Source organism: Eleutherodactylus coqui, chromosome 4 (assembly GCF_035609145.1).
Source record: "Eleutherodactylus coqui strain aEleCoq1 chromosome 4, aEleCoq1.hap1, whole genome shotgun sequence".
Lineage (NCBI taxonomy): Eukaryota > Metazoa > Chordata > Amphibia > Anura > Eleutherodactylidae > Eleutherodactylus > Eleutherodactylus coqui.
Window position 1 is genome coordinate 250,671,139 of NC_089840.1, and position 139,819 is coordinate 250,810,957.

General features: G+C 42.4%; 1 protein-coding gene across 1 annotated transcript; it reads right to left on the reverse strand.

Moving 5' to 3' along the window:
* Positions 1-7,525: 7,525 nt before the first annotated feature.
* Positions 7,526-102,527, reverse strand: LOC136626212 (alpha-2-macroglobulin-like protein 1). The gene is made up of 36 exons (XM_066601065.1): positions 102,398-102,527; positions 99,348-99,531; positions 98,969-99,128; positions 94,811-94,863; positions 93,017-93,037; positions 90,721-90,877; positions 88,829-88,913; positions 87,388-87,538; positions 84,577-84,685; positions 77,893-77,999; positions 75,384-75,548; positions 72,405-72,617; positions 70,053-70,125; positions 66,147-66,292; positions 64,870-65,025; positions 54,742-54,906; positions 52,657-52,783; positions 50,528-50,612; positions 46,867-47,092; positions 44,438-44,555; positions 42,972-43,093; positions 39,907-39,958; positions 36,937-37,020; positions 36,525-36,701; positions 35,554-35,629; positions 26,171-26,327; positions 24,325-24,399; positions 21,725-21,887; positions 21,389-21,570; positions 20,099-20,314; positions 18,291-18,415; positions 13,199-13,289; positions 11,092-11,160; positions 9,280-9,382; positions 9,097-9,138; positions 7,526-7,642 (listed from the first exon to the last, which is right to left on the reverse strand). Exons 1-36 carry the CDS (start codon positions 102,463-102,465, stop codon positions 7,623-7,625), a joined length of 4,323 nt encoding a protein of 1,440 aa, XP_066457162.1. The 5' UTR covers positions 102,466-102,527; the 3' UTR covers positions 7,526-7,622.
* Positions 102,528-139,819: the final 37,292 nt, after the last annotated feature.

A 139,819-nucleotide genomic window follows, 5' to 3' on the forward strand; every position in this document is an offset into this window, starting at 1 on the left:
TGGAATCCAATGCATCAGATCATAGCGTATATAGGCCGACCGTGAAAACAGCAGGCCGATATACGCTTGAGTGAAAGAACCCTTATGCTGTTTGGGACAGGGTTCAGAAAAACCTCATAAGGACGATAATAGGATATAAATGAACTGCTGATAGAAACAGATCTGAGGTTCCCAGCTTCCTGGTTGGGGAGTCGATCTGTGTCTTTACCAAGAATATTAAAGGGGCTACTTGGCAATACCACATGACTCCTTGTCGGTACTCAGCTGGAAGGGTTCTTATTAAACTGGTCAATATAAAATTAAAGATATTACCAACCCTTTATCCTTCCAGTTAGAAGTTTCACTTTCTTTTAAGATATCTGATGTTTTTCACAAGTCTTTCTTTAAGAAATATGTTGGTCCTGTTCACGAGGAGCCCCCTCCTCCTCCGGTTTTAGTGGATGCTAATTTACGGTTTGAAATTCTTTGGATTGTGGATTCCTGTCATGTTAGATATTTTCTACAGTACCTGGTATATTGCCAAGGTTATGGCCCAGTGGAAAGAACACGAGTCCTGGCTATTAATGTTAATGCTGCGCATCTTGTAAAAAGATTACATGAAACAAATCCATCAAAACCAAGTCCTTTGGGTCCAGAGACTTCTCTTTAGGTGGAGTGTACTGTCACGGCACAGCTGGCAAACAGTTGTGGGTCTGAGGTGGTGTTTAGGTGGTCCACATAAAGTGGCATGTCTGACTGGTCTGCAAGGGGCTAACATCTCCTTACAGTTTAGTGGGTAATTGGCTGGCTGGCATAATTGACTGCTCAACCAGTCAGTCAGCAACTGTCTGGTTATTTAAATCAGCTCCTCTGAAGAGAAGATGCTGGTTATACTCTCTGTTCTGCCTAGTATTCCTGCAGTGGTCGGTTTTCCCTCTGCCAGTGTCCCTGGTTATCTTTGTCTGTTGGTTTTTACTCTGTGCAGCTTTTGTCATCTTTTCCTGGCCCTATTCCCTCTTTACGACATAGGGTATTCTCAGGGTTTTCCCAAGTTCCTGACGCAGGGTCATCATTGTCAGGATGAGTGCTCTGCTTTGTAGGCAGGTCTACCCTTATTTTAATAGATATGAGGCTGTTCCCCATTTCCCCCTTTTGTGTTAACTTTTGCCTCTCTTTTGTTATCCGTGTTATTATTGTGTTTATAACTACAATGCCCTGGTCAGCCGTAACAACATGTTTGTGGAAGCTACATGCGAAACGCGTGTTGGGACACATCAGGTATTTGGTCTATATAAGTTTTACGTGTCCCTCCTGTTTCTGATTTGTTTATATGTATTACAATTTCTTAAGGCTGAAAACATCAGGGCAACTGTTCCAGAGCTGAATCTCAAGAGAATTTGGGTCATGCAGCAAGACACACCCAAAGCACAAAAGTTGTTCTACAAATGAATGGCTAAAGAAGAATAAAGTTAAAGTTTTGGAATGGCTAAGTCAAAGCCCTGACCTTAATCTTGTAGAAATGTTTAGATGTAGTTTTTGCTGCACAAGAGGGTCACACAATATGATTAACTGTATTCAGCGTCCTTTCTTTTAGGGCTTGCATTGCCATACCCCATTTGGTCTTTGTCTATGACCTGTGAGCGATATCCTTTTAAATATTGTTTGCTGCGGTGTGGGTAAATACATACATAACAGGCCTGTTACACAGATTCAGTCCCTATGAGCGTACACACATTTTACTTAGATGGAGGTCAACCTCACTTACTGTTACTCGCTTGCACCGATGAACTCTGTAGATGATCTCTGGGAATTTTATCCAGTATCACACTGTGTTTGACTTAGGACTAAGGAATGGGCTCAAAGGTCCTTCACCACTATCCCCAATGCTTATGAGCCTAATCTGGGCTCATGACATCATAGAGGCTGTATTAACTCTTTGTGGGTAGCCCCTTACTGGTTCACAAACTTTCAAGCACCACTGTAAATAGATAATCTATACAGGGCTCAGGTAATCATATAGGTGCGTAATATAGACTTTCAAAGAATAAATTCAGATATGATTTAAGCAAATATATCAAGCATGAGTTTCCACGTCATATCAACTGTATGTGTAGGGAAACCCCATGTACCATGATTTTACATGTCTCTCCAATGGGAGAGATGGAGCCTTGAAGCCAAACAATCCATAGCATTAGCAGTGATTGCCAGTAGTTCATCCATAAGTATCCCACTGGGGCACATTTATTACTGGTGGTATACCAGTATTCTGGCTTAAGTTGCGCCTTCTTTTGGTGTAAATCAATTTAGTTAAATTACTATTGATTTGCGCCCAAAAGAACAGATGTTACGCCTCATACTCCACTTTTCAAAAGTGTTTAGGCGGGGGGAGGAGGTTTTTAAAAAGTGGCAAAATTTGTCACAATAGTGGTCCAATAGTTGGGTGTACAAAGTGACTTCACACCTCTAAGCATATTTAAACCCTTGGCATGGCCTAGTTTGGTACTTACAGATGCAATGATTTTTTTGGATTTTCGTCTCCACTTTTTAAAAGCCATATCCTTTTTATTTTTCCATGGACAGAGCTATGTAAGGGCTTGATTTTTTGCATGATGAGCTATAATTTTTATTGGCGCTATTTTGGGTTACATATGTTGACCCGTTAATGCTGAACTGTTAAGGAAAAGGGATATGCAAATCGGATGTGTGAGCATTAGGTATATAGGAGACTATCACACAGGCACGTCCCAGCACAGAAGCCATCAGAATTTCACTAGGTGTAAAGCTTACATACTTCCACCGGGTATAGTGGTGGGATGTCACCGGAGCAATCACTCAGTATAGGACATTGCAGCATTTTTGGACCTTCCAAAGTCCACTGTTGGTAATGTTATTCGGAAAAGGAAAACATCCGGTGTGTGCGGTGCAGCCACATTCAGGGAGACCTCGTAAACTGACAGAATGTGGATAATGAAACAAGCTGTGAAAACAACATGTACACCGTCTACTGTACATCAACTGTATTGAAAAATGTCAATTAAATTAAATTTCATCATCCTCTATGTGGGTCCCAATATTTTTGTCGACATAGTGTATAATGTATTGTATAACCTTTATACATTTTTTTGGAGTGCAGGTTGTAAAGACACATCAATTCTGCCATTTGTTTTATGACGCCTGTTATGTCGTATAATTGACATAACAACTTTTTTCAATGGGGGGGCTACGATTATGACGATACATAGCTATAATTTTTTAAAATGTTTTACCACTTCTTAACTTTTTTTTTGGAAACAGTTTTTTTTTTTGCTTCACTACATTCGAAGACCCCAAAATTTTCTTTTGCTACCACATTGGACTTTTTTCAGCACTTTTATTACATTTTGTGGTAGGGAAAAAAACAAAAAAGCATTTTGATTCCTTTTTTTTTTGTTTGTTTTTTTATAATGTTTGCTGTACAAGATAAAAAGTGTGTTTAATGTATTGTACGAATCGTTATGAATGTGATAATACCAAATGTGAGTTTTTAAAATGTCATTTTTTTAAGGCAAAAAAATGCAAAATTGCAAAAAAAAATATTGAAAACTATTTTTTTACGTGGATTTTTTTTCACCCTTTTTAAGGTCTTGTGGGTAACTTGAACCTGTGATCTTATGATCACTCAGATAATACACTGCAGTACTTCATATCAGACTAGGAGGGCATTGACTGGCCTCTGGTTGCCTTGGCAACTCATCGGGGCATCCGCTATCTCATGGCAGAAGGCTGATTACATCACTACGGGAGTTCCCTCTCTCTGTTAACTCTGTACATGCCGCGATCAACATTGATCATTACATATAAGGGGTAAACAGTAGGGATCCCTGCTGTTGCAGCGGCATCAGGCTGTCAGTCACATCTGGCTCGCGCTGTGGATGCCACTGTCTCAGCTTCTGAGCTTGTGCCATCTGCATGTCATAAATGCATGGCATTTCATAGGAACCCCTTCACTTCCATGACTTCCATGTACCTTATAGGGCAGGAAGGGGTTAAAGATGCAACAAATTTATCAACATCCTGCGACATTTGATAATCTGTTGCCCTGATGATAAATACCCCGCTGTATGCCAGAGAACAGGTACACTAGCTACTGGATGAACCTGAGGATGGAGTTTCCTTAGGAACAGGTCTTAAGCTGCAGAGCTGAATAGGGAAATGCTGATTCAGAACAATTTTCTATTAAAAGTGCCCAGAATTCGTTATTTAAATATTACTAAAAACCGCTATTTGAGATTAAAAAATATTAAAAGTTACTTCTTAAAGGTGGGCATTGATTTCACCTTCAGCCTTCCCATGGAATATTATATAACTTACAATTAAAACGCAAGGACACTAAGTATATTGTTAATGTGGTGACTGGGAAGTAGGACACTTGTAATGATGCCAATGTGGAGGATAATGTACATCTAATGCTCCAGAGCTATATTGTCTATTGTATACACTTGCTACAACAGAACTTCTTATATTTTATGGTTGAAACTCTTTCCGCATTCTATTGTCTCCGTTTCCCTTACGTACGAAGGCCAACAAAGGCTTCTATGCTTCTTGACACTGATATTGTTTCAAGTCACGTGTTGCTATAATCCATGTGTGAAATACATTGTATAGCAGAAACGCCTTGTCTGCCAGTAGCCTCAGGAATCTTTCTTTATTAATTCAATACTCTGTCACATCTGATGATGGATTCCTGCAATTAGTCTTAGCTAATTAGGATTGATACTAATATTGATACCAATAATGAGTGGCAAAGTATACTGCATTGTGAAGAAACTTGCAAAACAAACACAATATGTAGCAGAATGACCATCATGAAATAACTCCTCTACATCTTACTGTGTATTACCAACTAGTATATAAAAAGTATATACAAGTGTAGTGGCCGAGTACAGCTATTCCTGCCCCCCTCCATAATGTTATACATTAGAGATGAGCGAACATACTCGTTAAGGGCGATTTCGAAATCGAGCATCGCTATTTTCGAGTACCTGACTACTCGGGTGAAAAGATTCGGGGGGCGGCGTGGTGGAGTGGGGGGTAGCAGTGGGGAACACGGGGGAGCTCTCTCTCTCCCCCCAACTCCCCTCTGCAGCCCCTCCGCTCACCCCCAGCGCCCCCCGAATCTTTTCACCCGAGTAGTCAGGTACTCAAAAATAGCGATGCTCGATTGCAAAATCGCCCTTAACGAGTACGTTCGCTCATCTCTATTATACATGTCATGTCTTTTGTAGGTGCACTGTGCAGATTGTCAAGTCATTCTGTTATATGTATTGCACAGCTGCAGCAAGTGAGAGGTTAAGTTAATATACAAAAAGAGGTCAAGAAGGGAGCCTCGTAACTACAGGCTGGTAAGTCTCCCTTTGATTATTAAAAAAATATTCGAGGGGTTTCTGAGAGACGCCATCATGGAATACCTCAAGGAAAACAACGGTATAACTCCTTATCAGCACGGGTTTATGAGTCAATCATGTCAGACCAATCTGATCAGCTTCTACGATGAAGTAAGCTCTAGGCTGGACCTGGGAGAGTCTATTGACCTTATATATCTGGATTTCTCTAAAGCATTTGACACCGTGCCACATAATAGGCTAATATACAAAATGAGACATCTCGGATTGGGTGAAAACGTGTATCTGGGTAAAGAATTGGCTCAATGATAGAAAGCAGAGGGTGGTAATAAATGGCTCGTACTCTGATTGGGCCACCATCGCTAGCGGGGTGCCACAGGGTTCAGTATTAGGCCCCATTCTGTTCAATATATTTATCAACAACCTGATAGAGGGGCTGCACAGCAAAATATCAATATTTGTAGATGACACAAAATTATACAATATAATCAATGCAACGGAGGACAATGTACGGCAACAAACGGACCTGGATAAGCTGGGGGCTTGGGCAGAAAATGGCAAATAAAGTTCAATGTTGATCAATGTAAGGCTAGTTATATATGCATACATACACACACACATATGCACACCATTATACATATATAAATACATGCACAGGTGCGCACACTTTTATATATACACACATATATGCACGCACAGGCGCACACTTTTATACTATATATATATATACACACACAGACACTTTTGCATTTTTATACACAATGCAAACACATATGTTTATATAACAGACAGAACAATTTGTTTACTTACCTGCATCCAATGTGGTCCCACTGGCAAGTATACTGGTTGCTCCCAGTCCTCTTTGGGGCTCTCCTGCATACTTGGGCCCCTGATGTCTCCCCAGATTTGCTGCCATGAACCGAGGGAGGGCTGGTGAGAGGCGTTCAGCGCTGACTGTGTCTCATCCTGCAGCTGCTCCTCCTCAGTCCCGCTGTCCTTGCATAGGAGATGATGTCTTCTGCAGGCTTCTTCCCTCCTCTGCGCGCCACTGTCAGAGTGCTATCGGCACTCATCTATTTGTGTCTGCTCTAATAGCCAAAACAAGCCGATAGACGATCTTATACTGACAGCAGCACCAAGGGTGAGGGAACTTGGTGCACAGCCGGGGGCCACATAAAATGAGGTGGCGGGCCGGATTCTGCCTGCGGGCCTTGTGTTTGACATGTGTGCTCTAAAGCTAGACCCTGACTTTTTCAAAAGATGAAGGGCCGTCAAAACTGTGACTTTTGCATCACAGAATTCCGGTACTGTGGGGTTGTATAATAATCCCCATTGCGCTAGAAAACTGTCTTGCATGCTTTATTCCAGATTTACTATGGGGGGTATCTATCATCAGAGGATTTTTTGATGCCAGTTGTCTGGCATGTTTTTTTTTTCCTTCTCCAGTGCAATACAACAGATTTATCAAATTGGTCACATGATGTGTATAGATTTGTCACATTTTTAATATGCTTAGAGATAGGGAGTCACTTTTTGTACCAACCAACTACTAAAGTGAGGATGCGACAAATTTTATATATGTGTCTAAATCTTGACCAAAGAAGTCACAACTAGAAATGAGCGAATACCCAAATGCTCGGGTCCTCGTTATTCAAGTCGCTCTATTCGAGTAACGAACCCCATTGACCTTAATGGGAGACTCGAGCATTTTTGTATGGGACCCGCCGGTTGCCAAGCTTTTTTTTTTCTCTCAAGCTCTGAAAAGTACGTTCGCTCAACTCTAGTCACAACCTTTTCCAGACACTTTTCAAAAGTAGAGCAAGAGCTGTAACATCCGTTCTTTTGGCAGAAATCAATAATAAATCTCGCTAAATTGATTTGTGCCCCCCCAAAAAATTCAACTTCCAGCAGAATTCTTGGACACCTTTATTACTGGTGCTGTTCCAGAATTCTGGTGTAAGTTGCACCTTTTTTTGGTAGTGATCAATTTAGACAAATTTGATCTGCTCCGTAATATGGAGAAACCTGTCAATTAGTGGTGGGAGGATGGGGGGAATGTTCACATCATTAATTATCATTGGGCAGATACTTTGAAATAAGCAGTGGTACAACACATGCAATGACTGTAGACATCTTGTTACAAGAAAAGACATTTCTCAATAAAGGGCGATTTTGTTATTTATTGTAATGCAATTTAACACTTTGTTAGATAGGATCTTAGGATCTTCATATGACCAGCTCTTGCCTTGAGATGCAGCATTTTCAATGCTCTTTTTCACTTTCTAAGAAGAATAAAAAATCTTAGGTCAGAAAACATATAAAAAAGTAATAAGCAATAAATTATGTACATGACTGCACCTCCATATTGCTGTCTAAGGACCGCAAATTACTGTCATACAGCCCACAAATCTTTGATGGTAGTACCACCATTACACACTGCCTGATTTACTTCATCCCAAATGTGCCCAGTGGATTTCTGGTTGGCTGGATAAGAGGCCATCCCGCTACTCTATCCTGATGAGGGGCAAGATCAAAAGAACTGGTTTGGCTTATATCCCTAGTCATGTTGCAAGGCTTGTGAAAAGGGTATAAGGTACCTTCCAACAAGTGGCCCAGTGGAAGATTATTCCATCATTCTTTTGTATAGCTTTTTCCCAGGAAGCATTGTATTGCCTATAAGACCCACTACACTCTTGTGGTGCTCTCCACAAGGAGAAACATTAGACTCATATGCCGTATTAGAATAAAATGGTGTCATGTGAATTAAAGCAAAGAGCCCTGAAGAGCAACCCCAACTTTAGTTCCATTCATTACACAGTTGGTCTTCCAGCTGAATGGACAGCAGCGTGTAATACTCCACTACAGGGAAAATACATGGTCAGTAGTAGCTTCACTTGGCAATAACCGTTGACTGCTGGGGATTTCAGAAACTGAGCTTGCAGAAATCAGCTGATTCCTGGGCTGACTTAAACTGAGAAACAGTTTTGTAGAAGCAAGACAACCCCTTTAATGGAGCAGTGACTTCATGTGAGCAATTAACCTTTCATGAAAGCCGACCTTCAGATTAAACCTTGTCTTGGGCCTAGACTGAATTATAAGATGATGAAAAAAGAAAAGGATCTTTCAAACTTTAAAGGAGCACCAAGTGGATTTAGAGACACTGGAGTCAAAGCAGCAATCTGTCTGTTCATTCTCTTCTAATCTTATACTTGCATAACCAAAATCCATTCTTTTGAACACATCTACTGCACAATGACCTCCAATTGGCAGAAAAACATACCGGTAATATACACTGGATTTTAAAAGGGTAGTTCATCTGAGATATGCAAGGAAAGCCTGATACATATATAGGTCCCACCTCTGGGACCTGCATCCACCTCTAGTTCTGGCCCCTGCTGGGCTGAATGTGGTCGTATGGAGATAATCGGGATATGGGAACAGCTCAGCAAGTTGCGCTATGCTGTTTTTATAACACTCATAGAAGTGAATGGGAGTTACGGAAACAGGCCACTCAGCTGTTTCTGTAACTTCTGGCAATTCTATATTTAGCCAAAGGGGCTGGAAGGTGTGGGGCCAAAACTAGAGATAGGTATGGGTCCCAGAGGTGGGCCTTGCATGTATCAGACCTTCAGGGCTTATCCTGTGGATATGCCATAAAAGTCTCAGATGGTAATACCCCTTTAAGTCTATATTAAGAGAAAAGAATTGGCTATAGACATATGGCAATAGTAAGTACCTGTACTGCAGGGGGAATTGTATGCAGTCACTGCATGCTCATCTAGAATGGGAAGAAACAGAATACAAGTTCATGATAAAGTGCTAAGGAGATACAAGTTAACCAAATGTTCAGTTTAAATGGGTCTCTTAGACTTAATATAGAAGATATACATGAATATTTTTAATTTGGGTTGCTACACACCTGGAACATGGCTGTCATAAATCTTCACTTTTGCTGCTTGCAGATTTTTTACATAGAATTCTTGCTTCATGGAGAATCTTAAACTTTCAGCCTCATGGGTGAGCTGTGGACAAGCAATAGAACAAAAAAAAAAACTTCAAAAATGTACATGTACGGATGTCCTCTAACTACAAGGGTAGCAGGCCTAACCGCTAACACAGTGCCCAACCCCTATAATGACAGTATTATAGAAATTACAATATGAAACTTGTAGTAGATGGTTTGATAGCTTTGATTTCCTATTTGAATAACCATTTGGCCCTGTGAGGTACGTGATTTGTCTTCATATCAATTTGATGTCTTTATAAGGCAACATGCGCAGTAAGCAGGTCAATGAAAGTGCATTATTTCTTGCCATGAAATAGCCGAGCGAGTCAGGTGAGGAGTTTGGTGTGCATTAAAGAAGCAATTACTTTTTTGTTTTATTCATTGTTTAGGTAGCCCCCCCTCCAGTCTTAACTTGTTATCCCTTTCTATCTGAAAAATTCCCTTTCGGACAAATGTTCTGCACTTGTAGGTTGCTTTGCTTTCACCCTACTGTCCAGTTCATCCGAAACAAGCTCAAGGGGGTATAAGTCTGAAGACTGTGCAGGCGATTCCAATCTTTGAAGCCTACCAGCTTCTTTTTATCTTCTTAAGTAGTTCTGATATAACCTAGGTACATGTTTTGGATCTTCGTCTTGCTGTAATATGAGCCCCTGACCAACTAGGTGTACACTAGAGGGTATTGTATGGCTTATCAAAATGCTGTGGTAGTCCTTTTTGTCCAATGTGCCAATCAACCTGTGAAAATTGCCAACTGTGGATCCTGCAAAAGAGCCCCAGACCATCATGCTCCCTCCTTCATATTTGGCAGTTTAGTCACACACTCAGAAACCATCCTTTCACCTACTCAACAGCATGTACCTTGTTTTAGTGAGAAAGAGAGAAAAAGAGAAAAAAAAGAGAGAGAGAAAGAAAGAGAGAGAGAACCATCATCCAGACTCACCAAGCTTCACCAGCGAGTAGCATTACTCATTTTGACTTACTATACAGCCTCCCCAAAGGTACTGTGCTTATAATTTGTAAAGGGAACAGTGATTGCGTATTTCAGTTAACAGATTTAGTCGTTTGGTTCACCAAAGCTCCTGCAAGGCTACGTTACTTTACTTTACTCCCAGAGTTGGGGTCCCCCAGCATTGCTATTACTACCCCATATAATGTGTGGATAAACCTGTGTAAATTGTGTGTATTACTGTAAATGGTGAATAATGTGTTAATGTCTGGTGTTCTTACTACCTAGCACTGCATGACTTTGTAGACTATACCCTAACCTGCTTTCACACCTGTCAGTCACCCCTAGCTGGATTGGGGATTGGCTAGTTAGCTTTCCCTTAGCTCGGAATTGGTAGACAGGAAAATGTATAAAAGGTAGAGAGTGGGCATGGTTAGCTAGTTTAGTCCAGGCCTGGAGAGAGTCTAGTCCAAAGGAACCTGAGATAGAGACCGAGAGGAAGAAAGCAACCATCTACTCTAGCCAGTGCGGTGGGAAGAAGAACATCAAATGTGAGTACTAACAAACCAAGATTATTGAAAGAAAGGGAGAGAACAGAGAAGGTAAAATAAATCACGTTTATGCAAGAGTGTTAGCAGGAGAGAGAAACAGAAGCAAGTCAGCAGTTAACCCTTTTCAGTCACAGGCCACTAACTGAATCCATAGTGAATGATAGAGACGTGATGAAAAAATCCTAAGGCCACATAAAACATAAGAGAAATACATATAATACATCTTACCTTCTCCAGGTAAATTGTAACTTTATCTGGTGTGATCTCTGTTCTTTCCACAATAGGATTGTCTTTTAACTACAAGAAAAGAAATACACAGTTTATATGCCTTTGTATTAAACTTAAGGGGGAGGCTGTCACAACCTAATAGCACCATAACCTAAGTTCTGGTGTTCACAGGGCAGGTTCTCAAGGAGTCCAGGATATACTTTCTATACCTACCTGCCTCCCTATTCTCTCTCTGTTGCACATAAAAGTCATTATGTAGACAGTGCAGTGGACTCATCTCTGCCGGCTGTGCGAAAACACTGGGAGCGCACACGAAGAATCTGCAAAGATGCCTACACTGTCTGCACGATGACTTCCTTGGGCAACAGAGTGGGAACAAGGAGCTGGAAGGGTATAAATTGTACATACCCGGACTCCCAGGGATCTGACCTATGAGCACATTATTTAGTTTATGGTGCTGATAAGTAGTGACTGGTTCCTTTTTAGGTACACTAAAAAAAATAGGCAATTATATCCTAATATGAGGTGTAAAAATATAACAAAAGAAAAATTTCAAAAAGAAAAAACTTACTATAGTACAACTCAGGGGTGTAACTATAGGGGATGCAAGGGATGCGGTTGCACCCGGGTTCAGGACCCTTAGGGGGATCATTAGACCTCTCTTCTCCATATAGGGAGTCGAGTACTATGAATAAACCACTATAGTTGGGTGCCCTGTTACAGGTTTTGCATTGGGGCCCAGAAGCTTCAAGTTATGTCTCTGCTACAAAAATATGAAACTCTGACAGGTAAATTGGTCTGTTGTACAGTAAGTGAATCATCTAATTTTTTCAATTGTTACTATCGGATCTCCCCCATACTTTAGAAACAGTCTTGTGTTTGCCAAAGTAACACAATTAGAGTATGTCCAACATGGGATGGATTTTCCACCACGGATTTTCGCCGGCGCTTCTGAGAGTGGCTTCACACTGGCGAGGGAATCGCACAATTTTCCAGCGCTGTGAGAAATCACAAAATTATGAAGCCAGTGGCTTCCAATGGCTCCATGCACATTTGCGATGTTTTAACGCTTGCAATGCAGTGTTAAAACAAAATTGCGGCATGTCCATTTTTTTTTGCGATCTCGCCCATTGTTTCCAATTGGGCCGGTGGCAGCAGCGCCAGCCAAATTAAAATCAATGAGTGAGGATCGCGATCCTCTGCCACTGCTGTGAGAGCAGTGGCAGGGGAGACTCTGCGACAAGGATTTTCGGGGTGAGTGGGGGGCTTGAAATATAAGCCCCCTTTGAAAATATTCAATAAAGGTAGAAAGAAAAAAAAAAAAGAATATATCACCTTACTAGCGCTGTCATCTCCAGCGAGTCTTGTTGCAGATCCCCGCACTCTTCTTCTGCTGTTCTTCTGGCCGGGCATTGAAAATCCCCGCCTCCTGAAGTGCTGCCTCTGATTGGCTGAGCACTGTGACCAATCAGAGGCAGCGCTCAGCATTGAATGACAGCCCCTTGACTGGTTGATTAAACCTTGATCTTAAAAGGTGAATACCTTTAACTATCAGTAGGTTTACTTTGCCGGCTGCACATGGGTGGGTCAGATTCCGCACCTGGAATTCCGCAGCGGAATTTGACCCAGACGCATTCCTGCCTTTCTTCTATCTTCTCTGTACTGCGAATGGCGAGCCGTTGGATATGCACAGTACAGATTTTATTTTTTTAAGCCTCTGATTCTCCCACATCATGAAGCGGAATCTGCGACCTTTCCGTAATGTCATTGCGGAAGGGCTGCAGATTGGACAGCTTTCATTGACTTCAATAGAAGTCATCCGTGCGGAATTCGTGCAAAAATAGAACATGCTCTGCAATTGATTTCCACTTGTGTGCAGGAACAAGTGATTTTCAATAGCATGTTATGGGCGGTATTTGCTGCGGAATCCGGAGACGGACGCCTGCTCCAGATTCTGCAATGCAAATCTGCCCGTGTGCAGCTGGCCTAAAGTATAGAAGCGGATTAGCAGCGAGTCTTTATAGAGAAAGGCCTTCATAGAGCCATATTGTCATTGTGCCCAACACTACAGCATTAGAAGGTTTGGAGTAGGATGCTTGTGCCTTACCTTTTCAATGCTTGTTTTACTAGGAAGAAATCCTGATAGAATTTGCACCTCTATTATTACTCTGTTGGTTGTGGTCCTTTCACCCGAATAACTGTAATAAAATAAACCAAGCACAATAAAAGATTATTAATTAGAGAATGGTTTTACACACGTGACTGTATGATAGTACGCAGCCCCTGTTCACTGCCGTCAGGCCATGTTGCGCTCCTGCTGACTGCAGAGGGAGTGTGGGACTTCCAGGACCCCTGCCACTGTGTCCTCCCTGCTCCCGAACACAATCGAAAGGGCATCTGTAGGGGGGTGCAGCGCCTTTAGCGGCGCCACTGCCAAAGGCGCTTCAGGACAATGTGGCCTCTGTCATGCCGACCCCGCTCTGCTCTTCTACACAGAGCGGGGTGCTGTGTTCAGAGCCACTGCCGGGGAAGGACCTTTGAGGTGGGCACAGAGCGGAGTGTTGCCTTCTGAACCGCCACTGGGGAAGGGACTTAGAGCTGTGCACTGAGCTGTGTACTGCCTTGTAAAGGCAGCCAGGGAAATGACTTTCACTTGCAGCTGCTGCGTTGCGTTACTGGGCTGCCAGGACCTCCACACAAGGCATCTGCGCAGCCAATCAGGTACAGGTGGAGTCACCCCCCTGCCAATCCTGACTCGGGCAGGACTTTCTGGTGGGATACACTAATACCGCTGCTCACTGCCATAGAATTGCTTTGTTTTTTTCTTAGGTCACAGTATACCAGGAACAGAGAAACCTCAGATCCTGGCAGTTTAAACCCTTACAATCAATAGCAACTGCAGCATGTAAGCAAATTACAGGAGAGAGGGCTCTGTCACCTATCAGCACACTGCTGTGTGATCGCAGGGTACCAATGGGTTCCCATTGCAGCCCTAAATCTGACAAAGGCCTCCATGCCTGCCATGTAAAGGCCCATTTAGACACAACGATTATCGCTCAAAAGATGTCTTTTAAAGGGGTTGTCTCGCGGCAGCAAGTGGGGTTATACACTTCTGTATGGCCATATTAATGCACTTTGTAATATACATCGTGCATTAAATATGAGCCATACAGAAGTTATTCACTTACCTGCTCTGTTGCTAGCGTCCTCGTTGCCATGGTTCTGTCTAACTTCGGTGTCTTCTTGCTTTTTTAGACGCGCTTGCGCAGATGCATCTTCTCCCTTCGGCTGGTCTTGGAAGCATCGGCGTTTTGGCTCCGCCCCCTTGTACGCGTCATCGCGTAGCTCCGCCCCCGTCACATGCCGATTCCAGCCAATCAGGAGGCTGGAACCGGCACACGTCATGGGGCGGAGCTACGCGATGATGCGTCAAAGGGGGCGGAGCCAAAACGCCGATGCTTCCAAGACCAGCCGAAGGGAGAAGATACATCTGCGCAAGCGCGTCTAAAAAAGCAAGAAGACACCGAAGTTAGACGGAACCATGGCAACGAGGACGCTAGCAACAGAGCAGGTAAGTGAATAACTTCTGTATGGCTCATATTTAATGCACGATGTATATTACAAAGTGCATTAATATGGCCATACAGAAGTGTATAACCCCACTTGCTGCCGCGAGACAACCCCTTTAAGCGACTATTGAGTAATAATTGTTGTGTCATTTACAGCGCAAGATGATTGCTCTAACGCTGTGATACAACCGAGCACTCCCAGCGGAGGATGCAGAAGACAAGCGGGGTTTCCCTGCTTGTCTTCTGCATCCAGCTGTTCCCCGCTGGGAGTGCCTGGCTGTCATGCAGCCGAGCGCTCGAAGCAGAGGATGCAGAAGAGGGTGTCCCCGCTTGTCTTCTGCATTCAGCTGTCTTCTGTACAGAGCACCCGGCTGTTATACAGCCGAGCGCTCCGCGCGGGGTATGGAGAACAGAGCTGGATCGCTCTGTTCTTCACACCCAGCCTGTCATCAGAGAGCAGGATATAACTGAAACAATAGCATGCTGAAAGACGATGAGTGACGGTAGAACGAAAACTGAAAAAAATCAGATTCTTTGAAGGCTGTAGATTTCTCAATGCACAGAATGCTCTAGCTGTATGGAATGTGCAGCGGACTTTCAGCATTCATTTCATTCACTTTGATGCAATGAGTAGATTCTACAACTATATACACACCACAATCCAGAGCAAAGTAAAGTGCAGATTTCACTTTCGATTGCATTGTGGAATTGGAGTGTCGTAATTGTAAATTTTCCGTTGTGTGTGAATACGCGCTAATTCATTATTTAGAATTGTATATTGGTTGCAACCATTAGTAAGTAGGTGAAATGTTTAATGTTAAAGAGTAACTGCACTTTTTTACAGATTTTTGACATGTCAGTGAGACATACCAAAAGATTTGATCAGTGGGATTCACGCTGCTGAGACACCTGAGGATTACTCAAAAGCAGTGGCTGCCGTGCGTCAGTCTTCTGCTGCCGAGGGGAGCAGCGAAGATGGCTGAAGACGCACAGTGCTTGGGTGAGAGTGCAGTTACTCTTTAACCTCTGAACAGTCACATTAAATTTGGAAAAAATCTCACTTTTTTGTAGATTTTGAATTTATGTCTCATGTAAATCTATTTGCCACGGAATTTAATCGTCTTAATTGCATTTTAACCAACAACTAATTTTAGGCTTAAGAACTAGTTAATCATGCACCCTTTTGTGTTCCAACAGTCATCACTTTTTTATTTTTTCACCAATGTAGTTGTATGACCCTTCCTATTTTGCGGGATGTGTACTAGTTTTTATAAGAACTTATTTTGGGTACACATAATGTTTTGAATATTTTGTGTTATTTTTTTGCTGGGGAGCAATGGGAAAAAAAGCAATTTAACCATTTTTTGTGGGATGTATTTTTATGGCGTTCATCATGTGGTATGAATGCTGTTAACTTTATTCTACAGGTCATTATGATTATGATAACACCAAATTTATAGAGATTTATTATGTTCTACTACTTTTGCACAATATAAACACTTTTTTTCTACAAAAGACTTTTGTGGCGCTATATTCCAAGACCGTAGCATTCTTATCTTATTGACAGAGCTGTATAAGGGCTCGTTCAGACGAGCGTGTTTATGTGCGTACATAGGTGCGCACAAAACCATGCGTTTATTTAGAACTATTGGTTTCCTATGATGTGACAGCAGTGGCAGATGATCGCGATGTTCTCCCATTGCTTTCAATGGGGCCGCCATTGCTGCCGGGTGCCCCATTGAAAGCAATGGGATGCAGGCAACCCCTTGCAGTGATTTTTGGGGAAGGGCTTTAAATATAAGCCCTTCCCTGAAAATCATCCCTAGCTTGTGTAAAAAATTAAAAAATATATATACTCACCTCTCTGCCGCTGTTAGGGCTAAGGCGCATCTAGCCTTATATTTAACCTTTTCCAATCCACTGTCTGACGTCTTCCTATATTCTTATTGAAGGTTGTGCAGCTCTGATGTCAGAAGACATCCGGCAGGGTATTCTTACTGTATATTGCCGGCCGCTCTATTGTTGGGGGCCTCTCCAGCATGTCATATACTACAGTACTGGCTCTAGCCAGCAGACAGTGCCATTGTATAATGGCAGAAAGAGAAAGCCCGCTAGGAAACTCTGAATCCAAAATTGGATTGCAAAGGGTTAAAGCCCTTCCCCCGAAAATCACTGCAGAGGTTGCCGGCAGCCCATTGCTTTCATTGAAAGCAATGGGCACAGACTTTCATTCACGCGTGTTTTGGCACGTCCATGGATGCGCAATTTTGTGCGTGTGTATGTGCGTGCGAATACACGCTCGTCTGAATGAGGCCTAAGGCTTGTTTTTTCAGGATGACTTATAGATTTCTACTAGTAGCATTTTGAGGTATATACACCACTTTTTGATTATTTTTTTTATTCCTGCTTTGGCGAAGAGAGATGAACAGAGAATGGTTATTTTGGCATTTTCTTTTTCCTTTTTTTCCTAAAGAATTTACTGTGCTGGTTAAATAATGTACCTTTTTATAGTACTGGTTGTTATGGGTGTGTCTATACCAATAATGCATAGTTCTTTTTTACGTTTTTCATTATTTAAAGCCTGGTGTAAAAAAAAATAAATAAATTGAAAGGTTCTGTAAAAACATTTAGATGCTGCGGTGAGCAATGAGTATAGCATCTGCAAGCTTAAACAGTGTAGAGGAGTGATGAGACAAGCAAGTCTTCATCTTTCCCTTTTTTTCTGTAACAATAAGAGAGCAAATTTGCTCTCTGGTGAGGGAGTGATAACTTGAAGAAAAGTCCATGTCACACCTCCCCTGGGACAGGGGGAGAGACAAGACAATCACAAATGCGGACTTCTCTTCCCCCTAGCCCTCCTTTTCTCCTCTACATACTAAAAAGTGACATTTGCAAATTCAGGATTCCTGATTTCATTTTAAACAGCTGTATCTATCATTTTGTAAGTGTGTTAGGACTTGAACCCAGGAGCTCCTGTACTCTAGGTGATGGACCATCCTACTGAGCTATTCAGAGCCCTCGATAGCTTCTTTGCTGAACATTCCTTCCTCCTGTTACTCTAGTTCCTGCTTTCCTCTTTGGCTCCTCCCTATCTTTCTGATTAGATGCCCTATATAAGCCTGGCCTGGTGTCTCCCTCATTGCGTGATTATTGCGCTCCCAGGCTGTAATCAAGCTCCTCTTCTTTCTGCTGCTTCTTCAACAAATAGCTGCTCTGTGTACTGACTTCTGGCTTCCACTGACTACGCTACCTGCCTGCTCCTCTCGTACTGCGAACCAATACTCCCCATGTACCGACCTCTGGCTTTCCCTGACCACGCTTCCGGCCCGCACTGATTGGAGTAGAGAGTCTCCGAACCTATACTAGATCATTAGAAAGTGCTACCAAAATACTTGTTTTTTTGAAATGACACCAAAAGCACATCTGTAGCACTGATAGAACCTGAGCTATAGCCATTTGAACTAGAATGAGCTCTGTTTGCCAAAAATTCTAATGTCCTCTTCCTGCAGAATGAACAGAGCTCTTCCTAAACTGTAGGGCGAATTAAAGCATTTTAGATTTCAAGAGTTTCTCCCTCCATGACAACCCTGCCTCTAAAAAAGTCAGCTTTTTTAATGAGCTATTTCTTACCTGGCCTCCACTAGTATGTCCAACCCTGCCTTCGCTTCATCGGTGCAGACTGATGGCTCTGTAGTGGCATTGAGGGTGAAGTAGGCATCCGATTTTGTGAGAGGGGTATGATATTTCAAATGCGTCTGCAAATAGAGGGACATTATAATAGTATAAATACAATTTTCGCTTTCGAGTATGGCACAATTGTAAAAAAACATGAAAAATAAAAATGTATCATTGCCTTTAAATATGTAGAGGGAAACTATACTGCATTGGGAAACTAGTGAAAATCATATAGAAAGACGAATAGTTTATTTGTCAACTATTCCTATAATGTATGAACTCCAACAGCAAGTGATTGCAAAGTAATATTGTCAGCTGCTGGATCTTAAGGACCCTGGTAGGCACAGCTATTTGGGCCATGGTATATAGGGACCCTCACGCAGAGACTATTCAGTGGTAGTATTGTATAATAGTGAAAGGGGCACAGTTTTTATTAGTACGCATCAAAGGACCACTCCAATTATAGCACATTTTTCCATGCATCTGATTGCCCACCACACTCAGGAAGTGTCCATTGTGTATTTCAGCCAATTCTATGCAGTGCAGCCCCCCTGCCTGCTACTTATCAGCCGCTATCTTGAGAACAAGATTTTTTTACTTTCACTTTCAGTTAATCCCATGATGCATCAAATCAGCATTTGTTAAGGCTATACCATTTATGCCTGCAGGGGGGACAGTTTAATTATCATTACCTTCTATATTCACCTAAATAAACTACAGTACATAAGTATATAATCAGGAGGATGAGCTGTGATAGTCTCTGTTATAACTGTGTGACATGAGTTGTGTGATCATTGTCAGTAACTGTTACAGGAGTGCCTGTGTTCTCTTTCAAACCGTTTCATGTAATGGCATCACACAGATTGATAAACTGACTAGAAAAGAAATCCATAACCCCCAAGCAGATCTGAGCTGGTTAGAATTGAGATCACATGACCATCTGAGGAAAAAGATGACAGGAGTTTCATACAGAAAGAAATAAGGTAACACTTGCTCACTTAGGCTGTATTTACATGGCCAATACTCTTGATACGCATGAGTTTTGTGCGTTGCGCGATGCACAAAAATAGAATCCATTGTCTGCAATGGGTCTATTCACATGGGAGGTTTTTTTTTTATCTTAGCGTTTTTAGATGCTTTTGGACACTTTTCCCGACTTGTCTGAAAAAGGGTGTGCCCAAAATTGTGCTACATTTCCAACAATTGTTCCAAAATGTTGGCGCAACTTTTGGATGAAAATTAAACCAACTAATAGGTGGTTTACATTTAGACTAGACAGTCCTAAAGGTCAACAGGTTTATCATTCAGCAGAGCTACTATAATAATCCTGCCACAGACCGTCTAGTCTCAGTTTGCACTGTCTAACTTTAAACATCATTAAATAAGCCCCATTGTCTCATTGCCATTTTCTGATGGTAGATTGTTTTTTAAATGTTATTATTTATACAGGATTATAAAGGCAGCCACCCTGTCTGAGCTGCTGTTAACAGCTGCTCAGGTATTTGCTGCCACGTGGACTCAGGGACCTGTAGACCTGAAATGACTCATTGGCTTCTTTGGGAGAGTGTTGTGGGTCTGCTTTGTGGCCTGTGCAGACGTCATTATGCAGGGAGGGAGAGGAGGTGAGCTGTGACCATCACTTATTGTAAGCTGTGGATCCCGTGTTATCTATAATTAGGTGTTATATTTCATTGTAATCTTTCCTGTTCCTGAAAATTGTCATGTTAAATTTCATTGACACTAAACCAATGCCCTTCCCTTACCTGTATATATGCACAGCCTGTCCCTGTAGCGGTCAGTGTATACTCTCCAGGTATATCTGGTAATATCTCTCTTTGCGTAACGAGACTGTTTTCTTTGTCTATATGGATGTGCTTATTAAATCCAGATAGTGACCTTACTGTCAATGTTACATCTTGATTGTCAGTGTAGGTTGCTTTTACATACTTTGTCAATGCTTGAAGTGCCACTGACGTATCCTGTAAGACAGGGAACATCTTTAGAAATTGCCATCAATAGTTTAACGCAAGACAAAATAATGAGCTACTAAATATTGTAAAATACTGTTAGAACAATAAATATGTATCGATTTTGTATCCATCTTCCATCTTGTATGCTTTAGGGCTCTTTGACATGGAGCGTATATCGGCCATGTTTTCATGGCTGGACGATATACACTACCCATCTGATGCATTGGTTTCCAATGCATCAGTTTAGATGAGCGTATTCCTGAAGCGTAAAAACGTCTGGCCGGCAAAGATAGCACATACAGTGCACATTCTGACTGGACGTTTTACGCCGGCCAGTAAAGATTGTTCTAGAACTATATTCAGCCGGAATACAGCAGCCGCTGCCATAGACTCCTATGGGAGCCTATGACAGCAGCTGGAGAAGGGAGGTGGGAGAGTGACTGCTAAACTACCACTACCTTTCCATTCTTTCCCCCTCTCCACCCCTTGCTGCCTGTTTGCAATGGGAGGGGGCGGGACAGAGCAAGAGCCCCTTCCTCTTGCCAGCAGCTCCCATAGGCTGGAGTGGAGAGGGTGAGGTACTAGATCTTCAAAGCTCCTGTCCCCTTCCCTTGTCATAAGCCGTCAGGGACCGAGAGGGGGCTGGAGTTTAGCAGAGCTATACTCCCACACCACACCACCCAACCGATGGTATTCCAGGGCTGCAGCATATATGCGCCACAGCCTCGGCCATCTGAACAGGCATTCAGACTTGGTCACGGCTGCCTCTTGTCTCGCAATTTTTGGCCGTGCTGTAGCCATGATACAGCCAGCTATTGTTTTGTACATTTTGTTTTGAGAAGCCTATTACATATGACAGAAGGTTTTTCTGTTCTTACTTTTACCCTATATAATGGAATGTACCACTAATAAAGGGAGAGAGTTTCTAATCACCTCTGGTGTGTGTGATTTGTAAGCATCCTCATTGCTCAAGCAATTAACAATTTGGATACCTAAAAACATACCAATTAGCAATATTACGATAACAATACTATATGATAAAGGTTAAATATTCAGATTGTCTTTATATAGTGTTAGGTAAACCTGAGGGGATGGGAAGCCTCCCTGCGATCTCTGCCATTTGATAATCCAGTTGACTATGGGAGTAGCTTCTTCGAAGTCTTTTTGTGAAGTTGTTTGATCCGAGAGTAGTGCAAGGAGATAATATGAGGTAATCTCGACATTTCCATTACTGTTTTCATATGCTGCCCAATACTTGTTCCCATCTATGAAAAATAATACATTTTTTTTTACCTTGGTAGATACAAACATTAGAACTAGAATTGTGAGATTATAAAACAAAGAGCACTGAAGTCCCAGCAATAGTATGTACAACATATACTATAATTATCCGATGAAACTTGTGTACAATTCCATTACCTTCCCTTATAGCAGCCTTATCAAGGGTTGCCAGCATATGTTTCCTTTGATCTTCATCATTTGATAAAGTAAATACATAGGCAAGGAGAGCCTGAGTGTAAGTAGTTCTCACATCATCAACTGCGTTCTTTAGACACTTCAATGCATTCTCAATAACCGAACCCTATAAACATGACAAATGAGGGCAGAGAGTACCAGATTTGGAAAGTAAGTGTCACATATAATTGGTTTTAGATCAGAATAAGATTACACAACAAAAACAACCCAAACAACCTGAAGGCCGTAAAAAGGACGGCTATGTACCTCCCCGCTCGTCTCTAAAGATTCAGGGGCCGCCGCGGGTGACAGGTGAGTTGCGGCGGGGAGCAGGGGGGAGCGGAGGGGAGAGAGATATCTCCCCTCCGTTCCTCCCCACTCTCCCCCGCTGCTCCCCGCCCCCCGCCGCCCCCTGAATCTTTAGAGGCGAGTGAGGAGATACTCGGCTAAGGCACTACTCGCTCGAGTAAAGTGCCTTAGCGAGTATACTCGCTCATCTCTAGTTATAATACTTAAATGGGCAACTCTGGAATAAAATGTGTCCCTCCTTACCTTACCTCTTGGCTCAGGTTGTCCCAAGATTTGTGGCTCAAAAGAATGATTTTTGAATAAAACATAATTTTGAGATACTATGCCAGGAGATGTGTATCCTATAGGAGTCTATGCATGGCTGCCCAGTGATTGTGATGTGAATTGCAGTCTGTTGAGATTCCTTCTACCATGCTGCAATAATGTATTGAATCCGTAACAAAATTGATAGATTGCTAAGTGTGGGCAAATCTGTATGGCAACTATGTATTGCTCTGTGGTCTTCATGATCACTTTTAAAATGTATTGAAAATTTATTTGTGAAGGAGGCCAAAAGCTGTTACTCTTCTGGTTACAATATTATAAATTATTAGTTTATTAGTGGTCATCAAGTAGTTCGGTGATCATATATAGGCACAAGGCTGCAGGTCATGAAACGCCAAGGTGACTCCTCATATTCTTTCTAGCTTACAGTAGGTATACATTAGTCCTTATAATGCACCCCAGCTGCTGCACTAAAACCAATGCACACAGTATTCAGTCAGCACCAGTCGGCCATGAGCAACACCCCTCTATTTCACCCCATGCCAAATCCCTCACACCTTCCAAAGTAGGCCACATGGATCAGTCTAAATAACTGTTTGATCATTTATGGAGGTCAACCGGGCAGTCGAAACAACTAGATACAGAATACCAAGATATTGAATGCACTAATGTCCAACTATTTTTTTTCCTGTGAAGAGGAAGATGGGGGTGGGTCAGTGCATGTGGTCATCCCTCCACAACTTTGGGCAAAAAAAGCCCCATAGATAGATATCACACTATAAATATAGACCAAGAATGGATCCAACGCATTTCAACTGTACCAAGTCTCATCAGGGGTCTATGTTCAGAAAAAAAGAGGGTTGGGTATTTGGTGTACATAAAACACTTTATTTATGATCTTTATGTAGATATGTATTTGTTTCTGAATGTTTCTCCCTCCTTGAACCCTGCTACAAGGACAAAATGACAGATCCCATTCCGGCAGTGGAGAGGGACCTTAAAATGCGGCACTATCGGGACAAACTGTTAAGCAGCTTCAGCACAGCATTTCCGTATGGCCACGAGGATGGATCCACAATGGATCTCAGCTCTGCAGCTCAAGGCAGACAAGCAGGAAACTGCCACAGCAACACCACCACTGGTGGCAAGGAAGTCTAACAGAAGTGTGTCAACGTTTTTTCAGTCTGTCAAAGCCTGCAGCAAAAGCACAGGTTAGGTTGATAGTCACAGGCAACACTTTACCAACACCCGCATGGGTAAGACATGGCATTGGCCCCTTTGACTTCTAGGTGTCTAAGATGGATAAGTGGCCAAAGAGATAAGCAGCATTCATGCAACACTGCTCTTTCGTGCTTTATCAGGTACTAACAGCAGAAGGGGAAGTTTACATAAATATTATTTTCAGACATGTCAATTGAATTTTTCCATTCAAGTGTCTTATAGGTGCCTATATACTGTATTTGTAAACTAAGGTGTGGATAGATCAAATCCACTGGGATTCCTCTCTTCCGGATATTAGAAATTATGCCGTCTTATGGACCTTATCAAGTAGCCAAAAGACTGAAATGATTGCCAGATATGCAAGTTGGCAGTTTCTTTATTTGAATATGAATAGGATTCATTTTTTACCTTCCTAGTTAATCCTGTAATCCTTTCATGGAAAAAAAACTGAATAAAAATAGTCAATATATGTAAGGTTAAAGGGGTTTCCCATGATAAGAAAAATATTGCTTTTTTTGCTATTTAATTCCATAAACAGCACCGCACCTATCCACAGGTTGGGTGTGGTATTACATCTCATTCACTGCAATGGAGTTCACTTGTAATGCCAGTCACAACCAACGGTCAGGTGTGTTTGCAAGAAAGTAACAATATTTCTCTAATCCTGGCCAAGCTTTTTAATATAGTATGTAGGTAAGGGTGCATCACATTGGGTTCAGGGCCCAGTAACAAATCTCAGTATATACAATTCCATATAGAACCTGACTCACATCATACATATGGCCGTGTTCCATCATAGCTATGGCTATATATGCTGTAAGTGTGACGTTGTTATCGGCGTCGCTCTGTTAAGAAAAAAACATCATGTATTACAAACTATTGACCTCATACAGGTTGCAGTATGGGTTGTCTGATTTCAGCAAATTTTGAATGACTTTTGAATGAGTGTCTGCCTACTGTGAACACTCCCTGTTCCTTTCCGCCTCCATGGCGGCAGCGCTTTGATACATTGATTATAGTGGAGTCTGTTCATACACAAGTGAGTGTGAGCCCTAAAAGTTTCTTTTTATCGCGTGATGCGATTTTAACATTACAAAGTCCCGTTGACTTATGCGATAAAAAATCGTGCGAGTTTGTTGCGTGATTTTATCGCGGGCGGCAGCGATGCGAGATTATCCTCCAGAAAAAGCACCGCTGACGCTCACAAATTGCAGCGAATAAAGATGCGATTTTGCCGAGATTTTCTCGCAGCAAAATCGCCTGTGTGGAGCCAGCCTAAGAGCGATAATTATGAAACCAATGGTTCTCAATGGTTTCATACTCATCTGTGATATCACTCAGTGTTTTCAATGGGGCCGGCGGCAGTAGCGTCGGTACCATTGAAAACATAAGGAATACATTGCGGACTTCTGCCACAGCTATGACAGCTATAGCAGAGGATTCCTTCATCCCCACAGGGACCGCAGGGATGAAGGAATCCTCTGCCAGAAGTGGCAGAAGTCCGCAATGCTATCCCATTGCTTTCAATGGGGTCAGCACTGCTGCAACCTCATTGAAACTGGTGGATTGCAGGCAACTCCTGCAGCAATTATTTTTTTTGGAGGGGCTTGAAATATAAGCCCTTCCCTGAAAATCAGCCCTAGCTGTAGAAAAAGGTAAAAAAAAATTATACTTAGCTAGAAGAACTGTCCGGCTCTTCTCTCCGGAACGGCAGTCTTCTTCTGTGTTCTGGAGGCAGGGAATGGAAAAATCCCCACCCCCAGAAACCGCTGGTCCCATTGGCGCTCAGTCAATCGCAGGCAGCTCTCAGCCATAGAATGACAGCTGAGCGCTGCCTGTGATTGGTCACAGCGCTCAGCCAATGAGACCAGCATTGCCACACCCACTTTTAGAAAAGTGGTGAAAATCAGCGTAAAAGAGCAATAAATTACAAATTATAGTGTGTCATAAGCTTTTGTACATCAGAAATCTGGCCTACAAAACATAATAAATAGGTCCTAATGCATTTAGGAAAAAATACACTATTTTTCCTGGCAATTTTTGCATCTTATCCTCGGCCAGATGTTAGCTGTACATAAATAGGGAGTCATAAAATGTACCACAAGTAGCACATTTTTCGTGACATATTTCCTCACTTTCGGCTGCATTTTTTTTCACAACGCAGCATAATATGGTATGGTGTTTTTTTCAATCCTTTTCCCATAGACTTCACTATAGAAAAACATAAATGCACGTGTAGTAAAAGAAAAACACTACTCAAGAAAGGAAAGTTCTAAATAAGCCACCAAACACTATGAGTGAAGGCGTCCTTTCCAAATATTATAGATAAGTGGTCCAAAATGGCAAGCTTTATAGATAACAGTATGAGGGTTTCCACTCAAGTCTCTTTCAAACATTCATCAGTGGGTGGAAGTACCTGTTCTCATTGAAGAGACCCAGTGGGTCTATGGAGGCTTTTTTTCAGGCAATGCTCCATGGGAAAAAAATATGAAAAATTATCTCACATCAACCAGAGAAAAGTAGGCGTAAAACCATGCAGCTAATTTGCAGATGTGCCTCATGAACTCACAGAATGAATAAATGTTTGTAAATGTTACATAAGGCAATCATAGATACCATTAAGTAGTTATTAAAGACTTTTCCAACTTCTGTAAAGCACCCACTGGGCTGCTGCAAGCTACTCAACCATTTTACAGCATCTTCAATATGCTTATTGTGGATGTAGATGATGTCTTTAGCGTGACTGAAGGACCTCAGTGTGAAGGCGGTGAGCCTGAAATAGGAGACAATTTTATCTAGCAACTCATTGTAGGGATGGTGCGGGAAACAGTACCACTTTTGTCTATGACTATGACTTGAATGAGGATGACTTGTATCACCAGACAGCCCATGAACAAGAGCGGTGCTGTTTGTACAATTATAAACATACCTTTAATGATAAAACATAGATATAAAATATAAATTATGGCACAAGAAGAGATAATGTAACTAGTTAAAGGACGGGCTAATATACAATACACCGAATGCCACTTTATTAAAGTCATCAGTCTTTTCATGATTGGCGTTTCCCTGTATGGGGATATAACAAGTGACTCCCGAAATGCAGCATAAAATTAAGGCATCTTTCATGCAAGCGTTTTTTTGCCACGATAAAACACTGTCCGGAAATCACGACTTGTCCTATCTTTTGCCAAAATACGCCAGTCGTTCCCATAGTGTCCTATGGGAGATACCGGAAAAGGGAGGTGGGAGGGAGTTTAGCAGCAGCTTGGGTTACTAAAGTCCCTCTCCCTTCTTTTGCTGGCAGCTCTCATAGGCTGGAGAGTGAGGGGAAGGGAATTTAGCATGATAAGCGCTGCTAAAGTCCCTCCCCTTCCCTTGCCGGCAGCTCCCGTGGGCTTCTATGGGAGCTTCTATCTCTGTTAGCAGCAGGCAAGGGGAGGAGGAGAGATCTTAGTAGCACTAAGGTCTCTCCCCTTGACACACGCAATTCCGGGCTGTGGTGTATACACGGAGATTTAGCTGCAACTTGGTTTTCGGGCGGGTTGCGGGCAGCTAAAAATCGCAAAGCCCGTGTGAAAGAGGCCTAAGAGAGCAAGGTTTCCATGGATCATTTACACAGGAAATTGACATCACAAGGGAAAATTCAGTGATCTGAGTGACTTCCAATGAGGCCTGGTCATCAGTGCTAGACTAGCCGGGTCCTACATGCTACTAGATGGGTGCTTCTAATAAAGTTGACAGTCAGTGCAGTTAGAAAAATAAGAAGGGTTCTCATTTAAAAAAAAGTTAATTACAGATGATTCTCTATGGCAGCGTTCTCCTACATGTGTCTCTTTAGGTGTTTCAAAACAATAACTTCCATTAAGCCCTGGCAATAATGGCTGAAAGTTTCAGTTGGAAACACCTTAATCTATGCTATAGGAGAACCTGATCAACAAAGGGAAACTAGATTTCATGGGCTTGATTGCTCTACATTGGAGTTGATTTTGTATAACCATTCAGTATCAATGATGGGCATTACTAATGATAGGGGTCAATCATTATTAATCAATAACCTAACATAAGAAAGATAAGGAAACAGTGTAATAAATGTGACATTAGTTATTTGGTTATATAATGTTATGTATTATATGTAAAACATTCCGGAAGTTGCTAGTAGAATTTGGATATAGAACCATATGTAAAAAGGTATATTCAAGCGTTTATTTGAATATTGATTTTAAAATACTAAATGTATGATTAATTAGATTTTATTCAGCTATCTTACTGAATACCAACTTACCAACTTTGTGCTGACTCCCAGTAGGTGGCTGGACCAGTTTTTGTCTATGTGAAAAGTAGAAACAATGTCCCCTCTTTTGATGTGCAAATTGTTGATGGATCTTTAAGATTACATTCTGATTAAGTAGGTACTCAGGCAGCCAGGAGACAACCTTTATTATCACATGTAATTGTTTTATGTATAGTTCAAACAGCTTTGTTGATACCTTTTGTTTAAAAGGCTTTTGATTTACAGCCCTATTGTAATCTGTTGGAATGAGGGTTTGGTCAGCAAAAGTAGAATGAAACTAGGTATTGGAAACGCCTTCTTTACAACTTGCATATAAACTAGCAAAGTACAACAATAAACAGAATTCATTCTGATTTACTAAGTCTGTGTATAGTGGGTCATTATGGTTCTCAACTATGAGTACTCTATATAATATTTCCTCTTAATTTGGATACAGGCAACATTCGCATTTCGGTCTGCGTTCCAGACCCCCCACAGTTTATTTGGCGCCCGACAAGTGGGGCAGAAGCTAACTCCTTACCTGCAGCCGATACCTGACTACACTACCTGCCGACCAGCCGGACGAGAGGCCACGGGACCCCAGATCTACAAAACACCGGTATACGGTAAGCTCTTGACTTGCCACTCAAGCTCTGGGCTCTCCTGACTTCATTCAGTCCTCGTGTCGACAGGGGGTGAGTTGCTGTATGTTATATAGGACGCTTCTGCCTGTTATTTACGGTGTTCTTAGTGACCGTGCTAGACGGAAGAACCCTTGTGTGTATATTGCCATGTTGCCTGTAGTAATTGTTGAAATCTGTACGTTGATAGTCTGTGTCGTGTTAGCCATAATTTGCTTTTACTGAGTCTGTTATAATATCACCAGAAGTTCCCTTAGAAGAGAGGTCTGGTCTCCCCTAAACCCCCCCCTTAAGGAGTCCGTAAAATTATTCCAGGACCAGGGGTCCTTAGTGTACTGTGTGAAATAGAAGCCTGTGTGACCTATAGAAGCCTGTGTGACCTATAGAAGCCTGTGTGACCTATAGAAGCCTGTGTGACCTATAGAAGCCTGTGTGACCTATAGAAGCCTGTGTGACCTATAGAAACCTGTGTGACAAATAGAAACCTGTGTGACAAATAGAAACCTGTGTGACAAATAGAAACCTGTGTGACAAATAAGGTTCTGTGTGCCATAAGCTGTGTGAGAAAGGGAAGGGGGAGACGATTGCAGACAAGTGTATAAAATATAGAAAGATAGGACTTAGAAAAACGGGAACCTTTAACTATGAGTTCTGGTAACAGTACGGGAAAAAGCATGAAAGATATCAGAAACGCCGGTTTAGATAAAGGAACAGACAATATGGGAAACGTACAGGGCAAGTAGTATGCCTATATGGAAATCAGCTAGAGAAATAGTAAAAGACAAAGAAGGCACGTTAGCTGTGGGAAGAAGAATGTAGTAAGGTGTTTAGAATTTTGGGAGTCTTAGACCAGCAAGTTTGGGGAAAAGATTCAGAGATAGTCAAAAGGTTGTATAAAAATATGTTAGACAGATGGATTAAGGCAAGTATAGATACGGCAGTAAGGGGTTATCAGAGAAAGGGAATCCTCTTATAGTTTGTGTCCCTCTGGGACATAAAGTAAGTTCATGCAAAATCTGTGGACAATTATGTGACAAATAACCACTATTGTTTGTCTTGTAAGTCTTGTTGTTATGTAAACTAATCTTTGTTGTACGTCTTAGTGTTCTTGTAATGTCTAATTTCTAAGTGTAAGAAAGTTATACCCCACTCACATCTGTGGGGGTTCAAAAGAACAATGAAGTATATATATACTGGGTGGTTTTTTTTTTGTTTTTTTTTCCTGAGTGTAAAGTTGATGTAAGCAATTTTAGCTGAAGGTTATAGAAAAAAAAGCAAGTCAATGAGTTAAGGAAAGGTAGAAGGTTTAACAATGCACGGTAATAATAGTTGCTATCTGGAGTGGTGAATATAAGTATGTGGGTGGAAATGGGCATAAGTTGTATTATGTTTGTCATTGGGTAGCCTATTCTGAGCGAATTGTGTAAAAACCGCGGTACTAAGAGTTTTTCTTATCTATACATAATTCGCTCATTATTGGAAGTCTGGTGTACAGTAAATACAATCCCAATTTCTACTTCACATATTATCAGTCCGTATAGGAATGAATAAAACCCCCCTTACTGAGTGTGAATTTGCAGTTTTTGTAAGGTGGGGGCAAGTGTATTACATTCTGGGTTAATCTTAAATAGACAGCCCAGGAAGATAGTCACAGGCAGTGGAACCAGTTATACAGCTTTGCTATCTGTCTGGACAAGTTTCTGTGTTCTATAGAAGATAAGATAAATTTCAAAGGGTGGGGAGTACTGGGCTTTAGAAGACCTACTTGTCTTTGCAAAGAAATCTGAATTAAGAATTGGTTATATTTGGCTGCACAAGAAAAAGCCCCTATGTTGTATTATATTAAATATATATATATATATACTTTGTTCAATATGGGAAGTTCTATGAACAGTAAATACAATCCCAGTTTCTACTTCACATGAGATACTTGTGTTATATGGTATATACTGTCCGGTGGCTAGAAACTAAATGAGGCAAGAAAGACCAAACGCTGAGCCAGACCACAGGGGGTGGAGCTAGGTGATGTAAGGAGATGGGAGGGAAGAACAATAGGAAGAGGTGTTCCTCCACCCTCAACACAGACCAGCCTAGGAGAGAAGTATACGTCTAGTAATTACTAATAATTAATGCTGTTTAAAGTCTGAATGTTTTAGTTGCTTATTAATATCTTAGCTATTGTTCTGTTTCATAGAGATAAAATTCAGTGTCATAGAAAGGAAGACAGACGCTGATGAAATAAGAAATTTGTAATGAATTATGTGAATTACACGGTCTTAAAAATAGAGAACATATAGGGATTTTTAAGATATATTTTAGTTTTTTTTTTGCTTTTTGTGTAAATGTCAGTTCTGTAATTGGTTGGACGTCTATATCACTGCTAAATGCTGTTAGTACTGCACTGTCTCTGAAAGAATGTTCTGTAGGAGAGACATGCAAACGACCAGCATCGAAGGAGTGGAGCTAGATAATGTAAAAGTAGGTAATGTTTCATCCTTCTTTTGTCTACAAAGGAGGGGGTGAGGAGCTTGGGCAGTTAGGAATTTTTTTTTTTCTTCTTAAATTTGATAAGACATTGCAGGCAGGATCAGATTAATAATGAATTTGCTTAAATAATATCATATTTCAATATGAATACATGTTTGTGGATTATTCTGCCTTGTTGTAATTCATGTCTGTTATTTGTACTAATATCTTACAAGCCTTATCTGCATCCATCAAATTTTCACCGGATGGATCGGTACGGGTTGAGAGACCTCAAGTGACAGTTCAGAGGAGGTTTGTAAACTAACTGCTCTCTTGGTAGATCCGGCTCATGTATTTGTCTTGATAGCTACTGCAGAAACTCAGCTTTCCGCAGGTCCTGACAAATAGTAAGCCACCTCCAAGACAAACTCCAATTCCTGAGTCATTGCTTAGCACAAGGAACTGGACATCTGACATAGGTGATCCAGGTATTGCAGGTCAGCAATTTCTAAATTTTTAATTTTTAATTTTTTTTTTTTGCTACAAGGTTCTGATCTATTTTAATAGAATACCAGCTTGATTATCTAGCAGTAATTGGTGCAAGGGGTTTCAGGAGTGCCAATTCAGCTGGCAGAAACTGAACCACTAGAGGTAATGTTTAAAGGGTCACGATGCCTCATGCGCTTCCTTGTGCTGGAAAGTCCTGAAAGCATATTGGGAACCGAAATGATGGGATCCTTGGGATCTTGTATCGAACTTCACTCGTCCGGTGAGGCTCGTATACACCCCAGGTCTGAAAGTCACCCGACCTTCTGTCGGATGGCAGCAGACCTAGCGACACCTCTCCCTGTCTTCACTTTTACGCACGCAGAGAAACAAGTTCTTAGTGTCGTTCCTTTGAGCCTTTGGGCTACCAGTCAGACGGACCTCGACAGACTGTCTGTATTTGTTTGTATTTAATTCCAGAGGAAAGCAGTACTGTTGGATAGTGCTGCCACAAGGGGCACAGTATAGCCCAATACCAGTTCACCAGATTCATGAAACTGGTATTAGACGCCTGGCCAATTCGCGAGGGCACCGCCCTCTTGTAATATGTTGATGATTTGTTTTTATTTTCTTTTATGTACTGCTGACACAAATAGTTACCTCAATGCATCACTAAGCCTTTTGTGTTTCCTCCATCAGAGTAGAATGGCTGCAAAGCCAGCAAAGAGAAACTTCTTAGATCACACCATGGTGATCTACACCCCACATGACATACATGGTATCCTGACACAGGTAAGCCATAGACATCTGTCCCGTGCTAGACAGATCAAAAATGGAACTTGCAGTACACTCTTCATCCAATGTCTCATTTCAACGTTGCACCACTTTGAATCCGGCCACCTTATTGCCATTAGGTGACACTGATTCAAAAGGGGGAGTAAGTACAGAGGACCAGCTTTTTGCAAATTCTCTGACTGATGAAGAGGAGGCCTTTTGACGCAGAACACCAGCATGATTGTGACAGCTGGGTTCGCACATGTCACTGACAAACACCTCCTAAACCCCCACCTTGAAATGTTTGTGGATGGATCTAGATACCTGAATGACAAAGGAAGGCTTGTAACAGGTTTTGAAGTAGTCACACTGAATGAGATACTTGTACAAAAGCCACTGCCGCCATACATGTCAGCGCAGGAACTGAGGCCTGTACGATTGCGAAAAGTACCACTGCCAGCATCTACACTGATTCCAGGTACGCCTTTGGTACTGCACACGATTATGGACCCATCTGGCGGTCCAGGAGCTTTCTCACGGCACAAGGCAAGCCCATTAAGCTATCATGTTGCCAGGACAGGTGGCCATAATAAAGGTTAAAGCACACATGCAGGGGCAGTCACCAGAGAACAAGGGGATAGGGCAGCCAAGGCTGCAGCTCTCCTAGGACAGGACGCAAGACCCCTTGTGCTGTAAGTTGGATCTTGGTCCCACCGCTCTTGTTGATTTGGGATTTGGCGTCCTACGGGACGTAGATGATGTACCAGCGGCTGCCTACACCCACCTCGCCGTCCTAGCTCACGGGAAAGTGCATGCCTCTCGGAATGCCATGGTTTCTGTTATGGACAAGGTATGGTATGCTCCAGGGTTGGACAGGTTGGCGAAGGCATATGTGAAGGCATGTGAAGTGACCACTGTATCCTATTCAGAGATTACAAATCGATTACATCCAGTTTCCCAAATCAGGCAGGTATGAGTACGTCCTTGTGTGCGTGGACCTGTTCAAAGCCACCGCACAATGTACAGTGACTAAACTTGTGTCAGAACTTGTATGTAGATTTGGGGTACTAGAGACAATTGAGAGTGACAGAGGTACACAATTTACAGGTTAAGTGATGCGAGAGGTGATGTCAGCCTTGGGGTGGAACAAGCGTTTTACACTCCATACCACCCGCAGAGTTTAACAGAGTTGAAAGAACTGAAATGATATGCTTAAGTTAAAAGAAGTGTTTGGCTCTATGCCAAGATTAGGCCTGTACCATCCACAGGCCCTGCAGCAGGGGTGTGATAAGGTTATTGAATATGTACAAGAATTATGTCGTAAACTGAAAATAACACCCGATCTAGTGTTTTCCCCAATTCCAGACCCTGACAATCTAGAGGGGACTCATTTCTTGCAGCCTGGAGACTGGGTGGTCGCAAAAAAAAGACACGTAATAAAGGCCTTGGACCCAAGGTTTGACGACCATACCAAGTTCTGTTGTCAACGCCTACTTCTGTAAAAGTGGATACATGCCTCCCACTGCAAGAAAGTTCCCGAGCCAGAGGAAAAGTGATGGGTGGGATCCCGGCGTTGTTTGGGTGGGGGAGGTAATGGACATTTTGATTTTCACTTCTGCATTTGTCTTATTGGACTGTCTTCTTATTGGGAAACACCACTACGAACGATCCACATGGAGAAGCGATGGACTGGATGGGCAAATATTTCCCACACGTGTATGCCCAACCTCAGGAGTGGAGAGGACATTTTGCGGACTTTTCTATTATCTGTCCCCACTCCTGTAGAGACTCTTCGAGACATACGCTCAATAGTTCACAATGATAGTGATGTAGTAGATGACAATGTTGTTCAGGAAAACACCTTCCTTAATTTATTTGAATATTGTTCCCATTGCGATACCATTGAATATATACATTGGACGAATATAACTCGGTTTTAGGTGAGAAATGTTGCGTTGGCTGAAGAATGTTGTAATTTTACTTGTGACTAATGAAATCGGGAAATGCCAACGAATTAAGGCAACAGAAGTAACAGCTACTCTGCAATCGTCCGACTAGTATAATCTTATGTGTATATATATATATATATATATATATATATATATATATATATATATTGCAATTAAGGTAATAATTTTATGAATAGCTAAATGTACTGAATGCCGATTTCTACACCCCTTTAAGTGTCTAATATGACGATGACGATATTGATGTTGATAAATCTAAGATTACTGTATTGTAAACTTGATTGACTTGCAATATTTGATATTATGTCTTCATATCTTGATGGACATGGAGTGCACCATTCCTACCTGGGAACCCGGCACCTATGGGTGACAGAACCAGGAGATAATGGTGGCTCTGATGTCCAAATGGGGGAATGATAGGGGTCAATCATTATTAATCAATAACCTAACATAAGAAAGATAAGGAAACAGTGTAATAAATGTGACATTAGTTATTTGGTTATATAATGTTATGTATTATATGTAAAACATTCCGGAAGTTGCTAGTAGAATTTGGATATAGAACCATATGTAAAAAGGTATATTCAAGCGTTTATTTGAATATTGATTTTAAAATACTAAATGTATGATTAATTAGATTTTATTCAGCTATCTTACTGAATACCAACTTACCAACTTTGTGCTGACTCCCAGTAGGTGGCTGGACCAGTTTTTGTCTATGTGAAAAGTAGAAACAATGTCCCCTCTTTTGATGTGCAAATTGTTGATGGATCTTTAAGATTACATTCTGATTAAGTAGGTACTCAGGCAGCCAGGAGACAACCTTTATTATCACATGTAATTGTTTTATGTATAGTTCAAACAGCTTTGTTGATACCTTTTGTTTAAAAGGCTTTTGATTTACAGCCCTATTGTAATCTGTTGGAATGAGGGTTTGGTCAGCAAAAGTAGAATGAAACTAGGTATTGGAAACGCCTTCTTTACAACTTGCATATAAACTAGCAAAGTACAACAATAAACAGAATTCATTCTGATTTACTAAGTCTGTGTATAGTGGGTCATTATGGTTCTCAACTATGAGTACTCTATATAATATTTCCTCTTAATTTGGATACAGGCAACATTCGCATTTCGGTCTGCGTTCCAGACCCCCCACACTAACATGACTATGGCTGTAGAAACAGGTAGTAAGTATAGTATATATAGTATTTATATATTGTATATAGTATATTGCATACTATATATAGTATATATTATATATAGTATAATATGACATAGCTATTGTACTATATGGTTAAAAAGTAAAATAATGACCGGAACAGAAACCTTCAAGGCCACAAGTTGTCACAAAAGTCTTTTCCCCCCCATCTAACGCTTGTCTTGAGTACCTACCAGGAGCTACTGGGGATACCATGGAATACACTGTAAGAGCCATCAGCTTTCTTAAACAGCAGCTGCCTAAGGTAACCTGTACAGCAAAATACATGATCAATTAGGACTCCGTCATTCAATATCGAAATCTGCAAAACAGGTAGAGCCCAAGAGGGGTGGGAGCATAAAACGTAAGCCCCATACACATGCACACACTTCCCCCCATATATATGCACACACAGCTGAATGGAGAGGGGGAGTAAGCCTCTGACAGACACCTTTGACGGTGGCTTATCTCCCCTGAGAACAAATGTAGAAATATGTAAATTGCCACGTTTTCTAAATCCAGAATTGTCATATTTGGCATTAAAATTTTCCACTTCTACTTGTGGATTAATATAAGAAATCTGAAGAGTATAATACAAAGCCTTCCCAGCGTCAATGCAGTTGGCCGGATGTTAAACATACAAGATGGGACCGTAAATGGCCTAGCTCCCATAGAAGTCAATGGTAGCTGAAGCAGCATTACACTTCCCTGCCTGCCCTCACGGTCGGAGGCAGAAGTGCCAGCAGCACAATAGCTGCTTCAGCATCTACTGATTTCAATGGGAGTGAAGCACAATTAGGCCACTTCCGCTCCCATCTATGACACATGCCTGGCCCATTGCACAAACAGCCAGGCAATCAGGTGATTGGCGGGGATCCCATGCAGCGAGTCTTAAGCGATTAACTATTGATGACCTATCCTGATGATAGATCATCAACGGTTTTTGCCCAGAAAATCCCTTTAGGGTGAGTAAGATCAGAGGGCTGAATCTGCCACCCCATTAATCTACCATGATTTTGCTATGGCATAAATTCTGTCAGCAGGAAAAAAATCCACTATATCACCAAATAGTGCAAAGCTTTTAATAGTGTTATTCTCTGATATCTTTGCACCATGTGTGCAGACAGTTTGTTACGTCAGCATCTTTGTTATCCATGCTACTTACCATTAGTTAGAAAGGCGATCACTCTCTCTTTTATTTTAGGTGTTAGTTTCTTGGTGCTCTCCAAATATTTGAAAATATGGGACATTGGAATAAAATCCACCAAATTCTGCTCCGCAGATCCCGATGGAGATTGCAGGATTTCTCCAAGCCTATAAATAGCAGTGCCCATTAAGTTACCTGTCAAAACAGCATCAACATAAACCATGGTGAATCCTTTCATTTTTCAAAGAAATGTCATATGATGGTATTTTTACAATCATTTTGCTAAAATTAGATAACTATGTGTTCAAAATTTGTATTACATTCCCTTTTTATATGCACTGTATATCAAGGACTAACCATGAAGGGGTGTACGTGTCACACATATGGCTATTTCTTAACTCATTATGCTTAAAAAACAGAAAATTCTCACCTAGGACAGTCATGAAGGCTTGCTCCGAGCCGGGTATCACCTTGTCTGGAACTTCCAACGTAACCGTTCTTCTCACGCTGTCACCTAACAGAATAAGGAATGATATCAGATTACAGGCCTGTAAAGTGTGAGCGAGGGGTGGGAACCGGTCCTAAAAAGGTCTTCATTAAGTCGAGCTTCACATGAGCAGGTCAGATTCCGTAATTGTGAATGGTCACGGAAAATTTTTTTTATCCGCTCACAGAAATCGCAATTACTATCCGCACATTAATTTCCATGGCCATGTACCAAGCTGGGTACTTATTTTACCGACCTCAGAAGGATGGAAGGCTGAGTCGACCCTGAGTCATCTACCTGAACCAATCAAGGATTGAACTTGCAACCTTCAGGTCATGAGCGAGAGCTTAGGACTGCATTTCTGCTGCCTTAACACTCTGCGCCAAAATCAGCTGACAGGGTGCTGACAGCGGGACCTGACGTGTTCAGCTGTTTGTTCTGCCCCTTGCATTCTGGAAGGGGTTATGCATTTTGATGCAATTCTTGTAATATGTTTTAGCTTCAGTTAATATTTCACTTACTTTCTGGAACCTTATCAAGGCTTGTTTACAAACTACAACATGTGACTGTAAATTCCAATCGTGGAACAAGACACAAAGTTTAAGGCCGGCTGCACACGGCCATGATGGGCTCCGCCGCGGAATTCCGCGGCGGAGCCCGTCACGGCACCCCCCAGAGACCCCATACTTACCTGCGGATCCAGCGTCCTAGGTCCCGCATGACGCTTCGGCGTGACGCGCCGCAGCGTCATGTGACACGCCGGCCACGTCACATGACACGCCCACAGCGTCACATGACGCGGCCGGCCGTGTCATATGACGCGCCGGCTGTGTCATATGATGCAGCGGGGAAGCGATTTCACGCTATCTTCCGCTGTGCTACAGCGGAAGATAGCGTGACGGACGGCTTCCATTGACTGCAATGGAAGCCGTCCGCGCGTACACCCGTGGCAAATAGAGCATGCCGCGGGTGAAGTCGGGTGATTTCACGGTGCGGAATTCCGCGGTGGAATTCCGCACCATGAGCACTGAGCTATTAGGTTCAATAGAACCTAATAGTTGCGGGCAACGCAGCGGATTTCCGCCGCGTATTACGCGGCGGAAATCTGTTCGTGGGAAGGAGGCCTAAATCTTTCAAAGTTTGAGTAGATAAACTTACATTCGGTCTTGCTGATACTATGTCATTTTTGTGGTCTAACATTTTGTGCTGATTACTAACCTCCCACAATGGTAAGATAAACAGAGCTCAAACCACGGTGCTAAGAGCTCTTGCAGTTACTCTTGTAGCGGACAAACTCAGCTAGTTTAAGGCTATGTTCAGACTTGCCCAAATTTGTGGCGTGGGCATGCATAGGGAGAAATGTGTGGGAAATCTGCAATATATACAGCACCGAATTCAGCATGCAACACGTGGATATTTACACAAATAAGCGAGATGGAACAATACCTCTGCAGCGCCACCTATTGGAAGGCAGCATTCCTGCAAGTCAATGTTAGACTCTTTATATAAGCCTTGTAACAATGCCTGGGAATTGAAAGCAAAGCCAGACTCCATACACAGACAGCTGTTTCGGGGTGTTTGCCCCTCATCAGTGTGCAGTAGGAGTCTGGCTTTGCTAGAGAGAGGCCTGTGATGTGGGTCAGGAACGTTATATTTTCTCCTTAGGGAGAGCACCTAGAAGGTGAGTGAGTGAGGAGACTTATAAGGCCAAACATGCTCCTCTAGGTAATATGCAAATAAAGGAGATGGAGAGGTATTGTTCATCACCCTTATTTGCATATTACCCAGAGGAGCATGAATGGCCTTATAAGTCTCCTCACTCACTCACCTTCTAGGTGCTCTCCCTAAGGGGAAAAGATAGCATTCCTGACCCACAATATTTACACAGAATGGCTAGAGATTCACTGAAAATCACTGCCGCGTATGGAATTAGCCTTAAGTCCCTTTTACGTGGCCTGATTATCAGGCACAGACTTGTTCAGATGACTGTCTGTCGTGTAATGGAGACAATGATCAGTCGAGGAAGGGTGAATGCTTGTTCATTGGCTAATAGTTGCTTTTCAGCAAGCATTTTAAAGGGGTTGTCCCGCGGCAGCAAGTGGGTCTATACACTTCTGTATGGCCATATTAATGCACTTTGTAATGTACATTGTGCATTAATTATGAGCCATACAGAAGTTATAAAAAGTTTTTTACTTACCTGCTCCGTTGCTAGCGTCCTCGTTTCCATGGAGCCGACTAATTTTCGCCATCTAATGGCCAAATTAGCCGCGCTTGCGCAGTCCCGGTCTTCTTCTTTTTTCAATGGGGCTGCTCGTGCTGGATGCCGGCTCCGTGTAGCTCCGCCCCGTCACGTGCCGATTCCAGCCAATCAGGAGGCTGGAATCGGCAATGGACCGCACAGAAGCCCTGCGGTCCACCGAGTGAGAAGATCCCCGCGGCCATCTTCATCAGGTAAGTAAGAAGTCACAGGAGCGCGGGGATTCAGGTAAGCGCTCTCCGGTGTTCTTTTTTAACCCCTGCATCGGGGTTGTCTCGCGGCGAACGGGGGGGGGGGGGGGGTTGAAAAAAAAAACCCGTTTCGGCGCGGGACAACCCCTTTAATGATTTAATGATTGGCTGTACATCGCCTCGTGTTAACAAGGAGATGTACAGCTGGCTCTATAGAGAGGAATGATTGCAGTCACAATCGTTTGTCTCCATACCAGCGATTTTCGGCCCTTGTAAAACCAACGTAAACTAATGCCGACAGACATGCTTTATCGAACCGTATTTGTTGCATCGGATCAAGAATTGGGCCATGTGATGGGACTCTTCTAATATAAAACCAAAGCATAAACATGAATACCGTGTATGTGAAGCAGCAAAATAACATCTATACTTTATACAGATGCCCCCCCAATGGCTTGTTACCTGATGGGCACAGGAGAAAGGTCTGTATATTTTCCTCTAAAATTCCAGAAGGCTAGTGGAAAAAAATGGCATATTTTATTGCTATCATGTGATAATTGATATATGTATATTACTACATGTCTCTAAGACCTACAGTTCGGCTATAGTACTTGTGGCCAGGCTTATATCATTGTAGCAGAGAAGTTTTGCTGTCCCAGAAAAATTGAAAAAAAACCCCCTAAACTGTGCCATTATTGGTGACGACTCAAAATAAAGGCTCTTCTTTATTAACTCTTCCCGTCACAGCCCTTTTATGTTTTTTCGTTTTTAATTCTCCATTCAGACTTTCAAAGAGTCATAACCGTTTATATTTTTCCTGCAACATAGTCAGAGGAGGGCAATTTATATTTTTCAATTATACTATTTACTGTATCACAATGTGATGGAAAACGTTAAAACATTTCTAGGTCATATGAGATGGGGAAAGAAAAAAAATACACAATTTCACCATTTGGTTTGGGGGTGGGTGGTTTGATTTTAAAGGGGTTGCAATAAGGTTAGAATTTATGCTCTATCCACAGGATGGGGGATAACTTGCTGATCGGTGGGGGTCTCACCACGGAGATCCCTACCGGTTTTGAGAAATGGAGTCCTGTGTCCAGACGCGTAACTTGAAGCTTCTGGGCCCCAGTGCAAAACCTGTAATGGGGCACTCAACTATAAGGGCTCCCACCCACTGGTGATATTTTCTTTCTTGCGCTGCGAGAGCATGAGAAAAATCTCGCATCGCAGCGCAAGAAAGAGGCCGGTATAGAACCGGCATATCGCAAGTGGTTTCAATGGGGCTAGCGACAGCAGCGCTAGCCCCATTGAAAGCATAGGGAAAATGCTGCGGACTTCTGCCACAGCTGTGACAGCTGTGGCAGGAGTTTCCTTCATCCCCGAGGTGACCGCGGGGATGAAGGAATCCTCTGCCACAGCTGTCACAGCTGTGGCAGAAGTCCGTGACATTCTATTCTATTGCTTTCAATGGGATCGGCACTGCTGCTGATCCCATTGAAAGCAATGGTTTCAGCCAAGCCCCGCAGAATGATTATCGGTGAATGAATAGCTAAGGTCTATGTGTGATTGGCTGAGCGCCCAGCCAATAGCTAAGCAGTAGCTGCTATTGGCTGAGCCCTCAGCCAACCTGCACAGCCCTTTCAGGAGGCGGGGATTTTAAATCCCCGACTGCTGAAAGAGCTTCATAGCAGTGCCGGGGAGCCAGCAGGAGGACGTGGCTGAGTGCAGGAGAGGTGAGTAACTTTTTTATTATTTTTTTAACCACTTTTTTATGATTATCACACTTTTGGCAGATTATTGGCGAAGGGCTTATATTTCAAGCCCTTCCCCAATAATCATTCCGCATGGCTTGGCAGAAAGCAGTGCTTTCAATGGGATCGGCAGCAGTGCCGATCCCATTGAAAGCAATGGAATAGAATGCCAAGGACTTCTGCCACAGCTGTCACAGCTGTGGCAGAGGATTCTTTCATCCCCGCGGTCCCCGCGGGGATGACGGAAACTCCTGCCACAGCTGTCACAGCTCTTACAGCTGTGGCAGAAGTCCCCGGCATTCTCCATCTCTTTTCAATGGGGCTAGCGCTGCTTCTGATGGCCCCATTGAAAAGACTGGCGTATGTCGGCATGATGCCGATTTTTTGCTCGCACTGCGATGCGAGAGTTTAACTTTAGAATCGCATCGCAGAGGAGAAAATATCGCCAGTGGGTGGGAGCCCTAATGCTTTACTCATAGTACTGGGTTCCCTATATGGAGAAGAGACACCTTATGGGCCCCTAAGGCTTCTGGGCCCGGGTGCAACCGCATCTCCTGCATCCTCTATAGTTACGCCCCTGCCTGTGTCCCTGGTCCTCACTATGGGGTTACAGCCCCCTTGCACTGAGGGGATAGACAAGTGGCACCTGCTCAATTATTTCTGTCAGCCCTATTGAAATGAATGGAGCGCCAACCGTACATGCTTGGTTCCATTCATTCTGAGGTCACTGTGGGGGGAAAAGGGACCCCCACAGTGGCAGGAAGACATGTACATGGGAGTCCTGTTCTCGAGATCGGCGGGGGTGTCAGTGGAGACCCCCACCGATCAACAAGTTATTCCCTATCTTGTGGATAGGGAATACCTTCTAATCTTGTTACAACCCTTTTAAAAGGTGATCATGATGTGGTAAAAATAATGTGACATCTTTTTCCTATGTGTCAGTATGATTACGGGGATTACCAAATATGTATAGTATATATGTTGTACTTAGAGGAAATAAAATACTCTAAAATAAATTTATCTGTCGCCATCTTTTAACCTTCACAATTCTTTAATTTTTCCATTAATGGGCCGTTGTGAGGGCTTGTTTTTTGCGGGGCAAGTTGAATCATTTTAGGGTAATTCTAACTTTTTTATCACTAATTTAATTTTTTCTTGGAGATGGGAGTGACTGAAAAAAAAATAATTCTGGTATTCTGTGTTTTTTATACCGTGCAGGATAAATAATGTGATATTCTATTAAACTGAACTTTTACAGACCTGCATTTGCCAACTTTTTAAAAAATCTTTTGATATGACAACACTAATATTTTTACACTTTTAATATTTTTTTTAAAGTTCACTGATAATTAAAATAAACCTCTATAAAAGCTATTTTATTATAAGTATCTATAAAGGGACCTGAACTGGCAATTGTCTGATTGTATGTGCAATATATTGCAATATTTCAGGCAGGGCTTCACAAGGGCCCCAGGCTGCCATGGAATCCAATGCATCAGATTACAGCATATATTGGCCGGCCGTGGACGGCTGATATACGCTCGTGGAAATAAAGCCTAAGGACATGTTACAATACGCTTGTCTAAAACTGGCCTTATACAAATCTTTTCCCACAAACCTATAAATCAATCTGCTCAATTCAGTCGGTACTCTACGACATGATGCCTGCCCATCAGATTGTAAACGTGTCAAGGTACTCTTTAAGAAATAGGTAATGGTAAAAATAAATAAAATCCCATCCTGTGATTGTGGGATATGTAATACATTACGCACCTTTACGAGGACGATTTTCTCAATACTATCCTCTTTTTGATCTGTTCCCATAGTTTGGAGCTGGTCTGTGCATCCTCCTTCAAGCTGTTGAGAAGTACTACTCACATGGACCTTTAGGTTTCCTTATAATTGAAGAAGAATGGGTTCAGATGGGAATAAAGACAATAGGGAGCATAAATCATTTTTCGGGCTCAGTCACACGGGCGTTTTTAACGTGCAATTTTCCGCACGTCCAAAAATTTGCGCTGGATAAAACCAATGCTTTTCAATAGCAGCGGTCACATGTGCGAATTTTACATGCGGAATCACCTGCGGCAAAAATTAAAGAACACCGGTTCGCAGAACGCATGTAACGACAGCAAACCAGTGTTCTATGTATGTGAAACCCCTGGATGCAAAAGCCCCCTGGATGGGTTCACCTTGCGCTCAATAGGGCCGGCGGCAGCAGCAGCGCTGACCCCATTGAGAACATATAAGATCGCTCTTCTCTGCCACAGCTGTGGCAGAGGAGCGCGATTTTCTCCCATTGAATTCAATGGAGCTGGCAATACAGCCGGCTCCATTGAAAGCAATGGGCTTCCAGCAAGCGCTGCAGTGATTTTCAGGGAGGGGCTTCAAATATAAGCCCTTCCCTAAAAAATCATCCCTAAAATGTGTAAAAAAACCAAAATCTATACTCACCTCTCTGCAGCTGCTGGGGCTCAGCCGCGTCCAGCTGGCTCTTCTCCTGCACTGCTCTGAGTAGTATTCAGCAGACGGGGATTTAAAATCTCTGCCTGCTGAATGGGCTGCCTCTGATTGGCTGAGCACTGTGACCAATCAGAGGCAGGTCTCAGCTGTCATTCAATAGAATTCAATGGGAGAACATCACACTGCCACAGGGTCCAGTGACAATGGGACTCCCCGTGGAGATGAAGAAATCCTCTGCCACAGCTGTCACAGCCACAGCAGGGAATAGCGGGAACCGCCCGTATGACCGAGCCCTTTTGAGCGGATAAACAATGCTAGCAGCATTTTTTCCGCCGTGACGCCCGCTTAGGTCACGCAAATTTTTGAATGCATCAGTTGTGCGTTCAAAAATTTGTGCAGCAAAACGCCTGTGTGACTGAGCCCTTAAAGGTGCTGTTTAGGATTAGAAAAACATGGCTGGTTTCTTCTGGAAACAGCACCACACCTGTCCATGAGTTGATTGTGTCTGGTATTACAGCTTGGCTCCATTGAAGTGAATACACTGCAATATCACACACAACCTGTAGATAGATGTGGCGCTTTTTCCATAAGAAAGCAGCATTGTTTTTTTGTTTTTTTTTTATTTTAATAGCAGATAACCCATTATTTCATTATTTTCCTTTTGGCTGCTTTTACAGTGAGTCACAACTAATCATTCAAATGAATAAATAACTCATCGATAACACAGTAGCTAAATAATTACGTGCAAATAAAAAGATGTAAATGCTCCAGGGTACCTTGTTTTGAAGCGGACACATTCCATTTAAAGCTGGCTGTCTGATCTTCACAGATACATTGTGATTGCTCATTGTCCCCGACTGTTGGCATCATCAGGTCAGAAAGAGACACAGAAATCTGTTCCAGGTAGAGGAAATACAAACTTTAATTTAAAAATAAACAAATTGTGTTATTTGTATAGCAGCAATTTATTATACAGTGCTTTCAAGTAATTTTATTTATTACCCCCCTACTCATTTTACCAACCTTGGAAGGATGGGTCAAACTGAACCATGCATGGATTGAACTCACAACCTTCAGGTTGGGAGCAAGAGCTTAGGACTGTATTTCTGCTTCCTTAGCACTCTTATGCATTTCAATAGTGCATGTTTCTACAGTATGTAGAGAGGACAATAATATATTTAATATATATTTCCTTAAAGGGGTTGTCCCAGCAGGGTATCCCATATAAGTACAGTATATAAGAATATATACTCAGGAGCATGTTTTAAAAACAAAATGACCCTCGTCTATACGCTCAGCATCCTGTATGATCAGATATTAAAAGGACCATAATTATTCAATTCCTCACATATTATATATGCCCCTCTTCTTTAAATCAGACTCATATTGAAAAATATAAAGACTATAGACTATCCATTCGCCTTCTCATAATCTTCCGACTACACTGTAGGATATTAGGCAACTGACTCTAGCAGGAGTCCTCTCACATTGTTCATAGTTCTGCCCTCACTAGCAAAACTGCAGGAGAAATTAAACTCATGTTTTTGACCTTGTGGTTCCAAAGGTTTGTTTTAGGAGAAAGTCCTGCAGACTAATAAACAGTGTGGGTAAGAGCCTGTTCTTATTTGGGACTCCACGCAAGGGGTATTATCAGCTTTCCATTTAAAATCACCCCTGGACTGAACCTGGGTGGAAACCATCTCTGCCATTAATGAAATCTGCTTAAGTGGTCTCCCATTTGGCACTTTTCTGTTCATCTCTGGGACCTCAGAAGAGAAGGCTTTAGTCATTCTGATTTCGGACAGCTTCAAAATGAGTCGACAGTGTGGTCAGACAGCAAAAAAAAGATGTTCGGCTGCACAGCTAGTATAACCGGTAGAAAGAGGGAGATTGTGATTCTGCTGTATGCAAATCTGGTGAGACCTCATCTGCAATACTGTGTTCAGTTCTGGAGACCTCATCTACAGAAAGCATTGATAAAATAGAATAAGTTCAAAGATGGCTAGAAAAATGGTGAAAGGTCTCGAACAAAACTAATCAAGAAAGACTTAAAGAAATTAATTTGTATACCCTGGAGGAAAGAAGGGAGAGGAGGGACATGATGGAAACCTTTATATATGTTAAAGAAGGGAGACGGGGGACATGATGGAAACCTTTATATACGTTACAGGAGGAGAGAAGGGAGAGGATGACATGATGGAAACCTTTATATATGTTATAGGAGGAGAGAAGGGAGAGGAGGACATGAATGAAACCTTTATATACGTTACAGGAGGAGAGAAGGGAGAGGAGGACATGATAGAAACCTTTATATATGTTACAGGAGGAGAGAAGGGAGAGAAGGGACATGATGGAAACCTTTATATATGTTACAGGAGGAGAGAAGGGAGAGGGACGAAATGATGGAAACCTTTATATATGTTACAGGAGAAAAGGAGGGAGAGAAGGGACATGATGGAAACCCTTTATATATGTTAAAAGAAGGGAGACGGGGGACATGATGGAAACCTTTATATACGTTACCGGAGGAGAGAAGGGAGAGGAGGACATGATGGAAACCTTTATATATGTTAAAGAAGGGAGACGGGGGACATGATGGAAACCTTTATATATATTACAGGAGGAGAGAAGGGAGAGGGAGGAAATGATGGAAACCTTTATATATATTACAGGAGGAGAGAAGGGAGAGGAGGGACATGATGGAAACCTTTATATATATTACAGGAGGAGAGAAGAAAAGACTAGTAGATCCTTGGAACAAACTTCGAGCAGACGTGGTTGGAAAGTCAGCAAAAAATGAATATAAGTAAGCCTGGGGTGAGCATATATCTATTCTAAAAGAGAAACAAAAAGGAAATAATATAAGGGCAGACTAGATGGACCACGTAGTCTTTTTCAGCTATCAGTTTTATATGTTTCTATTTTATGTTTGAAAGAATATCAGAGAATGCCGGAAACAAATGTAAAGCTGCTGAAGTGGAGACCTATGTGTCTTTGTTTCATCACATTTCAATAATGAGATAGTTTCCATCCTGGTTCTGTATAGGGATGCTGTTTTTAGGATTTTAAACAGACAGCTGATGGCACCCCTGCACGGATCCCCCAAGATGTGAACAGGCCCTAAGTTTATCTTCCATTTACTCAGCAACAATTTCTACATGTTTCTCTAAACTCTAAAGCAATATGCCAGACTGATCTTCCATACCATCATGCAAGACTTTACGTGGCTGAACACATAGGCAGTAATGGGGAATTCCTCTCCTTGTACCACGGAGTAAGGTAAAATCAAGTCAATGAAGTAAGCCTGAAAGGTGGTGAGTTCTACACCACTGATCTCCCCGAAACCAGATTTGCCCAGGCAGAATGCATCCGTTTCCCATATAGTGATACTGTGTGGAGCAGTCAGGTCTAGTACAGTGTGTCCTTGTGGGCTGGAAAGCGGGAAAAAAAAAGATATTAAGTTCAAATTGCTATGGGAATGAACACGAATAACTGGAGCCTACATAAGTACTGCAAGATAGCTGGTGGAGCTACCCTTAAAACTAGATATGCATAGCCATGACATGAAAGAGTACACGGAAGTGCTGCCAATCTAAGGGTGCACCATACCTGTGAAAGTAGGCGTGCTAATGGTGAGTGGAGATAAAAAAAATAAGGTGCAACTTCCAGTTGAAAAAACGTGTACTTCCTTCTATGGGAAAGCAGATTCAAGCACGTCTCTCTTCCAGAGCATTTGTGCCTTCCCAGCACAACTGAGAAACCTGTCTATCGCTGGCTGGGTCAATGATTAAAAAAAGACAAGTCTGAGTTAGGGCTCCCACCCACTAGCGTTTTTTTCTCCACTGCGCTGCGAGAGTAAGTGAAAACTCTCGCAGAGCAGTGCGAGAAAATCGCTGCGATATCGCTGCAACAATCTTTTCAACGGGGCCAGCGACAGCAGCGCTAGCCCCATTGAAAAGATATGGAGAATGCCGCGGACTTCTGCCACAGCTGTCACAGCTATGGCAGAAGTCAGCGGCATGCTATCCCATTGCTTTCAATGGGATCGGCACTGCTGCCGTTACCATTGAAAGCAGTGGTTACTGACAAGCCCTGCAGAATGATTATCGGAGAAGGGCTTGAAATATAAGCCCTTCCCCGATAATCATAAAAAAGTGGTTAAAAAAATAATTAAAAAGTTACTCACCTCTCCTGCTGTCAGCCGCGTCCTCCGGCTGTCTCCCCGGCACTGCTACTGAGTTCTTTCAGCAGACAGGGATTTAAAAATCCCCGCCTCCTGAAAGGGCTGTGCGGATTGGCTGAGGGCTCAGCCAACAGCAGCTAGTGCTTAGCTATTGGCTGAGCGCTTAGCCAATGGCAGATAGCTCTTAGCTATTCATTCATGAATAGCAATATCTTAGCTATTCATGATTGAATAGCTAAGAGCTATCTGTCATTGGCTGAGTGCTCAGCCAATAGCTAAGCACTAGCTGCTATTGGCTGAGCCCTCAGTCAATCTGCACAGCCCTTTCAGTAGGCGGGGATTTTTAAATCCCTGTCTGCTGAAAGAGTTCAGTAGCAGTAACGGGGAGCCAGCTTGAGGACGCGGCTGACAGCAGGAGAGGTGAGTAACTTTTTTATTATTTTTTTAACCACTTTTTTATGATTATCGGGGAAGGGCTTATATTTCAAGCCCTTCTCCGATAATCATTCTGCGGGGCTTGTCAGAAACCACTGCTTTCAATGGGATCAGCAGCAGTGCCGATCCCATTGAAAGCAATGGGATAGCATGCCGCTGACTTCTGCCACAGCTGTGACAGCTGTGGCAGAAGTCCGCGGCATTCTCCATATCTTTTCAATGGGGCTAGCGCTGCTGCCGCTGGCCCCATTGAAAAGACTGGCGATGTCGCAGCGATATCCCAGCGATTTTGGGATATCTGCCTGCGTTTTTCTCACACTGCGATGCCAGACTTTAACTTTAGAATCGCATCTCAGTGGAGGAAAAAACACCAGTGGGTGGGAGCCCTTAATGTTCCTGTTCTCTTGACATTTCTTCAATTGGAAGTTGCACTTTTTTTTCTAGTCCACTCACCGTGGAGCCTACATACTCAGGCTGAAATAGCATGCAATAAGTTGGAAATATTGATGTAGCTTGATGTGTAATTTTCTACTTTGTAGAAACAGCGGGCACCACAATTCAAACTGCAGAGTACAAGGCAGCATGTATGAAATGCAGAAATACAACAAAGGAAAAAAACAATATAATAAAACCACTTAAAACCATATACAAAGTGTACAAACTTGGCCCTGACTTCAGCTACAGTTGATGAGTCTCCACATGATGCGGTTACATAATTCCATTAGATTGGTAGTATGACCAAAACTTCTAGATTACTGATCATGGATACATATATAAAGGGTGTGTCATTACTTTACTGTATTGATTCTATCTACAGGTCCTAAATTCTATGCTGATTAATCCTTTCCAATCCAATTTCCCTGCCACTCACATACTCTCCAGCTCTTATTTATTTTGGGTGGGGAAGCATGTTGCAAATTCCTTCAAATTACTCAACAGAAACACATAAAAATGATGTAATGATGATTTTATTACCAATTTTTTTAAATTAAGCGTGAGTTAATATGTATATTACATTATATGTATGTTACATATGTATATTACACATATGTATGTATATATTATTACATAGTATTATTATATGTGTATAGTATACATATGTATATTTTACATGTACATTACACTAGGAGAGAGGTCTGACATCGGAGTTCTCTTCTGCACATGCATATTACAGTATGCAGGGGAGAAATCCAACATCGGAGTACATATGACAGGTGAAGTGAATATTATTGATGGTGACCATGGAACCTGCCATGGACTGATATATATTAGGCAGCAAGTGAACAGTCAGTTCTTGATGTTGATGTGCTAGAAGCAAGAAAATATTTGAGGGGCAAGGACAAGATTATGATGACTAAACTACTAGGTCAACACATCTCTACAATAGCAAATACTGTGGGTGTTCCCAGTATGTAACTGGTCCAAGGAAGGAGAACTGGTGAACTAGTGGAGGCCGCACTTCACAGCTTACTATACAAAATATAAAGGATGTGCACCTAATGCCTTGCTGCCAGATACCACAAGACACCTTCAGAGGCCTTCTTTAATCCATGCCTCAGAACTATTTTGTATTTTGGCACGATGAGGGGAACCTACACATTTTTTGGCTGTAGTCTTAATGTCATAGCTGATATATATATATATCAAACAGCCTCTATGAGTATGGAGGAATTGCTGAAGCAATTAATACAGGAGAAGGTGCAGCAACAGGAGACCCTTGCTCAGAAGCAAAAAGCCCATATGGAGGCTATGCAGGTGCAGCTGGAAGAAGGGCAACTCCTAATGAAGCAGTTGGCTGTCTACCTGTGATGTGAGCGAATGATCCCCGTGTTGTCACTATATATATATATTATATAGGTCCATATGACGGTCATCTATTGTAAAGCTGCAGTCACACAGCCATATGCATGTTGCACATGAGAATCTCGGGTGCAACATGCATCGAACTGCACACGGACACCTAGCGGTGTGGTTTCCAAGCTGGTCTGACCCCAAACATTGAATGGGCTCTTCTCTTCGGTAAAATGGACGATTATAGGGTGTGCTGCAATGTCTTTCACATGGACCATCGGTCCGTATGATAGATCTCTCATCTGAATAACCTCGTAGGCTACAAGAGTCCATGTACTTTCTGTGAACTAGCTATATATACTTAGGTACTCCTATCTTTTACTTACTGGATACAGCACTTTAACTAAGTCTTTTCTAGAAGTTTTTTAGTGCATAAACTATATAGAAATGACCTTACCCCACAGAAACCAAATCAAAGAGCCACGTCTCTGGGAAGAATGTTCTTTTCAGAGGTTTCTTTTTCTCTTCTACAGTCTTTGAATCTTAAAGCAAGAAATACAGTAGTACAGTAAGATACAAGGTATGCATGACGTTACGGCAGAGAAAAAAGTAAAGAGACAGTAGAAGACTCAGGTTGCACCAACCATGCTGTTAATCCAGGTCTAGTTAAACTGAACTCAGCTGTTGAACCTGGTTTAAAGGGAACCTGTCACATCCCCACAGCACCATAAACTAGGTTATGGTGCTGTTAGGGAAGGTGACAGGGAGACGGGTGATGTATTCTATATACTCGCCCGCCCCGTAGTTCATCTGGTGCTCACCACTGAAGACCATGCCAGCACTGCAAATTGGACTCTTTTCACAGCAGTGTGAAAAGAGTCAGATTCGCAGTGCCGATGTGATCTTCAGTGGTGGGCACCACATGAACCACGGGGCGGGCGTGTATAAAAAATAGCTCACCTGACTCCCTAACAGCACTATAACTTAGTTTACAGTGCTGTGGGGATGTGACAAGGCCCCTTTAAAGCAAAATTGTTGCACCAACACCTTTTGATCTAAGATTTGCAAAACTAAGTTCACTTGATCTGCGAGCAAAGGTTGATCGTAGAAGAAATGTATCGAGCACTGTGATTGGTGACTGTGGTGAAGTGATCTTCCCAGCATTCATAGCGATAGTAAAAATATGGCTGCTACCAGCACCAAATGTGGGTGTAATTTTCCACCCATGAAAGGACTATCAGGCTATCAGCCTAGTCCATCATTTTGGATTTTGGCTGCTAAACTAAGTTCAACTAGTTTGATCTGCCATAATCGAGGAATCAAATTGAACCTAGATTTGAACCAGGATCATGGGCTAAACATGTTGGTGTAACATTTTTCTACTTGATGTTAGATTAACTTTTCCTAACCTCAGATCAAAACCTTGGTGCAACCGGCACTCAGTCAGCAAAAAGTAGCAAGATTACCTCTTACAAAAGTAGTTCTTTGGACAATCCCTTTATGTAAGAAGGGTATACCAATCACGTCACTTGTGATCTGTATGAGAATCTGATAGTAAGTCTTCTGTTCCCCTACAGCATCACTACTGGGAAGATGAAGCATTACACTGTCCTCATTGAAATCAATGGGCTGTCAATGTATTGCTCCAGTGAGATATGATCTTTGTCCTCAACCTCTGCCTAAGGGAAGAAGGCCCTCAACAGGTGACCACATAGGAATGCACTAGTAGGGTATCTAAAAAATGGATTTTCCAAACTAGAAAACTCTTCTCTACTATGATCAATGGTAATGTAGACAACCAATTAAGTGACTTAGACTTTAAAAGAGAGAACTACATGCATATGCTACCACCTCTCCCTACTAAATTAGATTTCTCAACAGATATCATGATAGCCCTATTTTTCTAGAGATGAACAATGTAGACACATACTACCAGTATACGATATTGTAAATAGTAACTGCCAGGAGCTAGAAAATGCTGGGTAGGGCAGAAGGAAAGAAGCAGCCTGTACAGGACATGAGTATGGTGGAGATTATCCTGAACCTGCAGGCTGTAGAGGCCCAGAACATATGCCTATTGTGCCTTTCCTATAATCTCGCCGTAGTGATCACTTTGGTTGGGTTCATGAATGATCTCATGATTTAGTTCTGCAACGGAAAAGGTACAGATAAACAATCAGAAGTGAAAGCTGAGAGTGCTGAGATATGATGACTTTACCATACAGTATAATCCCCATTCCAAGCAGATGTGTATAGGATTAGGACTAGGGATGAGCGAGTATACTCACTAAGGCACTACTCGCTCGAGTAATGTGCCTTAGCCGAGTATCACCTCGCTCGTCCCTAAAGATTCGGGGGCCGGCGCGGGGCGGGGAGCTGCGGGGGAGAGCGGGGAGGAATGAAGGGGAGATCTCTCCCTCTCTCCTGCCCGCTCTCCCCTGCTCCCCGCCGCAACTCACCTGTCAGCTGCGGCGGCCCCCGAATCTTTAGGGACGAGCAGGGAGATACTCGGCTAAGGCACATCACTCGAGGGAGTAGTGCCTTGGCGAGTATATTCGCTCATCCCTAATTAGGACATATACGTACTGGGCGGTTTCTGTAACTCTACTGTCCTTGATGGTTGATTGGAGATGCGTTTTTTTATGAAGGATGGAGCAGCACACACCACCGGCTTTCTTATCTTAGTATTCGTAAATATCTTGAGATTGCTGTGCTGTTAATAATAAAGAATATATACAGTGATACTATGATGCAAACATATATACAATGTTTCCTCCTCCCAAATGTGCTTTTGTTGCCAAATTATTGTCTCCTAGCTACTGTATGTCCGTTACTGGGAAACTAGACGCCAAGCAATTCCAGGATTGAAGTGTTAGGGCTCACTCAGGCAGGCGTATGGGGGCTGCATATTCCGCGTATTTTTCAAGTGCGTAATACACATGTAACACGAGTATTTTAAACCCCCATAGCCTAAAATGCATGTAATATGCACCAATATAGGTCATGCTGCGTCTTTCTTCACATGCGTAATATGCAGCCCTCATACACCCCTGTGAGTGAGCCCTTAGGGCTTCTTCAGATAATCATGATTTGGAACGTTTTGTGGGCGTAAAAATCACACCCGCAAAACATGACAAAATGAAAACATTGACTTCAATGGCTTCGTTTTCACGGCCTTACCCTATCTTTCTCGCATGTAGTTTTTCTATGATAGGCAGGACCTATCTTTCGGCTTTTTTTGCTGGTGCGTAAGAGCACAAAGTTTGGACTGGCAAAAAAAAAAGCCCTTTGACAAGTTCACGCACTTATACACTCTGTAGTGGCGAGTATTTGCACATGCACCCATTTGAGGAAGCCCTTAGAGTGATCGGGATTATTAAGCATGCTCTTGTTCCTATATAAAGACACAAAAGCGAGACATATGTCTTAGGGCTTATTCACACGAGCGTATATCAGCCGGTGTTTTCACTGATGAACGATATATGCTATCATCTGATGTATTGGATTCCAATGCATCAGATCACACAGGCGTATTGCCGCCAGGCAGGAAGGATAGTCCTGGAACTATCTTCCTGGCCGGACTACGTCCGCTGCCATAGACTCCTATGGGAGCCAATGACAGTGGGCGGAGAAGGGAGGTGGGAGGGATTTTTAAATAACACTACATCTACACTGAAAAGTGGAAAACCTTAACTGGTCAGATAAATCTAAATGTCTGTTACACCATAATGATGGGAGGGACAGAATTTGGTGCAAGCAGCATGAATCAATGATCCCTTTCTGTCAGCTGTTCAGAGCATGTCAATACCCTCCATCTAATCTGCAGCAAATAAAAGTAGCTTCCTGTCCGCATGGGACATTATTTCTGCAGAACAATTTAAATATTTAGTGAAATCTACGCCAAAACAAATTGCTCAGCTTCTAAAGGCCAAAGGAGGTCAAATGTGCTACTACCGTGTTTCCCTGAAAATAAGCCCTAGTTAAACTAGATGAAAAATACCCCCAGCAATACTCACCTGGCCCGCGGCATCTGGCTCTCTCGCACTGGTCTCCGGCGCTGTGGCAGGCTGCCGTGTCCTCAGCATTGATATAGCACTCTTTCTGGTGACAGGGCTTTGAATACCCCGCCTCCAGCAAGCGAGTGCTGTTATTGAATCACGAGAGCCGTGGTTTAGCCAATCAGAGCCGACACTCAATCATTCAATGAATGACATCACTGAATGTCTGTAATTGGTTCATAGAGCGCCGGCTGATTGGCTGAGCAACGGCGCTCGTGATCCAATCACAGCACTTGCTTGCTGGAGGCAGGGTATTCAAAGCCCTGTCACCAGAAAGAGAGTATTGTATCAACGCTGAGGATTGCACTGCAGCCTGCCGCAGTGCCAGAGACCAGCGTGAAGGAGCCAGATGCCGCGGACCAGGTGAGTATAAGCCCCCCACTTTCCGAAAATAAGACACTGCGCCTCTTTTGGGGCAAAAATTAATATAATACAGGGTCTTCTTTTCGGGGAAACACGGTAGGTGGACGATTCAAATAAAGTGGCCATTTAGCATATTTATTCACTTTATTTTAAAGACGGCAAACGTTGCACTCAGTATACTGATGAAGACAATTATTATTTGTTCTAAACAGGATGTTTTTAAGTAAATAAATAAGTAGTTGTTTATTACCTTGAGCATCATGTACACATCAGCATCACCGTGGTACCAGGCCGCCTCTTGTAGTCCAGCCTGGGGATCCTTTTTGTTTCTTAAACAAGGATATTTTTCAAAGTCTTCAATTGAATAAGGAACGCCTCGCTTGTTCAACATAACTCTTTCTGACATCATCTCAAGCTAGATAGAAAAAAATATATTGTTCCCCAGTCAGCAGGATCTATTACTGTTTATAGTAATGGTCTTCAAACCCCTGATTTCAGACTTTTGTACAACAACCCCCACTCCCAACCCTAGCACATCATGCTGGAAAGCAACAGGCTGGAAACCAATGGTTTATAGCATTGTACATTGGTGCTTAGGCATCAACATTGCTACCATGGAAAATAAGAGGCAAGATTGTAAAAACAAATATATAATTACCAACATATACCCCCACTAGAGATGAGCGAGCATACTTGATCGAGCATTGCCCTTAGTGAATACCTGCCTGCTCAGGAGCAAAGATTCGGCTGCTGGCGGCGGGCGGGGAGCGGCTGGGGAGAGCGGGGAGGAACGGAGGGGAGCTCTCTCTCTCTCCCCCCCAACCCCCCTGCTCATGGCCGCAACTCACCTGTAACCCACGCCGGCAGCCGAACCTTCTCTGCTGAACGGGGAGATACTCGCTAAGGACAATGCTCGATCGCGCAATTGTCCTTAGCGAGTATGCTCGCTCATCTCCAACCCCCACAACTAGTAGATTACCTTATGTATGGACTTGTGATTTGAACAGAATGATGTCTACTACAGGATGCCTCACTTGCTGCAGAATCAAAAACCTCTAAGATTAATGAACACATTTTAATAACATTTGGTAAAAGCATACTTTATGCAATGGGAATTAGGAACCCCTCATAACATGTGGTGGAAGTGTCCTCTGTTTGCGATCACGCACACCTGAACCAGACGCTCTGTATTGCTGAATGTTTTGGTAAGCATGTCCTGTGTTACTGCAGCAATTTCTTGCATGATGTTCCTTTTCAATTTCTGCATAGTTTGTGGCTTATTCTAGTGAACTTTCCTCTTCAGGAGGCAGCACAGATCCTATTGATTATGCAACCTGTGACAAGCAAGATTGCCAGCCTGAAACATGAGCTAAAATTCTCTAGTATTCACTCAGTGGGACCGTCTGGAGGTTCTCTGGTCACTGCAGCTTCCGGTGCTGTCTGTTCTAGCTGTTCGGTGAAAGCACAAAGGGAAGGCACATCTTGGAGGGATTTCAGGTCTTGAAGACAAGCTCAGTCTTCTCTCAGCATAGTGGGTGAATGATCAACTGCACAAGGGGTTCCTTGAAGTTGTAAGTAAGCTTCTCTAGCTACAAGACAGGGGGGATGCCAGCAGGAACGATGGCTTCACCTGGCTGCAGACTTCCTCCACCTCCTTCTGGCTTTCTGTCTTGCTCTAACCAACTCCTTCCCACGTCACAACACTTTTATATTTCTGTGCTGCGACACAGATCAAGGAAAAGGGAATTTCCCCAGTCTCCTCTAACCAGGGCTTTCTTCTCAAATCGGGTGTAGTTGGCTATGCCCCTTGACGAATCCGAGAGCTCCTTTTTTCTTCTGGGTCATGCACCAATGACAGGGTGGTCCTGTTTGCACCATACAGAGGTTTTCAGAGGGCCTCAAACGATTGTAGTAAATTGAAAATGACTAAACCAAATTAATCCATTAATTCCCTTTTCCAGCCCCAACTTCTGTTAAACGAAATCCAGCATCACTACCCTTCGCAAAATGAGCTGTAGTTAGGACAGTTGCTCTTGACTTGTAGCTAAGTACTTTTACTGTAGTGCCACACTTCAGGTCACTACAACTACATTACTGATGAAAAACATGGTTGTCGTGTGGCATTGTGTGCCAGTGAGACAGCCAAGCTAGCAGCCCAGACCAGGTGTTTTTTCACCCTTGAAAGTAAATGGTGCTTTTTAGGTGGTTGCAATAGGGTTAAAAAGCACTCAGCGAACATTTTTTGAGAGGTTTCTGATTCTCATTGAGTAAGGTATGTTTTAACCAAAATTTATAAAACTGTATTCATTAGTCTTGGAGTTAGAACCAATGTTTCTGGACCTCCAGTGTGCTCTACGCATAGAAGTGAGTGGGAGTCACAGAAACAATGTAGAACAGCTTCCATAGAACAGAGAACAGGAAAAGAAGAGCAGCTGGGACAAGGTTGAGGGAATCCATTTCTGGAAATACATGCGGGTCGCAGCGGTAAGATCTGCATTCTGTGGACATGCCATAAATATCTGAGATTGGAATATCCCTTTAAGTAATTCAATCAAGTTTTAGTATTTTTACAATTTAGGGTTGTTTTACATGGGAAAACTATCATCCAAATAATTGCTCGAAAGTACGAATACAATCGACAGTCGTTCCGTGTGAACACTGCCATCAACAGGGTGGCGAGCGATAATTTACTCACTAGCCGTTTGAGCTTACCCACGATAGTTGCTATTGATCAAAAGTCATCTGGTGCCAAAATCACAGTCATTCATACAGATGTATCTAGGCTAACACAAGTTTGGTATGCTGCATCTACAGTGAAAAACGTCCTGCGCCTTTCTGCTGGCTAGAGCTAGTACTGCAGTATGTGACATGCCGGAGAGGCCCCAACAATAAAGCAGCCGGAAATATATAGTAAGAATACCCTGCTGGACATCTTCCGAGATCGGAACTGCACAGGCTTCAATCAGAATGTAGAAAGACGTCAAACAGTGGATTGGAAAGGGTTAAACTGAATGTCCCCCATGCTATGCAAGTAACATAGTCATGCCGAGTTACACTGATCTGCGACTCATTACCCAGTAACTCACGAATGTTGGATGTGTTAGCAGTGTTACATCAGTATTTGAGTGGCTTGCAAAAGAATTTGCATGGAGATTCCCCTTACAAATAATATGTCGGTGAGCAACTAATGAACAATAAGCGCTCTTTGTAAAAAATTTCAAACGGCTGTTCGTACACTTCAGCAACTATCTGAACAGAGGCGGCTCAGTGTCTAAATTGGTAACTGTAAAATGGTTCGTAAGTAGAGATGAGCGAGCACCAAAATGCTCGGGTGCTCGTTACTCGAGACGAATTTTTCGCGATGCTCGAGGGTTCGTTTCGAGTAACGAACCCCATTGAAGTCAATGTGCGACCCGAGCATTTTTGTATATCGCCGATGCTCGCTAAGGTTTTCATTTGTGAAAATCGGGGGCAATTCAAGAAAGTGATGGGTACGACACAGCAACGGATAGGGCAGGCGAGGGGCTACATGTTGGGCTGCATCTCAAGTTCACAGGTCCCACTATTAAGCCACAATAGCAGCAAGAGTGGGCCCCCCCCCAACAACTTTTACTTCTGAAAAGCCCTCATTAGCAATGCATACCTTAGCTAAGCACCACACTACCTCCAACAAAGCACAATCACTGCCTGCATGACACTCCGCTGCCACTTCTCCTGGGTTACATGCTGCCCAACCCCCCCTGCACGACCCAGTGTCCACAGCGCACACCAAACTGTCCCTACGCAGCCTTCAGCTGCCCTCATGCCACGCCACACTCATGTCTATTTATAAGTGCGTCTGCCAGAGGAACCGCAGGCACACACTGCAGAGGGTTGGCACGGCTAGGCAGCGACCCTCTTTAAAAGGGGCGGGGCGGTAGTCCACAATGCTGTACAGAAGCAATGAGAAATCCAATCCTGTGCCACCTCCATCTGGAGCTGCACACGTGGGCATAGCAATGGGGAACCTATGTGCCACACACTATTCATTCTGTCAAGGTGTCTGCATGCCCCAGTCAGACCGCGTTTTTTTATAAATAGTCACAGGCATGTACAACTCCGCAATGGGAATTCCGTGTGCACCCACAGCATGGGTGGCTCCCTGGAACCCACCCGCTGTACATAAATGTATCCCATTGCAGTGCCCTGGACAGCAGAGCTAACGTCAGATGAAATGCAGGTGGGCTTCGGCCCACACTGCATGCCCCAGTCAGACTGGGGTTCTTTAGAAGTGGACACATGTAGTTACAACTCCCTGTGGACCCACAGCATGGGTGGGTGCCAGGAAGCCACCGGCGGTACATAAATATATCCCATTGCATTGCCCATCACAGCTGAGGTAATAATGTCATGTTTAATGCAGGTGGGCTTCGGCCCACACTGCATGCCCCAGTCAGACTGGGGTTCTTTAGAAGTGGACACAGATGCATTTACAACTCCCTGTGCACCCACAGCATGGGTGGCTCCCTGGAACCCACCGGCGGTACATAAAAATATCCCATTGCATTGCCCATCACAGCTGAGGTAATAATGTCATGTTTAATGCAGGTGGGCTTCGGCCCACACTGCATGCCCCAGTCAGACTGGGGTTCTTTAGAAGTGGACACAGATGCATTTACAACTCCCTGTGGACCGACAGCATGGGTGGCTCCCTGGAACCCACCGGCGGTACATAAAAATATCCCATTGCATTGCCCAACACAGCTGAGGTAACGTCAGCTGTAATGCAGGTGGGCTAAAAATTAATTTGATTACACTGTAGGCGAGGGCCCACAAAAATTGCTGTATCAACAGTACTAATGTACATCAGAAAAATTGGCCATGGCCAACCAAGAGGGCAGGTGAAACCCATTAATCGCTTTGGTTAATGTGGCTTAATTGGTAACTAGGCCTGGAGGCAGCCCAGTTAAAATAAAAATTGTTGGAGGTGAAAGTTTCAACGCTTTAATGAGCATTGAAACGTATAAAAATTGTTTAGAAAAATTATATGACTGAGCCTTGTGGGCCTAAGAAAAATTGCCCGTTCGGCGTGATTATGTGAGGTTTCAGGAGGAGAAGCAGGAGGAGGAGGAGGAATAGTATACACAGATTGATGAAGCGAAAAGGTCCCCGTTTTTGATGGGGATACAGAATGATGCTTCCATCCGCGGGTGCAGCCTACGTATTGCTTAGGTATCGCTGCTGTCCGCTGGTGGAGAAGAGAAGTCTGGGGAAATCCAGGCTTTGTTCATCTTGATGAGTGTTAGCCTGTCGGCACTGTCGGTTGACAGGCGGGTACGCTTATCTGTGATGATTCCCCCAGCCGCACTAAACACCCTCTCCGACAAGACGCTAGCCGCAGGACAAGCAAGCACCTCCAGGGCATACAGCGCGAGTTCAGGCCACGTGTCCAGCTTCGACACCCAGTAGTTGTAGGGGGCAGAGGCGTCACGGAGGACGGTCGTGCGATCGGCTACGTACTCCCTCACCATTCTTTTACAGTGCTCCCGCCGACTCAGCCGTGACTGGGGAGCGGTGACATAGTCTTGCTGGGGAGCCATAAAGCTGTCAAGGGCCTTAAAGAGTGTTGGCCTGCCTGTGCTGTACATGCTGCCTGATCTCTGCGCCTCCCCTGCTACCTGGCCCTCGGAACTGCGCCTTCGGCCACTAGCGCTGTCGTATGGGAATTTTACCATCAGTTTGTCCGCCAGGGTCCTGTGGTATAGCAACACTCTCGAACCCCTTTCCTCTTCGGGTATGAGAGTGGAAAGGTTCTCCTTATACCGTGGGTCGAGCAGTGTGTACACCCAGTAATCCGTAGTGGCCAGAATGCGTGTAACGCGAGGGTCACGAGAAAGGCATCCTAACATGAAGTCAGCCATGTGTGCCAGGGTACCTGTACGCAACACATGGCTGTCCTCACTAGGAAGATCACTTTCAGGATCCTCCTCCTCCTCCTGCTATACACGCTGAAAGGATGACAGGCAAGCAGCATGTGTACCCTCAGCAGTGGGCCAAGCTGTCTCTTCCCCCTCCTCCTCATCTTCCTCCTCCTCCTCCTCACCGCGCAGAGATATAGACAGGAGGGTGCTCTGACTATCCAGCGACATACTGTCTTCCCCCGCCTCTGTTTCCGAGCGCAAAGCGTCTGCCTTTATGCTTTGCAGGGAACTTCTCAAGAGGCATAGCAGAGGAATGGTGACGCTAATGATTGCAGCATCGCCGCTCACCACCTGGGTAGACTCCTCAAACTTTCCAAGGACCTGGCAGATGTCTGCCAACCAGGCCCACTCTTCTGTAAAGAATTGAGGAGGCTGACTCCCACTGCTCCGCCCATGTTGGAGTTGGTATTCCACTATAGCTCTACGCTGCTCATAGAGCCTGGCCAACATGTGGAGCGTAGAGTTCCACCGTGTGGGCACGTCGCACAGCAGTCGGTGCACTGGCAGATTAAACCGATGTTGCAGGGTGCGCAGGGTGGCAGCGTCCGTGTGGGACTTGCGGAAATGTGCGCAGAGCCGGCGCACCTTTCCGAGCAGGTCTGACAAGCATGGGTAGCTTTTCAGAAAGCGCTGAACCACCAAATTAAAGACGTGGACCAGGCATGGCACGTGCGGGAGGATGCCGAGCTGCAGAGCCGCCACCAGGTTACGGCCGTTGTCACACACAACCATGCCCGGTTGGAGGCTCAGCGGCGCAAGCCAGCGGTCGGTCTGCTCTGTCAGACCCTGCAGCAGTTCATGGGCCGTGTGCCTCTTATCTCCTAAGCTGAGTAGTTTCAGCACGGCCTGCTGACGCTTGCCCACCGCTGTGCTGCCACGCTGCGCGACACCGACTGCTGGCGACGTGCTGCTGCTGCTGACACATCTTGATTGCGAGACAGAGGTTGCATTGGAGGAGGAGGAGGAGAAGGGTGCTTTAGTGGAGGAAGCATACACCGCCGCAGATACCAGCACCGAGCTGGGGCCCGCAATTCTGGGGGTGGGTAGGACGTGAGCGGTCCCAGGCTCTGACTCAGTCCCAGCCTCCACTAAATTCACCCAATGTGCCGTCAGGGAGTTATAGTGGCCCTGCCCGCCTGTGCTTGTCCACGTGTCCATTGTTAAGTGGACCTTGGCAGTAACCGCGTTGGTGAGGGCGCGTACAATGTTGCGGGAGACGTGGTCGTGCAGGGCTGGGACGGCACATCGGGAAAAGTAGTGGCGACTGGGAACTGAGTAGCGCGGGGCCGCCGCCGCCATCATACTTTTGAAGGACTCCGTTTCCACAACCCTATACGGCAGCATCTCCAGGCTGATAAATTTGGCTATGTGCACGTTTAACGCTTGAGCGTGCGGGTGCGTGGCGGCGTACTTGCGCTCAAACACTTGCGCTAGCGACGGCTGGACGGTGCGCTGACAGACATTGCTGGATGGGGCCGAGGACAGCGGAGGTGAGGGTGTGGGTTCAGGCCAGGAGACGGTAGTGCCTGTGTCCTCAGAGCGGGGTTGGATCTCAGTGGCAGGTTGGGGCACAGGGGGAGAGGCAGCGGTGCAAACCGGAGGCGGTGAACGGCCTTCGTCCCACCTTGTGGGGTGCTTGGCCATCATATGTCTGCGCATGCTGGTGGTGGTGAGGCTGGTGGTGGTGGCTCCCCGACTGATCTTGGCGTGACAAAGTTTGCACACCACTGTTCGTCGGTCGTCTGCACTCTCAGTAAAAAACTGCCAGACCTTTGAGCACCTCGGCCTCTGCAGGGTGGCATGGCGCGAGGGGGCGCTTTGGGAAACAGTTGGTGGATTATTCGGTCTGGCCCTGCCTCTACCCCTGGACACCGCACTGCCTCTTGCAACCTGCCCTGCTGCTGCCCTTGCCTCCCCCTCTGAAGACCTGTCCTCAGTAGGCGTAGCAAACCAGGTGGGGTCAGTCACCTCATCGTCCTGCTGCTCTTCCTCCGAATCCTCTGTGCGCTCCTCCCTCGGACTTACTGCCCTTACTACTACCTCACTGATAGACAACTGTGTCTCAACGTCATCGTCCTCCTCACCCACTGAAAGGTCTTGAGACAGTTGGCGGAAGTCCCCAGCCTCATCCCCCAGACCTCGGGAACTTTCCAATGGTTGGGCATCAGTCACGATAAACTCCTCTGGTGGGAGAGGAACCACTGCTGCCCAATCTGAGCAGGGGCCCGAGAACAGTTCCTGGGAGTCTGCCCGCTCCTCAGAATGTCTCATTGTAATGGAGTGAGGAGGCTGGGAGGAAGGAGTAGCAGCAGCCAGAGCATTCTGAGTTGCAGCAGTGGACGGCGCAGAACTGTGGGTGGACGATAGATTGCTGGAAGCACTTTCTGCCATCCACGACAGGACCTGCTCACACTGCTCATTTTCTAATAAAGGTCTACCGCGTGGACCCATTAATTGTGCGATGAATGTGGGGACGCCAGAAACGTGCCTCTCTCCTAATCCCGCAGCAGTCGGCTGCGATACACCTGGATCAGGAGCTCGGCCTGTGCCCACACCCTGACTTGAGCCTCCGCGTCCTCGGCCGCGTCCACGTCCTCTAGGCCTACCCCTACCCCTCAGCATGCTGTATTACCAGTAATGCAGAAACAGAACGCTGTAATTAAATGTGCCACTTATTGGCTTGTGGTTGGAGGCTGACTTCACTTATGGAACGCCAGGAAATAATTTTGCGCAAGCCTGCTGTAACACTTAGCTGGCTGCGTATGAATTTGGAGAACTACTAAACCCAGCAGAGACCCAGTACACTGAGGACAGTCACAGGCAGCCCAAATAGATTTTTTTCCCCAAATTTTTTTGCAAAGGCCCACTGCCTATATTCAATCAATAATATGTCTTCTGTCCCTGCCTAAGCGCTTCTGGCCCTAGGGTATGTCACAGAACTGCAGAGTGTTGCACTGTGAACTACAATACAGCGGTGATTTCAGAGCCCAGACAATGCCAGGAAATAATTTTGCGCAAGCCTGCTGTAACACTTAGCTGGCTGCGTATTTATTTGGAGAACTACTACCCCCAGCAGACACTGACCCAGAACACTGAGCACAGTGACAGGCAGGCCAAATAGATTTTTTCCTAATATTTTTTTCAAAAGGACCACTGCGTATATTCAATCTATAATATATGTCTTCTGGCCCTGCCTACACAATTCTGTCCCTGATGTGTGTGTCACGGAACTGCAGTGTTGCACTGTTATTAAGTGCAACAGAGCGGTGATTTCAGAGCCAGGAAATAATTTGGCGCAAGCCTGCTGTAACACTTAGCTGGCTGCATATTTATTTGGAGAAATACTACCCCCAGCAGACACGGACCCAGAACACTGAGCAGAGTGACAGGCAGGCCAAATAGATTTTTTTCAAATATTTTTTTCAAAAGGACCACTGCGTATATTCAATCAATAATATATGTCTTCTGGCCCTGCCTACACAATTCTATCCCTGGAGTATTACTGCAGGGCGCAATGCTCTGCACGGCCGATATACCAAAAAAAAAAAAATGTGCAACACTGCTAAAAGCAGCCTCCACAGTACTGCACACGGTTAGATGTGGCCCTAAGAAGGACCGTTGGGGTTCTTGAAGCCTATAATAACTCCTAACGCTCTCCCTGCCTCCACACTTCTGTCCCTGGACTATTACTGCAGGGCGCAATGCTCTGCACGGCCGATATACCAAAAAAAAAAAAAATGTGCAACACTGCTAAAAGCAGCCTCCACAGTACTGCACACGGTTAGATGTGGCCCTAAGAATGACCGTTGGGGTTCTTGAAGCCTACACTAACTCCTAACACTCTCCCTATAGCAGCTCCGGCACCAACAGCACTGTCCCTCAGCTATCTCAAAACGCATCTGTGGCGAGCCGCGGGTGGGCAGATTTTTATACTCGGGTGACACCTGATCTCGCCAGCCACTCACTGCAGGGGGGTGGTATAGGGCTTGAACGTCGCAGGGGGAAGTTGTAATGCCTTCCCTGTCTTTCAATTGGCCAGAAAAGCGCGCTAACGTCTCCGAGAGGAAAGTGAAAGTAACCCGAACATCGCGTGGTACTCGTTACGAGTAACGAGCATCTCGAACACGCTAATACTCGAACGAGTATCAAGCTCGGATGAGTACGTTCGCTCATCTCTATTCGTAAGTGAACGTGCACTTTTTGATCGACTGCTCTGTCTTTCCGACCACAGAAAACACATGAGGATATTAAAAGAAGTTGTGCCAGATAACAAACTCCTTTCTGCGACAAAGTCAAACTCAGACAAACAAGAGTTTGCTATAACAGTGGTCCCCAAATACTGGTTGGGGAAGGGATATACAATATGTGAGAGAATGATATTATTGATTCATGGGTAACTCAGAAGAAATTATTCTCACCATCCTCATGGAGTCCTCCGATGTTCTATGTTTCCGGTCCAGTAATAGTCCTTTATCCACTGAACGCACTGAACAGAGTGATCCAGAATCAGCTTGCACTTCCAGACTTACTTTTTCTCCTGTCCGGACTTCTTCTTTAGAGAACTTAAGTGTGATCTATAAAGAAACAACATCCTATACAAACTGAAAACTTAATGGTTCCCGTATAATAATCTCTATTTAGTGTAGGAAGCGATTTTAGGGACTTTTCCCACAGGACGGAATATGCCGCACGACGCACAGCAGGCCGCTGTAAACTCTACTCCAAATCTGCCCAATACCTGTGGATTTTAGTATGGAATTCCCCAGCTATGGATTTGGCTGCGTCCTGCGGCGTTATTTCCGTCACGTGTGAAAAGTCCTTAAACAGAAAGAGGACATATCACAGCCAGCAGCCATACTCACTGATACAAGGGCAGGTGTAAAACCACAACCCAAAAGAGTGCCACACGGGTGCAAAATGCTGATGAACAACCACTCACGCACCAATCACATATTCAGGGGAGTGGCTGATAATTACTATACTTGCACATAGATTAGGCTAATTTCACAATAGGGAGCGTGAAACTCGTCCCTATATCACGCTCGTGAAGTGCGAATTCATTTTGATGGGAGGCATTTTTCGGGCAAAAAAACACCTCCATCACTTCTGTGAAGTTGCAAATTTTTCCACTTGTGTAGATCGGAGGATCGTCAAGTTTTTCCCATTATTTTCAAGGGGAAACCTCACTTCAAGTGCACATTGCACGTCGTGTGATGTGTTTTCCAGCCCCATTAAAAACAAACATTGGACGAGGTCATATCGCAAAATTTTCCCGATTCAGGAAAAAAAAAACACTAATGTATATGCTCCATTCAGAAGAAGGGGGTTCATATTGGAGAGAGATTGCACAAATCTTGCGCGAATTTCTCAACTGTGTGAAAGCAGCCGAAAGCATACAAAGTATGCCAGACCAACTGATAAGTGTGACGCACCATGCAGGCTTACATGATTCAGCCAGGTCGGTTGCCCTGCACCTCAAAAGTGAACCACACTAGTACTGCCACCCTGGGCCACCCCAGCACTTAGTGGTGGTTCAGCTATATTTTGTATCTGTGCAGTGCTCCTCCATATTGCATACTGAGGGGTGTAGTGCTTATAACCGCCCTGGTATTCTATATCAGTAAGTAGGGCCATTGGCAGTGATTTTTTTCTGCACCCCCCATAGCCATGCCCCTGTCCGGACTAGTGCTCTCACCTTATTCTTTAGGCATGCAGGAATTTTAAACTCTTTCCTATAGGATGGAATGTCACCGTTTTCCAGTATTGTGTGAACAACGAAAATGAAGTTAGGATAATACTCAGGACCTACTGGGATCTTCAATGTAAACTTTCCTTGCAGAACTGGAGAAAAAGAAAAGAAAGATTAAAAAAAACATTTATTTACTAATTCTTTTCCCATTACTTATATAGCACCAAGATGTTTCACAGTGCTGTAGAGACGATGAGGGACAATATCTTCTTGGCTCATGGTACCTTATTATCCATTAATAAACTGCTTCATTAGATAAACTGGATTATTGCTACTTTTTTTTTTTGCCTGATGAAGACCCCATGAGTTAGGATCATCGATCCAGTAAACAGATTAATAGATAACGTTTATAAAGGTTTAATCTCATGATGTCAGTTAAATGGTTGTCTGCTTTGAGCAAAACTTTCCTGTATTAAGGCATCTTTCACACGGGCATCAGTTTAACGCTCCGATAGCCACGCTAAAACAGCGTGGCTATCGGAGTGGTAAATCGCATGAACGCAGAATAGCCGCTATTCTCCGTGAGTTTACGTGGTTGGCTGTGGCATCTTGCAGTGCACTGATGCAGCAGTCCCGAAATCCTCCAGCTATCAGAACCATGAAGAGAATCCCCGCGGAGACTCTCTTCCCCATGGGGACTCCCGTCTCCACAGGAATGAAGGGAGTCCCCGTGTGGACTCACTTCATCTCTGCAGGGATTCCATTCATTGTTCTAGCCCTCCCCGCTGCTAAACTCCCTCCCCCTCCCTTTTTCTGCAGGCGGTGGGGGGCACCTTGCATTGTTTAGCAGCGCTTGGCACTGCTAAACTCCCTACTTCTCCCTTTGCCAGCTGGCTCCACTGACTCCCATAGGAGCGTAGGTTTTCCATTTTCTAGTTAAGATAAGCTTGGCCGCCAAAAGAGTGGCAGATTGATTTTCGGTCTTGCAGGGATATGCTGTTACATTCTAGGAGCAGTAGGGATAATTGTGGGTTTTTAACCAGGGTGATGCCTGTTACAGCATAAAGGGTTTGGAACACTCCCTCCCAGAAGGGTTGTGTCTTTGGGCATTTCCAGAAAATGTGGTATATTGTGGCCTCTTGTCCACAGTTTCTCCAGCATTTGTTGCTGCTTTTAGGGAAACTCCTTGCCAATTTAGAGGGGGTGTAGTACCATCTGGTTAATGTCTTGCAGGAGGTTGGCGGATAGAGTGGACTTGTTTTGCCTATTTAAAAGACATCAGCCATTGAGCTGGAAAAAAGTCATCTTTTCAGTCTTTTTCCCAATTTAACAGGTGAGGTTTTTTAATCAATCCCATGTCTCCAGATAGAACGTTGTAGAATTGTAAGAGGTACCAAGTTATTTGGAAAGGTGCATTTCACTATGTGGGGGCTGTGTAAAAAGGATTGTATCTGGCAATCTGAATGAAATTCACTGGTAGCTAGGCTGAAGTTTTCTGAGTATATGGAAAGGTATTGTCTTTTTGTTGTCTAGGAGATCTGAAACAGATCTAATACCTTGCCTGCTCCCTCTTCCCCTATTTAAAGTAGCAATGAAATAGGTAAGGGAACCTAGGGGCAACTCGATGAATTCAATGAATGGCTGGGCGCTGCCTGTGATTGGCTGAGCGCTCCAGAAGACGATTGCCGGGGCCGGACGGCTCTTCTAGGTGATTTTTTTTTAAACTTTTTTTTTTACAGTGAAGGATGATTTTCAGGGAAGGGCTTATTTTTAAGCCCTTTTCTGAAAATCATTGCTGCGGAGGTTGCTGCAGATAGAGCGGGTGTCGTAAAAACGTTCTCTAGAGTGCACGGGACGCACTGGTGGAACGCATAATTCCCCATTTCCGGGTATCGTGACTGAGCGGATGACGTGAGTTTCTTGCGGTCCACCTGGACGTGACGTGCGTTCCAGAGGACGTGCTCACGTCATCCTCTCAGTCATGATACTCGGAAATGGGGAATTATGCGTTCCACCATTGCGTCCCGTGCACTCTAGAGAATGTTTTACGTCACCCGCTCTATCCTGACACCTGGAAGTGGTATCTGGACGCCGTGGCAGGATGTCCATTGGCGTGCTGACATGTATGTCCCGGTTTTCACATTTAAATTGCTAATTGTGTTGTATGATGTATTGTACTTGATAAAGTCGCAGTGATCGCAACGAAACGCGTTGTACAGGACTTTTAAATGTTTTGATGACGGAATTAAAGGAAGGGAGATTTTTTTGCTAAATCCAAGATTCCACTGCCGTTCTCCTGTTGGAGTGCCGAGCCTCTTTCTTGCTTTTTTACTACCCTTTTAGGGGATTTAGGTAGGGTCACATTATTGCGCCAAATTCTTGTATTTCTCTGATGGGTTCCTAAAGCAAGTTTTAAATATATGGGCGAATGATCCAACCAGGTAGTCGTGCCTACTTCTGATGGCAGGGTTATGGGAAGAGTCCAACTGTTGACCAAGAAAAGGTCTATACGGGAAAATGATTTGTGGTTTGGGAAAAAGAAGGTATATTCTTCTGACTAGAAGTTAATTACATCTACAGATATCATATAAGGCTTCTTTATGAAGCCAAGGATACGTTCTATTAATTACAGTGGGATCTATTGTCTTATGTAGAATGATGCTGAAGTCCCACCATAAAACTAAATCTCCCATTTGTATTTTCTTGATTTTTTTTTTTTATTACCCTATTCAAAAAGGAGATTTGGGCACTGTTGGGTGTATAGACATTAGCCAGGGTGATGGGTTTTTCGTTTAGGGTGCCTGCAAGAATAATATATCTGCCTCTTGAATCTACAATCTGGTCTGTCACTGCAAAATTAAGATTGTCCCTAAATGCAATTGGGACTCCTGCATGTTTGTTTTTTTTGCACACAGGACAAATATATCTGGGGATATCTCTTGTTAGAGAATTTTGGGCAAATTGAACTGAGAAGTGCGTTTCCTGCAAATAAGGGAGACGGAACAATACCTCTGCAGTGCCACCTATTGGAAGGCAGCATTCCTGCATGTCAATGTTAGACTCTTTATACAAGCCTTGTAACAATGACTGGGAATTGAAAGCCAAGCCAGAATACCATACACATGGAGACCAAAAGTTTTATTTTAATTTGAGGCCTTTTCAGGGAATGAGACCAAAAGTTACATGCAAAAGAGAAAATAAACTGGTAAAAAATCCTGCACTCCAAGGATGTCTGTGAACAAGTAAAGCAACTGTATAGCCACGTAGACTACGTAGATGTTAGTGACACTTACTTTGGAGGAGAGGGATATGTATCACAGAAGCACGCTCCCAGTAGTGATGATGCATACAGGTTCTGTGGTGACGATAGAGTCCTCTGACCAGGGGGTCATAAATAGGAATTCTTTATTTTATTCATCAAAAAAATGGCAACGCGTTTCGGTGCATGCTGGCACCTTTCTCAAGCCCAAAACATACAAGTACAGAAAGCGTCATTTATATAGAAGTTTCTACCTTACAGACAGTACAGCACCCTGCTGACGCTCCGGCGGGAACTCCACTGGGCAAGTCACAGCGTGACGTCATTGCGCATGCGTCTCCCTACACCAACTGTGGACAGCAGGTGGCGCGCACGCCGCACATAAGCTCACTAACTGACGTCACTGCACATAAGCGTTCATGTCGTCAGCCATATAGGGCAAGTGGAACGTCGACAGTGTGTTGGCTTAGCAGTGCAAGAAAGCAGTGTTAACTACTGAGCACCACTACCGAGGCCGAATTAGAAAACCCAATTTTTAAGCCTATTGATTTTAATGGGAGTCGGAATCGGGAGTCCGGATTCACAATTATATTTTTAATAATCGCTCAACATTAATGTAGATGTAATGTACTTACACAGACTAATATACTCACCAGAGCCCAGGGACTGTTCTCTGATGTCAATATCATGTTCACCATGCGATAAAATGGCCCCCTTTGACACATACTGTGGAAGTACAGATATAAACGTGAATCAAACTAATTGCATTCGTGGTGTGACATGGGACAGATAAAGATCAGGAAAGTCAGGCTGGATTTTAGTGGTTGCATTTCTATTATTGATGTAAAATAATACATTTATACTATGGAGGTATAAGTATATGATTGTTAAAGGGGTTTTCCATGAGCAGGCACATGCTGTAAGCAAATACACAGAGGTCGGAGCAGAAGCAGCAGAAGTCTCCATGTCGGCCTCTGTGTAGTGGCCGCCGCTTGTAACTACAGGCACAGCTCGCGTTGATTTCAATGAGAGCCGTGTCTGCAGTTACAAGCGCTGGCCACTACACAGAAGTTGGCGTAGAGGCTTCCAATCTGACCTCAGTGTTATTGCGGCGCTAACAGTTTGCGTCCGCACAGCTGATCGGTTGGGGTCCCGAGCGACGGACCCGGCGGATCAATTATTGATGAGTTATCCTGATGATGGGTCATCAATAGTATTTCCATGGAAAACCCCTTTAAATATAATGTAGCCCACAGCGCCAACTATGTGTCATTTATAGTACTAGAGTCTTTCATATACTGCTACAGTTGTGTCCTTCCTTATCTTTTCTCTCAGCTGTACATCATCAGATATGTGCATCACAAGATGACCAGCCTTCCAAAACAACATGATTTTGAGATACTCTGCTCCGAGGTGTCTATCCTATATCTATCTATTGTGGCCACTCAGTGACTGTGATATGAATTGCAGGACTTAAGTGTTTTGCTAGCATGTCACAATATTGTACTAAATTTCTTTCCTGAGAAATTGAAGTCCTTAACCCCTTAGTGACCACCCTATCGTATTTTTAGGTCCTGCCATTGCAGGACGTGTATAAAGGGAGACAGTGCTGCTATCTCCCTCCATACATTGCAGGTGTCAGCTGTTTATTACAGCTGACACCTGCGGGCAACAGCCCCATTCGGCCGCGGCCGATCGGGACTGTTAGTCCTTTGAACACCGCTGTCAAATCTGACAGCGCCATTTAAATCCACCAAACGATGTTTGAGGGTCCCGTAGCAGCCCTCCCGCGGTGAGATCGGAGGAGCTGTGCGGGTGTCATGGCAGCCGGGGTCCATCTAAAAGGCCCCATGACTGTCATGGCAGAATGGCATTCCCATGGGGTGGCTTGATAGGCTGCCTGTCAGAATGCAGTATGATATAATGCTATGGCATTACATCATACTGCATAAGCAATCTAGTTGTGGTCCCCCAGGAGGACTAAAAGAAAAAGTAAAAATAAGAACAATAGCGTTTTATTAATTACTTTAAAAAAAAGTTATAAAAGTAAAAAAAAAAACCTTTTGCCAAATTTACAATAAAAAAAATCTAAATAATAGAACAAAAATAGATATTTGGTATCACTGCGTCTGATCTATCAAAGTCTGATCTATTGTCTGATCTAAAGTCTGATCTATTTGCCGCGCACGGTGAACTTTGTCCGAAAAAAAAAATTCCAGAAATGCGCTTTTTTGGTCACCCTGTTGCCAAGAAAAAGTCTAATAAAAGCGATAAAAAAGTCATATGTATTCCAAAATGGTACCAACGGAAACTAAAGGACATAGCGCACAAAATGAGCCCTCACACAACTATATTGAAGGAAAAATAAAAAAGTTATTCTGCGCAGAAGATGGAGACAGAAAATAATTTTTAAAAATGAAATATCTTTTAAAAAAAATATATAAGTAGTACATGAAAAAAAAACGATACAAGTTTGGTATCGTAGTAATCGTACTGACCCATAGAATAAAGTTATCATGCCATTTTTGTTGCAGTTTGTGCAAACATGCACTGAAAGATGGCGGAATGTCATTTTTTTCCATTTCTCTCCATTTAAAATTTTTGTTACGTTTTTCAGTACATTATACGGTACATTAAATAGTACCATGGAAAAATACAACTCGTCTCGCAAAAAACAAGCCCTCATACAGCAACGGATAAATAAAAAAGTTAAGATTTTTTAAAAAGGGGTGAGAAAAAAAGCAGAAGTGTAGTCCCTAAGGAGTTAATCAAATCAGGGCTAAGGTAAAAGTGGACACATCCATACAGCATCTTTGCATGCCCTTAGCTTCTCTCGTGGAAGCCGTATATGAAGATGTGGAACACAACCCAATTGCAAAGTCTCGGTAGCTCCCATTAATTTCACTGAAGAGTAACTGCATTTTAATCAGCACTTTTCCACTAAGGTTTGGAATCAGAAGCGATTAACAAAGCAATTTTCTGGCATGTATCTACAGAACACTCACAAAGTAGAAGAAGTGTAGTTGTCCATCTGCAGGATCCAGCTCTGATGTCTTGATAGAGTATTCCACAGTCAGATGTGGATCAGAGTCACACGACAAGCTACTCGTATCTGCGTCTACCGTCAGGAAGCTGTTACTTTCGGAGTAGAGAGGATGCAGCCAAACCAAAGTTTGTGAATAATATCTTTCTTCTTTTCCATCCGGTGGGAACCTTCCCTGGACAGAAAATAAGAGATTTTTCAATAAATACAGATGTAGAAAATGTAACTTGATGCTTAACACATTATGATAATTTTCTATGCCACGGTTTATTTACCCTTTCAGTTGTCTCACAATGGCTTTTGTTGTGTTAAGATCATAGAACAATAGCTTTTTAATGGCTTACGATAGATAACTTGTTGCAGAAAGTTATCCAAGTCAAGTTAAACTTTGCTAGATTTGTACATCATATTATTTTATCTTGGGTCATTAAGACCCAAGATCCTTTTTTCTTCAAAATCCAGCTCCCCCTGCCATAAAATAACAAAGAGTTGTATACTTACCTCTCCCCAACCTGTTTTGTGTTCCCTCTGACGCCACGTTTACAGACTGCCCCAGTCTCTTTATGGGACATTCTGCTGGTTCTTTACTTTTGAACAGCGCCATAAACTAAATGATGGTTGTTGCAGCCGTTCTGATGTTCCCACCTTGCTTTCAGGCGAAAGCAGGGTTTAGCAGCATTCCTACCTCTCCTGGAGCTGAGAGGTGTGGTGGTTGCAAGATTAATGTCAGTCAGCACCTGGTGGTAAGTAGCTCTGCTGCTATTTAAGCAGTGCTAACTGTTACTCCTGTGCTGGTCAATGATTCACTTCAGTCCTATGCTGGACAGCGATGGAGCAACACAGTGTGGTGGAAGCTCTGCTGGATAAGCTAAGTTCTTTGCTGTTTTGTTTGGTTTTGTTCTCCTTTTGTTTTGCGCTAGGGCTCCCAGTTAGGGACTGGTCAGTGGTCCAGGTTCGAGTGCAGGCTCGCACTTATCAGCGCGGTTGGTCTGCTGAGTAGGCAGGGTCCCCTCCCGGGTTAGGGGACGATAGGGAGAGCATTCACCTTTAGTTTTTGTTTCCTTTTGCACAGTTGTACCTTTGATTTATGTTATTGAGGTTGCACGTCCAGAGGACGCAACAATGGTGCTGTGTGGGAGGTGACAAGGGGGGAGGGGGATATATTTTTTATACCTACTTGCTCCCCTGCAGGGGCGTAACTATAGAGGATGCAGGGGATGCGGTTGCACCCGAGCCCAGGAGCCTTAGGGGGCCCATAAGGCCTCTCTTCTCCCTATAGGGAACCCAGTGCTATGAATAAAGCATTATAGTTTGGGGCCCTGTTCCAAGTTTTGCATCAGGGCCCGGGAGCTTCAAGTTATGCCTCTGCTCCCCCGTACCCACGGTGTCCCCCTGTGAAGTCTGAAAGTATAAAAAATGCATCCCCTGGCTCCCTGTCCACCTTTCGATCAGCACCATAGCATAGTTTATGTTGCTGTTTAGAGCTGACAGGTCCCTTTTAACCCCTCAAGGACGCAGCCTTTTTTTCACTTTTCCTTTTTCTCACAACTTTCAAAAAATCATCTCTTGTTTATCCATCGATGTAGCTGTCTAAGGGCTTGTTTTTTAGGGGGCGAGCTGTATTTTTCAATGATTATTTAACCCCTTAAGGACCAAGCACAGTAAATTTATGGTGCCTTTAGTCCTGGGCTTTAATCCTGCAATGTAGCAGGAGCATGTCAGGTCCCGGAAAGAAGGTTGAAGTGTTTTTTAACCACTTCTGCCTTCCGTTTTCAACCTACCTAGTGCTCAATGAGCACTAGGTAGTGAAGACAGAAAGCAGTACTGTTAGTTCCACTGTTCTACCTTGGGATCACGTGACCACTGGGTGCCCTCTGCCACAGCAGAGCTGCAGGGTCCTAGCAGATCCATATCAACTCTGTTATTGACTATTGTCACTACAGCGGGATGTTTTCCCCTCTAACTAGGACTCCTATTGACAACCCAGCTGCAGTGGATAAGGGTGAAATTTTTTACAAAAAGACTATGAATGACCCCCAGAGGTCTGATGTGACATCATGGGAGACATACATGTTAAAAAAAATATATATATAGGTCCGTAAAGCCACCACATGGGTAAAGTCCTTAAAAAGTCCCTAAAAAAATGTACCACATAATATACTGTAAAACGTTTAAAATGTCTTGTTTCTGTGGGTCACTACAATTACTACAATACCAAATTTAAATATATATATTTTTTGCTGTACTACTTTTAAAAGTAAAGTATCTTTAGTAAAAAATATAATTATTTCTTGCAGCCATCTTCTGACAGTCATAAGACATAGTTGTGTGAGGGCTCGTTTTTTGTCGGACATCCTGTAGTTTTTAGTTGGAGTACATAAAACTTTTTGATCACTTTTCATTTCATTTTTAGTTGGAGTCGGGGTGATTCTGACAGCATTTACCATGCAGGATAAATAATGTATTACTTTAATAGATGTGAATTTTATTGGTGCAGCAAGACCAAATATGATTTTGCTTTGAATTTGTTTATTATAAATATGGAAAAAGTTTTTTCTAATAATTCATAAAACTTTATTTTTCACTTATTTTTACATTTTTTTACTCCCCATAGGGGATTTGAGCATGTGATCATTACATTAACATAGGACGGGTACTTGATGGCTCTAGCTGTTACAGTGTTTGAGGCACACTGGTGTTAACCAGCACCAAAAGAGGACCCTATTTTAATTTATGCTACGGAGCCACTTTTTTGATATGCCCGTGCTAGCAGTTCTACGCCCACTATGTGGGTCGTTAGTTTATTTGTAAAATAATTTTTAGGACTTTAAAAAGACAAAAGTCCTTATACAGCAGTCCTGGAAAAACTGACGCCACGATGATAAGGACATACATTCATTTTTTTTCTATAGATCTACATGTAGTGGATAGTGAGACTTACTTCCACGGACACCATGTCATCCCATGTTGAGGTGTCCACAGTGAAAACTGCAAATCCCTCTTCATTGGTCACTGATGTCAAGTTCAGATCTTCTTCTTCAAAGCCCAAAACTAAGCAGACAGTTTCATTAGCCACCGGTTGATTTTTTCCATCTGTAACTTTCAGCTGCGGAAGAAAATAGGACTTTTCTTATAGTTTCTCCTTTATAATTTATTTTTTTTAAAAACATTTTCTACAGACATAACCACACTGGCCAATGATCGGCTGGCACAGTCGCCTGTTGGTATGAAACGTCAATGCTTCAGCAAGGCAAACACTGGTCGATAGCCAGTAACTTGCCAGTAACAATATGCTTTTTGCCAATTTCATGTGGCCATAGGAAGGCTACATGTTAGTGTTAGTAACTAGAGATGAGAGAGCATAGTCGCTAAGGACAAATACTCGAGTGAGTATTGTCCTTCTCAAGTACCTGCCCGCTTGTGAGAAAAGATTCGGGTGCCGGTGGGGGGAAGCAGGGGAGAGTGGGTGGGAACGGGGGGGGGGGAGATCTCTCTCTCTCTCCCACCCACTCCCTCCTGCTCACACCGCTCACCCGCTCACCCGCGCTCGAATCTTTTCTCACAAATGGGCAGGTACTTGAAAAGGACAATTCTCGCTCAAGTATTTGTCCTAAGCGAGTATGCTCTCTCGTCTCTATTAGTAACCTACCTTAAAGGTCAGGTGGTAAAATATCCCACTTCACTCTTACTTTTAGTCAATTTATATACTTTGAGAATACTGCCTGAGAATTATTTTGTGACTGTCAAATCACAGCTGCACAGTCCCCTGCCCTGCACTAATTTGTATGACCAATACAGGAAGCCGCTTTAGAATTCTCCTCGCTGTCATCCTCCACAATCCTCTCTGCTCGGCTTTCAAATCCCACACTGTCAGCGTTATGTAAGAAAGCACTGTGATTGGATCGAGCGCTGACCAATCACAGCCAGCGCTCGATCATTCACAGCCGAACACAGCTTGACGGCGGAGGATGACAGAGCTGAGCAGAGAGGACGGCGGAGGATGACAGCGGGGGGAATTCAAGCTTGCCGCACCGCCGGTGGGAACACTGAAATTGAAGCAGCTTTCCGCACTGCCACGGGGGAACAGATGCCGGCTGGGAGGTAAGTATGGAGGTTTTTTTTTTTACCCCTTTCCGGACTCGAGTATAAGCCGAGGAGGGCTTTTTCAGCACAAAAAAAGTGCTGAAAAACTCGGCTTATACTCGAATATATACGGTATGATCTTTATTGCCCTAGACCACCAAAGATTTAAACTTTAAAGGGAACCTGTCACCTGCCTAAAGCACCATAAACTAACTTTTGGCACTAGTAGGTGAGGTAACAGGAATAGGGTGATGTATTTTTTAGGCCGCTTCCACATGGGCGACGTGATATCGCTATGAGAAAATCCCACTGCTGTTAAGAATTTTGGCCTCATGAACGGGGCTGCATTATGCCTCAATTTTGTATGGAGCCATAGTAGAGCACCTGTAAAAATACATGAGGATTTTATTCTATCTCTGTATGCATTTGCTTGTTTTTTTGCTGTTGGATTTTGTCCAAATCTGATTGTGGCTGTTAGGGCTGGCCAGGGCAGATGGACAGGGATTCCCTACACCAACCTTCACCCATGTCCCTACCTACTTGCCCCCCTGGGATAAACCCCAGGGCGACAACTATGCGACGGTCCCTGCGCTGCACTAGTGTCAGGGACCCCAAGAAGGAGGGACAGGGAAAAAACAGGTAGGAACCGTGTGATGACAAGGACAGGGTGACACAAACCAGAGACAAGTCAGGAAGCAAGCCGGGTCAAAACCAAATGATCACGAGCGAGGTACAGGAGGATAAGGCAAGGCAAGCCCAGAAACAAGCAGAGGTCTAAGCACAAAAGTCAGGTCAAAGAATGCAGTTGTAGTTAGGACTTATATGCAGACCCACCCCGCCCAGGGGGGCGGGGATAAGTCACCTGATGCCTGGAGGGAGTCATAAAAGCACCTCTCCCCCGACGGCGCGCACTAACCCGAGCACCGTGCAGCTGACCACTGGACCGGCGTGCCCGCGCAGCACGCAAGACAGGCCGCCAGCCCCCGTGACCTACCACGAGCACGGGGGAACCCCAGACAGAGCTGCCAGCCCAGGTCCCAGCCACGCCAGGAGGAGCAGCCTGCACAGACCGGACACCCAGTGATAACCCTTCTTCTAACAGTGGCACATTCCATCTAATGCCATATTTGTGAATTTTTTCTTCCCCGATAGCTTCGCTTCTACAGGAGAATACAGGAGAAAAGCTTTGTACATAAGACACCTGAAAAAGTACAGTATTGTATGACCGCACAGATTCCGTGTGCTGCCATACAGCCTCTATGGATTGTGTATTAGACCTAACAGTGGAGGACCTTAGGCCTAGTTTGATTTAAACCCAGAGCCCCTTTTCTCAAAAAAAACAACGCTGCCTCTACTTATATCATCACCTTTGCAGTAAATGGGATTCCCTTTTGGTAAAATTCCGGAATTTTCTCGAAACTCATTGCTAAAGTAGAGGTAATCATGGTCTCGGAGGATTCTCTTGCAGTGTAACCTGTGAGTAGACAAATAGAAAACATATGATTAAAATGAGATAGAAATTCCAGAATGGTGATGTATAATCCAAAATTAACTTACTTGGACCCTCAGGGGTGGATTGGGAACATAAAAACTCTAAGTCCCAATGTCCATGGGCAAAATAAAATTAATAAAACCACGCAGGTCTTCCGCACGTGTGATCCGCGCCCATAGGGATTCATTGGACACCCGCAGGTAATTAAATACCCGCGGATGTCATTTTTCCCTGCCGTGCGGAAATCAACCTCAGCATGCTCCATTTTGTGCAGTTTTTCCGCACAGACGGCTCCCACGCTTTCATTGAAGCCTATGGAAGCAGTCCAGTCCTGCGGCACACCCGCAGCTGTGCTGTAGGACTGCGGGAAAGCAGGAGTTCAACGAAAAAGGTGTGCACGGATCATGCGCATGGCAAGCTGCCGTCGTGCCGAGCACATCCGCGGGGCAGAAGAAAGAAAATCCGGTCACGACAGAGGGCAGATCCGCAGCGTCTGGACAGGTAAATATAATCTATTTTTTGGCCTCATGTCTGCAGGGCAGGAGGGCCCCGCTGTGGGATTCTGCACGGGAAATCCGTGCAGGCCCGAATTTCCCCATGGACATGAGGCCTAAAAGCAGCCTTGTGTTGTAGGTGGGTTCAAATTACTAGCACAGTGAGCCAATACAAGTATTACCTGATGCTGAGCTTTGAGATGTCATCCATTCGTTGCTAGTTTCTCTGGGTCTAGATAAACTGATAAACTAAGTGCAATGCAGAATTGCAGCAGCTCAGCTATTTATCATGCCATAAAGGAAGCAGAGGGGGATGTTTAGATTAGGCACAGGCGCTAGTACCACCTCCACACTACACAGCCATACTACCTTCTGTAACAAAAGGTCTCCTACTGCAGCCAGCCTGCATCTACTCTCCTGGCTCCCTGGGGCAGCAGGAGAGCAAGGTCTGTAGCAAGTGCTCCATCATGCATCAACCCTAATTCATCTGTAGTAAGTCTTTTGGAGTGCAGAGTATGAGCATCCGTCCAGGTATTGACACCAGTCCTGCCTCACAAGACCAGCCCATGACCTGACTGTCCAACTGTGAGTTCTCACAGTAGAGCCTATGATTAATTTGCCTTTCTGCAGCTTTATTATACGCAAGTCGTGAAATCCGGTGAGACGGCCGTGGAGCTGCGTAGTGTAATATGTATTAACACTAGCAATGTGGTCATTGTGACAAATGACACTGCAAAAAAGGACCTTGCAACTATCTGCAGAGACTTTGAACACCTCGGAAAGAAGGTGAAGGAACTAGGAGCACAGGTGGTCTTCTCAGCTATCCTCCCAGTGGATGGCCATGGAATAAAAAGATGCAACAGGATTCTAGAGGTGAACAACTGGCTACGTCGATGGTGCCGTCAGCAAAGATTTGGATTTCTAGACCATGGAGTGAATTACCTATTTGATGGACTGCTTGCTAGAGACGGGTTGCACCTTACAAAAACAGATAAGCATATATTTGGTGAGCTTTAAACTAGAACAATATGGGAAGGGAAGTGAAAGATCAGGTAAAAATATACAGCTAATTAATACATCTTAGAACCTTGCTATTAGAAGTGGAAAGAAAGAACAAAGACAAAAAAAAAAGAGCAAGACAAAAAATTCAGAAGGCAAGTAAAGGAGCAAGAGACACCGATCACAGACTAAAATGTTTTTACACAAATGCTCAGAGCATGGGAAACAAACACGGAGAATTGGAGCTCCTAACACAGGAACAGAAATATGTCATAGGCATCACGGAAACTTGGTGGAATGATACACATAACTGGAATACAAGGCTTGAAGGATACAACTTATTTATAAGAAACAGACCTAATAAAAGGGGAAGAGGTATTGTGTTGTATGGTAGGAAAACATTAATCTCCACAGAGATTCAAGCTTCAGAGCATGGGAGTTCTGTAGACACTGTTTGGGTAAGAATACAAGGAGAGAACAATAGAAAGGACACCATTGTAGGCATTTACTATAGGCCACTTGCACAAGCAGAAGATATTGATGAACTCTTTCTACATCAGATGGCCAAGCTCTCAAAGAAGCATAACATAGTGATCATGGGAGATTTTACCTATCCAGACATTTGTTGGGAATCTCTCTCAGGTAAAAGTAATGGATCCAACAAATTCTTATCCGCTCTTGCTGACAACTTTATCTTCCAAAAGGTAGAAGAGAAAACAAGGGGATCTGCTATCTTGGACCTAATTCTTACTAACAGGGAGGGGATGGTTGGGGAAGTAAGGGTGGCTGGGACCTTAGGAGGCAGTGATCATGCTATCCCCGAATTTTGGATAAAAAGGGGAAAAAGACCTGAGAAAACTCAGACCTCAAGCTTGGATTTCAGGAAGGCAGATTTTAATGAACTCAGAAAGAGGAATGGAAGAATCCAATGGCTGGATGTTCTTACGGTTGGGAAATTTTGCGAAATGAGATTCTCAAAACACAATCATTAACAATCTCTAAAAGAAGGAAGAATAGGAAGCATTTAAAGAGACCAGAATGAATGAACACAGAACTTGCACACATGTTAAAAAGGAAGAAAAATATGCTTATGAAATGAAAAGAGGTGGGAATATCTAAAGAAGAATATAATGCGGTCTGCAGAAACTGTAGGGCAAGTGTCCAAAAAGCTAATAATGAATTGAGGCTTGTAACAGAGACCAAAAGCAATAAAAAAGGATTTTTCTTGTAACAGAGGCCAAAAGCAATAAAAAAGGATTTTGGGGGTATGTCAAAAGCAAAAGTCAAAGATGCTATTGGATGCTTACAAGATGAAAATGGTGAATTGGTTAAGAATGATGTTGAGAAGGCTTTACTTTTAAATTCCTATTTTGTATCTGTTTTCTCTCAGAAAGTAGATGGAACATCAACTGATCTTCCCTGTAATATTGGGGGAATAAAAGAATGCCGGCTATCTATAAGCAGAAAGATGGTAAGGGAACACTTCACTAACGTACATGAATTCAAGTTTCAAGGTCCAGATGAATTACATCCTAGGATACTAAAAGAGTGGAGGTAATTGCTGAACCACTTGCCATAATCTTTAAAAATTCCTGGAGAACAGGAGAGGTCCCAGAAAAGGGGGGGGGGGATACTAAAAGTAAAAAAAATAAAATTTCACATATTTATAATAATAAATTAAAAACAAACAAAAACTCAAAACACATTTGGTACTGCTTCATCCATAAAAGTCTGATATGCCTCCAGCCTACCTTAAAGACTGGAGACTGCTAGGTTTCCATTTTGTTATTTTTGGTTCTCTTACCAACAAACCTCTGTTTTAGCTGGTAGCTAGTTGTGGTTAGCTCTAGATCCAGCGAATTTAGTAACTGTGATTGGGCAGGTCTTTTTATTTTTAGGCCTAATGTCCACTTGCATGCACGGATATCACTGCTGAATCCCGCAGTGAAATCCATGCATGCCCGCAGCCATGGAGTGGGGAAATATATTTTTCTTACCTCTTCGGATGCTGCAGGGCTTTCCTCTGTGCAGGCCGGATCTTCCTCCTTCTGGCCGGCGGATGTGCTTGGCATGCCGGCAGCGTGCCGCGACGTGCACACTGTTTTTTTCTTTAAATCTCCTGCTCTCCCACATATCCGCAGCACAGCACAAAAACAGCTGTGGCTGTGCCGCGGATACGGACGGCTTCCATAGGCTTCAATGGAAGTCACGGGAGCTGTCCATGTGGCAGATCCGCGGGAAAATGGAAAATGCTGCGATTTTATACCCATGCGTGCAACTTGCACGTCGGGAAGAAATCCCATTCGTATGCTTTTAGCTGCCCTACGGATGTTAATGCATCCCTATGGGCAGCAAGACGCACAGATCTCCCGTGCGGGGGCCAAACGCGGATTTTATAAATAAAATTTGCACGTTGACATTGGGCCTTAGTCTACAGGGTTTGTTCCTAGCTGTAGGCCATTAAGTGATAACTGGCATCTATTTGACTACTGAATTCTAGCTGGCAAATGCAAATCTTGTCGCTAGATTAGGAATCGTAATCCGCTTTAAGTAAATGAACCTTCCCTCTAGCATTGATAGGCATTGTCCTTATTACTCTCCATTATACTAACTAGGTTTTTTCCTAGTGTCTATTCAGAAGGACATTACTTGATAGGTATCCACCATAGTTGTTAATAGCATTAGACATTTTTTGGTTCTTTATCAATAAGGCTCCTGATGAGTCGCTTTCACGCCAGAAATGCGTTGAGCCAAAGTAGATCATTTTCTATTGAACCATACCTGTCTTTATTATGCTGGTATCCATCCAGAACGAGTGTAGATCTAATTCTGGTCCATATCCTTGTCTATATTTAGACCTATCTTGGGCCAATTAGGATATGGAAATTATTTAGAAATTAGTAGTAACCTAGACTCGGTTTGTATCCTTGGACAAGGCCGAGTTGATTTTGGACACTGGCACGCAGGCGCCTGGTACTTGTGTAGAAGTGGGATTTGGAATGTCAGCATAATTCTATCCTTCTGATAGAATTGTCACTCTGGTCTTCATGGTTGGTCATAGGTCTAATAAAGATTACATATCCCTCAAATTGACCAACATATTGTATTTGGGCTCTCAATGTATGATGACCCATGGGTCACTAGACTGAGTTGACTACGGTGCCTTTTTCAATATTCTAGTATTTATGTTGTTTGTTTATGAAGTCTTTCATTCTAAAATCAATATTAGTAAAAGTTATGTTTTAAAAGGAGTCAAGTCAGTGAAAGCGAATCAGTAATAGTCTGGTCTATGAGAAAAATACATTTTTTAAGCTGCACAATAAATGTCAGAAAAAAAACCCTGCTAACCCTGTCTCCAAGAAAAAAATGTAATAAAAAATAATTAAAAAGTCTTATGTACCAATAGAAAACACAGTAAGTCCTGCAAAAACATGAGCCCCCACACAACCCCATCAATGGAAAGATATAAAAGCTATGGCAGTCAGAAGATGGCGAAAAAAAAATAATTTAAAAAAAAGATATTTTATCTTTTATAAGTAGTCCAAAAAATAAACTATATCCGGCATTGTCGTAATTATACTGCTTCACAGAATTGGATCTTGTTGCTGTTGGACTCTCCGCCCAATCAGCTGCTGGAGCGGGACTCTCTGCTTTCTGGACCCGACTTTGTCTTTCGCCTGAGGCTTGGTACTGCGTTCTTTCCTGTTGCCGACCCAGACTGTCTGACCTGTCTCTGTGTTGTTTGTCTCTGTGTTTGTTTGTGGTCTGACTCCCTGCCCCACTTTCCTAGTGAGCCTAGGGACTGTCGCCCAGTTGTCGCCCTGGGATTTAGCCCAGTGGGACAAGTAGGTAGGGACAGGGGTTGCGGGCAGTTCAGGAACTTCCCGTACCCAGACCATAGTCCCTTGACATGTACGATGTAAAAGCAAGACCTCCCCAAAGATGGCAAAGTTGCGGGTTTTTCTCCATTTCACTCTACCTAGGATTTTATTTCTAAGTTCTTCGATATATTACATGGTAAATTAAATAGTAATACAAGCCCTCAGGCAGCTAAGCTGATGGAAAAATAAAAGACTTAGGCCCCCTGTCTACGACCGTGAATTCGTCGGCGGTAAATCGCCGGCGAATCACTCAGGCTGAAGCTTTCCATAGCGTTGCTATGGAAAGCACTGGCCCCCTGTCCACGAGTGGAGAATCATTGCGATTCTCCGCTCGCGGCTGGCAATTTGCAGCATGCTGCGGATTGCCTCGATTCTCCACGGTCAGCCTATCTGTCAGAAAGGCTGCCTGAGGACGGGCGGAAATTCCGCGGCGGGATTCCCCGTGGAATTTCCGCCCCTGGAAGCCTACATAGGATTGCGTTAACAAACGCAATCCTATGCAGACAGACGCGATTTGGCCGTGCGAAATATCACGCGGCAAACAAATCGCGGCATGCTCTATTTCTGTGCGAGGCTCGCAGAGCCCCACACAGAAATGTCACTCACCCGCCGCCGGCTCCGGTCTGCGCATGCGCCGGCTGCGCAGCAAGCCGGCACATCAAACAGCCGGAGCTGGCGGGCGCTGGTGAGTATGCGCTGGTCCCTGCAGGCGCTCGGGTCGGGTCCCGCGGCGAGAATCCTCGCTGCCGGATCCGACCCGCCCGTCTGCAGGCGGCCATAGGCTGACCTGCGGAGAACCGTGTGCCGGCTCCTGCTCCCAGGCAGTGGCTCCCGCAGCGGATCTCTGGGGGCCTTATGGTTTTTGAAAGTGGGGAGGAGAAACAAAAAAAAGAGGTCCACATCCTTAAGGGGTTAATCAAACTGACATAATATAAGGTGTGTTCAAAAAGTATCCAATCTTATTTTCTTGTGTGTAAACACATGAAGCTAGGGAGGTTTGGTTCACGTATTTAGGCGGCCCCAATGTGCATGCTTGGATTTTTTCGCAGTATCGCAGCGCACAAATCTCGCACTATTTTCTCTTGTTCTATTGTGAAGGAGCCCTAAGAATTATTTTGTTGCCATTCTGCATGTTATTTCCGAGCCACTTAATTACAATTATAAGTTATTTAGAATGTAACTCACCTGAAACGTCATCGGTCAATAAAATTTTGGTCATTATAATTTCATATCGACTTGAGATATTGAAAAAAGCAATGTCAAATTCTCTGGATATACACCCTTTGTCATCAGTCTGGCGAAAGAAAAGAAAATGAATATGAAAAAAGGGTAGAAAAGGCATGTACTGGAATGAAGGGGTAACAGGGATTTTTCGTATGTATAGAGTAAAAACTACCACATTTTCTTGGACCTCTTTTGGTCTCCTTGTCACTTCAGTCTCTCTTCATTTTTAGGTAGCATGATTATGTGTTATGTAACCACATGACTGTTGCTTCCAGTCACCGGGCTCAGCAATACCAATGCAGAGGCCAGGAACTGGCCACAACAGTCTCATGTTTAGACAGCACATAAGTGACTTCCTAGATGTAAGAGGCTAGGGGGAGAGGGGCGGGGAGTGACGGGGGAGGGGCAAAAGAGGTGAGCATAGCCTAATTTTTAATTTTGTATAATTCCTCCACTTTATGAAAAAAACTAAAGCTGCTGGATTACCCCTTTAATATGTCATGTCTCATAGGTAAGGTTGGGACATCGAAAACCGATATATCGAAATATCGATATATCGCTAATGCTTTGGCGATACTTTTTATCGATATTGTTATGCCCGATATATCGGTAACATCGATAGTTTAAGGTGATATAATATCGATTTTTGTAAAGAAGGAACGTGTCTTGTGGTCCGGTGACCAGATGTTCTTTCTTTACATTCCGCTGTTTCCTTTGTGTTGTACAGGATGTAGTTTTGCTCGCGGCACTAATGAACTTATAAACAAGTTCTAGAAACTTTTGGAAACTGTGAGGCGACTCTTTGTCACCAATAAGGTTTGCTCCAGGCAAAACGACTCTCAGAAAAAGTGGGGTCTTGGGCCCTTTTCCACATGCGTTTGTTAATGCTTTCTAAATGAAAGCATTTCCACATGAAGATGGAGGGCTGCGCTGAACGCACGAAGCGACGGTCTCGTACAGAAAAGGAGACGCGACATGTCGTGCGTTCAGCGTCTAACGCGAACGTAGTGCCCATAGAAAAGATAGGAGACCCATATAACGCAATTACAATTGCGTTCGGGGCACTGCGTTCGCGTTACCAGGCCCTGGAGTGTTTACAAGTTGCCATGGAGACCGTTGGTCCCTCAGCAGCAACTTGAAAAAATGCAGGGCATGCAGCCCCACGAACACACAGAGATCCCGCTCGCATCCCGTCAGGTCCAGCGGCCAGCTTCTGGCTTCCTTGCGGCCGGCAGGACCTAGTTTCAGTGTGTTTGTTGGCTCATTAGATAACGATTATTGGGGCCAATGATAAAAAAACTCCTTTTCATAAACCTAATTTTAATTATATGTTTCATCTGTAATTCTTTATTTTCATTTGTAACTTTAATATTTTTTCATGATGTTATTAATAGTTAGAAGTTCATAATAAATTCAACCGTTTAATGTTTTAAAAGAAAACTAATTTTTTTGCTGATTGTGTTGCTTTATTAACCCCAGACCTGTTTTATTTTTATATAGCATTTAAAAAAGTCGATATATCGAAATATCGATAGTTTTCCACCAATATTTTACAATAATCGATAGTTTGTTCAGCGATAGTCGATAATATTGACTATCGATATTTTTGTGTCGATGTCCCAACCCTACTCATAGGTAGGGTCCCACCTTTGGGATTGGAGAAGCCATCTCTCGTATCTTGCTGTTCTTTTAACCCCTTGAGTGGCAGGTTTCCTATCACCCTGTCCTGCCCACCAGGGCAGGTTTTTTAAAATGGTCTTATCATTGAATTTCAACTAATTTTGCAGTTGCGTCTCAAGAGCCATAACTTTTTCATTTTTCCATTGACATGGCCATATGAGGGCTTGTTTTTTGCGGGACAAGTTGTGATTTTTTAAACAGGGGGGAGGAAAAAAAGAAATGGGGAAAAAAGAAAAAAAGGGGCCATGTCATTAAGGGGTTAAATAATGTATTAACTTCCTTCTCTGGGTCATTACGACGCACACGGATACCACATGTGTGATTGTATTTTTGATTTTTTACAAAGTAAAGGGAGACAAGTGGTTTTTTTAATTGTTTTTATAATTTTTTTACTTTTTTTTTTTTTATTTTGAAAAACATTTTTTTTTTGTCCCTTCAGGGGACTTCCACAGGGACCCGTCAGGACCCCTGATCACATTCCGGGGGTCCGATGGTGACAGCCCTTTACATGCTGCAGTGACAGCCCTTTTACATGCTGCAGTCACATAGACTGCAGCATGTAAAGGGTTAACACAGCAGAGATCGGAGGTTTTCTCTGATCTCTGCTGTAAGAGCTGGTACCTAGCTGTCCTCTGACAGCTAACAGCCAGCTCTCCCTGCCACAGAGATCATCGGCTTGCTTCTGACAAGCCGATGGTCTCTATGGCAACCTGTAAACAAACCAGGAGATTGCCAACATATCGGCAATATCTTCTGCTGGTTTTTCAAAGCCCTTGCACTGCTCTGTGTGGGTCTGTTCAGGCAGAGCACACTGTCACAACTTGTGGCATTGTGCTCTGCAGCTCCCATAGTGATACATAGCCCAGAAATCTTCCGGGCTATGTTGCCATGAGCAGTGGAGCTAGTCCCGGAAAATTTCCGGGCGTGCCACTCAAGGGGTTAACACATGCTTAACCTACCCTTTCCATCTTCTCTGCATCCTGTGGTCATCTAAGTCCAACCAGTAGAACTTTTGGGGGGGGAGGGGGGGGAGTTCAGGGTGTTAAGGCCATAACTAAAATGCCTCGATATTACAACTTTATTCTTACTTACATGCACTCCTGTTATGTGTTGGCAATTCCCCATATCTTTAGGTTCACTGTCTTCTTGATCATATTCATAGAAATACCAATTAATTGTTCGATAGTCTTCTTTACATACAGAGAGTTCAAAAGTTCCTGAAACCGGCTTTCCATATGTATAACTGAAAAACACAGAACATAACATGAAGAATATGTTACATATTTGCAGTGTCAGCTACAGTATTGCAAATACAGTATATTGGACAATCCCTGTCTATATACTTCACTAGAGCCTATGTAGTATAGAACACTGTTGGGGCAGTGTAGAACTAAAACACAGGACTGTCTGTAACCAAATTCTAGTAATATCACATTTCAGACCCATGGCATGCCTTGTTGAGACAATCTCAACAGTGACAAGCCTGTTCCCTCATGTTAATCTGTCAGATACAATGACAACTAAAGCAGTTCTCCAGGGTGGGGACTGCAGAGAGGACCACTTACCTATATCAATGTGAGGGTTATGAACATATTAATTTATATATGTATGTATCTTTGATATACGTTTCCGGAGGCTGTAGGCCTAAATTGTACACTCTATTCTGTGTCCTATGAAAAGCTCTGCTAAATGCTTGTACATTTAGGTTAGTACTTAATTTCATTAAGTAGAGGTGTAATCTTAAATGTCCATCATGTCTCCAAGAGCTTGTTTATCTCGTTACACTGAACAAAAGGTTGTATGGAATGCTTTGTTTTTGACTGCTGTCTAGGTAGGGCATGTGATTAAAATGTAGAGTGTGATGATAATCAGGATACCAGACACAATGTCTACATACAAACAAATAAAGCATTGTTTATAGAGAAGACAAAATTATTTACCAGTAAAACAGGTCAACCTCTGTAACACTAGCCTACTGATACGCCTGCTATTTTCTGTATAAGAATAAGGCAATGTATACAATAAACTCAGATTGCTTCTAGACACAGGCCTGATCTCTGTGTTTCATAGCTTTCTCACGGCGGCCGCCATAACCACCTCTGATTTGGAGCCTCACAGCATATTGACGGAACATTGAATTCCCTAACATCAACATAAAATTAATGTTGCCTTGAGGTAAGTGGGCACATAATCTAGAGGCAGACTTGCAGCCTCTATGGAGCTTTTGGAGAAAGGAAGCCTTGCTGTGATTGGTCCCATTCCTTTGCTCCTGAGTGGCAAGAACCTATGCAGTACTGCCCTCCCCAGCGGAACTGCTTTATTAGTAAGTGAGGAGTGAGGAATTGACTCATTGATGATGGAAAGGGTGTGGATGGGGAAACAACCACCAAGCCTTTCTTTGATGCTTGGTCAAAACCTGGAACCATGATCAAGGACCAAGTTTGATACTTTAGGTGATGCCTCCTCTATGTACACCACTGCTTGAAGTGTATTTGAAATACATCTACAATAATAATGAGCATAGGACTGATACCTTCCACATGCTGTCACAGTAAAGGATTTCTCCACAGCAGACACCTTTTCTGGAATATTAGCCTTGAGGCTTAATCTCTTTAGAACTGAAGTGAAAAATTGAAGCATCAGAAAGTGTCAGCAGCTTAGAATTCATGTACAAAGTCAAACATTTCCAAATCATAGTTTGGTATCAATGAAACTGCAACCGTTTTCTGTCTCAACTGAATTGAAAAGAGTGATGTTCAAGATAGCCAGAATCCCCTGCCCCAGCTGTCACAGCTGTGGCAAAGGAGTGCGATGCTATCCCACTGCTTTCAATAGGGCCAACGCTGCTGCTGCCCCATTGTGAGCAATGGAATGAAGGCAACCCCTGCAGCGATGATTTTTGGGTGGTGGGTGGGGGGTCTTGAAATATAAGCCCTACCCGGAAAAACATTCCTAGCTGCAGAAAAAAAAACCTAACTCACCTAGAAGCACTGTCCAGCTCTTTTCCCCGGTCCCTGGCAGTCTTCTTCTATCTTTCTGGTGGCTGGGGATTGAAAAATCCCCGCCTCCTGAAAGAACTGCCTCTGATTGGCTGAGCGCTGTGACCAATCAGATGCAGCGCTTTAGCAGTCATTCAATGAATGTGCCTTGTCAAGTGATGGACTCACTACTGTATGGCTTGCTACAAGACACAGCTCTGATAACAGTAACAATCCATGTACTTGTATGTCTATTACTTGACCAGGACAGAATTTTATCCACTGAAAGCACACAATGCAGGTTCCGTTGGAATGACAGCAAGCATAGATCTTGAAAACCATAAAGGATTGATACATAAATATATTGGAAAATTGTTTAACACTCCATTGCGGAAAAGATAAGCATTATTCTCTGAAGCTAAATTATATTTCTCATTTATATAGAGTTGGATCTCATTGAGCTCCATAATATGTGTCGGACATAAAAGTGCGCATGATACGAAAATGGAGGAAAAAGGCAACTGCTTAAAAGATTGTTTTAAAATAGACAATAGATATACTCATTTATTAAATGGATATTAGTGAAATATTAATAGCCCCCTCTTTTGCTCATTGATTCCATCTCATAATTAATGTACGATGTTCAGGACTAAGGTATTACATACTCGTATGTCTATTGACTTCATTTATTTAAATTAAAGGTGTTCTGCTAAGATGCACAGCCCCTTTGAGAATATGAGGCTCTAGGTGATCCGCTAACTGCTCCGAGTCCTGCTGTCGATAACTGCAGCAAACAGCTGATCTCGCAGGGGAAAGCCGCGGCTAGCCTGACAGTTCTCCAGAAAACATGGCAGCATAAATGTAATTTTACAAGACGGTCATTCAAAATGAATAGCTGTCCTGTAATAACAGGATGGCAGAAGGTCCACCAGGACATGAGCTACTTTAATTGAGAAATACTAATAACTGGGAAATTTAGACCCCCTTTACACTTAAAGATAATCGCTTAAAACTCACTCAAACGGTAGCGCATGGCCACTAATAGAACAATACAGCTGTTTTGCATAAGCAAACAGCTGTACTCTTCTCAGAGCTGACTGCTAGTGTCCCCGCTGTGAATTCACAGCAGGACATAGGCACAGAGAATCTTATCAGCGCAGGCGGCTGATAACAGCCTTCTTCTGATAACAGCTGATTGCTCAATTCTAGCCAGCTAGAATTCAGAGATCAATGACTCGTGCACAAAAACTGCAGGATGCCAGTGCATTTAGACAGAACGAGAATCGCCCAAAAGACAACTTTGAGTGATTTTTGTGTGATTCTCATTCTAACTAGGCATATAAATAGGAGATGCCATCTTGGCATAAAACCTTTAAACTCCAAAAAAACATATAAAATAATTAAACACTTATAAATTAAGGACAAAATTATAACATATGAATCTTACCATATTCAGATACAGAAAATCGAACTCTATTTGCATCTGGTATATTTATCATGTAATCGCCTAGTGATAGCTCATTTGCCAAAGGAAAACTTAAATCTGCAATTCCTTGGTGTGGGGAGACATCCAACCACTGTCTAATCCGATTTTTATCTGGATCCTGTTAGTAAGCAGATACACATTGGTCTGATTGAATAAAGCCATATATGAAAGCATATTAATGGAGTATTAAGTGAGCTCATTGTTGGGTCTCTCATCGATTCCAATGCCTTAGATAACTGGTCTCAGATGGTCTTGAAAAAGTTACAAACAGCTGAGATGTCTGAAATGTTCTTTTTACTAGAATTACATCTTTTCCAAACTTTCCTTTATTGCTAAACCTACACCTAATGTAGGCCATTGTGTCTTCTCCTTAGGCCGCCTGAAGACGGCCGGGTCAGATCGAATTCCCGCAGCGGGATGCGGACCCGTACCCCTGCACAGCCCTGCGGCTTACCCGCTCCCGGCATCTCCTCTCTGCGCTGTGTGCCAGCTGGTGCTCAGCCGGCGCATGCGCGGAGAGGAGCCGGCCTGTCATCACTGACATTTCTGTGCGGGCCTCTCCGAGACCCGCACAGAAATAGAACATGCCGCGATTTGTTTTCGGCGTGTGTTTTCACACAGACAAATCACGGCCGTCTGCCTAGGATTGCGTTATCTAATGCAATCCTATGGCAGCGGGCACAAGCGGAAATTTTGCTGGAAATCCCGTCACAGAATTTCCACCCGTGTGCAGGGGGTCTTACTCCTAGCTGAGGCTGGATGTCCCATGAGTCATGTAATTATGGACAGCTCTTCTTAAATGGCATTGGTGAGGAGATCACATGTCATTTCTGCCAGCCAGGGAGAGCTAAGCAGAGATAATCAGATAATGACAGCCTGTATGCTCCCCCAGGACTAATCTTAAGGCTCATTTACACGCAAAGATGATCGCTCAAAGTTTGTTCAAAAGATAGGGAGAACGACAGTTTGAGCGATCATTTTGCATAAGCTGCTAATGGACGCTAATGCCTATTAGTAGCTTATTACCTTCATTTGCATGTAAATTAGCCATCCGGAGCTGTATGCAGAGAACAACAGGTAGTCTGTTCTCTGCATATAGTTCCTGTATTGTGCCGCGGAGCTCCAAGCTGAATAAAATGTAATCAGCGCTCCCCATGGAGAACACAGCATGAGGTCCCTGCTATCAGCTCTCCGGCTGAACGATGGATTTCATGCTTACCTAAAAATCATCATTCATCTGAAGAGTGAAAGTTGGGAGCATTTACACACAAGGATTATTGCTCAAAAGCCATCGTTTGAGCTATATCATTGCGTGTTAATGGGGCTTTATCCAAGATTGATGGAAGAGATGGAAGCTTCATGCAGCAGTTGAAAATATTCTGCTTACACAAAGCTCCCTGCCAGCAGGAGGCACACTATTGGTGCCTGCTTATGGGTACGTTTTTTTTTTTCCAAGAAGCAGATCTACGAAACGTTTTAAATACTACTTTATGTAAAACATGTATTTTTGAATTAAAGGAATTCTGTTCCCAGGTTAATGAAGTTCAACTCAGAGTTGAACTCTGAGTTATAGAGGCTGGCCATGTGACATGCAGAGTTACAGCTCTCTTCCTATATACAAAAGCTGAGAGAGCTATCAGTCTGCAAAATTCGGGTGGGGAGAAGCTGGCATGGCCCACCTCTTTGACTCAGAGTTCAGCTCTGAGTCAAACTTCATGAACCTGGTAATGGAATCCCTTAAACAATCCAATGTATGGCCTAAAGCACCATCCTGTGTACCTACAGGGCCCTAACATGTGTATCCAATAGTGCACTCGATATTTGGTGTCTGCAGTTTGAAGTTTCAAATTTCAAGCTCAAGGATCCAAGATGTTAACCCACTGCTGAGCTCAATGAGCATTAATGCCTTTAGGTTTTTTATGCAAATGACCATATTATGGCTCTGTAAGACTTCCCAGTTGTTCGCAGCTGTCAAACACAGAAGTCTATAGGGTGCTACTGTATCTCTATACACCGCCTTTACCATATGATCATAATATATACCATATTCAGTTCACTTTCTTTTTATATACACCTTAAAAGTACTACATTACAAATCTATTTAAATGGCAGTGGAAAAAGTGTTAAAAACTTCAATTTTCAACATAAGCAATACATATATAAACTTATGTGTATCTGTGCATGTATGTGGGAAGACAATGATATATACAGTATACTGTAATACCAGAGTGATGGAGGGGGAGCTGCTAGTACTTACAATTAGTTCCACCAGTGGATACTGTAAAACAAAGGATTACAAGGTTATATGAAGTATTTTACAAATCTCTACAGTCTCTACAAAATATAAAGCATGGCATAAAGTTGGTAATTTCTCCTAATTTTCATAAGTGGTCACCTATCTCTTGAATTTCATGAATACGTTTTTAAAGGTACAGAAAGGAATGGCACAGTGTGGAGGAACCCATGAAAGCACAAAGAAAATATTCAAATTCTAAGCTGAGGTTCTTCTAGTCGGAAACAAGCGTAGGATTCCAATGCTACAAAGCCGCAGTACTACCATTGAACCACCAGGGTCAACTGGCACCTTTCCGGTAGTTCATCTGCTTGAAACCTACAGCAGTTCTTTCTACCTCTTCATCTTACTTTGAAGAACAGTCCTATCCAAAACCTAAAACTGATTCCTCCAGTGCAATATATTTGCTCTCATAGCTTAACCCCTTAACACCACAGGGTGTCACTGTATGTCCTGGCTGCAGGGTACTTAACACAACAGGACATACACTTACGTCTTGGGGATAGCGAGAGATCAAAAGAGATCCCGCGCTATCTGGCAGCGGGAGATGGCTGTCATCCTTAGCCAGCCTCCTGCTGCAACAGCGGGGGTGCATCAGAGCAGCAACACCCCCCCCCCCCCTGCTGTTAACCCATTCCCTACTGTGATCTATGTAGATCACGGCATGTAAAGGGTTCACAGAAGGAGCGCGCTGTGGCGTCATCGGACTCTTGCAATAAAATTGCGGAGAGCCCAAGGGGTTGCCATGGCAACAGGATGCCAGATACAGGCGTCCTGCATTGCCATTGCCTATGATCGCTAATACAAGTGATAAGACATTGCAGGACTTCTGTCCTGCAATGCCTTATCATAACAATCATAGGTGTTATGATACAAGTCCCCTACAAGGACACAAATAGTGGGAAAAAAAAGATAAAAATAATGAAAAAAAAAAAAGAAACAAAGCTTTGCCCATGGAAAAATACAAAAAAATAATAGGACTTTGAATGCAGCAATTTAGAAAAAAATAATAATTTCCTAAAAAATAGTCTTTATTGCGGAAAAGTGGAAAAGCCTAAAAAAAATATAGGAATTTTGATATTGTTGTAATCGTACCGACCCGCAGAAAAAAAGGATTTTGTCATTTATGCTGCATGATTAACGCTGTTAAAAATTTAAAAACCTATGGCAGAATTGATGCATTTTCTCTCCCTGCAATCATAAAAAAATTACTAAAAGTTTTACAACATAGTCTTATGCACCCAAAAATGGCACCAATAAAAACTACAGTTCGCCACGCAAAAAACAAGCCCTTATACGGCCGGGTCAGCTAAAAAAAAAAAGTTATGGCTTTTGAAAAGTGGAGATGAAAATCCGCCAAAAATCGTTGCGTCCTTATGCCCAAAATAGGCCGTGTCTTTAAGGGGTTAAAATTGGTACTATAAACAAATACAAAATATTATTACTTGCCTATAAGATGTGTCATGAAAACCAAATATAGTAGATGGGGTCAGACTGAGTGGGTTATATTCCTTGAAATGCCCCCTTACCACCTACCACTTTGACTTTTATGATATGTCTGACTAATAGAAAACCCTTTGAAGCTAACACTGTGGAATTTCCAGTGTAGGCTTCAATAGACTAATTGCATGTAAATTATCAATACAACTACATTAAGACATTTAGGGCCATACACAGCAGAGCCCTGTGCACAGACCCTTAGTACAGAGTGCAACGATATATACAAAAACTAACACGAAGAGTATGTAAACTTCTCACCTTGTCATTTTTGGCATATAAATTCCTGTCCAAGGTTACAATCCGAACATTCACTAGAATGATGAACACATGACGTCACGAACTTTGCAGTATAACAGTTTTAATGATAACCAAAAGAGATAAAGTGTGAAGGCACATTCATAGCAAACTTTAACTTGACGCTTAATGTTAGAGGATCTATTGCTTCCCAAGCCCTTTAACTCTTATGGTAAAACCTGCTGGTGCTCCGGGAGTTAAAACATTTTCTAAATGTGGTATTTGTGCCAAAAAAATGTCAAAGTGGTCTGTACTATACATCAACATTATGTACCTGACTACTCAGTGGAGTTGAGTCCAAACTTCAAGTCAACGGGGATCTTGGCTAGCTAAAAGTTCAGACAACTTCTAGGAAGAATCAGGTAATTTGCATACGGCAGATGTACAGTAAAAACACTTTTTTGGGCAATTTTAGAAATAATTTAAATTTAGAAAGAGTGTGAGCTCCCTGTGCAGTCGCAGCTTTTACAATAAAAACGATAGGGCAAGGGAATGATACGTTCTTTAAAAGGGAATGCATCGCTTTTATATTTTTGCTAATTAAAACCAGATGATGAAGCAATTTTCATTTTTCTAATCTGCTTTTATTTTCTGATGGAAGATTTTTTTTTTGTCCATATAGGACGATGGGGGCAGAACTACTTTTTACAGCATTTAGAGATATGCTTTACAGCAGAAGGCTGAATGCACACAGGCATATTTGCACTGTGGGAACCAGAGCTCCGGATCCCACAGCAAATACTGCCCATAGACGTGCTATGTAAAAATCGCTTTTTCCTGCCCATGAGCTGAAATTAACTGCGATTTTTAGCTCGCGGGGGAAAATCGCAGCATTTTCTATTTTGGTGTGAGCCTCGCATGGACGGCTTCCAGTGATGTCAATGGAAGCTGCCCGCCCTCAGTGAGCAATGCACACGGGCCGCGGGATCCACGTCATTGCCTAGCGATGGCACGTCACACACTGTATTGAGCATATGCGCCGGCGCAACAGCTGGCACATCTTCGGTACAGAGGCTGGATGCACACGGAGCCAGCAGACAAGTACGCGGGGTTCACCGCTGAGACACAGGGTTGGATTCCGGCTGCGACATCTCACAGCCGGAATCCGACCCGTTTGTGTGCATTCGGCTGAACTTATAGTCTATTCACACAATTGACAGGAGGGGACCCCTGAATTCTATGTGTTGCGGGCATACTCTGTGACATATGCAGTGGTCATTGTGCAGAGATGGGGAGGAGGTGATCTGTGGCCATCATCTATTGTGAGTGGTGTATCCTGTCTTAACTATATATAGGTGTAACCTTTCATTGTAATCCTTCCTTGGATGACTGCTGAAAAGTTTTCTCCGGAAAACAGGAAGTATCGGACTATTATTAGGTCAGTGTGAAAAATGCAGAATATTAAGATTTTTTTAAGTATAGATTATGAAATTGAAAATTAAAAAATAACGCTTAGAATTCTTAAAGAATAATCTTTATATAATGCTAACTAGAGATGAGCGAACGCGTTCGTCCGAGCTTGCTATTCGTGCGAATATTAGGGTGTTCGGGATGTTCGTTATTCGTAACGAACACCATGCGGTGTTCTGGTAAATTAAACTTTCTTCCCTGAGACGTTAGCGCTTTTTTTTGGCCAATATAAAGACAGGGAAGGCATTACAACTTCCCCCTGCAACGTTTAAGCCCTATACCACCCCCCTGCTGTGAGTGGCTGGGGAGATAAGGTGTCCGCCTGATATGAAAGTCTGCCCCTCCCGCTGCTCGCTATGGATGCATTCTATATGCGCTCAATGGGGCCAGCGGCAGCAGCGCTGACCCCATTGAGAACATATAGAAGACAAATCCTTCTTCTCTGGCACAGCTGTAACAGCTGTAGCAGAGAAGAACGATGTTTGCCCATTGAATTCAATGGAACCGGCAATACAGCCGACTCCACTGAATGCAATGGGCTGCCGGCGATCGCAGGATGAATGGTCGGAAAGGGGTTAAATATATAACCCCTTTCCTGCAATTCATCCAGAAATGTGTTACACTAAAAATATATACCGGCGTATAAGGCGACCGGGCGTATAAGACGACCCCCCAACTGTCACCTTATACGCCGGTAATACAGTGGAGAAAAGAATAAAAAGCATTACTTACGTTTTTAGATGATCTGCGGCGCTCCTGCAGGCTGTCACTCCCTCCTGGTCCACGGCAGAGTATTGCTTTCTCCACGAAAGACTTTAAATCCCTGCCTCCAGAAAGACACGTGCCTTCAGCCAATCACAGCCAATGACAATGATGTCATTGAATGGCTGTGATTGGCTGTGTTTCTGGAGGCGGGGATTTCAAGGCTTGAAATCCCCGCCTCCAGAAACACAGCCAATCACAGCCATTCAATGACATCATTGTCATTGGCTGTGATTGGCTGAAGGCACATGTGCTTCTGGAGGCAGGGATTTAAAGTCTTTCGTGGAGAAAGCTTGTCTGCCGTGGACCAGGAGGGAGTGACAGCCTGCAGGAGCGCCGCAGATCATCTAAAAACGTAAGTAATGCTTTTTATTCTTTTCTCCACTGTATTACCGGCGTATAAGGTGACAGTTGGGGGGTCGTCTTATACGCCCGGTCGCCTTATACGCCGGTATATATTTTTAGTGTAACACATTTCTGGATGAATTGCAGGAAAGGGGTTATATATTTAACCCCTTTCCGACCATTCATCCTGCGATCGCCGGCAGCCCATTGCATTCAGTGGAGTCGGCTGTATTGCCGGTTCCATTGAATTCAATGGGCAAACATCGTTCTTCTCTGCTACAGCTGTTACAGCTGTGCCAGAGGAGGACGATCTTTATGCTGACAGTGGGGGGGGGGGGGGGGGGGGGCACTCTTGCCGCTATTGTGGCTTAATAGTGGGACCTGTGAACTTGAGATGCAGCCCACCATGTAGCCCCTCGCCTGCCCTATCCGTCACTGTGTCATTCCCATCACTTTCCTGAATTGCCCAGATTTTCACACATGAAAACCTTAGCGAGCATCGGCGAAATACAAAAATGTTCCGGTCGCCCATTGACTTCAATGGGGTTCGTTGTTCGAAACGAACCCTCGAGCATCACGGGAAGTTCGTTACGAATAACGAACACCCGAACATTTTGGTGTTCGCTCATCTCTAATGCTAACATATTCCACAGTACTTTTGAAGGAACACAAACAAAATAAGTCACTACATATATTATAAAACTTGATTTATACAATAGCTCATTTTCTGATGACACATTCCTTTTAAATAGAAAGATTTCAGATCATTTTAACTAACAGAATGAAACAGAAGCCACTGAAAATGTCAACTTAAAGTTTGCTGAAACTATGCATTGAAAGAGTAGCTGGGGGTGGAAACCCCCACTGATTGCTAGGATGAGGAGTTTGCAGCGCTTACCTGACTGCTGTGCTCCTGTCTTTGCTGCTTTCTGGCTTCTCCCGCAAGCTGAAGACAGCCTCCCAGAGATCTTTACAATGTGTCTATAGAACTCTATGAGGTCTACAGCTGCCAGGAGGAGCCAAAAACCAGTGAGGACAGCTGAAGGAGCACAGTGCTCGAGTGAGCTCTGCAGCTCCTCATTCCAGCAATCAGCAGGGGTTTCAGTGGTCTCAGCAGTGAGGCTCTCCCTGATGCACACTTTTAACATGTCTCTCTTTAACACGCAGAGGTACCACGCTGGCCTGTTGACCCCCTAACATCAATTTAGAGACTATAAACTCTCACATTCCTTGTCCCTGGACTAGTTATTTACTGTTATGCTCATCCCTCCCTGGTATTTATCTAAGTGCTATTAAACCCAACATGTCTGCGCCCTCTTATCCAGTCTCTGGTATTTAAGTGTAAATTAGGTTCACAATATCTGTGCCCTCCCATGTAATCATGTGTATATGTTTTTATATAAATACGTCTTTAGATTTCTTCCAATTATGCCTGAGGAAGAACCCTGCGTAGGTTCGAAAGCTCACTATAACATCATGTATTTTTGTTAGCCATTAAAAGGTATCATATCTACAAGATTACTTGGTTTCTCTTACTGCAAACAATCACACTCTTCTCTTTAATACTCTGTCAACTTAATGTTTACTACATCTGTCGATACCTACCAGTCTGCCCAGGCTTATACATGGGTTTATCAGTCTGGATTAAAGTCATATGAGTTCCTTTCATGAGCATGATCTTCTTGGTCTGGTTGATGTTTAGGGCTTCTCCATGAGTAGAAACATGAAACAACCAGACTTCTTCCTCTTCCACCACAGTAGGGAGCTGAGCGAAGATGAAATGTTATTAGAAATTTAAGAAATCCTTATTGACATGTTCAATTCACTGCCCTAGCACTATCTCTAAATACGATGGCTAAGCAAGAGTGGCTTGTTGGCCCTTAGTACCAAGGCACATTTCCCCTTCTGTTTTTGTTGATGTGAAGAACTGAAGTATTCAAAGAGTTATGTATGTCTACGGTATATAGAAGAAACCCATACTGACCTCAAAGGAATAACAATGAAAATATGGGGCACTCTTGATTGTATCCTCTGTGACCAACACACTTTGCTGCTCTCTCTTTAACTCCATTTTAAGTTGTAGCTCCCCCTTCAGCTTTGGGATAGTAATACATGCTTTCTCTTCGGCCGGGGAGATCATCAGGGCAGGTACGGTAATTGCATAATACCTCGAAGAGGATCAAAACAGAAATTTGTATAAACTTTAATGTGACAAAGCTCTTTCTGCTACATGTGACTTCAGTATTATAGATTACAATTAGCAATTTATTTTATTACTTTCATTCACTGTGATCATTTGGCATAAATAACAATATGGTGTTATACATATTCCATTTAACAGTTGTATGCTGACGTCACTGACTGCATAGTATAGTGATGTTAGCCCCACCCTGAAACATGGGTTGTATAAGAACTTATGTTACTAAAGGCTTATTTCACACGGGATCGCTCGACCAATCTCTTCTTTTCTTTTAACCTCTTTTTTTTATTTTTAGCTTCAAAAAGAAGCAACGGAGTGAACAAAGCTAAAAGAAGAATGCCCAAGATCTGAAAAAAGCAAAAAAATTCAGTATTGAAGTCACAGTAATGGATATTCCATAGGGATTGTCTTGATTCACATATCTGTAATTTGCAACCATCCTAGATGCATAGCCATACAATCCTGTAAGGCTAAACTACATTGAAGGGAGAGGAAATAGTAGGAGTTTAGCAGTTCATCAGGAACCTTATGAACCTTTCTTGGATCAACAGAAGGATAATAGGTACTATCACAGTAGGATAAGAAAACTCCAACATCTGGTGCCGTCACAGGAGAGGGGCGGAGTTTTGCTGCGTCATCTTTCATCGTCATCGGGGGTTGTATGGGAGCCAGTCATTAGGACGAGAGTTCCCCCAAATGCCTCATCTCACTGAAAAGAGGTGGTGCCAACATGTGTGGTTGAATGAACTGGACTCCCTAGCACCCAAAGCATCAGTTATGGCTTAGACAGTATTCCTTATTACTCTCAGTGTGCTCCTTTATTCCCTCTTTTTGCCTTAATAATGAGTGATATAAACACAACAGGCGTTTGGAGGGTTTCGAAATCTTTGACGGTTATTCCAAATATATGGATGTAATTAATAAGCAGGAAAATCACAATATGGGCTAAAAAGTTTTTTCTCGGGTCACCTTTTTGGTGGATGATATAAAGACATATTATAATGAAATCGCTGGTTGCTTATCTAAGGAGCGCATAAGCTCTACTGTGAATCAGTCATATGAGCGGGATGATGTGTCTGGCCCATCTCTCTGATGGGCATGCTCTTGCGCTGACTCTATGACTACCAAACGCTACTTGCAGTGACGTAGTGATACACCTCCGCTAACCACCAATGAGACAGATGGTAAGAGAAAGCGATTAACCTTCCTTCTCACCGCAGCAGATCTATATTATGTATTAAGGATCGGTCATGACGGGGTGCACCCTGGTTAGAAAAGCAGTACGCTTATTACCCCTCAGAGCTGTCTAAACTACTCAGAGTGACTAAGAGTAGCTAAATTAACCAAGCTAACTATGCATAATAAAGCAGGACACACAGGCCCCTCCCATATATGGAATGGATTGGGTTAGAACACTAAGACCCTCCCTTTGAGAAGGGTCGAGTCTATTATATAAATGGGGCTGATATACCTGACTCACATGTGCCTGTAGTCCACCATCAGGGCTACAGGTCACATCTCATCTTTTATTATGTTGAACCTATCTATCTAGGATCTCATAGGCAGAGTAATTGTGCTCATTTATAGTTAACAGAGATTAAGAATAGGGACTGATGTTCTCCAGAACCTGAATTTCTCAAGCAGTTACTTTGTTTGAATACACTTTGAGACCAAGTAGAGCTACAGAGTGATTGCGCTCCTTTATAGCTAGAAGTGAGTAAGAATAAGGACTGATGCTCTTCAGAATCTGAATTATCCAAGCAGTTATCTTGGGTTGCTCTCTTTGAGACCAAGTTATCTTAGCTACAGAGGATTTAGGGGTTCCAATTGCTCTGAAGCTAGCCCTTGACTAGATCCTGTCTTTTACATATCTAACGGGCATTATCCAAGGGACTGAAGCTTCGTATGTGCTTGAGACAGTCTGGGCAAACAATGTATCTCACTATGCATCCCTATTGAGATAAAAAAAACTAACATGGCAAGCCATATGCAGTGATAGCTCAACAGCTTAGTGCCTATGATGCTAGGTACTCAGACAGTCACACAGTTTGGGTACAGTTACGTGCATAACCACTGTTGGACTTTTCTCATCCTACTGTGGTAATACCTATTATCCTTCTGTTGATCCAAGGAAGGTTCATAAGGTTCCTGATGAAGTGCTAAAATAGCAGGGAAACGCGTTGAGCCACGAACTGACTTACCTTAGAAATAAATTACCTGAGGATCAAAAAGTGAATGACGAACCGACTTACCTTAGAAATAAGGATCTGAGGATCAAAAGAGAGGAAAATTGTGAACCAACTTACCTTGCAATTAAACTTTTGGGGACTACCCTCCATAATCTCCATCATTAATTAGAAAGAGTTCACAACTGTCCTTAATATGCTTGTGCAGTAATAAAAGATTATCAAATTCTGCTGATTACAGATCCCAAATCGGACCCTTCATGATTAGTTTTTTACAGGATTTCTTATCATTATCTTTTAAAATGATCGTTTAGTTCAATAGGTGATAAAATGATATTTCTGGTGCAAGTTTTAACATGACATTTAAGGTGTTATGATACCTCTCTGTGCTATACTATGTTACCCTTTCAGTTAGTTTAAAATGAGCTTTGTTGGGTTAAGATAAGAGAACAATAGCTTTTTTAATGGCATAAGACAACCTGTTGCAGAAATGTATCAAAGCCATGTTACACTTTGCTACATCTGTAGCAACTAATGCTAAAAAATGTATTTAGTCTTGTGACTGGCTATATCATACATGGATTACTTGCCTGACACATGTATGTATTTCCAATAAAGTAGCCCAGTACAAAATATGAATCAACTCACGGTTCTGAATGTGATGCTACTTCTGGGGAGAAGATGAAGAGACATATAGACAAGAGGAGAAGCTGCATTTTGGATTAAGACTCGGCTTCTTCTTTGTGAGAATGTCTACCAAACACTAGCTACATTTGGGTTTTGTAGAATATTTGTCTACTCCCTGATTTGCCTTTGATGAACTCATTAGAGGTCTTTTGTGTGAGGGATTTTTGGCTTAAATCTTACATTGCAACACAAGTTCATGACCGTTTATCTGCTGTGCTAACAGAGGAGCAACAAAAATAAAAGAAAAACCTGAACTAGTCTGTATTGCTCCTGTATTACGCATGGGATAATACCAATGTTAGAGCTTTCAACATATCAAATATAAGATCGTAAATAAAAAAAAACTTTGGGTAAGGCCGTTTTGAGGGTTAATAAGTAACATGGTGGTCAAGTTTAATTTGTACTTTGAGCTCCATGTTTACTATGGGCACCAATAATATTCTGCCAAAACATAAAGCCTTGAAAAGCTTGATATTTATCTATTCAAAAACATAAATTAACCCCTTAACGCCACAGGACGTAAGGTTATTGCAACACCCCAGAGGGGTGACCTTGGGCACCTGGCTAACATGAAGAGCTGGGAGGAATAAGTGCTATCTCGTCATGGTGGCACTTACCAGGCTCTGATCCCTGAGGAATGCCATGCAGCCAAGGCCAGAGCAGGATCGCAGCCCAGCTTCAACACTCCTTTGGCGGGGCGTGCCAATAAAGGGGATGAGGGGAGTTGTAGTAGATATCACTCGTGACGCCACCGTTCCCATATACTGATATTCTATGCAGCGTAGTAATAAACATGGAGACTTGTGTGTGGTACCTCATGTCCCCAGGAACGGTTAGGGCCCGTTATAACTTTTACTTGAAGGTTTAACTGGTATAACAGGTAATGCAGGTACAATTCACTTGCAGTAGTTACAGGCCATAACTCAGAGGTAGGGAAGATACACAGTATAAATACGGCCCTACAGTCCACGTTATCTGCATGTCACCGGTCTTGGACGGGGGCTCTCCAGAGGAGGAAGGGGGTTAGGGGTCACTCCGCATACACTCTGGCAAAAACACTTATTCAGGAAGGCTTAGCCAATACACACCCCGCACAGCAGATGCGTGGGTGTCTCAATCAAGTGCCTCTGTGCGATGATCCTAATGATGGACGGCCACACAGGAAAAGCCTGTGATGTGAATAGGTACCTGTTTTCAGAAACTGGGGTTGTATGCTCTCTCTCTGTTGCTGGGATTCACCCCTCTCACATCCACACTCCAAACGCTATGGGATGTCGCTCTTCTTCCTCCATCTTCACCTACATGGAAGCTGAAGGTGCTTCCATGTGGCTCTGTGTTAGCACTCTCTGCTCCAGGAGATGGACACTTTTCTCGCTCTCAGACTCACATTTATAACCTCACTTGTACCACATGACACAACAGAATAGATACATTCAGCAGACAGAGCTAACAGGCAATGATTTTATTACAGTTAACCCTTCAGATGCTGCAGCTGTGCAACACATACTGCATATGACAGGACAAGCTTTGCACAGTGCATCTACATAGGATGAAACATGTATGACACTTATGGAGGGGACCAGGATGGTTTTCTGGGCCACTACATTATGTCATGGCAGCAGGGTACTTAATGTAACATGACGTAACCTTACATCATGGGGATTGCGCAGGATAAGAAGTGAGCCCACACCATCCGGCAGCGGGAGCTGGCTGTTACCGATAGCCAGCCTCCTGCTGCAACAGCAGGGGTGCATAAAGACAGCGACCCCCACTTTTAATCCCTTACATGCCACTATCTATGTAGATCTAGGTAGGGTGTTCCCTCTGTGACGTCATCGGATCCCCACAATGTAATCGTGGAGGGCTGATAGGTTGCCATGGCAACAGTATAGAAGTCCTGCAATGCCTTATCATAGCGATCATAGATGCTTTTGTTAAGGTCCCCTTCAGGGACATAAACAGTGTAAAAAAAAAACGTGTTAAAAAAACAAAACTCTTTTTTGCTCAAATTTCCCTATTTGTATAAAAAATGTAAACATTTAAGAAAAACCCCACATGTGTGGTATCATCGTTTCCGTAACAATGTGTACTATAATTTGAGTGCACTATAAATCCTGTGCATTAAAAACCGTAAAAAAGCGATAATAAAAAAATTATGGGACTTTGAATGTAGTGATGTAAAAAATAGTATACATACCGTCTATTACAGCCATATATATAATAGAGCAGTTGACCACAAGTGTGTGTGTGTCTCTCTCCATTGAAATCTATGAAAGTTATGGATGCAGTAGAGCCAGCAACTTCAGAAGAGCCACTTATATAACTGGTGGTCCCAGCTGTTAGCAATAAGTAAGAATCTGCAGATTAATTTCCAATTGTATCACCACTTTATTATCTAGCTGTTGCAGAAGATATGCTTAAAGGGGTTGTCTCGCGCCGAAACGGGTTTTTTTTTTTCCATAGGCCCCCCCCATTCGGCGCAGGACAACCCCAATGGATGTGTTAAAAAAAAAAATACATATTACTTACCCGAATCCCCGCTCTGTGATATCTTCCTTCTTCCTACTTCTTCCTTCACCAAGATGGCCGCCGGGATCTTCACCCACGATGCACCGCGGGTCCTTTCCCATGGTGCACCGTGGGCTCTGTGCGGTCCATTGCCGACTCCAGCCTCCTGATTGGCTGGAATCGGCACACATGACGGGGCGGAGCTACGATGACCAGCTCTCCGGCACGAGCGGCCCCATTCACCAGGAAGAAGACCGCACAGTGCAAGCGCGTCTAAAAACGCCAGAAGAAAGCGAAATTAGACGGATCCATGGCGACGGGGACTCTAGCAACGGAGCAGGTAAGTGAATAACTTCTGTATGGCTCATATTTAATGCACGATGTACATTACAAAGTGCATTAATATGGCCCTACAGAAGTTTATAACCCCACTTGCTTTCGTGAGACAACCCCTTTAATGTTTTGGGACTGCAAATATTTACTAAAAGTTATAATGCAAACTTTATTACTTTTAGGATATGACTTGGCCAGATGTAATTGCAGGCAGGGATGTATGGTAGGGGCATCTGCGCACATGAGAATTAATTTTCCCTAACGTTTAGCATGAGCTCAGTTCATTCTACAGAAAAGGGTAATTACAATTTTGGTCGAAGAGTGTTCAAACGGCGGCTGAAGCTCCGGTTCTATCAGTGCTATCAACATGCTTTTGATGGAATTTTAAAAACAGAATTCTTGCACTTACTCAACCATAGCTTCTACTGTTTGAAGTGGGGTCAGGAATACTGAATTTACAACTATCACCTGCTAGTATGTAGCATAGATAGGTAGGGGGATGAGAGATGAGCAGGCAGTGGAGATCTACAATTCTCCTGCCTCTTTTCCTGTCCCAGGGGAGGGTTGACATGAATTTTTTGCTCTCTGATTGTCACATATTGAGGTCTTTCTTTTTTCGCCTGAAAAGCAGTGAAAAGATGAGAGCTCACTAATCTAATCCCTCCTCTACAGCATTCAACCTTGCAGATGCCACAGTCATTGCTTACTGTGACATCTAAATATTTTTGCAGAAAAAAAGTTTTATTTTCTGCTTACACAAGGTTTTAAATATAAAAAGAACAAAAAAACTACACATACCGTATTTTTCGTTCTATAAGGTGCACCGGACTATAAGACGCACCCCCATTTTACAGCTGGAAAATAGGGAAAAAATATTTTGAACTCACCCAGGGACAGCACAGGGTTAGTGCTGGTCGATGGAGTAGAAGAAGCAGCAGAGTCTGAAAAACCAGAGCTCCATGTCACAGCGGCCATTCTGTGGAGGGAAGAAGCCATTTGGTGGAGGTGGGCAGCAGCAGCAGTTCCCACCGGTGCTCACCACCAATCAGCGGTACGTATGGGCGGCAGTGAGGAGGAAAGAAAACTGTTAACTAACCACACATTTGTTCATGCAATCACGTGTTTAATGAACCATCGCGCTAACTAAAAAGCGGTCACATGTTAAACTTGCAATCACATGAAAAAAATGGCAATCGCAATGAATTTCGACACATTCGTTCTATACGAAGCAGCAACTTTTTTCCACCGTTTTGGATGGAAGAAAAGTGCATCTTATAGAGCGAAAAATACAATGATTGGTAACAACTTATGCAATAAAATAGTACATCTATTCAGTATGCTAAATTCTGTAAGAAAACAAACTAACAACAAAAAAAATAGCGCTTAGGGTAATGAACCATTGATTAAATGATCATGCATGAACATCCCAAAGTAAAACTTACTTCAAGGGGGTATATATGACTATTGTCCCCTCCCCCCATATCCAGAAGATCATTAAATAATAACACTGATGCCTTTAGGAATTTCCACCAGATCAGGGTAGACTCCTCATTTATTCAAAACTCTATGCAGACAGACAGGAGATCTGACAATCAGAAATATACAATAAAGGTGCCAGGCAATGTGCATATGAGTGTAAATAACTCCTTCCTCTATTGGCCAAATTATAGTAAATCTGACAGCTGGTTGTGGCCACGCCCCTAATTCTAAGTCCCAACCACTTAAAAAAAAGTCAGTGTAAAGCTTCAAAAACTTCCACTTGTGGGCGACAAGCTCCTTTAATTTTTGGGATCTTTGAAATGCAAGGGCATTATTTTGGGGGCATTTTAATAGCATGTAGCGTGGTCTCTACAAGGGGGCAGGGCATATAGCTATAAAAATTTGTGGCTTTATGTCAATTGCAGTTTGGTTATCCAGAAAAAAATTTCCGAGGAGGTTGGCAACCCTGTCAGTAACTGCTCGGGCACTGCTGTCCTCCTACGCACGGCAAACACAGGCTCTGTGCAGTAATAAGTCAACACAGCTAAATAAATGGGAGAAAATAGCTGACAAATCTGTGTATACTAGTAGAAAGTCTGTCCAGGACAGTGACTGCAATCTGTACGTATAAATACCCATGCTGCAGAATATTATCCAGTGGCATTAGGAAAAGTTGTTGAAAGGTAAAGACATCAGCTGTTTCTAATACACTAAATACTGAAGCAAACCAACACGGAGGTCCCTTCGCAGTTTCCCCACTGGCCTACCCTGTTTCCCTGAAAATAAGACATACCCTGAAAATAAGACATAGCATGATTTTCCAGAATTTTTGAGGATGCAAAATGATTTTTCAGGCTTTTTGAGGATGCTTGAAATATAAGCCCTACTCCAAAATTAAGCCCTGCTAACAGTTAATTTAAAAAGTCAATTCAAATAGTGTCCAGGCAGCTATACATGTAAAAATGTTAAACCTTTTTGAACAAAAATGAATATAAGACACTGTCTTATTTTTTAGGGAAACACAGTACTGTTGTAGACATTGGCAGATTTTTTAAAAAGCCTCCGCAGACTTTTCTTTTTTTCTTAGTGCATGTTAATCAAATATTTCCCAGTAAATAACATTCCAACAAAGTTTGTTGCACAGAGTGGGCCACAGAAAATTTAGCACAGCCCCACACTCTTATGAAAGCTGTCTAAAAAAAACTTTGATGCTTATAGCAACCAATCACAGCGCAGCTTTTTTTTTTTTTTACCAGTATAAGAAATGAAAGCTGTTCTGTGATTGGTTGCTGTGGGCAACAAAGAATTTATTATAGACAGCTTTCAGGAGAGTGTGGTGCCTTTTCTGTGGCCCCAACTATACATACTATTCTGATGATCAGTGAGTGTGAGGGGCCATAACCTGTAGTTACATAATACATACACATGAGGGAAGTGTTTTGATAACAAATCGCACCACATCAGGCTCATTAGCACTGCTGTTATTGATTCCTCTTCAATTGTCCTGTTTTTGGAGCAGAGAGGCGGAAATCAAAACGAAGTAAACATTTCCATTTTATTCCTTCATTTATTTCATTCGATTGTCACAAAAAACAGAGATGTTATCTTTTGATTCTGTGTCCTTGTTACCATATCCAACCTGTCAGACTCGTGGCATTACAGTTTGGTCCACACCAGACCCCAGGCTCTCAGCTCCTACTGAGCTATCTCTGTCCCAGGTAGTAGCTTCAGCAGCAGTGTGGCTGGAGGTTTTAACTCCCCCAACCAGGTTGGTAGGCCCCCTTAAAACGTAACCTTCATTGTTAAGAATTATTAAAATATGCTATTTAAGGACCAACATGAATAAACAAAAAACTAAAGGCAAAAAAATTATATTGAAATGACGGAACAGTCAAAAGAAAAGGGGATCAAATACGGAATGCCTAAGGGATGGTGTCCAGTGGAGGATTCCCATGTTACAGTTCACGGTGGGTGTTCTCCATTTTGAGAATCTGTCGTTTTTGGTAATGGAAAGGATGGTCTGTTGATGTAGTGCTTGGTATGCCCTGGTTCGCGCTGCACAATCCCCGATTTGATTGGTCCACTCAGGAATTGACACATTGGGGTTTCTCCTGTCATAGTCACTTAGCTACTATATCTATGTGTTCAGCAGATACCATACTTATTCCTGAGTATTTGTCCGATTTTCATGATGTATTTTCCAAGAAACTGTTAGAGACTTTGCCTCCCCATAGGGAGTGGGACTCTGGTATTGATTTGATCCCCGATAGTCCCATCCCTAAGGGAGCCATTTTCAATTTGTCTGGGCATGAGCACAAAGCCCTTAAGTCCTATATCTCAGAGTCTTTGGCCAAATGTCATATCAGGCCGTCCAGCTTCCCTGCCGGGTCAGGTCTCTTCTTTGTAGAGAAGAAGGATGTGACATTGAGGCCTTGTGTGGATTATCGGGCTTTGAATAAAATTATAGTGAAGAACCAGTGCTCCTTGCCCCTGATTCCTGACTTATTGAATCAGGTGGCAGAGGCCCACTGGTTTTCCAAATTGGACTTAAGGGGGGCTTGCAATTTAATTCGCATCCGAAAGGGTGATGAGTGGAAGACCGCATTCAACACCTTGTTCGGGCATTTTGAATGTCTAGTCATGCCCTTCGGACTTTGTAATGCCCCCGCTGTGTTCCAGGGATTTATGAACGCAGTCTTCCACGACTTCCTGGGGGTATTTTTGGTCATATATCTCAATGACATTCTGGTGTACTCCCCAGACTGGGACTCACATGTGCGGCAGGGCTGGTTCTGACCTGTTTGCGCAAGTACCAACTTTTTGTCAAGTTGAAGAAATGCATTTTTGGTACTAAACAAGTGTCCTTCTTTGGTTATGTGTTTTCACCCACGGAGATTCAAATAGAGTCTGATAAAGTGGCAGCAATCTCCCAATGTGTCAGGCCAGATAACCTGAAAGCTCTCCAGCGGTTTTTAGGTTTTGCAAATTTCTCCCGTAGATTCAGTAAGAATTATTCTGTTATTGCTCAACCAATGACCGATCTTACCAAGAAGGGTGCTGACTTGGTAAGATGGTCGCCTGAGGCCCTAGAGGCTTTCAGTCATCTCAAAAGGGCATTTACTGCTGCCCCGGTGCTAGTACAGCCTGACGCATGGTGTCCGTTCTTCATTGAGGTTGATGCGTCTGAAGTGGGGGCGGGGCTGTATTGTCTCAGGAAGTCAGCGGGAGACCTGGGTATAGTCCATGTGCGTTCTTCTCGCGGAAGTTCAGTTTGGCGGAACGTAACTACGACTTGGGTTATTGGCGATTAAGTGGTCTCTAGAAGAGTGGCATCACCATCTTGAGGGGGTAAGGCATCCCATTACCGTGTATACTGATCATAAAAACTTGGTATATCTTGCCAATGCTAAGAGACTCACAGGGCATCAGGCCAGGTTTGGCGTTGTTTTTCACCAGGTTTAACCTCGTCATTACATATATTTCAGGGGAGAAGAACGTGAAGTCAGACCCCCTCTCACGGAGTTTCGGTTCGCTGGAAAGTGAGACAGTGGCTCCCGAGAATATCTTGGCACCTGGGGTGGTGGTGGCAGCTGTAGAATCTGATCTTGTTCCTCATCTACAAAATTGTTAGTAGGACGCTCCCTCAGGGGTGCCGGAGGGCAGATGGTTTGTGCCAGAGACCTTGCGTCCCCAAGTCATTGAAGAGTCTCACTCATCTGTTCTCACAGGCCATCCGGGGGCTCAGGGGACTCTGGAACTTTGTACTAGACACTACTGGTGGCCAGGCATGTCTCAGGAGATCTGCGACTTTATTAAGGGATGCTCTGTCTGTGCACGCTGTAAAAGTCAGCATCGACGTCCAGACGGGCCTTTGAGATGGTTACCGGTGCCTTTTCCTCCGTGGTCGCATTTATCGGTAGATTTTATCACCAATCTACCTGAGTCTCAGAAATTCACCACTATCCTAGTTGTTGTAGACCATTTCTCAAAGATGGCATATTTCGTGGCTTTAAAGAAGCCACCTTCTGCGATAGAATTTTCCAAAATTTTTGTAAAAGAAATCATTTGTCTACATGGGGTTCCTGAGAACATTGTATCTGATCGCGGTGTTCAGTTTGTGGCGCAATTCTGGCGACCCTTCTGTAGAAACCTGGGAACGTCCCTTTCCTTCTCGTCAGCATTCCACCAACCAACTAATGGTCAGACGGACCGGAAGAACCAGGATTTAGTGCAATATTTACAGTTGTTTGCTAGCGAAAAGGCACATCAGTGGGCAGAATTCCTGCCGTTGGCAGAGTTTGCACTAAAACAACTGTACTTGTTCTTCCACTGGGGTATCTCCATTCCTTTGTGTATATGGTCAGCATCCTCACTTCCTTACAGCTATTTCTACTCCGCCTGCCTGTCCAGCAGCTGATATCGCCACAGATGCGCTGCAGGGGGTATAGAAAGAAGTACGGAAGAACCTGGAAGCAACGGGGGCTCGTATGCAGTTGCGTAGTGGGAGGAGTCTGTCAGTATCTGAACTTTACAGTATGGGACAGAAGGTATATTTGTCTTCTAGAAATCTCAAATTGAAGGTTCCGTCTTTGAAACTAGGGCCGCGTTACGTGGGTCCCTTTGTCATCACGCGGGTAGTAAATCCATTTGCTTATGAACTTGATTTGCCAGCTGTAGGGTTCATAGGGTTTTTCACAAGTCATAATTGAAATCTTTTGTCCCTTTGGTGAGTTGCCCACTTGGGGTTAGCCAGGAGTGGAGGCAAGCAGGCAGGGACAGGGGTTGCGGGTAAGAACTAGGGCACCCAGCTGGCGTATCAAGGATAGCATACCGTAACAACAATTATATGCATATACTGATGAGAATACACCTCACAAATATATGTATCTACTGAGGATAATACACCTCACAATTTTTATATATATATATATATATATATATATATATATATATATATATATATATACTGAGGAAAGTACACCTCACAAATATATGTATATACTAAGGAGAATACACCTCACAAATATATGTATCCATTGAGGAGAATACACCTCACAATTATATGTATATACTGAGGAGAATACACCTCACAATTATATGTATATACTGAGGAAAATATACCTCACAAATATATGTATCTACTGAGGAGAATACACCTCACAATTATATGTATATACTGAGGAGAATACTCCTAACAATTATATGTATATACTAAGGAGAATATACCTCACAAATATATGTATAGACTGAGGAGAATACACCTCACAAATATATGTATCTACTGAGGAGAATATACCTCACAAATATATGTATCTACTGAGGAGAATACACCTCACAATTATATATATCTACTGAGGAGAATACACCTCACAAATATATGTATATACTGAGGATGAGGAGAATACACCTCACAATTATAAGTATCTACTGAGGAGAATACACCTCACAAATATATGTATGTACTGAGGAGAATACACCTCACAAATATATGTATCTACTGAGGAAAATATACCTCACAATTATATGTATCTACTGAGGATAATACACCTCACAATTTTTATATATATATATACTGAGGAAAGTACACCTCACAAATATATGTATATACTGAGGAGAATACACCTCACAAATATATGTATCCATTGAGGAGAATACACCTCACAATTATATGTATAAACTGAGGAGGACACATCTCACAAATATATACTGAAGAGAATACACCTCACGATTATATGTATCTACTGAGGAGAATACACCTCACAAATATATGTAGCTACTGGGGAGAATACACCTCACAATTATATGTATCTACTGAGGAGAATAGACCTCACGATTATATGTATCTACTGAGCAGAATAGACCTCACAATTCTATGTATATACTGAGGAGAATACACCTCACAAATATATGTATCTACTGAGGAGAATACACCTCGCAAATATATGTACAGACTGAGGAGAATACACTTCACAAATATATGTAAATACTGAGGAGAATACACCTCACATATCTATGTATATACTGAGGAGAATACACCTCACAAATATATGTATATACTGAGGAGAATACACTTCACACTTATATGTATATACTGAGGAGAATACACCTCACAATTATATGTATATACTGAGGAAAGTACACCTCACAATTATATGTACATACAGAGGAGAATACACCTCACACAAATATGTATATACTGAGAAGAATACACCTCACAAATGTAAGTATCTACTGAGGAGAATACACCTCACAATTATATGTACATACTGAGGAGAATACACCTCACAAAAATATGTATATACTGAGGAGAATACACCTCACAAATATATGTATATACTAAGGAGAATACACCTCACAAATATATGTACATACGGAGGAGAGTACACCATACAAATATATGTATCTACGGGCAGAAATAATACAAGAACCTGCCATAGGCGTCACCAGTCGAATGCTGATTTTGGCATTTAATGTGGGAGTGTACTTATGCCAAATATATGTATCTACGGAGGAGAATACACCTCACAAATATATGTATATACTGAGGAGAATACACCTCACAAATATATGTATCTACTGAGGATGAGGAGAATACACCTCACAATTATATGTATCTACTGAGGAGAATACACCTCACAAATATATGTATGTACTGAGGAGAATACACCTCACAAATATATGTATCTACTGAGGAGAATACACCTCACAAATATATGTATCTACTAAGGAGAATATACCTCACAATTATATGTATCTACTGAGGAGAATATACCTCACAATTATCTCTATCTACCGAGGAGAATACACCTTACAAATATATGTATATACTGAGGAGAATACACCTCACAATTATATGTATATACTGAGGAGAATACACCTCACAAATATATGTATATAATGAGGAGAATACACCTCACAAATATATGTATCTACTGAGGAGAATACACCTTACGATTATATGTATCTGCTGAGGAGAATACACCTCACAAATATATGTATATACTGAGGAGAATACCCCTCACAATTATATGTATCTACTGAAGAGAATACACCTCACAATTATATGTATCTACTGAGGAGAATACACCTCACAAATATATGTATCTACTGAGGAGAATACTCCTAACAATTATATGTATATACTAAGGAGAATATACCTCACAAATATATGTATATACTGAGGAGAATACACCTCACAAATATATGTATATACTGAGGAGAATACACCTCACAAATATATGTATCTACTGAGGAGAATACACCTCACAAATATATGTATCTACTGAGGAGAATACACCTCACAATTATATATATCTACTGAGGAGAATACACCTCACAAATATATGTATATACTGAGGTGAGTGCACCTCACAATTATATGTATAAACTGAGGAAAATACACCTCACAAATATATGTATCTACTGATGAGAATACACCTCACAATTATATGTATATACTGAGGAAAATACACCTCACAAATATATGTATCTACGGAGGAGAATACACCTCACAATTATATGTATATACTGAGGAGAATACTCCTAACAATTATATGTATATACTAAGTAGAATACACCTCACAAATATATGTATATACTGAGGAGAATACACCTCACAAATATATGTATCTACTGAGGAGAATACACCTCACAAATATATGTATCTACTGAGGAGAATACACCTCACAATTATATGTATCTACTGAGGATAATACACCTCACAATTTTTATATATATATATATATATACTGAGGAAAGTACACCTCACAAATATATCTATATACTGAGGAGAATACACCTCACAAATATATGTATCCATTGAGGAGAATACACCTCACAATTATATGTATATACTGAGGAGGACACATCTCACAAATATATACTGAAGAGAATACACCTCACGATTATATGTATCTACTGAGGAGAATACACCTCACAAATATATATAGCTACTGGGGAGAATACACCTCACAATTATATGTATCTACTGAGGAGAATAGACCTCACGATTATATGTATCTACTGAGGAGAATACACCTCACAAATATATGTAGCGACTGAGGAGAATACACCTCACAAATATATGTATCTACTGAGAAGAATACACCTCACAATTATATGTATCTACTGAGCAGAATAGACCTCACAATTATATGTATATACTGAGGAGAATACACCTCACAAATATATGTATATACTGAGGAGAATACACTTCACACTTATATGTATATACTGAGGAGAATACACCTCACAATTATATGTATATACTGAGGAAAGTACACCTCACAATTATATGTACATACAGAGGAGAATACACCTCACACAAATATGTATATACTGAGAAGAATACACCTCACAAATGTAAGTATCTACTGAGGAGAATACACCTCACAATTATATGTACATACTGAGGAGAATACACCTCACAAAAATATGTATATACTGAGGAGAATACACCTCACAAATATATGTATATACTAAGGAGAATACACCTCACAAATATATGTATATGGAGGAGAGTACACCATACAAATATATGTATCTACGGGCAGAAATAATACAAGAACCTGCCATAGGCGTCACCAGTCGAATGCTGATTTTGGCATTTAATGTGGGAGTGTACTTATGCCAAATATATGTATCTACGGAGTAGAATACACCTCACAAATATATGTATATACTGAGGAGAATACACCTCACAAATATATGTATCTACTGAGGATGAGGAGAATACACCTCACAATTGTATGTATCTACTGAGGAGAATACACCTCACAAATATATGTGTGTACTGTGGAGAATACACCTCACAAATATATGTATCTACTGAGGAGAATACACCTCACAAATATATGTATCTACTGAGGAGAATACATCTCACAAATATATGTATCTACTAAGGAGAATATACCTCACAATTATATGTATCTACTGAGGAGAATATACCTCACAATTATATGTATCTACCGAGGAGAATACACCTCACAAATATATGTATATACTGAGGAGAATACACCTCACAATTATATGTATCTACTGAGGAGAATACACCTCACAAATATATGTATATAATGAGGAGAATACACCTCACAAATATATGTATCTACTGAGGAGAATACACCTCACGATTATATGTATCTGCTGAGGAGAATACACCTCACAAATATATGTATATACTGAGGAGAATACCCCTCACAATTATATGTATCTACTGAAGAGAATACACCTCACAATTATATGTATCTACTGAGGAGAATACACCTCACAAATATATGTATCTACTGAGGAGAATACACCTCACAATTATATGTATATACTGAGGAGAATACACCTCACAAATATATGTATATACTCTGGAGAATACACCTCACAATTAAATGTATATACTGAGGAGAATACACCTCACAATTATATGTATCTACTGAGGAGAATACACCTCACAATTATATGTATCTACTGAGGAGAATACACCTCACAAATATATATATCTACTGAGGAGAATACACCTCACAAATATATGTATATACGGAGGAGAATATACCTCACAATTATATGTATCTACTGAAGAGAATACACCTCACAATTATATGTATCTACCGAAGAGAATACACCTCACAAATATATGTATATACTCAGGAGAATACACCTCACAATTAGATATGTATACTGAGGAGCATACACCTCACAAATATATGTATATGCTGAGGAGAATATACCTCACAAATATATGTATATACTGAGGAGAATACACCTCACAAATATATTTATCTACTGAGGAGAATACACCTCACAAATATATGTATATGCCGAAGAGTATATACCTCACAAAGACATGTATATACTGAGGATAATACACCTCACAATTATATGTATATACTGAGGAGAGTACACCTCACAAATATATGTATCTACTGAGGAGAATACACCTCACAACTATATGTATATACTGAGGAGAATACACCTCACAAATATATGTATCTACTGAGGAGAATACGCCTCACAATTATATGTATCTACTGAGGAGAATACACCTCACAAATATATGTATCTACGGAGGAGAATACACCTCAGAAATATATGTATCTACTGAGGAGAATACACCTCACAAATATATGTATGTATCTACTGAGGAGAATACACCTCACAAATATATGTATCTACTGAGGAGAATACACCTCACAATTATATGTATATACTGAGGAGAATACACCTCACAAATATATGTATATGCTGAGGAGAATATACCTCACAAATATATTTATCTACTGAGGAGAATAGACCTCACGATTATATGTATCTACTGAGGAGAATACACCTCACAAATATATGTAGCTACAGGGGAGAATACACCTCACAATTATATGTATATACTGAGGAGAATAGACCTCACGATTATATGTATCTACTGAGGAGAATACACCTCACAAATATATGTAGCTACTGAGGAGAATACACCTCACAAATATATGTATCTACTGAGGAGAATACACCTCACAAATATATGTAAATACTGAGGAGAATACACCTCACATATCTATGTATATACTGAGGAGAATACACCTCACAAATATATGTATATACTGAGGAGAATAGACTTCACACTTATATGTATATACTGAGGAGAATACACCTCACAATTATATGTATATACTGAGGAAAGTACACCTCACAATTATATGTACATACAGAGGAGAATACACCTCACACAAATATGTATGTACTGAGAAGAATACACCTCACAAATGTAAGTATCTACTGAGGAGAATACACCTCACAATTATATGAACATACTGAGGAGAATACACCTCACAAAAATATGTATATACTGAGGAGAATACACCTCACAAATATATGTATATACTAAGGAGAATACACCTCACAAATATATGTATATACGGAGGAGAGTACACCATACAAATATATGTATCTACGGGCAGAAATAATACAAGAACCTGCCATAGGCGTCACCAGTCGAATGCTGATTTTGGCATTTAATGTGGGAGTGTACTTATGCCAAATATATGTATCTAAGGAGGAGAATACACCTCACAAATATATGTATATACTGAGGAGAATACACCTCACAAATATATGTATCTACTGAGGATGAGGAGAATACACCTCACAATTATATGTATCTACTGAGGAGAATACACCTCACAAATATATGTATGTACTGAGGAGAATACACCTCACAAATATATGTGTCTACTGAGGAGAATACATCTCACAAATATATGTATCTACTAAGGAGAATATACCTCACAATTATATGTATCTACTGAGGAGAATATACCTCACAATTATATGTATCTACCGAGGAGAATACACCTTACAAATATATGTACATACTGAGGAGAATACACCTCACAATTATATGTATATACTGAGGAGAATACACCTCACAAATATATGTATATAATGAGGAGAATACACCTCACAAATATATGTATCTACTGAGGAGAATACACCTCACGATTATATGTATCTGCTGAGGAGAATACACCTCACAAATATATGTATATACTGAGGAGAACACCCCTCACAATTATATGTATCTACTGAAGAGAATACACCTCACAATTATATGTATCTACTGAGGAGAATACACCTCACAAATATATGTATCTACTGAGGAGAATACACCTCACAATTATATGTGTATACTGAGGAGAATACACCTCACAAATATATGTATATACAGAGGAGCATACACCTCACAAATATATGTATGTACTGAGGAGAATACACCTCACAATTATATGTATCTACTGAGGAGAATACACCTCACAATTATATGTATCTAATGAGGAGAATACACCTCACAAATATATATATCTACTGAGGAGAATACACCTCACAAATATATGTATATACGGAGGAGAATATACCTCACAATTATATGTATATACTGAGGAGAGTACACCTCACAAATATATGTATCTACTGAGGATAATACACCTCACAAATATATGTATATACTGAGGAGAATACACCTCACAAATATATGTATCTACTGAGGAGAATACGCCTCACAATTATATGTATCTACTGAGGAGAATACACCTCACAAATATATGTATCTACTGAGGAGAATACACCTCACAAATATATGTATCTACTGAGGAGAATACACCTCACAAATATATGTATGTATATACTGAGGAGAATACACCTCACAAATATATGTATCTACTGAGGAGAATACACCTCACAAATATATGTATCTACTGAGTAGAATACACCTCACAATTATATGTATATACTGAGGAGAATACACCTCACAAATATATGTATCTACTGAGGAGAATATACCTCACAAATATATGTATCTACTGAGGAGAATACACCTCACAATTATATATATCTACTGAGGAGAATACACCTCACAAATATATGTATATACTGAGGATGAGGAGAATACACCTCACAATTATAAGTATCTACTGAGGAGAATACACCTCACAAATATATGTATGTACTGAGGAGAATACACCTCACAAATATATGTATCTACTGAGGAGAATATACCTCACAATTATATGTATCTACTGAGGATAATACACCTCACAATTTTTATATATATATATACTGAGGAAAGTACACCTCACAAATATATGTATATACTGAGGAGAATACACCTCACAAATATATGTATCCATTGAGGAGAATACACCTCACAATTATATGTATATACTGAGGAGGACACATCTCACAAATATATACTGAAGAGAATACACCTCACGATTATATGTATCTACTGAGGAGAATACACCTCACAAATATATGTAGCTACTGGGGAGAATACACCTCACAATTATATGTATCTACTGAGGAGAATAGACCTCACGATTATATGTATCTACTGAGCAGAATAGACCTCACAATTCTATGTATATACTGAGGAGAATACACCTCACAAATATATGTATCTACTGAGGAGAATACACCTCACAAATATATGTACAGACTGAGGAGAATACACTTCACAAATATATGTAAATACTGAGGAGAATACACCTCACATATCTATGTATATACTGAGGAGAATACACCTCACAAATATATGTATATACTGAGGAGAATACACTTCACACTTATATGTATATACTGAGGAGAATACACCTCACAATTATATGTATATACTGAGGAAAGTACACCTCACAATTATATGTACATACAGAGGAGAATACACCTCACACAAATATGTATATACTGAGAAGAATACACCTCACAAATGTAAGTATCTACTGAGGAGAATACACCTCACAATTATATGTACATACTGAGGAGAATACACCTCACAAAAATATGTATATACTGAGGAGAATACACCTCACAAATATATGTATATGCTAAGGAGAATACACCTCACAAATATATGTACATACGGAGGAGAGTACACCATACAAATATATGTATCTACGGGCAGAAATAATACAAGAACCTGCCATAGGCGTCACCAGTCGAATGCTGATTTTGGCATTTAATGTGGGAGTGTACTTATGCCAAATATATGTATCTACGGAGGAGAATACACCTCACAAATATATGTATATACTGAGGAGAATACACCTCACAAATATATGTATCTACTGAGGATGAGGAGAATACACCTCACAATTATATGTATCTACTGAGGAGAATACACCTCACAAATATATGTATGTACTGAGGAGAATACACCTCACAAATATATGTATCTACTGAGGAGAATACACCTCACAAATATATGTATCTACTAAGGAGAATATACCTCACAATTATATGTATCTACTGAGGAGAATATACCTCACAATTATCTCTATCTACCGAGGAGAATACACCTTACAAATATATGTATATACTGAGGAGAATACACCTCACAATTATATGTATATACTGAGGAGAATACACCTCACAAATATATGTATATAATGAGGAGAATACACCTCACAAATATATGTATCTACTGAGGAGAATACACCTCACGATTATATGTATCTGCTGAGGAGAATACACCTCACAAATATATGTATATACTGAGGAGAATACCCCTCACAATTATATGTATCTACTGAAGAGAATACACCTCACAATTATATGTATCTACTGAGGAGAATACACCTCACAAATATATGTATCTACTGAGGAGAATACTCCTAACAATTATATGTATATACTAAGGAGAATATACCTCACAAATATATGTATATACTGAGGAGAATACACCTCACAAATATATGTATATACTGAGGAGAATACACCTCACAAATATATGTATCTACTGAGGAGAATACACCTCACAAATATATGTATCTACTGAGGAGAATACACCTCACAATTATATATATCTACTGAGGAGAATACACCTCACAAATATATGTATATACTGAGGTGAGTGCACCTCACAATTATATGTATCTACTGAGGAGAATACGCCTCACAATTAAATGTATCTACTGAGGAGAATACACCTCACAAATATATGTATCTACTGACGAGAATACACCTCACAAATATATGTATCTACTGAGGAGAATACACCTCACAAATATATGTATGTATATACTGAGGAGAATACACCTCACAAATATATGTATCTACTGAGGAGAATACACCTCACAAATATATGTATCTACTGAGTAGAATACACCTCACAATTATATGTATATACTGAGGAGAATACACCTCACAAATATATGTATATGCTGAGGAGAATATACCTCACAAATATATGTATGTATATACTGAGGAGAATACACCTCACAAATATATGTATCTACTGAGGAAAATACACCTCACAAATATATGTATCTACTGAGGAGAATAAACCTCACAATTATATGTATCTACTGAGGAGAATACACCTCACAAATATATATATCTACTGAGGAGAATACACCTCACAAATATATGTATATACGGAGGAGAATATACCTCACAATTATATGTATCTACTGAAGAGAATACACCTCACAATTATATGTATCTACCGAGGAGAATACACCTCACAAATATATGTATATACGGAGGAGAATATACCTCACAATTAGATGTGTATACTGAGGAGCATATACCTCACAAATATATGTATATACAGAGGAGCATACACCTCACAAACATATGTATATGCTGAGGAGAATATACCTCACAAATATATGTATATACTGAGGAGAATACACCTCACAAATATATTTATCTACTGAGGAGAATACACCTTACAAATATATGTATATGCCGAGGAGAATATACCTCACAAAGATATGTATATACTGAGGATAATACACCTCACAATTATATGTATATACTGAGGAGAGTACACCTCACAAATATATGTATCTACTGAGGATAATACACCTCACAAATATATGTATATACTGAGGAGAATACACCTCACAAATATATGTATCTACTGAGGAGAATACGCCTCACAATTATATGTATCTACTGAGGAGAATACACCTCACAAATATATGTATCTACTGAGGAGAATACACCTCACAAATATATGTATGTATATACTGAGGAGAATACACCTCACAAATATATGTATCTACTGAGGAGAATACACCTCACAAATATATGTATCTACTGAGTAGAATACACCTCACAATTATATGTATATACTGAGGAGAATACACCTCACAAATATATGTATATGCTGAGGAGAATATACCTCACAAATATATGTATGTATATACTGAGGAGAATACACCTCACAAATATATGTATCTACTGAGGAGAATACACCTCACAAATATATGTATCTACTGAGGAGAATAAACCTCACAATTATATGTATCTACTGAGGAGAATACACCTCACAATTATATGTATATGCTGAGGAGAATACACCTCACAAATATATGTATATGCTGAGGAGAATATACCTCACAAATATATGTATATACTGAGGAGAATATACCTCACAATTATATGTATCTACTGAGGAGAGTACACCCCACAAATATATGTATCTACTGAGGATAATACACCTCACAAATATATGTATATACTGAGGAGAGTACACCTCACAAATATATGTATCTACTGAGGATAACACACCTCACAAATATATGTATATACTGAGGATAATACACCTCACAAATATATGTATATACTGAGGAGAATACACCTCACAAATATATGTATCTACTGAGGAGAATACGCCTCACAATTATATGTATCTACTGAGGAGAATACACCTCACAAATATATGTATCTACTGAGGAGAATACACCTCACAAATATATGTATGTATATACTGAGGAGAATACACCTCACAAATATATGTATCTACTGAGGAGAATACACCTCACAAATATATGTATCTACTGAGTAGAATACACCTCACAATTATATGTATATACTGAGGAGAATACACCTCACAAATATATGTATATGCTGAGGAGAATATACCTCACAAATATATGTATGTATAAACTGAGGAGAATACACCTCACAAATATATGTATCTACTGAGGAGAATACACCTCACAAATATATGTATCTACTGAGGAGAATAAACCTCACAATTATATGTATCTACTGAGGAGAATACACCTCACAATTATATGTATATGCTGAGGAGAATACACCTCACAAATATATGTATATGCTGAGGAGAATATACCTCACAAATATATGTATATACTGAGGAGAATATACCTCACAATTATATGTATCTACTGAGGAGAGTACACCCCACAAATATATGTATCTACTGAGTATAATACACCTCACAAATATATGTATATACTGAGGAGAGTACACCTCACAAATATATGTATCTACTGAGGATAACACACCTCACAAATATATGTATATACTGAGGAGAATACACCTCACAAATATATGTATCTACTGAGGAGAATACACCTCACAATTATATGTATCTACTGAGGAGAATACACCTTACAAATATATGTATATACTGAGGAGAATACACCTCACAAATATATGTATATACTGAGGAGACTACACCTCACAAATATATGTATCTACTGAGGAGAATACACCTCACAATTATATGTATATACTGAAGAGAATAAACCTCACAGTTATATGTACATACTGAGGAGAATACACCTCACAAATATATGTATCTACTGAGGAGAATACACCTCACAATTATATGTATCTACTGAGGACAATACACCTTACAAATATATGTATATACTGAGGAGAGTGCACCTCACAATTATATGTATCTACTGAGGAGAATACACCTCACAAGTATATGTATATACTGAGGAGAATACACCTAAGGCCTTAGTCACACGGGCGTTTTTTCGCGCGATTTGCGTATCGCATGATGGAGGCGCATCCGCAAATCGCGTGATCGGGGCCAAAGAAATCGCCCAGCTGTGGCAGAGAAGAATGATTTGTCTTCTATATGTTCTCAATGGGATCGGCGCTGCTGCCGCCGGCCCCATTGAGCGCATATAGAGAAGAGAACAGGAATCGCAGATCGCAAATAGGTGCGATCTGCGATTGCTGTTCTATAATTTATCGGAGGAGCGCATAAAAAGCGCTCATGTGTCCGATACCATTGCAAAGCAATGGTTTTAAAAAATCGCCGGACGCATGCGCAAATCGCGCGAAAAAACGCCCGTCTAACTAAGCCCTCACAATTATATGTATATACTGAGGAGAGTGCACCTCACACTTATATGTATATACTGAGGAGAATGCACCTCACAAATATATGTATATACTGAGGAGAATACACCTCACAAATATATGTATATACTGAGGAGAATACACCTAACAATTATATGTATATACTAAGGAGAATATACCTCACAAATATATGTATATACTGAGGAGAATACACCTCACAAATATATGTATATACTGAGGAGAATACACTTCACGATTATATGTATATACTGAGGAGAATACACCTCACAAATATATGTACATACTTTAAGTTGTGGCTCCTCGATGACATGTGGGGCCCCAGACAGGATCTGTGATAGGGCCTCTGAGGAGAGGACAGATGGTTCCGGTTCATGAGGGGCTGGTCCCTCCGGAGTAATGGCCTCTGAAACCAGAGGTGCTGGGATTGGTATAAACAGCTGGGAGGCGTCAGCCTGCATTCACACATGGTGTTTTTGTTGCAGTTTTTAATTGCGACTCTTCCACAATTAAAAAACACATAATAAAAGCATGCAGGTTTGTTTTACAGTGCCTGCATCTTTAATGCAGTTTTTGATAACGGAAACCCTCAATCAAAAACCGCAAAAAAAAACGCCATGTGTGAACACAGCCTTATAATATGTCCCTTACAGCCGCCCTTACCAGCTCTCACCTTGTAAGACGACATCTCTCTGGTTGCTGTTTAAACAGGAACGGCTTATTTCCAGAATGAAGAACGTAGTACAAGCGAATTAAGGCAGAATCCTCTGAGCGACGCCATGTGACTGAAGCCAAGGCTTGATGGCGCTCTGCGATAAACTACATGATCGAACATCGGTAATGTCTCTGGCGCTGAACTAACTTCAAAGCTTGAGGCATGTTCACTGCATAGAGGTGAGGATACCAGGCTGGGGATCCCATGTACATACTGAAGAGAGTGTACCTCACAATTATATGTATATACTGAGGAGAATACACCTCACAATTATATGTATCTACTGAGGAGAATACACCTCACAAATATATGTATCTACTGAGGAGAATATACCTCACAATTATATGTATCTACTGAGGAGAATACACCTCACAATTATATGTATCTACTGAGGAGAATACACCTCACAAATATATGTATCTACTGAGGAGAATACACCTCACAAATATATGTATATACTGAGGAGAATACACCTCACAATTATATGTATATACTGAGGAGAATACACCTCACAAAAATATGTATATACTGAGGAGAATACACCTCACAAATATATGTATATACTCAGGAGAATACACCTCACAATTAGATGTGTATACTGAGGAGCATACACCTCACAAATATATGTATATACAGAGGAGCATACACCTCACAAATATATGTATATGCTGAGGAGAATATACCTCACAAATATATGTATATACTGAGGAGAATACACCTCACAAATATATTTATCTACTGAGGAGAATACACCTCACAAATATATGTATATGCCGAGGAGAATATACCTCACAAAGATATGTATATACTGAGGATAATACACCTCACAATTATATGTATATACTGAGGAGAGTACACCTCACAAATATATGTATCTACTGAGGATAATACACCTCACAAATATATGTATCTACTGAGGAGAATACGCCTCACAATTATATGTATCTACTGAGGAGAATACACCTCACAAATATATGTATCTACTGAGGAGAATACACCTCACAAATATATGTATGTATATACTGAGGAGAATACACCTCACAAATATATGCATCTACTGAGGAGAATACACCTCACAAATATATGTATCTACTGAGGAGAATACACCTCACAAATATATGTATCTACTGAGTAGAATACACCTCACAATTATATGTATATACTGAGGAGAATACACCTCACAAATATATGTATATGCTGAGGAGAATATACCTCACAAATATATGTATGTATATACTGAGGAGAATACACCTCACAAATATATGTATCTACTGAGGAGAATACACCTCACAAATATATGTATCTACTGAGGAGAATAAACCTCACAATTATATGTATCTACTGAGGAGAATACACCTCACAATTATATGTATATGCTGAGGAGAATATACCTCACAAATATATGTATATACTGAGGAGAATATACCTCACAATTATATGTATCTACTGAGGAGAGTACACCCCACAAATATATGTATCTACTGAGGATAATACACCTCACAAGTATATGTATATACTGAGGAGAGTACACCTCACAAATATATGTATCTTCTGAGGATAATACACCTCACAAATATATGTATATACTGAGGAGAATACACCTCACAAATATATGTATCTACTGAGGAGAATACACCTCACAAATATATGTATATGCCGAGGAGAATATACCTCACAAAGATATGTATCTACTGAGGATAATACACCTCACAAATATATGTAGCTACTGAGGAGAATACACCTCACAAATATATGTATATACTGAGGAGAATACACCTAACAAATATATGTATATACTGAGGAGAATACACCTCACAAATATATGTATCTACTGAGGAGAATACACCTCACAAATCTACTGAGGAGAATACACCTCACAAATATATGTATCTACTGAGGAGAATACACCTCACAAATATATGTATATACTGAGGAGAATACACCTAACAAATATATGCATATACTGAGGAGAATACACCTCACAAATATATGTATCTACAGTGGAATGAACATATATAGCACATAACTAGATGCCTATTGATTTTCCTGAGCAAGATAGACCTGGAATGAAGCATATATATTTAGTTCATACTGGAATGAACAGATTTTCCACAAAAGCAGATCGTTAAATAATTTTTCAGTACTAGATTGATATAAAAAGAACAGGTTGTATATACTTTTTACAGTGGATTGAACAGACATTTCACATAAGTAGATCGACATAGTATGAACAAGATGTACATGTAACTTAGGCCTTATTCACAAGATCGTATATATGCAGCTATTGTAGGCGCGTCAAAAAATGGTGAAGCATTGCATTCCAATGTATCTATTCTGATGAACGATTTTTGGGCACGGGAAAAAATCATGCCGGGAAACGTAGGATATCGGCGACCATGCATGAAAAGGTCTGGCCCTATCTTTTGACGAGATACACTGGAAGCTCCCATAGACTTCAATGGGAGCAGAAAAAAAAGGGAGGGGGAGGAAGTTATCTAGCGTCCAATGCTCGGGGAAAAAATACAGCTGCCTCTATTTTACCCCTTAAGGATGTGGCTCTTTTTTGTCCATTTTTTATTTTTTTTCTTCCCCCTTTAAAAAAAACATGACTCTCTTATTTGTCCATTGACATGGATGTCTGAGTCTTGTTTTTTGTGGGATGCGTTGTATTTTTCAATTGTACTATTTAATATACCATATAATGTACTGAAAAACTTCATTTCACTCCACTAAAAATTCTAAGTGGAGTTAGGTGTAAAAAATATAAATTCCGCCATCTTTGAGTGCGTCTTTTTTCTGCGGCATACACACTGCAACAAAAATTACATGATAACCTTATTCTATGGGTCAGTACGATTACTAGGATACCAAATTTATATAGTTTCTTTTTTCTGTACTACTTTTATTTTTTCAAAGATAATGGCCGATGATATGCTAATTAAGATCAGGACTTGATTGCGGCTATTATTCTTTCGTGTGATTTTTCACCACGTATGGCGGAGCATAAAAACGCATGCAGTAGTGTGAAAGAGGCCTTACACTGGACTGAACAGATATTCCAGCTAAGCAGATGCTTATTAATTTTCTTGGGCCAAATGGAATGCCCTGTGAAAGAGCCATGTGGACCATCTGCAGGTAGACCCCTGTCCTTGGGTCCTAAAGCCCTAAAGGTGCATTTACAACACAGATGATTGCTCAAAATTTGTCAGAAACTGACAGTTCTGAGTGATCATTTTGTATTGGTACTAATGGGCTAATCAGCCCTTTAGTACTTCATTGCATGTGTTTAGAGAACACCGGGCGGTCTGTTCTCTAAATACATCGCTATTGTTCTCCAGCGGGATAGCAACTCTTAACAGCTGTTAAAGAAAGTTATCAGCGCTGCCCATAGAGAATTCAGTATGCGGTCCGTCTTATCTTATTGTCCTGAGGGACGAGGATTTCATGTAGACCTGAAGTCAGCGATGGACGAAACGTTCACGGTAAGTGCACAATGGGCGCACATTTACACACAACAATGATCCCTTTTGAACGTTAAACTGTCGTGTGCCGTGGGGACGTATTTCTTATACTCGACTAACCCCGTGATACAGAGTTGTCCCCCTTTGAGAATCGCACAGTGCTAGAAAATATGACTAGTTTCAGAGTCTCATAGACTTGTATTGGAGTGTGTTAGTTTTTCAGTGTGCGCAATCTTCGGAGGGTGACAGTGCTGGATTGTGGGATCAAGTCAGTATAAAAAAATGCATAACCCGGCTTCCTGTCACATCCCCTAACAGCGCCATAACCTAGTCTGTGCTGCTGTAGAATGTGACAGATTCCCTTTTACGCCCTTTTTCCCTTTTAAGGATGTAGCAGTTTTTTTATTGTTTTTTCCTACTTACTTTAAAGAAAAAAACAAACTGCTTATTTATCCATCCATGTAGATGTCTGTGGGCTTGCTTTTTTGCAGGAAGAGTTGTATTTTTCAATGGTTCTATTTAATGCACTATATAATGTAAACGAAAACTTTTCAAAAATTCTATGTGGAGTGAAATGAAAAAATAAATGGAATTCTGCCATTTTTTTTCTGGGGGGGGGGTCTTGTTTCTACGGTAGATGACATGATGACTTTATTCTATGGGTGGGGGCTTATTTACATGAGCGTATATCAGCCGCCGTTTTCATGGCCGGCCGATACATGCTACTATCTGAGCTGTCTTCTCCCTTCCCTTCCCCTCCCCTACTTTCTGCTTCTCTCCCCCCTCTCTGGCTGTTTGCCATGGCAGGGGGTGGGGCAGGGTGGAGCTAAGCTCCGCCCCATCCCACCACCTCCCATTGCTGGACAAGGAGCGGGGAGGGGCGGGAGCTTAACATGCACACATTAAAAAGGAAGAAAAATATGTTTATAAAATGGAAAGAGGGGGGAATATCTAAAGAAGAATATAATGCAGTCTGCAGAAACTGTAGGGCAAGTGTCAGAAAAACTAAAGCTAATAATGAATTGAAGCTTGCAACAGAGGCCAAAAGCAATAAAAAATTGGGGGGTCAAAAGCAAAAGAAAAGTCAAAGATGCTGTTGTATGCTTACAAGAGGAAAATGGTGAATTGGTTAAGAATGATGTTGAGAAGACCAAACTTTTAAATTGCTATTTTGTGTCTGTTTTCTCTCAGAAAGTAGATGTAGCATCAACTGATCTTCCCTGTGCTATTGGGGGAATAAAAGAATGCAGGCTATCTATAAGCAGAGAGATGGTGAGGGAACATTTAAACTTAACTTAATGAATTCAAGTCTTAAGGTCCAGATGAATTACATCCTAGGATACTAAAGGAAGCAGCAGAGCTAATTGCTGAACAACTCGCCATAATCTTTTAAAATTCCTGGAGAGCAGAAGAAGTCCCAGAAGATTGAAAAAGGGCAAATGTCCCTATTTTCAAAAAAGGGAAGAAGGTGGATTCAAGAAACTACAGGCTTGTGAGCCTGACTTCTATAACCGGAAAGATCTTTGAACAGATTATTAAACAGCATGTATGCAAGTACTTGGATAAAAATGGAATAATTAACCAGAGCCAGCATGGGTTTGTAACAAACAAGCCATGCCAGACTAATCTAATTTTCTTTTATGGCAGTATCACTGAACATGAGTCAACAATGTGATGCAGCAGCCAAAAAGGCAAACACAATTCTGGGATGTATTAAGAGAAACATAGAGTCTAGATCACATGAGGTAATTATCCCCTCTACTCTTACTTAGTCAGACCTCATCTGGAATACTGTGTCCAGTTCTGGGCACCCCACTTTAAAAAAGACATAGACACACTGGAGCAATTTTAGAGAAGAGTTACCGAGATGGTGAGCGGTCTGCAAATCATGTCCTATGAGGAACGGTTAAAGGATCTGGGAATGTTTAGCTTGCAAAAAAGAAGGCTGAGAGGAGACTTAATAGCTGTCTACAAATATCTGACGGGCTGTCACAGTGCAGAGGGATCAGCCCTATTCTCATTTGTACAAGGAAAGGCTAGAAGCAATGGGATGAAAATGAAAGGGAGGAGAAACAGATTAGATATTAGAATAAACGCTCTGACAGTGGGGGTGATCAATGAGTGGAACAGGTTGCCACGGGAGGTGGTGAGTTCTCCTTCAATGGAAGTGTTCAAACAAAGGCTGGACAGACATCTGTCCTGGATGATTTAGTGATCCTGCACTGGGCAGGGGCTTGGACCCGAAGACCCTGGAGGTCCCTTCCAACTCTACCGTTCTATGGCAATCCAAGAATGATGCTCCACCACGGGCGCCGCTGTGCACTCACTGCTGTGATGTTGGACATGTGTGCAGCCGCTTGTCTGTGCTAACCGTTCGCATGCAGATGGTTGTGGTGCTAATGGATGTTCCATGGCCTGTGAGGCCTCCTGACCGAGTGTTTCGGCAGATCTGTGTGATGCCTTTACAGCTCGTATAAGATTTCGTTGTCCACGTTCTGTCAGTTTACAAGGACCCGATGACCCTGCAGGTCCCTTCCAACTCTACCATTCTATTATTCTATGTATATCGTCCGTCCGTGAAAACGGCGGCTGATATACACTCCTGTGAATGAGCCCTCAGTACGATTACAATACCAAGTTTTTATAATTCATTATTTATTTATTTTTTTTGTAGTACTTCTAAAAAAATATCTTTGGAAAGAAATAAAATTATTTTCTACCACAATCTTCTGATAGCCATAACTTCTCCATCGACAATAGTTGTGCAAGGGCTATTTTTTTGCAGGACGTCCTGCAGCTTCTATTGGTACTATGTGGGAGCACATATGATTTTTTTATTGCTTTTTATTATAGTTTTTCTTGGAGATGAAGGCTACAAAAAACCCGCAATTCTTGTGCTTTTTCTTTTTTCCAGACGACATTCACTGTGAGGGGTAAACAATGGGTTAGAGAATCACAGGGGCAGAACTTTGTCTGACTAAATCAAATTGGAGCCCTTCACAGTGACAGACAGACTAAAATATAACTTTTATTCAAGACTAACATAAAATAATGACTTGGGCTAAGAACAAGACAAACATAAAGACAGAGAATATTACAGATAGGTGGGTAATTGGAGTTATTAGAATCACCCCACCTAGGCTATGGTAAAGACGAGACTGAAGAGTCGCTAGTGATGCATCAGATAGTCCGTAATTTAATGAGTAGAACCACGGGTATCAGATATAAGTCTAAGAACACTTTGGTACTGGAGCAAAATTGCTCAAAAAACCTATGGAGATCGCACTGGTTTAGTCGTCACTTGCGATTAATTAATCCAATGGTCACTAAAGTGGGGCCCCAGTACCTATAAACTATAAGAAAAGTGTCACGCATCAGTATAGCGACCGTCTGTAACAAAGTGGTCACATTCGGATAGGTTGATGATCACAGGATTTGATAGTTACTTAGCCAATAATATGATTTGAGGAAACCATAAAAGTGCCTCAAGTATTTGGCTCAGAGTAGTATCAGTCCATATCATTTGGAAAGAACGGTAAGCTCTCTTTAGTATAAGTATAGCTCAATATACAACTCATATAACTCGAGAGAAGAATGGATGACCTCTCTTTATGTGAAAGGGTGATTACTGCTCAGGAATAATTACTGCTCGTAGAAATATGATTACTTGCTCAGGAATAATTACTGCTCAACGCGTTTCCCTACTAGGATTGTTGGTAGTTCATCAGGAGCAATTGTATGAGTTATGCCATACGATATGACAGGTTCATTGAGTTGAAAACTCAAGAGAAAGAGAGAGAAAGTACCACAATCGTGTTTTGAGACACGAAGGGTTAAATACTTTGTCAAATTTTGAGAAAGTGCCACAATCTTGTTTTGGGACACAAAGAGTTAAGAGAAAGTGCCACAATCGTGTTTTGGGACACGAAGGGTTAAATACTTTGTCAGATTTTGAGAAAGTACCACAATCGTGTTTTGGGACACGAAGGGTTAATTACTTTCTGCCAGATTTTGAGAAAGTACCACAATCGTGTATTGGGACATAGAGGGTTATATAATCTCTGTCAGATTTTTGTTGGTGTGGTCATGCAGGCTAGTTAGGAGATGTGCAGGAGATATACTGATTTATAGAGAAATACTGCACATCAACTAACCTCAAAGAATTGAAATGGGATCAGAACTAGAAGGTAGGGGATTATTCAAGACCCATACTTAGTTCATCATCCAATCTTTGAACAAGGTCGCTAAATAGCTAAATAATAGCGGTCTGCAACTTGTTCATATAATAAGCTCTATAGATATATAGTAGCCTGGGACTAGTCTATCAAAAAAGAAATAGAGTTCTAGGCTACATAGAGCTTTTTTCAGATCCCTTTCATTCTATCAAGGTCTCTAGGCAGCGCATAGTAGCATAAGCAGAGCGGTGTCTTTGCTGCCTAGATATGAGACCTGCATCCAACACACACACATTCAGATAAAATAACAAAAGTGGTAGAGCCTGGAGCTCTGATGGTGAGCTCAGGCATTATCAAACAATGGGTTACTTTGATAGATTGAACTTTAATGGATGCAGCGAAACCAAATAGGTTTTTGTTTTTTTAGATTTATCATACGGTAAGTATGGCAAAAGTTTGTCTTTTTTACCTTTCATTTTTTTAATACCTAAGAAACCTTTTTAAAACTTTTTTATTCTTTTTTTTTCAGTCCTCTTAGATGTCATGATGAACCTGCAATGCTTTGATTGCTACTGTAGCTGGTTACATTACACCGTGATCTGAAATGCAGGGGCTTCTGAAAGCCCCCAGGGCAATCTGCCATGGCAGCGCTGGGGGCATTCAGAAGGCCCTGGCTGCTGTGTAACTGCACAACACCCCACAATCTCATCACGAGGAGCCATTTGTGACACCCAAACATCAATCAGAGCATTTAAATGCCGCTGTCAGAATTTATGTCTGCTTTTAAAGGGTTAACAGCTTCGATCAGCAGTGCTGCTGATAAAAGCTGTTGTGGGCATGTATCAGCTGTAAAAAACAGCTGGCACCTGCATTGTGTGAAGCGGGATCAATCCCCTATCCCCTTCCATACAAAACCTGAACCTCAGTGACAAAACTGAACATCAAGGATCGTTAAGAGGTTAAATAAGTTTATCCACTTATTGATCTTCGTTCCGGTGCTGTATTTATGTACCAATCTTGGTTCTGGTGCTGTATTTATGTTATTAGTTTGTTCTGGTGCTCTATGTAATAAGCTTGGTTCTAGTGCTCTATTTTGTAATGAACTGTTCTACTATTAATGAATACAATTATATATATTTGGAGAATTGAAATTGTTTCACTGGACTATTTTCTGCAGCGTGCTACATCGCGGGCATTTGACATACATAGTTTAATCATTCAGGTGGGAAATGTGTTAAAATTTAGAATCCCACCCTTAAAAGCATAATGCAGATGTGAATGTGCTCTTACAGATAGTCTTTTAATGCATGCTGGTACGTGTGAGTACCATGGCTGTCCAGCTGACATGGTATTACATAATGATTTAAAGGGGTTGTGCCTAGTCTAACATGTATCCCTTATCCACAGGATAAGTGTTTGCTTGGTGAGGTCTGATGGGAGTTACCACTTGGGTTTGCCCGATCTCATGGAACTCCTCATCGGCCACTTCCACAGTCATCTTCCGCTGTAGGAGAACAGGTGGGAGTTACCACTTGGGTTTGCCCAATCTCATGGAACAGCAACCCGGCCACTTACAGAGTCATCTTTCCCTGTAGGAGAACCCGTGGAACTTTATTTTAAAGCTGTGCCTCTGAGAACCAAAGGGGAGTTACCAATTGGGTTTGCCCAACCACATGGAACTTCTCTTCAGCCACTTCCACAGTCATCTTCCCCTGTAGAAAAACCGGTGGGACTTTATTTTAAAGCAGTGCTCTGGGAACCGAAGCGGAGTTACCCCTTTGGCTACCCGACCTCATGGAGCGTCAACGCGGCCCCTTCCACTGTCATCTGCTCCTGTGGGAGAACTGGTGGGAGTTACCACTTGGATTTACCTGATCTCATGGAACTCTGTACCAGCCACCTCCACGCTCATCTCCCCCTGCAGGAAAACCGGAGCGACTTTGTCAATTTAAGCACTGGCTCAGAGAACCAAGCGAGAGTTACCACTGGGGCTACACGACCTCATGGAACCCCGAACTGACAGTGAGAGTGGGGCCTCGTCTCTGCCCCCCAAGGATTCGGTGCAGAAGAGGGTTGGCTGGGGTACAGTGACAGAGCAGCCCCACTCGTCCCAGCACTTTAAGAAAATTGTCAAAGACCAGCTCGACTTGGCAATCCTACCCATATGCCCGAATCTAACCCCCCATCTTAGAGGCTTTTTCAAACATAGGCGGCAAAAGCAGCCATCTCAGGCCAACTTCCTGGAACTGCCGTCCAGGTTCGTCCTCATCCTGGTTCTCGGCCACCTCAATTTTACCTCAGTCTATCCTACCTCCTAGACTCGGCCACTTGTGCGGCATCACCAAGTCCCTACTGTGAAATGAGCGGGAATTACCACAAGGTTTCCATGGCCTCCTGGAATTCCAATCCAGGCATCATCTGATCTCTACCACTCGGACTATTCGACCTCCTGGAACTCTGACCCGGCTACTTGGGCAGACATCACCTGGTTCTGACATCTCGGTCTATCCGACCTCATTGAACTCTGACCCTGCCACTTCCACAGTCGTCTCCCCCTGTAGGATAACTCGGTGGGACTTTGTCATTTTAAAGCAGTGCCTCTGAGAACCGAGCGGGAGTTACCACTTGGGATCGCCTGACCACATGGAACTCCTCTTCGGCCACTTCCACGGTCATCTTCCGCTGTAGGAGAACCGGTGGGAGTTACCACTTGGGTTTGCCCAACCTCATAGAACTCCAATACAGCCACTTCTATGGTCATCTCCCCCTGCAGGAGAACCGGTGGGACTGCCATTTTAAAGCAGTGCCTCTGGCAAACAAAGGGAAGTTACCACTTTGGCTACGCGACCTCATGGAACTCCAACCCGGCCAGTTCCATGGTCATCTCCCCCGTAGGAGAACCGGTGGGAATTACCACTTGGGTACGCCCGACCTCATGGAACTCCGCATTGGCATCTTCAACGGTCATCTCCCCCTGTAGGTGAACCGGTGGGAGTTACCACTTGGGCTGCCCGACCTCATGGAATTCTAACCCAGCCACTTCCATGGTAGTCTTCCCCCTGAAGGAAAATAGAACTTTGACATTTTAAGCAGCGCCTCTGAAAACCGAGCGGGAATTACCGCTTGGGTTTGCCTGATCACATGGAACTCCTCTTTGGCCACTTCCACAGTCGTCTGCCCCTGCAGGAGAACTGGTGGGAGTTACCACTTGGGCTGCTCGACCTCATGGAACTCCAACCCAGCCACTTCCACGGTCATCTCCCCCTGTAGGAGAACCGGTAGGACATTGCAATTTTACAGCAGTGCCTCTGAGAACCGAAGGGGAGTTACAACTTCAGCTGCCTGACCTCATGGAACTCTAACCCAGCCACTTCCATGGTCATCTCTCCCTGCAGGAGAATCCGTAGGACTTTGTCATTTTTTTGGAGTGCCTCGGAGATCCGAGTGAACAGTGAGAGGGGGGCCTAATCTATGCCCCTGAGGGGTTGGAGCGACAGGAGTACAGTGACAGAGGGCAGCCCAATGCATCCCAGAACTTTGAGAAAATTGTCAAATACCAGCTCTATCCAACTGCCCGAAGTGACACTTCTTATCCCCATGTTAAAGTCTTACTCAACGTGAGAGGGAAAAACCTGCAATCTCAGGCGACCTCCTGTAATCGGCGCCCAGCCTGAGCACCCAGGTTCATTCTCATCCCGGTTTTACCTCAGTTTATCTGACCTCCTGGAACTCTGATCCTGCCACTTGGGCACGCCTCACCCGGTCCTGGCCTCTCGGTCAATCCAAACTCATGGAACTCCAACCCGGCCACTTCCACTGTCATCTCCCCCTGAAGGAGAAACGGTGGGAGTTACCGCTTGGGTTTGCCCAACCTCAAGGAACTCCTCATTGGCCTCTTCCACGGTCATCTTCCCCTGTAGCAGAATCGGTGGGACTTCATCATATTAAGCACCTCCTCAGTGAAGCAAGTGGTAGTTACCACTTGGGCTGCCCGACCTCATGGAACTCATCGGCCACTTTCATTGTCATCTTCCCCTGCAGGAGAACCAGTGGGAGTTAGCACTTGGGTTTGCCCAACCTCATGGAACTCTGCATCTGCCACTTCCTCGGTCACCTCCCCCTGCAGGAGACGGGAGGGACTTTGTCATTTTAAGCCCTGCCTCAGAGAAACGAAGGGTAATTACTAGAGATGAGCAAACGTACTCAGTAAGGCCGATTTCGCAATCGAGCACCACGATTTTCAAGTACTTCACTACTCGGGTGAAAAGATTCGGGGGTCGCCGGGGGGTGGGGTGTGGCGTGGTGGAGCGGGGGGGTAGCAGCGCGGAACAGGGGGGAGCTCTCTCTCTCCCTCTCCCCCCCCCACTCCCCTCTGCAACCCCCCGCTCACCCACGGCGCCCCCGAATCTTTTCACCCAAGTAGTGAAGTACTAGAAAATCACGGTGCTCGATTGCGAAATCGGCCTTACCGAATACGTTCGCTCATCTCTTGTAGTTACCACTCGGACTGCCTAACCTCATGGAACTCCAAGGAGACGAGGAACCTATGGGGGTTATCATTCTCCAAAGGAGATGAGGAACCTGGGAGGAGGGGGGGGGGGGAAGAATCGCTCTCCAAGGAGACAAGGAACCCAGGGGATTATTGCTCATCCTGATCTTCTCTTCCCACTGACTTTGCCAAGCATCAGTGGTGTTTCCAGTTCATTAGCGCGCATCATGTGGCCAAAAAAAAAAAAGAGCCACTGTTTGATGATTTTGCCCTCTAGTGATATTTTCGGTTTGACGCAATCTACCTTGTTCATTGTCATGGTGGTCCAAGGTATCCGTAGCATTCTCCTCCAGCACCAGAGTTCAAACGGATCAATCTGACCTCTGTTTTTCTGAGCGTCCAACTTTCGCAACCATACATAGTTACGGGAAAGACGACTGCATTGACCAGTCTGTTTTTTTTTTGCAATGCTAATATCCTTGCTTTTCCATTCCTTGCATTGCACTCCTACCAAGTGTAATCGTCTATTGATCTCAGGTCCAGATTGTCCGTTGCAGTCGATTTTGGATCCAAGGAAGATGAAGTCTTAAACCGCCTCAACTTCTTTGTTAATTTTTATGTTCACTGTACCGTTGCCTATCGCGGTCATGACTTTCGTTTTCTTGCTGTTGAGGTCCAGTCCCATGCGTTCGCTTTCCTTTTGTACTTGTTGGATAAGGTATTCCAGGTTAAATGGCACTTTCGAAAAATATAGCTTGGCCGGCAAGAAAAGAAAAAAAGCCCTCATACAGGTATGGAAAAAAATACATTGTCTTAAATGGCAGGAATGAAAACGAAAAAAAGTCAGTTCATTAAGAGGTTAAACAGGTTTTTCATGTGTTACCTGCAAACCTCCCAGAGTCTGTAGAGTTGAACACCAAGCAAATTAAACAGTTTAAGGCCTCAGTAAAAACAGTGAATGAAACAGAACTCATTGGTATGCAGAGGCACCACCCAGTGGTTGTAAAGTGGTGGTGCACCCAAGTAAGTTATGAGAACAGCCCAGGCCTCATATAGACACAACTGTAAAACAAGCTGGTAAACACCAGCACCAAGTTTTTAGGAAAGGCACAAGAGGCATGTGTACTGGAGCCTCCAGCATCCACCCAGTCAGATTCTATCTACACTTATGTAAGGTGACCAGACACCCCGATTTAGGCAGGAAAATCCCGCTTTGGGACCCTGGGTCCCTAAGCTTGTCAGTCTTTTCTCCCGCTTTAGGGATGCGGGGTCACCATGAAGGCAATTACCAGTGGAGGTACCGTGGCTCCCCGGCTGATTATCACTGTGGCGCTGCTGCAGGATGCCACTCTGACGTCAGTGTGTGCACCCAGGATCATCCTACCTTGTTCAGCAGGAGAGAAAAAGACGTCAAGATGCACACACTTCCGCCCGGAGCAGCGGTGTTCTGAAGACCAGGAGTCAGCGAGTATATCGGTCTAATGGGGGACACTTACTACTGGGGCCACTTTGCACGTGGCAGAATACCTCAAGTCCAAAAAGTGTCAAAACCGGCACCATTGGTGCGGATTTCGACTGGGAAACAGCTGCGTATCTGCAGCCAATTTTATACTGTGCGACGCTCCCCTCACCTCCTCCAAAGGCTTCAGCTGCCAGCGCTCCCCAGCTTACAGCGGCCTGCGAGATGCGGCGCCGCTGATGGGAACGGGAAGCCTTTGGAGGTGGTGAGGGGAGGGGGTAATGCCTCACAGTATGAAATTACCTGCGGATACGCAGCTTATTGCCAGTCAAAATCCACACCACTGGTACAGATTTTGACTGTTATTTGGATGCGGAAATACTGTGGACTTTGCTCCCTGCCTTTTTTTTTTTTTTTTTAAACAGCCCTGCACTTTTTATAACAAACCGTAGGTAAAACCATATGTTGTGATGAGCCCCGCCCCTGACCACACCCTTTTGTCCCACTTTGACACTGGGAAAATCTGGTAACCTTAACTTATGGGTAGTATGTACGGTGCTCATCTTTCGAGCACCAGGAAAATGAGGATCACTGTCCTTCCAAGAGGTGGGAGATACACATCGGTATTGCTCCTTTTAGAAGGTGTAGCCCAGAATTTGAAAAACATGGTTCTTTCTTCCAAACCCAGTGCCACACCTGTCCAGAGGTTGTGTGCAGTTTCGCATTTCAGTCCCATTCACTTCAATGGCGCTGAACTCAATGTCAGACAGAACCTATGCACAGAAGTGGTACTGTTTCTAGAAGAACACAGCCATGTTCATCTAATCCTGGACAACCTCTAAGTCACCGCCTTATCTCCGTAATTCCCATAGACTGCAATGTGTGGGTCATGGCTACTGTAAAGGATCAGGTAGTCCTAAGTTCTAATGGTAGGATGGATCAAAGCTACTTTGGCAGCTGTCCATGTGCCTATGAGTAAAGCAGCATACACTTGAGCCTTCCATGGGACGGATATGCTGAGAAGAAATCCTGATGTATATCTCAAATGGAAGGCTGAAATGTGATGTGAGCAGAGTCTGAGGATAAGATAATTCTTAAATGAAATCCAATACCATTCCTCTTCCAAAGAATACACTTGGCAC

Excerpts from the sequence above, each read along its gene's own strand:
- LOC136626212 (XM_066601065.1), bottom strand. The coding sequence starts at position 102,465 with ATGCAGCTTCTCCTCTTGTCTATATGTCTCTTCATCTTCTCCCCAGAA. Across the intron at positions 50,613-52,656 it reads AGAGTTACAGAAACCGCCCA|ATTCAAAGACTGTAGAAGAG; the intron begins GTACGTATATGT and ends TCTTGCTTTAAG. Across the intron at positions 43,094-44,437 it reads TGTGTCCGCTTCAAAACAAG|GAAACCTAAAGGTCCATGTG; the intron begins GTACCCTGGAGC and ends TTCAATTATAAG.